At 42.8% G+C, this 121,896-nt stretch overlaps 2 protein-coding genes across 2 annotated transcripts; one reads left to right on the top strand and one right to left on the bottom strand.

Moving 5' to 3' along the window:
- Positions 1-222: 222 nt before the first annotated feature.
- On the top strand, positions 223-74,108 carry PPIL2 (peptidylprolyl isomerase like 2). The gene is made up of 20 exons (XM_086623294.1): positions 223-305; positions 430-479; positions 1,014-1,059; positions 1,861-1,923; positions 2,096-2,147; positions 15,428-15,479; positions 17,702-17,793; positions 19,574-19,663; positions 28,785-28,860; positions 30,250-30,410; positions 32,623-32,698; positions 33,898-34,004; positions 46,587-46,676; positions 48,067-48,100; positions 57,053-57,170; positions 59,842-59,898; positions 70,048-70,120; positions 70,280-70,342; positions 70,828-70,967; positions 72,700-74,108. Exons 1-20 carry the CDS (start codon positions 274-276, stop codon positions 72,791-72,793), a joined length of 1,566 nt encoding a protein of 521 aa, XP_086479420.1. The 5' UTR covers positions 223-273; the 3' UTR covers positions 72,794-74,108.
- A 21,837-nt stretch (positions 74,109-95,945) lies between these two features.
- On the bottom strand, positions 95,946-113,697 carry YPEL1 (yippee like 1). Its single transcript, XM_009979519.2, has 4 exons — positions 113,537-113,697; positions 102,902-102,945; positions 101,301-101,409; positions 95,946-100,364 (listed from the first exon to the last, which is right to left on the bottom strand). Exons 1-4 carry the CDS (start codon positions 113,651-113,653, stop codon positions 100,275-100,277), a joined length of 360 nt encoding a protein of 119 aa, XP_009977821.1. The 5' UTR covers positions 113,654-113,697; the 3' UTR covers positions 95,946-100,274.
- Between the last annotated feature and the right edge of the window lie 8,199 nt (positions 113,698-121,896).

Raw genomic sequence — 121,896 nt, 5'->3', positions numbered from 1 at the left:
GAACCCAACGGGAGCCGCAGCGAAACTGGAATAAAATCAGATTTAGCCAGGCGCTGGGTGCCGGGGGCACGGGCTCGTCCTCAGCCAGGCGAGAGGCCGCACATCAACCTTGGGCGTGCCCTCCGCCCCGCCTCAGGCCGGCGCGGCCCCGGAACGCCGCCCGCCGCCCGTGTTTCCGCGGGGCGGCCTTTCGCCGCCGCACCCGCGCCGGAAGGTCGCCTCGGCCATAGTGCGGGCGGCTTGGCGGAGGGCCCCCGGGGCTGAGCCGCCGCCATGGGGAAGAGGCAGCACCAGAAGGACAAGATGTGAGCGGGGCCGTGCGCGGAGGCGGGCCGGGGCGGCGGGAGGGTCCCTCGGGGCTGCCCGCGGGGTGCGGGGCGGCCGCGGGTGCGCCGGGGCCGCCCGCGAGTGACGCCGCTCTCTCGGCAGGTACATCACGTGCGCGGAGTACACGCAGTTCTACGGGGGCAAGAAGGCAGGTAAGGGGCGGCGGGGACCCCCCGGGGCGTCAGCGGCGGCCCGAACCCGGCGGCTGCCGGGCGAGCGCCCTGAGCAGCGTCCCGCGGCCGCGGCGGGCGTGTCCGAGCGGCTCCCGCGCTGCCCGCGGGCCGTGCCACGGGCATCCCGCCATCGGCGGCGCCCACCGGCGGGAATTCGAGGTTTAACGGCCCGATGAGCTGTCCCTGCCTTCAACGAGTTCGGTGCCCGCTGGTAGGGCCGAGCTTGTGGGTGGTTAAAGTGTTAATCATCACATTTGGGCTCAGTGCTGTCAGTCTGTCGGAGCTCTGTTTTGACTTTTTTTCTGATTGTGTGATTTTGGTTGAGGAGCGTACTTGTGCTCTGCAGAAGGCCAATTTTAGTTACAGTTTTGCAACGTTTAATGTACTTATTCTTGTCATCAGTACCTTGCCACCATGCATATTAGCAAAATGTAACTTTCAAATGTTTCCTTGTTACCTAGAATACTATATGTTTACTAAAATCCTGTTGTGTTGGATTTTTTCCATAAACAGACCTTCCACGAACTAATTTTAGACGTTTATCATTTGATCACTGCAGGTAAGGCAACAAATTTACATTATCGTTATTAAGTGACACATCTATTCATCAGGCTGCTGATGTTGAGCTGTTACTGAAGCCATGTTCTTCCGAGGTAGTTTCATTACTTGTGCCAGCTATGATAGGAATGCAGCAAGAAAAAATTCAGTAAGAACTGAAACAATTCCCTGGTCAGAACATGATTGGTCAATCATTTGTCTTTCTGAGGCAGCGATTAGACAGATTAAAGCAATATTTGTGCTAATTCTTTGCATTTAGAGTTTACTACTTGAAGTACTAGAGTGGAAGAAGGGAGTTAGTAGAGGTGGGTTACAAATCCTCTTGTAAATCAAGTGCTTCAAGAAGTTGCCACCCACATCTGCAAACTACTGCTACTTGGGTAAAAGCTGAGTGGATTATGGAAGCATCCCTGACAGAGGATGCTGAATGTGATCGCCAGTTACTCCCTAACCTGTTTCAGTGCAAAGACAGTGAGTGTTTCTGCTTGAACCGTCTTTTGTGCTGTTGGGCCCCAACATGGCAATGGAAGTGGGTTGAGGAGTATTACAGCATCTGCCCCTGCAGCTTTATGGCTGTGAGTGCTGGCAGCTACAAGGTGCTGAACTGCATCAGTTTCTTTCACAGATTTTGTTGTTAACCTAAATTATGTGGAATCAGGTAGTGGGTGTTGGCAGCCACTCAGTATTTTCATTGGTATGGGCCTTGTTTCAATGTGTAAGTGAATCAGCAAAATGTTATTTGCTTCTGTCATCATGATTTACAGCTGATCTTGCTAAAAAGAATGTGTGCTTTTTCTTCCAGTTTATCTCTGCAGCCATTTGAATACCCAGTTTGCACACCAGATGGGACAGTCTTTGACATACTGTAAGTTACTGGCTTTACTTAGCTTTACTTTTGTGTTGCCAGACTGCCTGGTTACAGCTGTGTAACCATCATTTGGTCTCAGCAAGTTGACGAAAGTATTCATGCCTGTCAAAAGATAATAAAGGTTCCTGATGGCACTTCTCTCTTATTACTTTATTGCTTCTCTTTTCAGGAGCATTGTTCCTTGGATAAAGAAATATGGAACCAATCCAATCACAGGAGAAGTAAGTATTGATGGGTGTATTCACATGATGTGCTTGTTTTCTATATGTTCAGTCTTCTGTTTAATATGTGGGAGAAACAAAAATGCCTTAATGGAAACAAAAGAAGTTGAATGGGAGTGCTGTTTTGAAGTGTGATATTTGTGAGATCAGCTTTGCTGAAATTAGTGTACACATTTATTACAGATCTCTTTTTAGCTTTTTTAAAAAAAAAGTCCTCTAGATTTGAGACCTGGTATCCCCTTACTGTCATCCTGCTAATGAACTTTGTAGTAGGAAATAGTCAGCCTCGGACTGTGTGTGCAGAAGAAAGAGGAAAGCATACTGAATTTTTTGCATTGGATTGTAGATAATATGGTGGAGGAAATGTGCAGTTCATTTATATAAAATCTCAGGGTATCTTGCCTTTGTTACAGGTGTGGCATGATTAAAATCTGTCTAGATGGAAATACGAGCTCTTTTGTTACTGCTAGTGATGCTCAGAAAGCCTGACTGGTCAGTGCTGGAAAAGGCTCTGTACTGCTGCCTCGTGTGAGCAGACTTCTAGTCCGTACAGGGCAAGGTGCTGGCGAGCTGACCTCTCCACCTGTGATGAAAGTTGCAGTGATGTTTCCTGACCAAAGGGTGTTTGGCTTTATGCAGATTAAAGAGATTAATAGGTGATATTATGAATGGTGATCTTAAGGTGTAAAATCTTTTGAGTTATCTTGACAATATACTTCAGAAAGCTTCTGACCTGCCTCTGTTGCTGTAGTTCACTGTGAGACTGGGATTTTTCAAGCTATGGTCAGCGCCTTAGTGGTTTTTCTTCCCTCTTTTTCTGCATAAATGACAATTATGAAGGGGTGCTTTCTGTAGTAGCGTGAAGTTGGAAAGTACAGATAAATATGAAATACTGGAAGTATTTCCTTGTTGGAATTATTTTTGTTCTGGTGTGTTAAAAGAGAGTGCATTGAGGAAAATTTTAAACAGAAATTGTTGCTTGATCTACTGAAACTTGTCTTTCCCTTCAGTAAGTGCAGTTAGTTTCCCAAGCATTAGGTGGCAGCCATTGCACAGGATTGTTGGCTGGTCTGCAGATGGCTTTGTGGTATGAGATTACCTTTGAAACATCTTGTGTTTGATTAAAGGTTTTCCCAGCAGTGAGATACGAGGAGAAGCTAAATACAGATGCAGCATTCCAAACTCTAAACATGAACAAGCTGTCTGAGACTCAGTATCTTCAGTTATAGCGAGCTGCAGGTGTGTTTGTGCGATGGAGACATGATTGAAGGTCTTTCTTGAAACATGAAGAGGCCAATGTGTTGTTGAGAAAGAATGGAATTACAGCTATTTCATTTGTTTTTGCCAGCCTCCCGCCACCTCACTGCACTGTGCATTCGTTGAGAGTTTTGGGGTGTTGCCAGATCATTTTTTTTTCACTCAGAGCAGCTCCATGACACCTGTTCTCATTTCAGACTGTGAACCATGATGTGGTTTAAAATTACTTTGGGTAAATGCTAAGCAAGAAGTGCAATGTGTCTAGTGGTCTTGTGTAACAGGGAAAGGGCGATTGTGCAGAATATGCTTGGTGAACCATAAATGCTCAAAGTCTGACTCTGAGATCCGTTAGTTTACCCAGACTTACGCTTGTGTAGTTGATGCAGTACACCTCCAGCTCTCCTCAACATGCATCCCCTTTTCCTCTGTATCGCTCTGTTTGAGGAGCTCTTTCTTCCCTTTTATTCAGTGGTGGACTGGTGCTGTACAGCTCTGTCTTCCTCAGGACAAAGGTGTTCCAGAGCACTTAGAAGACAAAGGAGATGCTTGCCCTCCAGAGCAGCACACAGCCCTGCTGAATCCAGTCCTGTGGAGCTCCAAGTTGAAGAGTGGGGTTGAAGGAAGTGTCATAATTTAGCCTTTGTTTCCCAGAGGGCTAGTGCTGGTTTTCAGAAGGGGAGGATGATGTTGAGGAAGGGATGGGGGTGCTGCGATAAGGCAGGGTAAGTGGCAGAGGAAGTCAGTGAGTTGAGCTTGTGCATCTGTTGACTGTACTGCTCTCTGTTTAACCTATCATTGTGTGTGCACCTTCTGTTACTTGTACAGCTTGCTCTTTGTGGAAACCAGAAATATTTTCTGTAAAGAGTTGGTGACTTAGAGAAACTTAAGACTCTGGGTTTGTTTAAAAAGGAATTGAGCCAGATGAGCTGCAATGCCATGTTTTGTGCAGTGACTTATGACGTTACTTTGCACAGATTGATGATTCGTCACTGGTGATAAGGCTCTGGAGAATGTTTCCATGTTTTTGTCCTGAAGTTAAAAATTATAATGAAATCCTTTGTGGCTTGTACTCTTGTTGTTATGGTTTGCTACAGGCCAAACGTTTTAGAGAAGTTAATAGGCTACTTGGCAACGGCATTGTTAATGGTGCACTCCTGGTACTCACTAATTCTGCCTAGCTGTCTTATTTCTGAAGTGGACCCCTCGGTGGAGAATTGGAGAGCCTTGCAATCATTAATATATTTATCTTCGCAGTGCTCTCAGGAAGTAGGACTGTGCTAGTCTTTTCTTAACTGGATGTTTGTGAACTGATCTACAAGTGACTTCTGAGTCCTGAATTGTTGGACCAGCCTTCCTTTTTCAAGAAATTTTGCAATGCCAATATCACAGTTATTCTTTGATATGTTTAAAATATTTCATTTTTTTTTTCTGCTTTCCCTCTCTTTGCTTCCTCATGGTTTGTGTTTTCTTGCTTTTCTGAGCATTCTCCCGAGGTGCAATATGGATACCAATATCTTTTTTGGAGAAAAAAAATCACTATTGACCTTTGTCTAGAGTTTCCCATGAGCTATTCCAGAAAGTAGCTTTAGATTTATTTTCTTTACCCTTTTTAATAATGCATTGCAGTAAAAATTACTTCTGTTACTACACCAATAATTTTGGAAGAAACAGTGCATCTCCTGCAGCTGAACTACAGCCTGTCAGATGGTATTGGCTCACTTTTTTTTCAGCTTTGTCAGGACGTTGCCCTAGCTTATGTTTACACTAAAATTGCGTAAAATAAAGAGAAAAGTCATAGTTAGCTCATTCCTTTTTACTGAGAACAGCACTTTGGCTTCTTGGGCTTGCAGATAGTTGCAGGCTTGCCAGAACGTTTCACGTAGCGGCGATACGACAGCAGTGGCCAGCATGCCCGCACAAGTCAGCCAGCTGGGCTCAGGAGTACCTGCTTCCAAGAAATCAGATTGGTCAGAGCATGTCTGGTTTTCTGGAATCTCAAACATGAACAGATGACAGATCTGCGTGAAGGGTAGCAGTGTGCCTTTTGACAGGAATTTCAAGGAAACAGTTTTTTGTTGCATGGATATGTTATATGTGGACTGAGCTATTTTTCTCCTTTGCGTTGTAATGTTTCTGATTTAAATACCTGTTTTTTCACTCTGGCTCAGTAACATTCTAACTGCGTGTGGGCAGGCCAGGTTATTGTGGTGTACTTCAGCTCCACTCAAGGCTGGCTTTGTATCCTTGGGCAAATACCTCTCTTCCCCTGTCTCAGAAGTAGCTGTGGTCTTTGTCCCTTGTTCTCCCTTTTCTGTCGGAATTTAGTTCCTTGGGACAGTTGAAAAGTCTGAACTGAGTTTTCACCTCTGGTGTTTGGTTTTGAGGCTTTGGTCCAAAGTCAATTTTGTGACTGTTTTAAGTGCATCTGCTTTTGAAGTCATACAGAGGGCTCACCTGTGTAAATTGCTTCTGCACCGCTCAGAACAAACTAAAATCCGTGTGTCTGCTGATGCTGCATAACCCAGAGAGACAATCCTCGTGGTAAGGGCCGCGCGCAGCTGTGTGGTTGTTGCGTATGTATGTCTCGAAGGGCAAACAGGATTCAGTTGAGTTAGTTTATCATGGGCTTAACATATGCCTAAGAGTCAGGTTAAGAGACCTGAAGATGCGGTGTGATGGATGTATGAGACTAAGAGTCACGTTTTTGGTCCAAATGAGGCAGAGCACGATTTGTGCTGTGCCCTGTCTCGTGCCAGGTTAGGATCCAGAACTACAGACCAGAGAAAGCTTTTTCTTACTAGGTTAAATATGAAAATTTTTATAAATTCTGAGGATTGTTTTTAGGGTTGGAAAAGCCTTATGCTTGGGCTGTCTCTGAAGATAACCTTAAAAAGGAGTCTGGGGCATTTAAAGAAGGAGCAAAAGGCAGAGCCACTGACATGGAAAATGAGGACTGACTTTGGAGTCGGAGACTGAAAATCTCTGACTTTTCCCAGCAGCACATCTTCCTTCTTGAAAGAGAGAGCTGTACCCAAAGTTTTGCTCTGTGTACAAGATAAATATTTGCTATTGTTCTCCCACACTCTTAATCCTGTATTTACCAAATAAAAATGTCTTGGGGGGAGATTATGACTAATATAATCAAATCATTGTGGCAGTACAGGTGCCTGCCTCATGCAGTAAGCCTGTCTGATCCATGCTTTGAAAGCACCCAGAGACGCACATCTTGTACCTGCAATGCCCTGCAGCAATGACAGAGCAGACACCTCCTCACTCAGCACAGCTCACACAGGAGCGTAAGCAGTGCCCTTTTTTTTTTTTAATCATTTGTTTCAAATATGGTTGGTAGAATGATGCTTGCCTGAATAATTACAGGCATTTTCAAAGTGAACAACTTCTTACCTTCGAAAGAAAAAATTGCAACCAAATCTGTTATTTCAAAACTTCGGAAAAGTCCTTCTCAAATACATTCCTTAAATATGTTTATTAGCTAATTCTTTTCCCTAATGCTGGTGGCTGTTGTTACTTATTTTTTGTGAAAGCATGGTTTCTTTTCAATTTGGTCAACTAGATTTCAGTCAATGTCATAGAAATCAGTTGCTGGTCTTGAGGTGAGAGGAGCTTGCTGACCAGGTTAATGGAGAGGATATGCAGAAGATTACTTTTTTACCACTGAATGTATTCGTCCCGCTTTAAAAATGAACAAACAACCTTCCGACATATTTTTTTTAACGCACTAAAAAAGTCTTTGGCTGCCTAAATAAGGGAAATCCTGCCTGAAAAGGATGCAGAAATTAGAGCAAAGGTGAAACTTCCTTAAACATAAAAGTGTTTTTACCATGTATGTATTTTGAAAGCACAGATACAGAAATAGAAAGCACTGATAATTGTTTCCTCACCCAAGTGGTGAACATAAGGAGAAAGAGGGATTGGATATTTTCTTCTTCTTTTGCAATAGTCCAAATAAAGAAACTGGCAGCATCTCAGGAGCGTGAGAAATATCAAGTACTGTAGGAACAGGTGTTCCTGTAAGTACAGGTTAAATTCCAGCCAAGGCTTTATAGTTCACTACAAATTGCTCTCCACCACTATCAAATAGTCAGTGCAGAGCCCATGTGTTTCAGGAAGGGACCCTTGAAGAGGGTTGCATGAGCTTCACTCGTTGTTGAGTCAGAGGCGTCGAGATCAGGATCACAAACAAAACTCATCCAGTGATGAGCTGAGTGGAACAGGTCTCTGGCCTGAACCGGAGAGAGGACAAGTTCAAGTTTCATTGAACTAAATCAACAGTGACTGGGGCTTGTAACTCCATTCACATGGTCTGTGTGGTAGTTTACTGCAGATTGATGCTTTAATTGCGTTATTCCAGGTGTGTTTCTAGATAATGAGCAGCAAATAATGGATGTCATCAGACAAGGATACGTGGTTCGAAGGTGACCTCTTTCATGCCAGCCTAGCAGTCGCTGCCCTTGGAATATGTTGTCAGGAAAATGTAACAGCTGTAGATAATCTTCAATGTGATACACTTTCAGAGCACTTGTCTAGACCTTTCTGCAACATGCTGATAATATATTAGGATTTAGATGGTTTTCTAAAGACAGCACACTGCAGCAGAGTCAGATTTTCCTTGTGACTTATCTTCTTTTTTCCTCTTGAAAAGTTTTCTTCATTACTATTTCCAACAAATTGTGCTTACTCTGAGAATTTTCATTCTTTGTCTAGATATAAAATATTGAGAGGAAAATGCTGTGCAGCCCTCCATAGGCAGGCTACCTCCGCATCCATTTTCCTTATCTAGAGTGCTAGGACTGTCTAATTAAGAGTAAAATAATTTGGCTAATTGAGATATTTTTCATTATGTGGAAAAATTGAGAAGTGGGACCTATCCCCCTTTCATTTTTTTTTCTTCCTCCATGTCAGAGCACAGCACCTGAAATCCAAGTAGTCTGCTACGTTTTCTCCTTTGGGCTTTGGAAATGAGTGATCATTTAGGTGGATCAGTACCTTCAGGTCTCATTTGGCTGTAGCATAACTGATGTATAAACGAGAATTTTAATTCTTCTCTAGAGAAAGCTTTTCATATGCATGTCAGAAGAAGTTGGCACATCTTCAGCTTTGAAATTCAAAGTATAGTTCTTAATTTGTCTGATGCGACTCAGTGAAGTCTTCAAATACTGCATAGGTGTAAATGTCAGTTGCCCCTTTTTCTCCCTTTTGTTAAACTTATTTTTTCCTGTGCATTTGAAGGGAAGGAGGGAGGGTTTTTTCCTTGTTTATTTGTAAGAAAAGCTTCAGTGGAGGGTGGGATACAGTTTTGTTCTGGGTGAGTAATAGCTTATTACAGAGCAGAGAACAAAGCTTACAGAAATAAAACCAAGGGAAGCTTTGTTGTTGAAAAATGGTTCAGACAAATCCAGCTTAGTTGGTTTTCATGTGTTGCAGAAAGAAGGGTGAAATGATGAGGAATAGAAAACTAGAAGACTCTCTGAGGTCTTCGGCTCTCTTGCAATCTGCTTTGCATCTGCATGCTCTGTCTTGAACTGGTGTTTTCTTTCTTCCTGCTATGACTGCCGAGAGGTTCTTCTGATGGTTTTTCATCTGATAGATATCTTCTGTAAATTTGGGGTTTGACCAGCTTAGTCTCGTTTGTATTTGTGCCAAAGCTGTGCTTCTGTCTGTTAGTGTTTACAGCTATGGATTCGGTACAGAGGAATTTAATGCTTTCTTGACATTTTCTTGTTGAGACTCGTATTTTCCTGTCAGATGTTCTTCTTGCCTTTAAGTTCTCTATACCCTAAATGGTCACAGTTGTCCTTCTCCACATCTGTTTAATTTTTAGTTTATCTTCTTTGAACAGAGTTAATCTTAATCATACACAGTAAATGTTTGGTGAATGCCTGGTACAGTGGTGGGAATATTTTCTAATCTCTTCCCGAAATACTTTGGTATATTACACATGATAGTGCAAGACAGAAAACAGCTTCAGTGTATGTGTTGAGACAGGAAAGGTGCTGTCAGAATATGGTAATTTGTTGCATATTCTTTTGATAGCTTGGGTCATTTCAGAAGCAGGTACTTAATAAGTAAGAGTTTCCAGGATGAGCAGTGGTTCTTCCTTTTCTCTTTTTTTGGTTTTGTTTTTGTTTCCAGTTGAATGTTGCTGCCTATATTTCTGTGACCTGTAGCAGTCTTTCAGGCACGGATGGTTACAGCCATCATCATTAAGCATCTCTCTCCAGGTGCATTTTTGTCTGGGGGCAGCAGACACAGGCTGCTGCTCACATACCTGGAATCCACTTCGAATGAGATGAACTCTTCAATATGCAGCAACTGAACCATGTCGTCTTACCTCATTTGCTTCAGAAATTATTAGCTTTTAGTCAACAGTCTAAATGAGTTAATATTTCACGAGTGACCATAAATTTTCAAGGCCCCTGGATAGAAACATGTGAGGACATGATTCATGCCCGGAGGAACAACCACAAAGTTGTGTGTCATAAGTGGAAACGGTCATAAAAGCACTGGTGGTGTCAGGGTGATGAAGGTCTCGGTGAGGCTGATGACCTGGAAGATGGCTCCTTTTTTATTGGGTTTTCTGAAGCTTTCCCACTCTTCTTTGTTACTGATGAATACGTGGATAGTTGATTGTTTCTCTTCCAAAGTTGTATCTGCGTGTTTTACAGGAGTGCACCCAGCACCACTAAGAACTTTTATCTGTCCTAAAAGGGGGATTTGTTTTTCAATTCCACGTATGTTTGGGGAACAGCAAGGGCGAAGAAGATGAGATTTGCCTAGACTTACTGTTCAAGTGCTTTATCAAAAGGAGATGTTTAAAACCCTCCAGTGTCATGAGTCACTGGCTGAGCTGCTGTGCCTCCTTCACACCTTGCTGATGGGGATTGTGCTGGTGATGGACAGTGTTTTATGCAGTAAACCAGCTCTGGACACAGGCAGATAAATGTGTCTAGCATTATTCCTAACGCATTCTTTCCCTTACAGCTAAAAAGTATTTACATCTAGGTTTTACAGACTGAACAGATGGTCTCTTTTTTTTCCTTTTCCGTGTTTTGGTGGAAGTGTGCACATTGGAGGGGGTTTTGTGACTGTGACACTTGAAAAACTAGCAGCTGTGAAACGCTCTAGCCTTAAATGAGATGCGGTATGAGGTTTCCCACAGATCCTTACTTGCCTGTTTTTCACTAAAATTGGAGACAAGCTTTTTGATGCTTCTGCAAAGCTTTAATTTCTGTGAAGCATCTTGTATTTGGCTCTGGGTCTCTGGACTGATAGACTTCTGACTGCAGTAAGACTGCAGGTTTAATCTTGCAAGTGAAACTACACGTCTTTTTCTCATGGTAATTTCGGTTAATGTGCTCTTTGATAGAGCAACATTATTGCTAGTATCTGTGAGCCATGTGTGTTATCAAGCGTATCTTTATGATTCTCTGGACAAGGCTGTGGTGACCATATGGTGTCAGTTTAATTAAAATTTAAATATGGAAATACAGTGGTCTGGAAGTGGGTAATGAAGGATCTTTTGTGTCCATTTCTATACCAGTTCAGTAGTAGATGAAAGCTGCAGTTAAACAGCAGCTTCATCCAGGAATGTGATTTGAGGGTATCTTTTTAGCATTTGGTAGACAGTTGTCCACATGATAAATATCTAGCATTTTTGCTGTTGAACTGAACATGGAAACGATACTTTGAATCGTGAGACTATTCTGGCTTATTGGCTGCTGACCTCAAATTTTTCATGAAATATTAAACTACATGAAGATGGCTTATCTTGTTTAAACAGCGCTGCTGTTTCCAGTCACATTCCCATAACTTGCTGAGGATTTCCACTACCTTTTATCATCATTAAATCCATTTACAAGATCTGAAATAAGTAACATGATACATGGAGTTATTCCAATACTATTCATTCAGTTCATATCCCCATATTTCTTGACGGTTTTATAGCAGGGAAAATTGTAAGATGGCTCCTTAAAATGTGAAGTTGTATGCAAAGAGTAACAGGTCTCATTTTAGAACGAACCAAAGAATTTAATACAAAATTAGCTGTTGTTAAGCTAAATTTGGTACTCGGTGGGCAATGTTGTGTTTGATTGTTAGCATTTGGTTTGGTTTTCTCTTCTATTTGAGGTAACTCTGTGTTCCTTGTTTTGGTGGGCTGAGAACCTACCAAATGGCCACGCCAGCACTGGATGATTTTGTCTTTGTGTTGTCAACCAGTTCAGACTTGACACGTTAATTTTTCCCCGCGATAGCTTCGCTGGATTATTGTGTGTTCCCGCCAGAGGCCATTCAGAAGGGTGTCCGATCCCCAAGCGTGGACCATTTTGACGATAACTCAATTACTGTTGATAGAGCGGGGAGGTCTGTATTTACTGAATACAACTCTTGCCACACGTCACCGACTCTATCCATGTGTGGGTAGAGAACCAAATGAGCCCATTTTGATTGCTTTTCAGGCTGGTGCGTATCCTACAGGGTCAGAGCCTCATTAACGAGAAGAACATGCAGCCACAGACCAAAGGGATTCAGAGAGTGTAACTAATTGATGCGCGCGGATTGTAGGTCGTATCTTCACGAGACGCGCAGCGATGGCAGAGAATGATTTAATTGGAAACAATTGGCACGCTTCATCCGCGAGCTGCCACAGTGCCCCACTAACCTGCACGTCATAATAACCTCTGCTTTGGGTATCAATAAAGGATGCTGCCCTTTGGGATCCTGCAGGAACGAGTGCTGTCAGCTGACGGATGAGAGCGTGCTGGGCGGTGGGGCTTCTCGCTGCTGCGAGAAAGTAGGTCATGGCCAAAAGTAGCCTTGGCTGCCTTTGTGGAAGTGTGCCTGTGAGAGAGGAGTCAGCTGAGAAAAAAGCTTGCACAGTTTTTGGGTTTGTTTTTTTTAGCCCTTCCTTGCTGTGGAGCAGCTGGCACTACGTGCCGTGAAATGCGTCTGCTTTCCAGTATTCTTGCATAAAATATTTTTAGAAGTGAATATGCAGCTCTTATTTCTGCTCAGGGGAAGTGGCACATGCTTGTGGCCTTTCATTTCCATTAAGAATTTAGAATTTTAATTAGATCATGTGTTTTTAATAAATATTGGTTTTTTTCTTGCGTTCTTCACTGTAGATTGGCTGAAACTGGGTAGTAGGTGTGTGTCAGGGAAACACACTGGAAATAGCTTTGAACATGAGCTTTGTATGCAGTATTTGAGCTCTCTTATGTTTTATTAGTAATAAGAAATACAAGAAAACAAGTGCTTTAACTCATTTTAGGACTCATTCACTCCTGCTGTCTCTTCCTGTGAAGACTGGCACCTGTTTGTGGCATAATGGTCATTTCCATGGCAACAAACTGTGTGATGGTTCTTGGAAAGCTTCGACTTTTGATGGAGAATAAATAAAAGCAGGTTTACCCACACGCAAGATAACTCTGTTTTCATGTGAAATGGAGAACTTGAGAGGAAAAAAAAAATACACGTTTTCTATATTGTGTTCTTTCATAGTTTCCTGTGTAATGTGTAGGTCTTTCAAAACTAGACCTACTGGAGGTCCTGGTGTGCAGGCCAGACTCCCTCCTCTGAGGCTGCTCCATGTGCAGTTGCCCGATGCTGCAGCCTGGTCTCTGGCACTGAGCTGCCTTTGTAGGCTGTGGCCATCCTTTGTAGCAGATCATCATCTGGTTTTGCTGTTCTGGTGCTCCAAAGCTTTCCTTTGATGAAGCACTAAATCCCTCTGTTGTCTTTCCATGCATTAAGACATATTAATCAAGTTCTCAAAATATTTCTGAGGTGGTGCTCTAATTATATTTCCCCCACATATTTTCTTGTATACAGCTCTCAGTCTGTTTCCATCCCTCTTCATAAATACATTGCACAAATAACATCCTTTATCAGTAGTGGGAAGTTCCCTCGTGACACGGTGTGGGAGTGCTTGGGTGCAAAGCTGTTGCCAGCAGAGCCGAAGCACGGAGCTGCTCCAAAGGGCATGAGCTGACGTGCCAAAGTCACTTCTTCAACACAAGCTTGACAGGAGGCCATAAATTGTCTGTGGCAATAAAAGTTTATAATGTTCATACAGCACTTCAATATAGAGTTCTCATCCTGGAAGAAGACTCCAGGCAGTGCGTATATGTCAATTCCTATATGAAAATCACTATTTTTTCATTTACTGTTGACTTATAAGACTGTATAAGTGCTGGTCTCAGTGGGGAGCAGGTGACAGTATGAGCAGCGGATTCGCTGTGAGTAACTGGTGCTGAAAACTAACCTTTTTCCATATTATGGTAAGATGTGACCTGAAATACCATACTATTTCCCTGGGCATGGAGTAGGAGTCCGAGAACTTGGCAGCACTTCTAACGATGCTTCATACGTTGACAGCTGAAACGGTACACTGCAGCTTTTGCTGCCTTTAAAGTCTGTACAGCAGTTCAGTCCATCTTTTCCACTAAATTTCTGTCAAGGTATAAATCTGAATCTTCAGTCATGCTAAACTGTTTCTTAGGGAACTGTTTCCATTTTTGTTTAAAGACGATCTGCTCATATGTTTTGGGGATAGCTCAAGTCTGCCAAGGAGATAATTTAAAGGCCTTCCTTCAAATTATCAATGTTTCCAGCAGTCGTATTTCTAAAGAAGCTTTTTCTGGAACCTAATTTTTGGGCTGTTGCACAACATGTGCACAGATGGATGCTGCTTTGTGTTAATAAGTTGTTTAGGTTGAACAGATCTGTGCAGGATTGTATGTTCATTTTGGCAACTCTGCTGTTCCCCTACTACTTCTTTGACGATTTTGTCCTAGTAAGAAGATAAATAAATGGATAAAGTTCACTTAGTTGCTTCAGAAGCTGCTGTTGCCCTTGCTCTTACTCTTTGCACCTCAGCAGTGTGCAGATGGTGGGATTTTTGGGGATTTTTTTGAGAATCCACTTAAGGAACAGCAGCAGCACTGGTCTTCCATTGCAAAACTAAATATAACCTAAACTGGCCTCTGTCTTCCCTTCCCCATCTTATTCCTACCAGCCTTCATTGCTCTTCTTGCTAATAGATTAGAGATGGTTACCTATCTGGCAGCAAATGAGCCTACCAGTTGGCTGAAAATAATTTGAGAAATGCCTTCCTATAAACGAATGAGTCCAGCTGTCGTAACATGTACTCTCCGAACCAATAATACAAATTTTAATTAGATGGGAAAAGTCCGCTGACGGAGCTTCACATGATTTTGTTATCGCTCTTTGCCGTAATGATTGAACTAGCAGTGTCGGCACCGTGGCTGGCAGGTCTTCACTCATGGCTGTGTTTATAAAGAGTTGTCTGGGTTATAAAAACCTCCCTCATATGTTCAGGTGTGTGCTCTGAGAAGAGAACGGATTGTTTCTTTTAAAAGGCCTGTCCTGTGTGTGCTTTTAACGATCAATTTGGCAGTGAAACTGTCTCTGACAGCTGATACAATCAGCAGGTTTGTTGGGGTTGGTTTTTATATGTCTGGGATCCTGACTCAGCCTTGCAGCTCGCTGGGCTGGGCTTTGTCTCCAACTGGGTGCCCCAGTCAAGTGCTACCTGCCCGTCCCGGTGGGCTGTGCTGGTGGGGTGACCCCAGTTGTGGTGTGCCCAGGTCACAGTGCTACAGGTTTTCTGGCTTTATGACTTTCATCAGAGGTCCCTTCAGAATCGTCACCTCTGACCAGCAGCAATGATCCTGACCTTTTAGCTTTTCATGCCAACTCTGCGTTCAATTTGCGCTAAGCCAGAGCTGTGCGACTCCTCACGCGCTGTGCCGTGTCAAACCACAGCACTGTAAATAAACCTACCCCGGTTCTCAGGCTCAGTGAGCCTTGTTCTTGTGGGCTGTCTGTGACTTGAATTCCCAGGGTTCTGATGATTCAGACAACTTGCAATATATTATTAATAAATTATATACTATTAAAATGCTAACACTGATGTTACAGTTTCGTTTTATTTCCACGGTTAGATTCTGTTATGATTAATTTTTTTAATGCTTCATTTTCTTTAGAAACTAGATGCCAAATCACTTATAAAGCTGAATTTTGCTAAAAACAGTGAAGGTAAGTGCAGCAATTTTCTGTGGGTTTGGGTTTTTTTTTTTTACTTAATGACTGCCTTAATAAATCCTTACTCATGGTAAAGTTACGTAGTTTGTGTTCTCTGTGGTGGTTTTTATTTTTTGAGTAGAATAACTGCTTCTTGTGAGTGACATGTTTACCTTTAAAGTTCTGTTTCTGTTTTTCTTTACACTGAGGAACTGTAAATTATTCAGCAATTTCACTTTACTATAGCTGCTACTGCAGTAAGGTACTGTTTACTTTAAGGAAAAATTTCAGAAAAGGCTGAATTTCTATAATATGTTATCTTTTTTCTAACTTGCCTATGGCATTATTTGCTACTCACTTGGCTTTGAGGAACTTTTTGTTTATAAAATGAATTGGACTTAAATGAACACTTGGGATTTTATGAATAGCAGCACACAAGAAAGCAGCCTCGAGTTTTATTTCTGCAGGGTTAAAGATATAAAATCTGCCATCTGAGAGAGGATGCTCAGAATACATGAGACGAGTGGAGATGAATTCATCTTTTACAAGGCAGATAATGATTTCTTTGAAACGAGAGTGGCACGGATTACGTGGGAATAAAATTCTGGAGTGGTTGTCTCCTTATCTTACTGAAGTCCATAGACTACAAGGTTTTTTCTCTAGCTTATGGATTTCTTCTGCGTTTTATGTTCCATCTGTCTCAAGAGCAGGGTGCTAAAAAATGATCAATAGTCACTGTGGCCAAGGTTTTTGAAAGATATTGCAATATTGTGCTTTCCTTAAAGAAGTCAAGTTCATAATGCTGGGGTGGAATGACGGCAGCTGCACAGTCTCAGAAGCCTTTTCCTTAAAAAGGTGCATGCCGTGTCATTAACAGATCAAGGGAAAATGCAACAAAAGAGGAAGAGTCAAATGTATTTCTATCTGTCAGCAAACTTTTCTTTGAATCTTAACATGTAGAATGGTTGCTACATATGTAGGATCTTCTCTGTTCACACCTCTATGACAAAAAAGTTCTTCAGATATTGCCATTTCTTCCGTTTAATGATCCATCCTTAGCTGGGTACCTTCTATCCAGATTGAGAAGTGTGTGTTCTCGGCAGCTCTGCTTTTGCTAGAACTGAAAACACAGTGATTTGCTCTTTTTGAAGCAGCTGGAGTGAGGCCTCCCGTTTTACCAGCGTGTTTCTGTATCTATCAGTTGGGCCATACCCTGATGCTACTTCCAGAAATCCCTTTCCGAACTTTCTGCTGAATTTCAGACCCTTGTGATAATGCCTTTCCTTCAGCTCTGGTGGCCTGAACAGAAACAGCCCTCAGTTTTTCCTTGCATCAGTGTGCTGGAGGTCAGAGTGCTCCCACTGACCGATCGGTTATCGGGAAATACTCTGTAGGTGCTCCCCTCTCCTGTCTTTGCAGGTGCTGTGAGCAGTCTCTGTTCTGGTCTCCCTGCTGGTTTTGATTTTCAGATGGTAATTAGGAAAAAAAGAACCAAATAGACCCAACCCACTTCAAGAATCTCACCCAAAACCCTGGGTCCAGCAAACTGATCAAGTATTACTAACTTTCTTCTAATTGCTTTCTGCTGAGATCATCCAGACATTTTTCTTTTTCCTCATACATTGCCTTCCATCAGTTTGCTTGTTGTTGACACGCTTAATATTTATGCTGACCCTCCTGGGAAAATTCACAGCTTGATTAGAGCAGAAGCTGGGTTCCTTATTGAATAACGTGTTCAGATTTAATGGCGTTCTGCTTGCCACATTTGAATACAGAATGCTCTCCTCTCCTAAAAGCTCAACAGCTGCTGTGAACTTTTTTTGTAGGATATAAGCTAAACTTTTATTCCTTGAAGCAACACTGAAAATCCAGCACTGAGCTTGTTATAAAGTACAGGCTCATGGTATCAATAGAGCTTTAATTACAACAATAACAGTTATATTGTGGTACTTCGTAGATACCAAGCAAGTTGGACAAAGTTTTATGTTGGGGGATTGAAGGCAGGAGAGTTCAAAACTGCATATTCATTGTTTGCTTTAGAATTCCCTTAAGTGTTACTTTTTCTATTTGGCACTGAAGAATCAAAGCGTAGTTAAAAAAACATTAACTACTTGTTGAAGTTATGCTTTATATTAAAAATTAATGTAAGTACCCTTCACAGAGATAACAGAAATTAGCTATTTCAAAACACTTGCAGGGACTTCAGGCCAAATTTAAATTTTTTTCCCCTCTCTCAGGTAAATACCACTGCCCAGTGCTGTTTACTGTATTCACCAATAACTCCCATATTGTGGCTATCAAGACAACTGGAAATGTGTTTGCCTATGAGGTAGGTTCTCTGTTGCATTTCATTATTAATGTTTTATACTTGACATCATTCAAGATCACAAAATGCTTTAGAGAGGTAAATTTATTTTATTCTTGTTCTACAGCCAGGGAAATTAAAGTACAAGGAGATGAACTGACTTCACAAATTGTTCTCTGACTTTTGCCTTCAAAATATGAACAACCCTAGAATGTGATTTAAAAGATATTTTTAAAACCTTTTCCTAAGTTAATCTGCATGCACTGAATCTTACAGACCAAAATGAGTAGCTTTTATATGCTCCTCCGTTGAATTAATAGACAAATCTTCTGTTGTCTTCTTTCTGATACACAGTAATCGCCAAAACACGATTTGCCTCATTTCTATTCATAACAATGAATAAAAAAAGAGTATTTTGACTGGAGCTGGGTAAAGAGCAGAGAGAATGCCTTAATGGACGCTTGAACTGCGTTTTCATTTGTGTTTTGTGAACATTTGTATGAACCCAGATGGAATTTTAATTGTGACTTTTTTGCATAATCCTTATTGTAAAAGCAAGGTTTATTTATTTGTCAGTAGCAAATAAATCCTTCGATAGATGAATCTATGTCCAGTGTTGTAAAAAGTCTGAATACTGAACATTTGTTTTTTTGAAATCTGTTGATGGGAAATTCCAGTAGGACTTTCACATACTGAGAGAGGAACAAGCTGAAACCATTACAATCAAGGAAAAGGCTGGATTCGTCATGTTTTTGAAAACTTGTTCTGTTGTAGTTGAACTGTCTTCATTCCAGCTGTGAGAGCAGTCAAGATTAGGTTAAAATAAAAAGTATTTTCTGTTCCTTCTGGAAGCAGGATGCTTCGATTGCTGGGTTAAAAGGCAAGAATGAGTTTAAGAGTAGTCTTTGTTAAATGCTTGTCGATATTATAAAGCTATTGCTCAGTTTGCTACAGTTTATAATACCAGGCTTCCTAAACAAGCTGTGCCGAGAGAGTTGGTTTCTCCTGTGGTGTACCACTTGAAACAATGGCATTTATCGCTTTGTTATAAGCACAGAATTAATTTACGGACTTCTGGAGGTACTAGAAAAACATTATCGCTTTCGTCTGAGGAGAACAGAGGATGTTTGGGTGAATAAGACAGATTCAGTCTTTTTGCAGGTAGACCTCCACACTCGTCTCTCGGCGTGATATATTTTTTCATAACGACAAAGCATTCATTCCACATTGATTCTCACTATGAAATAACACGCTGCTGCTTTGTTGAGCATCATTTAATTTTCTCGGGTGAACAGAAGAGTTGCTGCAGGCTAGATGCAGCAGTTGGGGTGGACAGAGCGTGAGGGGCTAATGCAGCTCTGCTGTTGTACGAGGTGGCCTGGGACACGCGTTACCTCCCTGCGGGGTGCTGATGGGGAGATACAGACCCCTTGTTAAAGCTGCCAGTCTTATACCATCTGTGAAATACTTAGAAAACAGCAAGACTTTTTTATTTTGGCAGTACTTTTATGATGGATTTGATTAAAATGATACGCCTAACTATGGAATGGAGACTTCAGGGTTCTTTCTTTTTAAAAAAACAAACCACACAAAACTGTCGAGTTTTGTAGGAATGAAAGACAAAAGCTTCTCATCTGTTGAAGCACACAAGGAAAATATTGCAGCTGCCAGTTGAGAATGAAGAGTGAAATCGTTTTCTTTATTGTTTGTACTTTAAAGGTTTTATTGGTTTCACATATGTACTTGTAATTTTTGCACATTAGTATCCAATTTTTAATATCTGTGTCTTTTGCCTGTCTGTTAGGCAGTTGAGCAGCTGAACATAAAACCAAAGAGCTACAAGGATCTTTTGACAGACGAGCCCTTCACTCGGCAAGACATTGTGACACTGCAGGTAAACTTTTCTCTCTGTCTTATAATACAGCTTCTTTGCAGAGGATGAAATGTTGCTATGTACGCTGTTATAATTGAATAGAGAAACATTGTGTGTGTGTCTTGGAGATGGGTAGAAAGGGAACTGCTGTATTATCTTTGTTAACCAGATGAGCCACAAAGATGCCATATAACTTAGAGCTTGACTAATTTCTGGAGTGATGATTGTGTGCCTTGTAGATAAGCAGATTGTTCAACTTTGTAAATTGAAGGAGAAAAAAAGAAAAGGTACACAGAAAAAGTCAAGGATGCCATGTAAAAATGTGAATTTTGACAAATATATTTGCAGTTGCTCACTACTTTGCTGTATCCTACTCAATGTAAGATCTTGTGCATAATCATAAGTTTTAGATCTGAAACTGCAGATAAGATTTGGGTTTTTTTTCTATTAATCTTACCTGAAAAATTGCTGTGACACCTCTGATTTATTGTGAGACTTAACAGAAGTGCATTGGGATCAGACTGGGTAGAGGGAAGGGAAAGATATGTCCAGAATCATCTTCAGCTGTAGAGAGCCAACAGTACCTGGTCTATGTGATCAAAAGAAACATGATTTAGAATGTAAAGTATATAAACTTTTAGGAAGTTGACATGTTACATTAAGACTGATGTTGATTGTCCATCTTGCTCTTTTAAGATGCCTAAAAGAGTCAAAGCTTCAGAAAAGCATTTTTTACAGAATGTTTCTCCAAATGTAGAGTAAAATCAGCAGCAAACCAGAGGATTTTCTTTAAGTGCTTGCTTAGAATGGTTTTCTTCTGCATAGATACCAATGTTGGTCTTTTACTGATGTTAACAGACTTAAAACCCCAATCAAAACAGCATTGTAAATTTCAGAGCATAAAAGATACTTATTTACAGATTAAGTTTAGTATCAAAAGATCTAAAACTTTTGTTTAAAAGTACGCATTTTTAAGCTTGCATGGTTTCAAAATAGGAGAAGAAAGATTCAACAATCATTATTATTGGAGTTATGAGTTAGTATGCATCTCATGAACAGTTAATTGCCACTAACCAAGACTAATACAGTCTAATTTGAATAGAAAAATATTTTTCATTTATGTCTAAATTTAAATGAAATATGTCCCTTCTTCTCTACTCCGCAGTGCTGAACAGCATGTTTATAAATATTTTTTTCTCTATTCCTTTGGGTTTATGGCTGTTCAAGCTAATGCAACAAAGTAAAATGTTTTTAATCCAATGGAAGTAAAAAAACTAGCTTTTTCAGACTGAAAGCTCCCAAAAGAATGTTAGTTGACTGTAACTGCATGGTTGCTAATGGATTTGGAATGGTAAAAAAAGACAACATGAGTGACTAAAAACATTTCTGTGCATCAGTATGGAAAAACAAATTATTTTTAACAAATAATTGAAATGTGCAATCATTTAAAAATATTTTGATTTGTTTTGTTTGTTTGGAATTGAATGTATGTTTAAAGAGTGTGTTACTGTTACACACGTAGCTTTGATTTTTCCTAAAAAGCAAACAAATGCTATAGATGCCTAAATCTCAAAATGCAGTAGCTAGCAATTTAGGTGTTCCCTGTGTGGATTTTTATCAATATCTTTCATCTTCATTCTGTTCTTGACATGTTGGATTTCTGTCTTGCTTGGAGGAATACCTCCATTCACAGAAACTAAGTAGATTGTGATAGTTATCCAGTCACTGGTACAGTCGTCCTGGCAGCTACATGGTGGTCACAGCCATACCTGGCCTGTACCTCTCTCACGTCCATTTAGGATGATGTTTGTAATGTGTGAGTAGATTTGTTCCTCTTAAGTAAACAACTCATTATGGATTAGTGTTAACTGGACTTCTGTAGTGTACAATCTTGTGGTAGACTCTTCTCACATACGTTTAGAAATAGCAAAACTATCCGTTTTGTGATTGGTCTGGAAGAGATTTTGACCATCTGAATGCTGTTAGCCAGCTAAAGTTTGACCTTTCACTCCATTAGTTTTTACCTACTTTTTTCGAAAAAGGATTTTCAACGAACAAGTTAAAATGGCTTCGAGGTGTTGGATAAGAAATGAGAGCCATTTAATGCACTGCACAGCACCCGCTGCAAACCTGCAAGTACACTTTGATTTCTGCTATTCAAGTGCTGCCCTACCCAGGCTTGCTTTGTTGAGGCCAGAATGCAGTCTAAGGTGGTATGACTAGCCTGGGTATTAAAATTCCTTACGTATATGTGGTATAGGAATTTATTGTTATTTTCTCATAGTATTTTCTCATGTAAATTGTTGAAAAACAGACCAATGTCTCCTCTGTAAGCTCGCTTGTTGACAACACTGTGGGCAGCATGGTGGCTTCACACTGCCAAGCTCTACCACCTGTGGCTTTGTTTCTTAGCCAGAGTTCGTGACTGCAATCTGTCGTGTTTCAATTTGTGGCTCTAGAGCTCCCCAATCCCGCTTCTCTTAGAAACCTTTCAATTCTATGTTGAAATTTTTCACGTCGTTGTTTTTCCATTCCTCTGTGTAAATTGAGTACTGTGGTATCTGAGAGCTGGAATTGAGACTGAGTTGGTAACACACCCTGCTGTTTGGCAAAAAGGTAGATATAAAGGAAGCTGCTATAAAAACATTCCTTGCTTCGCAAATAACAGCTGAATAGGATTGTCTGTAATAGCTGTGTTTATCAATAGAAAATAGTGTTTCCAGAGGCTGGCTTAATGTCCTAGGAAGCAGATGGGGTACCTGTGTTTGGTCGTGAGGTACTGCATGATAAATGGAAAATGTGAATAATGTATGTTTACAGATTATTTGTATGATCGGATTTTTCCTTATTGATACGTAAAGGGCAATCCTGCAGCTGCTAGGGATGTTCTTTAACTGGAATAGCAATTGACCTCAAACTTGACCTCTGTCTCCTAATGTATTTAATTAAAAACAAAACTAAAAAAATTTGCGCTTTCTAGAAGAAAGAGAATTGCATAAAATTCTTTATTCTGTTCTTGGTGCTAAACATTATTCAAACGCTAATCATAATCCATCCCAGTTACCTTTTCTGGTGAGCACCGTCTCAGCTGGTCACTTTGATTTTAGTTATAGTTATTTGTGCCCTGTTGCTATTAAGTTTACTTGTTAAAAAGGACAGATTATTTTGGATCTGGAACTAAAAAAAATCAAAATCATAACTTCAGTTGTTAATAACTATCTTAGCTGTCTTAAATCAATGATGTGCTTCTTTTCGTAAAGGAATCCACAGTGCTTCCTGCACTTACAGAAATTGCTTTTTTCCCTGTTGAAATGCAAATGTCCTGGGGTAGGGCATGGCAGTTTTTCATCAACATATGGCGATGTTATCTAGCCCCTCAGGGCAGGAGGTAAAGAATAATACCATATCCTGGTGTGCAAGATACATTACCAAAATTGGAATATAGTTATTCAGGCAAAAGATGTCATGGATTCTGGTTTAATATCTTGCTGATAACGACAGAAATACACGTGACGTTATTCCACATGAAACCCTTCCTAGACCAGCAGTGTTAGTATGACTGGATTTTTTAGACTGTAGCTCTTTACCCCTAAGTTGAAATTTCCTTTTCTTAGCTGCATGATCTTGCCACAAACTCAAGCCAAGCTTTCCATCTTCTACAGTGCAGATGATACTTTTTTCCAAGTTTTTCTCTCTTTACAGTTTACCATTATTTCAGATAATTTTTTCTTTCAACTGTACTGGTTCGTATCTCTTCTAAATGAAATATTGCTGTTGTATTTTGTCCATGTTTCTCATGACTCTAAACCCACTTGTATTCTTTTACCTTGAACAATGTTCAGCTCAGCCTAACGTAGCATCCCTTGCAAATGTCACGAATGTCAGACAGCTCAAGTACTTAAAAATGTATTAGTTATACATAATGGGTAAGGTATGATGTAAAGCACTTGGAGATCTGTGGGGACCTGTAATAGGAAGGCTGGTGGTATTGAAGCTTGTTTGCAGTGTTCGTACCTCCCTTTTCTGATTCCCATGCTGGTACATTGCTGTTCATCATTTCACTTTGCAATCATTTTAAAGGTAGGGTTCAGTATAGCTTTTGAAGAGTTTTGACATAAGATTGCATTAGACTATGATTCAGAACTAGGTGATTCTTGCAGTCCTGTGTTTTACAGATTTTCAGCTAATTTTCAATCTAAATGTTTAACCTAATTTGAAGTTACCTTCCAAGCCAATTTTTTTCGGGGCGTAATTCAATGTTAGATCTCAAGGTCTGCTGTCCACCGTTTAATCTTTGTGACAAAATCTGGACAACAGTCCGGTATAAATTATTATTTATTAGTGTTACTGTAAATTCCTTGTGCATTTCAATCATATATTCTGCAAATTATTCTTTGTGTAACGATGTGGAACTTAAGAGCAAGCACATAACTAAGTGTAATTGGGGTTCCCTCCTGTAACAGTGGGCAGGCCGAAGCAAGCTCCTGCCCCGGCTCAGGACGCACAGAGAGGAACAGGGTCAGGTAGTGCCTTGCTGGACACAGTGGTGGGCTCTGACAGTCCTGCGGACTTCTTCCCATCACAGGAAGTGTGAGAGGCTCCTGAGGAGAGCAAAGTAAGAACACCACGGTACCCTGCTTTCACGTCCTATTTGGTAGGGCATGTTCAGAGGAAATGAGAACAATTCCTCTTTTAGCCCCCTGTCAATTTTTCATCCTCCACTGTGTCTGTGTTCACAGATTAGAAACCCTGGCTCTCAAACTTGTGATGATACAGAAGAAATTATTCCTGCTCTTGGAAACTCTTAGAAACTATTGCTGGGCTGTTGGCTGGCAGGGGAGGGGAGTTAGTGAGAAGTGTGGCTCTGCTCCACGGCAGTGCTTGCAGGTGAAGCAGAGGCAGAGGTGATCTGTTCCTCTTTGCTGGAAGAATTGCAATAAACCCCCCCAACCCTCTTGTGCCGGCGTTAATAGGCACAGTCCTCTGGCAGCAGCCTGCTGAGAGCCTTCCCTGATAGATGCACACTAACCAATGGATGTGCTTTGCACCACAGAAACGGAGGGGTTTTCTGGGAGAAATAACTAGAGACAAAAAAAAGTCTGGGAAGAAGGGAAACAGGTTTGCTCACGCTAAAGGGAAAAAAAAAAGGCTCGTACTGTTATGTGTGTCCTTATGTCACTTTTATTGTTCCTGTACAACCTAATCAGCCGTGGACAAGACATGATTCCCGACAAGCTGTTAAACACCATTGGCGCTCGTGGCAGGAAGCAGAACTAATGAGCTAAGTTAGAGGTAGCTGAGCTGCACACTGTTAATTGATATTTCACTCCTCAGCTATTTCTCGTTTGTGTGACAGAAGGTCAGAGCAGATTTCTCTCGGCTGTTGGTGAGGGCTCTTTGAGGGCGAATCCTGCACCAATGCATGTGCAGAGTGGCCAGTTAAGAAGTGACGCGTTGGGCTGTGGGCGGCGTATGGGATGCTCAATCTCAGCCGTAGGGTGGGAAGGGAGAGTATGGAAATTATTAAAATAATCCAAAAAATAAAGTTCAACATGCCTGGAATCTGGCTTTATCATGGGAGGTAGTATGGTTTTTATAATTCTAAATTTTGTCGTTTGAAGGTAGCATTCCTGAAGATAATTAGGGATGCAGCGTGGCCGACCAAATGCTAAGAGAGGAATCAGGCCTCAAAGAAATCAAACAGTCTAAAACTGTGCCAGTTTTAGCCTGCTTTTTTGGGGGCTTATGTGTATGGTGCTTAAAATTAATGGGGTTTAAGTTGTTTCCCTAAGTAGGTGAAACTGGGAAATGCTAGGGGGGAAAAAAAGTGGAATAAAACTTGAGATTAATTGTTTTCAGAACTCAGCTTTCAGGAAAACATCAAATATGACATTTTTCATAGTCATGATAGTTAGCAACCCTTTGAAGTCTGTATCTGTGTTAGTAATTTGCTAAACTGTAGTTTATGGTTTGTAACCTTAATAAGAAAGACCCCAAGACTGCTACCCATGGTAATTTGAAAACATATTTTTAAACACGCTAAGACAAACAAGAGTAGGCCGATTTACTCTTCATGGTTTATCTTCCTTTCTGGTTTCTGTGTGGTTACACAGAAATTATTTCTTCAGGCTTTTGGCTTTCAGGCCTTAGTCCTAACAGGAGTGGTTGCCTCCCAGTGAGTCCAGCCCTTCTCCGACCAGGAGAGGCCGTTAATTCATTAGAGCTCAAGGCTTTGACGATGTGGATATGCCAGTCTGCCCATCCCTGTGGTGTCTTGGTTGAACTGCCCTGATTCTGTGCCCAGTAACTGTCATGGATGCAATGGGTGGAATTTGGCAGGCTAATTATTAGTGTTTAGACAGTTTTCTTCCTGAAGTGACATGTCTGAAGAACATACGCACTTTTAAAATTTACACAGAGCTACCTTTAAAAAAATGTGTATCTCGTGTTGGACTCAGTACTATCAGTAAGAAAGTGGTTTGTGTCTTCTGTAGCGCCGGTTGGACTGGTCAGATGCGTTTCTGCTCTTGGGGATGGTAGAAGCAAATGGTGTCTCGTGTTTTGCTTAATATTCACTGCACTACTGTCACACTTAGTATGGTCGTTTGCCTAATTCTAATCATACTTCTCCTAGTGTATCATGATGCTCTGTAAATTTTAGAGGGAGGAATCAATATGTCAGCCACTTGTCCTCAGTGTCCTGTGTAAGATGAGACTCAAGTTTCAACTTGAGGAACCATTTTTGAGGGTTTTTTCCACTGATAGAGGGAAACTGGTTTTGGATTAGCACATAGGCTGTCTGCCTTCTCGATGCAGAATCAGGAACGCAAGGAACAACACCCTAAATCAAACCTTTGAGGTTTCCGTTTGAACAAATGCCTGCCTGAGTGTGATGAAGGACCTTGTGCAGAGGACCTGGGGCTTAGTTGTGGGCTTTGGGGTTGTCTCGGGTCTCTCAGAAAGCGGATGGATGTGGTCTTGCAAGGAGAGGGAGCTGTGCTGTAGCCTCTGCTTTCCTTCATACCATAACGAGTGGCATTGCCTACAGGCAGGTTAGCAGTGGTTTGCAGAGCCCTGAGAAATCCCTTGCAGGGAAAGCAACTGTAAACATTTTTGCTGGAGTTGTTCAACACCTGCAATTAGGCTGGTTAAGCAAAGTAAACGTTTGAAAGAGCTGTGGCTGTGAAACAGTTTGAACTAATCTGATTCATGATACCCTGAGCACAAAACATTTGGTTCCATAAGGCACTGGCAGTTGTGATGTCCTTTTATTTTTAAACAATCAATGAATCAGTAAATCAAGAAGCTTTATTTAGAGGAATACAGTGAAGGGATTTCCTGATTCATCTATACTGCTGTCTCCTGCCCTCCCTCCTGTCCATGAAAACTTGATTTCAGGAGTCAGTCTTGCCCTTCAGCTTTTCCGTGAACAGCAGACGTGGATTGCTATAAATCCATTTGTCTCTGTTAATATTAATACACAGATTGTTTTTTTTTTTCCTTTCCTGTAAAGGGTAAGCAGTCTTGCTTCCTTTACCTTTTGAGGTGGTACATTTACATGCAAGGCGATGATTTCTGTCTGGGAGAGCTGCAGCTCATGATTACTGAAGAATGTTTGGGAGGAGGCAACCTGTCTTCTGGAAGCACACTGAGCCCTTTCTCCAGATTTTATCCATGCATCTTGTTGACTGTCAGAGAGCAAGGCTGAAATTGTCTCTATTCATACATACATAAATAGCTATATGAGGTAATAAATAATAAATTTACCTCAGTGTTGATGTCAGAGGATACAAAAATGGTTAAAAAACAGGTCCAAATAGTGGGACAGAAAACAATAGAAAATTATTACATGGTGGCTGGGAAAGAGGACAGCAGAAAGCCAGGAGGTCATTCTTGGGGTGCAGGATCACACAGCTTGATTTCATAGATGTGTTTTAGTTTTACTATCAGCAGTAAAACTAAAAATGCACTTTCTTGTGGGAGCATACCATTTCAGGGATGAATGAAAGGCTTAATTAGATAATTTAATAAGTGATAGAGGTACTAGCTCTGCTTGTATTAATCATTATTTTTAGCAGAGATGGAATTGCTGGAACTTCTTACCAACAGTGGTGGTCTGAGAAACTTTGTTAAATTTATTTGGTATAATACTATTCATGTCAATGTCATAGTTTTTTGCATAATATGTTGCATTATTTTTCCTGAACTCGAAACTATTGCAAATTATTAAGATATTTTGGTATTTAGATTTCGATTTGTCTTCTGTAAGATAGAATTTCCAGAAATGACTGAGTGTCTTGGGCTGATGTTTTGACCTTTCTGTGCTGCAGAGGAGCTTGAGGAGAAAACCTTGAAGTCATTGTAAGAAGAGGATTAAGGACTGTTTAGTAATAGTATAATGTAACCTAGGTCGCCAGTAGGCATTCCTTGTCTCACTCGATCTAACAAAAGGTCACAGTTATGCAGAAAGTTGCCTAGAGATAGCATAAAGACTCACAGTTAATGGACTGTGTATTTTTGCTGCTTTTTCTTGAGTGGTCACTGAATAGAGTTTTCATAATACCACTTTGTTGCTTTTTTTATCATTGTTTTAATTTTTAAATGCAATTCTGTAAGCTCATATTTCGCTGTTAAGAAAAATCCCAATCAAAACAGTTCTGACTGCAAAGACTTGCTCTGAGGTTTATTTGTATTTTGAAATGCATTACAAAAGTTCCGAGCACGTGCAAATCAGGCACGTGGTTATAAAGAGGAGATAGCTAATGTGAATTTGCATAGATCTTAGACCAAACCACGGAACAAAGGAAAGAATCAGGGGATCACATCTCCTCATTCTTTCTTCTCACTAGGATAGGGTAGACTCAGCTTATTTCTGTGAGGAACTTCTGTAGGCAAAATATGTGTAATATTATGTTTGGGAATTTATCCCTAAGGAGCCTATTGTGAACGGGCTTATTGCTGATGTCGGTTGGGATTGATTGCTTTATATTTTTTGATCTTTCTGTGGTTTGGCGAGTATGGAAGTTATTCTGTCTCTCCCGATTCATTTATTATGGTGGTGCCTGCCCTTCAGACTCGCCTGTTGCATGGAATCGGTGCCTACCAAGCTCTCTGATATTGTTTTTTTAATTATTATTTTCAGGATCCAACAAACTTGGATAAGTTCAATGTCTCGAACTTCTTTCATGTTAAGAACAACATAAAAGTAATTGATCCAGGTAAGGATGAATTGAGGGTAGGCTGAGCAAACACCAACCCAAATATGCAGATTCTAAAGGCAACATTATGGAATTGACACTGTTTTCTGGATGGGCATCCCTCAGTGGCCAGTGGTAACTTTGAAAACTTCATGGAAACAGGAATAACTTGTTGAAACTGTCCCTCTCACATCAAAAAGTGTTAGCAAATGAGAAATCATCAACTGTCTCTATTGAGTGCTGTGCAAACACGGAAAGCTTTCCATATCCTTTAAGAGTAGGTAGATAAGAGAGAAGTAAGAAAAGGAGGAAAAATAATTTGCCAAAAGGTCCATTAGCCTTGTACCAGAACCAAGATAAATAAACCTATATCTTCTTGTACCTGTCTGCTAGCCTCTGTCATGTGTATCAACAATGTATCCTTCTATCTGGATAACAATGGACATCTTCCAAGTTAAAGATTGATATAGATTTTTCTAAAATAGTCTCCAAATTATTTTAATAATAAAAAATAAAATGCTTCTTTTTTTCCTACATATTGCAACTAAGAAATTTGCATCTCAGTTATTTTGTGATTTTTTTTTTGATAGCTAAATGCTTAGTAATATCTGCTAACATTAAATTGCTGAAGGAAAAAAAAAATTCTCTCCTTTGCCCTTGTGGTTTCCTTTAGAACTGTGTCTAATGAGGTCTAATTGCTGATTCTAAGCATGGTATGTTTTTCTGGTTCTTATTATGCCCCCCTCTTTTTATTTTAAATCTCTACTAGTTCTGTAAGCAAGCATCTCTCTCTCTGTTTACCCACTAAAAATAAGTGGGTATTATCTCAGAGATGGAATATTTACTATCCAGCAAATAGTAGGCATACAAAGACAGAGAAAAAGTGAAACTTTAAAAAAAAAAAAAAAAAAAAAAAAAAAATCAAGTTCTTCAGTCCAGTCCACCAGCCTCCTCCCCCTGGTATCACATTAAAAATCTGATTTGGGGATTTTTGCATCACAGGCCTGGCCATTCAGTGAGGAGACAAAGGAGAGATGTTTATGTTGTACCAAACTGTATCTGTTTTTTATTGTTCTATAAAAATTTTGCAAGAATTGCATGAACTTAGATAATTTCTAGTGGTTTCAAAGAAATTTTTGCAGTAGTTGATGTGAAATTGTTTTTTCCTTTTGTTATACTTCATCATATTGGCATTTATTGTGCTATATTTCAAGTTATACTGTTGTTAGTGTTATGCGTTACTATTTGTTACTGTTTCTGCAGGAATATTTATAGTTAATAGACCTTTTTATTAAAAAAATAGAAGTAGTATCTGGAAGATTTTTGTATAACTAGGTATGTAATAAACTGAAGGAGAACAAAATAGAATTTTTCTTTTAACTCTGAATGATTTAACTTTGTCTTATCTAGATGAAGAAAAAGCAAAATTAGATCCATCTTACTATTTGAAAAATACAAACACAGAGACACGAGAGACTTTACTGGAGCTTTATAAGGAATTCAAAGGCGATGATATTCTAGCAGCTACTATGAAGGCTCCTGAAAAGAAGAAAGTGGATAAGCTGAATGCAGTAAGTTGACTTAATTTGTAGTTTGGCACTGATTGACTTCCTCAAGAATGGTAATAGATGTTCTTCATCTCAGAGGCCATATTGCAGGATAAACAAACTCTCCTCCTTATGGCATAGATGAGAATGTGAGAATCACATTGGGATTCCTTAGAAATACATTGTATGTGTCAATGAGTTTCTCTTCGTTAAATCCTTGTAAATAAACCTAAACATTTTAGAAGTGGAGCACAATAAGGGAGGCATCTTTATGATACCATTATGATGCATAAATAGGCAGAACCTTTTTTCCCAGGTTGTAATCTCTTGCTTTGAATTTGTTTATCATTGCTTCCTGCAGTTATTGGCAGAAGAGAACAAACCATAAGGGCAGTGCAAGTGAATAATTTGTGGTGTGAATAAATATATAAATCATCCACAGCTCCTTCTCCATTGTCTTCCACTGGAATACAGAATTTTTAGTGGAATATTTTAAAGGATGTTCTTCCAGGTGCATGTTACTGCGTGTTCATGGTTGTCAAGAGAAACAATTCATCTGCATCTAGGTTTCCTACATCAAAGGCTGTTTGAAATGGACAAGACAGAGTATTCTTCTTTCCTTTAATAATTCTGGGATGTGTGTGTCTTCGTGCTTTGATTACACTTAGATGAAAACGAACAGCAATGCAGCATATGGCTTTTAATGAGTAGACTTGGCGACAGATTAGGGAGTGCGTGTGACCAAGGAGTAGGATCACATTTGCCCCTTTTTCAAAGCATCATAGTCTTATAAGAAAATGTCCTGGTTTCACTGGGATAGAATAATAGAATCAATTTTTGTTCAGAAAAGCTACATTTCTAAAGTAAGCTGCATTTTTAAGAAGACTGCAGCACCCAATTTGATGAGAACAAAGTTGATAAGACACTTTGTTTTAGTTTGTAGCCAGCCACGGTGTGCAGGTATCCATAGTGATCAAGGACTTTTCTTCAGCTTGTTTTTGCTAATGACTCAGATGTCCAAGAATCTGGGGGGAGCACGGCCAGGGCGATTGACACCTAAATTGGCAAATAGTTATTCCTTACCATGTAACGTCATGCTCGCTATAAATTGGAAAGTTTGTTGGGGATGGCCTCTTTTTCTCAATGGTTGCTATCCCTGGAGCGTCTCACCCGTCGTTCTGCTCCCTAGGCATACTCTCTCTCTCTCTTCTGGGATTGCAGTTTCAGGATTTTCCTCCTCCGGGATCACCAGCTGGGAGCAGGCTGGATATTGGTCAAGGGGTGGTGAGGAATTGCACCATACAGCACTTGTCTGTATATTATTGTTATTATTATTATTACAATTATGAAATAGTTCCTATCTCAATCCTCCTTTTTCCCGATTCTCCTTCTCGAGTAGGGAGGAGTCATTGAGTAATAGAGCAGCTGGCTATTGTTCAGCCCTGGCTACAGACTAAACATGGGTAGAAAACAAAAGATGTAGGGAGAGAAAAAGAGGTGAGAGATAACCTACACGTATTGGAGAATCAGACTGTCAGCTGGTGATGTGGATGGACACAACTATGAACTTGCATAGGCTGCAGTGTAACCTTACGGATAGAGCGTTGGCCTGACCTGTATTCTTTACAGGCATTGCCCCAGAGCTGCTAAACGTACATCTGGGCTTATTAGATCTTTGTAATTTACTACAAAATCCATGTGTGACGTTCACATTTCTTTTCTGCAGGAGAATTACAAAGCTTAAAATAGACATTGGGAACCATGGGACAGTGCCTCTGCACGCAGAAGGGCGGTGTGTGGGAGGGGGGTGGTTTGCTTTCCTCCACAGTATCTGTATTGTTCGCCGGATCTTCCTCCCACTTACTCAGCAACATTGGAGAATTTTACAGATGTCTTGCCAGCAGTACTTCTTTCGTATCTTCACCTGTGGACATACAAATAAATTCTGATAATAGAATCTTTGCATAATGATGTATTAAAGTGTAGTGGAAGCAATAAGCCTCTTCAGCTCAGCGCATGGGCAGCCTTAACTAGAGTTTCATCAGAGCAAATGTTAGGGGTGACAGATGGGGAATTATTGCTGCATTGTGCATTTGTTTCTTTCTATGGGAGCTAGAGTGGAAAGTCTGCCTTCAGAAGGATGACGTTTGTGTGCTTGTAGTGTTTATATAGTGTATTTAGTAGATAAATTCCAAGATCTGATGTCTTTTTCTCTTGCTTTTTCCTTCGCCAACAGGCTCACTATTCGACTGGAGCAGTAAGTGCTTCCTTCACCTCCACGGCAATGGTGCCTGAAACTACCCACGAAGCAGGTACCAGAACTACGTAGCTTCAAGCTGTTTATTTACTTTCCAGTTTTAAAGCGTGCTCCCTAGCACACACAAATTTATGAGGACTGAAGGAATGCATTGATAATTGGTCAGTAATGATGCCATGGAAATGTATTGCCTGAGAACATATATCCTTACTTTCCAGTGAGCTCATTCTGAAAATAATGGAGCAATTATGAATTAGCTTTGGCTTTGAATGGCAGTTACTTATGTTGAACTGAAATTAATGATGTGTTTTCTATGCCTGGGGACCACAAAATGGGATATCCACTTATGTAAGTTGGGAATGAAGTATAATCTGTCCTTGAACAGCATACAAAATCTTTACCACCTTTTTGGCCTAACTGAGTATTGGTTAGAATGACAGCAAATTTTGTAGTGATAGCTTTTGATGTACTGTTTTTCAAGGTTACACAAAAGTGCATTTTAGTACAATAAAGTTTTCCTTTCATTCTCCAGCCTAAACACAAATGTATAGAATTTATTTAATTTGAATATTGATTAAATAGCTGAGTGATTAGTATTCCCATTTGAAGAGAAAGGTCTGGCTTTTGGCACTAAAATTTAGAAGTATGTCACACACTTAGGCAAAGATTGAATACATTGCTAAAACTTCATTTGCTATGTTCGGTTCCTTTACTTAGTAGATTAGTGATTTGCAGGTGAATCTTTGAGCGTTGAAAATATATGACTAACTGGACATTTTGGCAAAATGGAAGTAGAAACATTCTAGATTGATCCTTTGGTTTGACTTTCCAGTAATGTTTCCAGTAACTTAGCTTCGTTTGTTTTCAGAACTGGGTAGGTCCTCATGTGTCAGCAATTTGTGGTTGACTGCTGACTACCTGCTTGGCTTCCAAGTTTGACAAGAAACAATTCGGTTTCAAAGTAACATTTGTGATTGGTAGACATTACTTGAAAATTATAGTTTGTAATATTGAATGCTTCTGTGACTTAAAAATATAGATGATATTGTTGGCTCTCGAGGAGTTGGTGGTTTTCTGTAATGGAAAGTGTTTTGCACAGAGATTAATGTGAGGTTATCATAGATGAATTGCAGAGTACGATCCCTGAAGACCCGGTACCCCAGGGGAAGAGGTCAGACAGTAGAATCTAGCAATTTCTAAAGATCAGTAAGTAAGCTTCCAGAGAGCTGATTATTGTCTTTTGCTTTGATACAGCTGCTATTGAAGAAGACGTTGTGAGATACACATACGTGAAGAAGAAGGGCTATGTGCGCCTTCACACTAACAAAGGAGACCTAAACTTGGAGCTGCACTGTGATATGGTACTGTGCCTCATAAAATGAATCTCTCTAGATAACAAACAGAATAGGAGCTAGCAATGGAAATGTCCAAAGAAAGGAATAGTGTGTAGTTGTAATAGATACAGATAAATAACTAGCTTTCAGTTGTTTTGATGAGCTTTCACACATACACAAAACTCCACTGAAGAATGGATATATGTCAATTTATATATTATACTACTATATATATAAATGTTCTGTCTGAGTAGTCCCATACATTTTAGTGGGCCACTTATACTTACAACATGTCAAGATTTAGAGCTTCAAAGGATCAGGATTATAGTGACCCAAACAATGACAGGGAAGGTAGAGAGAAAAAAGAAGGAAGAGCACAGAGAAGAGAATAATCCAAGGTTACACAGCAGGTTACTGGCAGAACTAGGAAAAGCACCTCAGTGAAACTGAGAGCAGTCTGTCAGCCTGAGAACATGTAGTTAAGATCCCCAGAAATGTTTAGATTTGCTTCTAAATCCTGAGCTTTACAGAACAAACCTAAATGAAAACCTTAGAATGTGTTTTTTACTTCCTGCTGTCTCAGTTTTTAAGGTTCAAGTTTTCAAATATCTTCCCTTTGCCTTTATGAGGTAGACGCTCGTTTTAAAAAACAACGCACTAGAGTTTTTTATAGTCTATACAGTCTGATTCTGAGGGAAATCTGTGGCTCTTAAAATAATAAACATGGCAAGACTTGTGATAGACAAATGAGTTGTGGTGACACTGATGTCTCGGACGTCACTGCTTGCTAGTGTACTGGCTTGTTTATTTGTACAACCACATCTATAAAAGGAAAAAAGTTTTCAATGTAAGAAGCTCAAACCTTCCATTGTTTATTCAGATTTTTATCTCAGGAAGTTATAGGCCTGAAGGTAGATGTTTTAGGAAGTTGAAGGATGTGACTAGGGGTTTAAATGGTAAAAATTCTGCTTGTTGTGACCCTCACAGAACTTAAGGACAGTGGTGCTGACTAGGAGCTGGGGTGCCTGGTGTGAAATTCAGAGATGCACTGGGAAAATGCATCCTTTTTTTGCCTGAGAGAAAGAAAAAGGAGGAAACAGGACAAACCTGCTAGCTTCCCTTCTCCTGCTTTCTCTCACAAGAGTAAAGAGCAAGATATGTGTAGATATTTCAAGCTGATCCATGGAAACCATACGAAAGTCTCCACAGCAGTGTATCATGCTAGTAATTCTGTAGGTCTCTGTCATCCCTACAGGTGTTTTCCATGCTCTTAAATAGTAACACTGTGTAATAAGGCAAAAAGCAGAGGGTGTTAGTACAGCAATATTTGGGGGAAGCAGCAGAATGAGCAGATTGCATGGAATCATTTGTTTTGCCATATGTTCTCAAACTGGCTCCTGGCTAATGCAGGCTGACTGCAGCTATTCTTATCAGCGTGGGTTTTTTGGCCACAAGCGTGACCAGTGTCACTCAGTCCTGAGGACCCAGTCTCAATTGCCCATTATAAACTTCCTGTATGATACTCACTGTGTTTCATTTTTTCCAGATGAATTCCTGTTCATCTCCCTTTCACACACACTGCTTCCTCATGTGCCCATTGGAAGTGTGCGCTGTTTTGCACAACCAGACCTGCTCGAACACTGGCCTCTAGCCATCTGTTTTTTTCGTTTCTTTGTGTCGATTAAATCTGTGTGAATTAAGCAGACCTTTGGCACTGCAGAGAGGAAAAAGATATATATTTAGAGTAAGTAGGAAAAACTAGCTTCTTTAAGGAGGTCTTCACAACATCCACTTTAGGTCATCATCCTAGGTCTATTAAATCAGTTCTTCCGGGAGGTGCTTGTTTTTCTCCCTTTACTATATAAGGAGTTTGTGCTTCTAACTTTGGTTTTCCTGAATCACGCCGAGGTTCGGCACGTAAGGTGGTTCAGTGCAGACAGAGCAAACATCTTACAAACACGTAACACACATAGGTCACAAACATATGCGTAGATCGGCTACAACGGATCTATTGAGATTGCAAAGACCAGCATAGAAAATGGGGAAATGCAAAAATCAAGCCTTTCTAAACACATCCAGTTCACCCTGCTTGTGAGTATGCATGGTAATAGTCTTAATTAATCATATGCTGAGTTTTTTATCAGCTGTCCTGGCTTATTCTGTGCACAGCTGAACCAGTTCTGGGAGCCATTTGGAACTGTGTAGTGAAATGGTTTATATGCAGCATTTGGTTTTCCTGCAAAAGTGTGTAATGTGGGTAAGGTCCTTGAATGCAGTCACGGGGAACCCGACCATATCGTAATGCTCACCCAAATTAATGTTGCACAGGCTTTTTGATGCATGACTTCATGATTTTTTTTAATGTAGTTGGCATGGGTAGTACCCTGGCTTTTCAGAAAGAAATGGCAAAACAAATTTCTGCCCAAAGCACTGTATTGATACACACTGAGATCTTCAGCAGATTTGAGGCCCCTGGTTTCAACACACAGATTTGTGCTACTCGAGCAAATGAGAGAGACAACAGCAGTATTAGGTTGTCGTTGCTGTTTGAATTCAGCCAAAATATGTGTGATTTGGGGATTTCATGCATCTACTCTCTCAAGCAGCACAACTACAGGAGCCAGTATACAATTTATAAACCATATTACAGTGGTGCTTAGTTTCTCTTTTTAAAGGCTAAATGCTGCCTGACTGGTTGTTGTCTTGACGTGACCACAGGCTCTTTTTTTTAATTGCTGAGTGATATCCTGTGCTATGGTTATTATGGAAGCCACCCTAGCAGTGGTTGTATTTGCACAGTACTGCAAATACATGATTGTGAAATGCTTTAGGAAACTTGAGGATGAAGCTGCTATATAAATATGACAAATGAATACCTGTGTCCTGAGGTAGGACTTGCAACATTCAAATTACATTTTAAAATAGTCTTACGTGTTGGATTTCAAGGTACACTTTGAGGTGAAGTCTTCTTGCTGAAGTAGAGAACAGCAAGTGACATACTGGCTGTTTTAGAGTGTATGTGTACTGAGTCTTCAGTTGTATTTTCATGCCTACGGGCAGTCTATTTAAGCAAAACATTCTTGCAGTTGTGCTCCCAGCAGCCTGCACTGCACTGCTTCTGGAGTCTACCCAATATCCTCTTTGCCTTCAGTATCCCCCTTGGGTTCTTACTCCCTTTCCCATCACAGCTCTTCTGTCTTGTGTTCTTTATTTCCCCATTTTCGTGGGCTATCTGGCAGTATGGATTGTTTGGAGTTCGATCTGTATGTACGCACGGAAACCTTTGTTTAAAAATAAATCTAGAGATCTTCATACGATAGTACTTTAAGGTGCCAATCAATAAGATTGATAGTGATGAGATTCTTCCTAGCACCAAAATCCTAATCGATAAATGTTTTGTATTGATCCAGGGAAGAAAATCAGTGCTGCAGTGTGATTGAAGTCATCAGTTACTTTGTGACAGGATTCACAAAGAATAAGGACATGAAATAGGGCTGGAATCCAGATATTTTCTGTTTGAAATCACTTGTTCAGAGCACCAGAAAGCTTCACTTAAGTTCCAGAAAGATGATGTGTGGTTTAAGTCATTGACCTGAGAAAAGACAATAAAGACTCTGGATTTTTTTTTTCCCCCTTTTGAATTTGTGCCTCAGATAAGCCAAGGTACACCACTGTTCTCTCTTTGCATCATAGCGGTGTGTGTAGTGCTCTTTGTTGCCGTTTGTTTTTCTCCCAATCGTCTTAGTTCAGAGACAGTATGTTCCTCCTGATGGGGACTAATCAGATGGCCATTTGTTAGGGACATTTTCCAGGAAGCTGAGTTCAGCTGGGCATAAGCAACATTTGTTGTATATACTAATTGGAAACAAATATAGAAAAACTCTACTTGCCAGAAGTAATGCTGGCAAGTACAGAAGATTCAACAGCATCCAACAAGTGCTATTCTTTCAGCTCGAGTCTTATGCATTGCCAAACAAATAAATTATGAAGAAATAACTGATGAAAGGCAATGAATGTCACTGTATTTCTTGTCTTTGTTTACCGTGATTTTTCTAGTCTTCTCAAGTTCTTTTAGCTGCTTTAATCAGGATGCTGCTGGGAACAACTGTCTATATCATCTGCGTGTATTCTGCTGTATTAGTGACTATAATGATGCAGTTATACCTTGTAGGTGGTGGAGCAGCCTCTTAAGGCAAGGTGGAGGCTTTACACTGTGCAAAAAGTCAAATTGACTTGCGTTTGGAAGTAGAAAAGCCATGTGGTGTAATTGATAGAGTGGAGAACTAGGAGTTGGTAAATCCGGAAATCTGTGCCTTTGCCATGAACTTGCTGAATGATGTGACTATGTCATTTGGTTACAGATTTTGTTAAATCGTTGGCATCCCAATTTTTATTTCACAATAAGCAATAAATACGGACATAATTTTGAATTCCCACGTAACAATATATATGATAGATGCCTGATGGCTGCAGTGCAGCTACACAAATAACCTAGGCTGCCTGTTTGAGTCAGAAGCCCTGCCTAAGAATAGACAGAGTAGCAGGCTCCTAGTCTCTGCACCTGTGAAAGGGAATAAAAATTCCTGACTTTGCCTCTAGGTTGCTTTGAGGCTTTCTTGTTTAGTGCTTGTAATTTTTTATTTTCATTGTGCCATGGAAATATATATATAAAAAAATTTAACGGCCCAGAAGACCCTGTCAAAATGGTGAACAGGTGGTTTGATGTACTGTCTCTCTTCTCTCTTTTGTGAGTTCTCCTCGTACAAGTGGTCACTATGGGCTAATGATCTGGTGGTTAAACACATGCCAACAGCGGTAATTGAATACTAATCCATAACTGCCATGGCAGTTTTTGTAAATTCGCCTGTCTCTCTCAGGTTTAATACTTTAAAGTTTAAGGGCAAGTTGGCATAACAAAGAAGAATGTGAGATGGATTTCAAAGCTCCATCCAGCACTCTACAAATGCTTTTTGAGGTTTTAGGACCTGGCAAACGCTGCTTAATGATGATGTCTTGGCATAACTATCTGAAGAAGCCATTATTCTACAAACACTGATGTTTTAATCTTTTGAGGCCCTCTGACCTGTTAAATATGCCTGTGATCTATAAATGTGTAATCCAGCCCCTGTTCTTTGAAATCATCTCCTTTTGTGTGAGGGACTGTTCCAAAGATCAGAAGCCTGTAAACTTCTTATCCATTTCCAGTGGGAAAGAAGTGAGTTGCTGAAAAAATCCTTTGACCTCCTGGCATGACGAGGTTCCTCAGTCTTACAGAATCTCTCATTTTCTTTCTGATTTAAACATCTGTTCTACTCACTTTTTATCAGCATCATGGTAGCACTGTCTGGCAAATAAGTGGCTGATATTTTACTAGTGTCTTGTTCAGTGGGTAATATAGTTGTAGGGATGAAGTACAGTGGTCTTGGCATGGTTGTAAATGGTTTATTTTGTATTTTTGTTTCATCGAAGTAGGTAATTTTAGGAAGAGCTGCAAATTTCAACTTTGAAAGTTCTTGTCAATAGAAACTAAAACCAAACAAAACGTCTTTTCCAGTAGGAGAGCAGCTGGATAAAAATGCTGTTCCTGGTGTGTTTTTATTCAAAGTGCTACAGTATCAGAGAGATCTATTGCTCTTCTTTATGGTTGAGAGTGAAAAGGCTCTGTGCAGCCACATTGATTAACAAGTTGTTGCTCTTTAGTGATTAGAAAGTAATATTTAAAATGTTTTTACCTTTAGGGGTGTGACACCCATGCTTGTGAAAGAAGAAACATTTTCATGCAAGATGTTAGCAGGAAATGCTCTATCTGGATGCTGCTGTGGTGTGCGTGTCCGCAGTGCTGTTTTGCAGCGGTGAAGGGGCGATGGGAGTCCCCAGTGTTGCCCACTGCCCGTGCCTGAATGGGACAATCCGTGTGGGGTTGAGGAAGGTGCTCAGCCACCTCCCTGTGAACCTGTCCCTGCATCATGGGCCTTGCTGCCCTTGGCTGTCTCTGCACAGTTTCCTGGCAGACTTTGGCCTCGGGTAACTGGTGGGAAGGTATTTTGCACATTTGGACCTTTCTGCCTCCCTAGCCCTCCTGGCAAGCTGGATCTGGGGAAGGAATCGATTGTTACTGGATTGTGTCACTCGTTTTTTAATGTTTGACGGCGCAGGGATCCCATACCAGCTGCGTCTGCCACTTAGTGATCCCAAACTCGAAGATCAGGCTGGCGGTTTGAAGTTACACAGCTGCTGCTCTTCATCTTCCTCTGACACATTTCCTCCTTGGCTCCTCTGATGAGAGCAGGGTGACCTTGGGAGGCTGACAGCTACCAGAGCTTCACTGTCTAATATGGAAGTGCTTACAGGTTGCATCTTCTGAAAAGGTGGAATTTATGTGCCAGTTGCAGACTGACAAAATGCCAGAGAGCTGCTGTGGGACCTGCGATACTCCAAACTTTACAGTTGCTGGAGGTTACTCAAGCAGTTAAAGCTGCATCCTCGTTTAAACTGTGCCTGGTGGTGCTATGTCGTGCCTGCTGGCCCCATCCTCATCAGCACCCAGCCCTGCACCACCCTGCCTGACAAGCTCCTCAACCCTCTTGTGACTGACAAATTTGAGAGGGAGGAGAGGATTGTTTTCTTTTCTACCACTGCAATAAATAAAAGTTAGAGGAAAAGTAATGACCGCGGCTAGGGATGACAGCTCTGTCCCTGGAGAGCTGGTAGTTAACATTGACAAATTAGATGAGTGAATTAGATGCCTTGTTTAACCCGAGTTGTGCTCAGCTAAACTGATTGATTGCCCCTGTATATGCAAAAAAGTGAAAAAAACAACTGGAGTATGTAATTTTTTTATTGGCATCTTGTCTAAGCTGAGTATGTTGCTTAGACTTTGAAAAAGTTTTCTGTAGCATCATTAATGTCAGTACTGTGGAAGAAATGCCTTTGAAAAGTGGAATTTAGCTATCTGATGGAATCTTTGCTAAATAGCTAATTAAATTATAGTGAGTTTCTGTGTAATGAGAATGCAATAATTCTGCTCTTTGTTCTAAGCAAACTTTGAGGCTTTGAGGTAGCAAAATAGGCAAATGTTTGCTATCAAGTCAGCAATCTATTCCCTGAAGCATAGTTCGCTTGTTCTGATTGTTTTTTCGTATCAGTAAGAGGCTGGCCAAGTGTTTTACCCCACCATGCCCTGATGCTTTCATCTCTCCCAGTGCTCTCTCTCTGGAACGGTGCTCTTCTGATCATAGATCACAAATTGACCCGAACGCGTTCGCTCACTGTATGATCAGATTGAGAATGGTGTCCCTTACATGAACTGTGTCTTTCTTGAACTGAACCACTGTAGGCAGCTGTTGTTTGCCCCCATAAACGGTCACTGGCTCAGCCCCTCTTGCACGTAGGGGAACTGTGAGCAGGCAAGTGGAGCTGGCAGGGAGTGATGTTTGGGTCTATAATAAACGTTTCTCCAGCAGGAAATGTCATGGGCTTCCCGCAGTGAAATTCTCCCCCTGCTTTTGCAGTGGGCTTTCTGGAGTTTTGGTTTTTCTTGTCACTTTTGCTCTGAAACAAATGGAGTGTGCTCCTAGTCTGCTGGTGCAAAGTGAAGGAGAGGAGCTTAAGTTGCCTTCCAGTACAGTGTTATGCATTGAAACGCACTAGAAACATTTTTATATCCAGTTTCTTTCTGTGACATAGTGGAGGGAACAGACACTGGCACCTGATAGATGGTGATTCCTGAAACTGCTCTATTACGGTTGTCTCAGACTAAGCCCTAAATAAAGCTAAGCTTTTATTAGGGCGAGTTCTTTCTTGTGGGTTGGGTAGGGTACGGAGGTTGCAGATTGAAAGGGAAGGGGAGAACTGAGTTTAAACCTTACCAAATCACCTTTTCATGGCTCACATGTTAGAAGAGTTGCTAGAATGAACAATTACAAGAGAAAATGCTCTGTGTAAAAAAAAAAAAAAAAAAAAAAAAAAAAAAAGAACACGAATGGACTAAAGCAAAACAAAATCCATTTTGCATTTTAGAGGAGATCTGTGCAAAAAAAAAAAAAAAAACAAAAACACAGGCTCCGTTTGAAGCCTTAAAAATTTCCATCACTAGTTCATGCCTCTTAGTAGCGGGATTCTGGCGTTTATGTGATAAGATGAAGGCTGTAGAATGCATTCATTTGTGAGGAACGAGCTTTTCATTATTTCAGATTATTTCTACTTTGAAACATAGGGTTAATGAGCATATATCGAGGCTTTGTAGTTTGGTGCAACTACTACAGTTCATCCAATTTAGAGAGACAAAAGGAAATAAAAGGGAAGTGGAATTAGCACAAAGAAATTATACAGATGTGCGAATGACAGCTTCTGAATGCTTAGTGTGAAATTTCTCTTCAAGGTTCATGCGGATCCTCAAGGGATGGAGCATTTTGAAATGATTAGCTCTTCACATAGTAAAGCCTTCTTCCTTGCAGTCATGGCAACGACTCAGAAGCTCCTCTCTTTTCCCATCCCCTCTACCTTGGCAACAGGAGTGCTGCAGGTTTTTAGTCTACTTCTGGTTGGCCCTTCAGCTCCCCAGTACAAATTCTGAGTTAAGGTAACCTTTACAGATGTAAAGACCCATTTTAACTGATGGCAAAGGTGAGCTGCAAACTGAGGAATCAGATAGTGACCTGACTTGGTTAGTCTTACCCCTCAGATCTCGGGGTGCAGCAAGAGAGCTGAATTTTGCTTGATTTGGAGCCACCCTTGCTTATAAAAGGAAACTAAAATTGTCTCGGTTGATAACTTAAAAGTGGAACAAGATAAAATCTGCATTTCTCCTGGAACTTTACAGTGAGGAGTTTGGGTTTATTGTTTTTTTTTTTTCTATTTTGCTGCGGTTGTTAAAATTGCATTCCTCTCTTTAGTGTTTTCCCAATATCTGTGATTTCACAGTCAGCTTCTTGTCACTGTTGTGTTTGCATGGTCACTCTTAATAGCAATCTCTTTTTTAATTCTTAAATTTGTCTGGACCTACTAACTGGTAGAGTAGTGGTATTTCCATGCAGAGTTACCTGTTAATTATGTTAGCTAAATGGAGACTTAAACATAATTAGAAAACTATCGGGCTGTTACCCCATTAAATGCAACCATCTGTGAGCCAAGCAAAGCATTTGTGTCATCTTCTGGGATAAGTATTCTTCTGGATTCCTGTCTCAGACCGTTTATTAAAATTTTACCACTTGTCTTGGGTGTGAATTTTCAGCAGTTGAAAGACAGTTATCTGGCATCTACAAAATAAATGGGCAGCATACTTGGAGCAGGAGACTCGTTTTGGTATAAATAAGATTACTTTTTTTCATACTGTTTGTCATTTGGAGACAGAAGTGTCTTCAAGTTGAAGGACATCACACAGAAACTGCATTCACTTATGGGGTCCCAACTTGACCGAGAAAAGGAGGATTTCTCAGGGCTGTCCTACCACACTCTTCAGAGAGAAAAGCCTTCCAGTTTTTCAGTTTGACTTCTTAGTAGTGTCACTGCATCCTTCTGAGAAGATACTGCAGTAGATTTAAAACATAACCTTTTCTCTGTGGGTGCCCTTCAGATCAACAGGTTAACAAATTAAGGTGGCATTTTTCCCTTGACTTTCTTACATACATCTCTAAGTCATAGTCAGCAGATTAAAATAATTTAAATCATTTCCTGCTTAATGTAAAAGGAATGAAGAGGGAAGAGTTAGCTGCTGCTGTTGAGGTGAATTTGAGACAAAAACAACCAGAAGTACAGAGAGCCTGGAGTCCATTTTCAATAATGAGGCAACGAGAAACCAGCATTGCCTCCTGCACTTTGGCATTTCCAGGTGCCTTGACCATCCCTTCCTCCTTCAGAAACAGTGTGAGGCAAGTGGTGTGGAGGAAGTTTCTGAAGACGTAGACAGTTTTGCATTCCAAGACTGTGAATCTGACATCTTCCACAAGATCTTGCACTCAAATAACAAAGTCAGGTTTGTTTATATGTATTTCTCATCAGTCTTTGTAGTGGAACAAAGACTTCAAAGACTGGCTGTGTTTGTATGGTCAATACAGAACGTAACTTCAATTGCTTAGGATCTACACCTTCCCCATAAACCTCAAGCCTTTTTCTCCTGCTTTGGACAGGATGCTGCTTAAAAAAGTCCCTGAAATGTGCTTGGCAGTGTGAGATTTGGCAAGAACATTAACTGCTTTGAGTAAATCAGATAATCTGAGCCAGATATTCAAGATCAACTGCATGACTGAAACTGGGGTTTATTACTGATTGAATGCAAACCTTTTTATTTGTGTCTACTAAAAAGCACCGTAAAAGGTAATGGCAATGTTGCTAAGGAACTGTTTACCTGCCAACTGTATCTGTATGATGCATGAGGTGACCATGGGAACCAATTTGATGGAAATGATTTCGAGAAAACCTTGCAGTGAAATGATTATTGCATGTATACTAAATATTTCTGTAGTTGTATTTGAAAAGCTTGTTTCTGGAAAAAGGGTATAATAACTAGAAATCCATTTAGAGAAAAGGATCAGCATAGGTCTTACATAAAAAATACATTATTAGAGCCAGGTCTTTTTATGTAGATTTTACAAATCATGTTTTGAAAATAAATAGGAAATCTGTATTGGGTTATCAACATTGTGCAAATTTAAAACAGTTCGGTATGTATTCCTAGGGGACTCAGTCTTTTGCCTGATTTCATTTTTCTTAAAAAAATTAATTACAGGTTGCTGTATTCCCCCCAGAGAACTTATTAACTATGTCTCTCTCTCCAAAGAGTGCTTGATTCTCATGAAATAAAGTGCCTTAGGCTAAAAGCTGCTGATTCCATTTCTGATTCATAAAGAAATTTTTTAAACTTATTTTTATCCTTACTGACGTTTTTCATGAGTGATAACTAATAGCACTACATTAGGATCAAGGCTGTTATGATATCGTCTTATAAACGAAGTATATGCTGCACAAGTGATTCTTCAGGGGTTGAATTTTACTTGAGAGGTTATGTACAAAGATTATTTTCAAGCATATATGTCCAATTCAAAGAACAATTTTCAAATTTGCTATAAACGTTGAAACTGTAGGAAAACCTCCTATTGCTTGAAACAATTTTTATGGAATACATTTACTTACAAGTTGCCCTCAAGATGCTATCCAAATGCATGTCATAGTGGCATTCTACTGTACCATTACCATTTTAACCCAGTAATGAATTATATAGGTAATCTGAGATAATAGCTGGTGTAAACTTGCATTATAATTTGTTTATTTTTCCAGTTATGGTCCAGCTGACAACTGTCATTTAGGTCTGTGTAGATTAATTAAGAAGGAATCATTATAAAGAATTTATAATGGCAGGTAGAGTTTGTTTGGATAACTAAGAGACATTTCATAATTAAGTGTCAATAAAGAGGGGCGAGAATTGACTGTGTTTCAGATGAGAAAATATAGACAATTGAAGTTCTATATGGTTCCAGATGAATACTTGTATGGATCTGCTTTTAAAAAGATAGAGATCATTTCATCCTTAAATGATCGTAATTGGGCTTGCCTTATTTTTTTGCTTTTAAGTCATTTCAGGTTGGATGGCTCAGACTCACTCTGTCTCTCTGCAGCTCTCAGACCAAGAATGATGTCATACCAATGCAAAGTGAATCAGTGTGTTTCAGAAAGAGGCTTCAAGTCTTGTGTGGGTTCATTTATAGACATTGCGACTCATGCTGAGGCTTTTCTTGCAAGCATATACAAATATTTTCAAGGCCTGTAACAACTCAGATTAGTTAGATGTATTCTTTTGTAAGACCAGAATATATTTATGCACATAATCCACAGTGGGGCTGCAAAACATGTCTAAGTATAGAAAGCAGGCTGTTTTCGTACTTGTATTTGTACATGTGAAAGTATTTTATTATTGCTGAAAAGAGGATCTGTACAATTGCAGTGGAAGAATAATTAGGTAGACAGTGAAGTTTTTCAGAAGGTACTGTCTGAGTGCCATGGCTCATAAATTCCAATAAATAGCTTTAATTTGCACTGTAAAAGCAAATTAGAAGTTGGCAAGTTGATTTTTTTATTTCTTCTATGGTCTGACTTGTGGGGTCAGTCCCATTTTTAGTTCCGAGTGGCGAAGAGGACCAAATACTTCTCTCCCAGTTAGCTTTAATGTGCTCGCTTTGAAACAGCAGAGCAGAGAAGTCAGGCTCTTTCTTACTCTGGTAAATTAAATTTTTTCAGTGTTTGTAGTTCCTCTTTGGAACAGGATTATGATACACTGCTGGAACTAAGTTACTTGAAAGTCTCTGAGCTTATCTGCTTTCACCATCATTATGTCTACTGGGGGCTCACATAATCTGAGATAGTGTTTAACACTTCTTTGTGCTAATTGGAAGGTCTGGGTTTAATTTATTTAACACAGTGTGTGTCTCTCTGGTATATACTTTAAGAAAGCATATATTATATCTTTTTTCTCTAGACAGACACTCTTTTCTCTTCAAGAGTCCTGCATGATTATTTCTTTGCAAGGCACAACTGAAAAGATTCTTTTAAACAGTATAGTGACCAATTTGATTGTCTAAAGGTATTGCTTAATTAAAATTTCCATTTGTCTTTCAGACACCCCGAACGTGTGAAAACTTTATCAAATTGTGCAAGAAGAACTATTATGATGGAACAATTTTTCACAGATCAATTCGTAATTTTGTGGTGAGTATTGAACAAATCCTGTGTAATGCACAATATGTGATGTCCTCAAAATATTTCGCTTAATTCAGTTTTAGTTTCTTCCATGCACGGCAACTTGCAGTAGATGTATATTAAATATACCATCAGAACTAGGATTGTCCTAACTTACTAAATCTGAACTAACTAGTCTTACTAACAATTGTCTCTGACTAATATTGTCACTTGGAGCATCACTGCATTTAGTAGTGCTTTTGCTGGCATTCCAGACAAAGCCTCTGAGAGTCATTGCCTTGGCAAGGCTCTTGTTATCTTCCCTAAGCTGTGGGTGGGTGGTTAATGAACAGAAGGCGGGGGGGGCAGGGGGAGAGAGAGAGAGAGGGATGCTAATTTGGATAAGTAATACTGTGGCCTGTTGAAATCCCATTCAGATGAAACTTTAGAAAGCAGCTGAATTTCTGTTTCAGGTTGCGGTACTTGGATACTGTCAGATCATCCTTTCCTCTGTGTGCTCCAGGCTTTCTTTGTGAAGGAGTTAAAGAGCACCTAGTGAACCAGAAAGTTGACTTTGATAGTCAAAGATCTTTATTTACATAGGTACAGTCCAGGCAGCTTAGGGTATTGTAGCTGTCTTCTAACTTCCTTTCAGAAAAATTAACAACCTGATCCTGAAGGCAGTGCACATCTTTAAGGGGAGATCACTGAACGTTACATTCCATCCTGTCATCCTAAAAAAAGCTTTTTTTCTTTTCACAGCGCTGTATATCTCAGTTCCTAGTTAAACTCACAATTAAACTTGTACTTGTGTGCTATTACCTTAAAGCTAGTCATTGCACACTCCCTCTACTGGCATTAGAATACAGAATATTATTTCTGTACATCCTGCGTATATATACAATGATTAATTTTGTTGCTGAAAGATTGGTTTCACAGGGGGATTTTTACCTACTGCAGATAGTGAGGGGGATACTGGGAAATATAGATTCAGATGCAGAAAATATTCCATATTCGTTCATTTCTTGCCTTCCTGTCATGCAGAGGATTGGTAGCAAAATGTAAAGCCTTTTCAGTTCCAAAAGCAATGCATCATCAGTTAAAAAGCAGGTTATGACCGAGCACATAATAGAAAGAATGATCCGGTTAACCCATTTAAGACTGTTTATTTTCCCTATTTACCCACAAAAGACATATTATTTTTATAAAACTGTCGTTCTGCTCTTGGATAAGTAATGTAGGAGATGACAGCCATCTGATGAAAGAAGCTCCAAATAAGTAGTAATGGTTTCCTTGTTGCTAACTTGTCAACATTACACAATGTAGAAGGGAGGAAATTGAGCAGAATTGGCTTTTATGGCTTGTATTTAATGTCTTTCACACAGATATATATGTAACTGATGTTATTCAAATTCTGCAGATCCAAGGAGGTGATCCAACTGGAACAGGAACAGGTAAAGTTGAGTTTTTATCAAGTAAACTGTTTTCACTTCATGTGCTGTGTTACATTTATTTCCAGACACCTTGTAGATTAAAATTCTTTAAATGATGTTATGTAGCACATTGTATTTCTACTTTAAAGTAAAGGTTTTATCACTATATTTTTATGACCATTTTAACTGTGCTCAAAATTTCATCTAATACATTTCCAGTCTAAAACTTGGGTGCTCTTCCATGTAGAATTCCTGTTGGGTCTTTGCTTCCTTTTTCTTCCAGAAAATAAATAAATAAAAATTATAATGATTTTACAGCTGGCCTTTCAGGGCAAAGAACAAAGGAAGAAACACCTTCATGCAAAGTTGTTTTCAAATTCAGCGTTAATGAAATACTTGAGATGGTCTCGGAATTGGTGAATGGCCAGATAGCATCTGTTCTCCCAGCTAGTTGCCTTGTAAAGCCCAAGCTGCTCTTTTTCTAACTTTTAGGGATCACTGTTACTAAATTCTTCTGCCTGTTCTTTCTCCCTTAGTTGGAGGTCTGCATAACCGTTGTATCAGAAATGGTCAGGAGACACAGCAGCTGAAGAGTCCCCAAAGCACTGCCCACCACAGTAGATATGTCATGTAATATCTCTAGTTGCTGCTGTAAATTTGCTTATTTTCCACTTGCACCTTTTATCTAGCCACTTGTAGATATCACCAGCCTCCACAGCTCCTTGCCTGGTCCTGTGGGGTTCTGTGCATTGTTATTCTAGTTCACACATGTGTCACTTGTATATGCAAGGACTGTATTCTCTGTGTGTGCTCACAAGTCGTCCAAAAAAGACATCTTTGTAGGTGTCAAATATGTTAGCTCTTTTTACTCTGTAAATAATGTTAGTGTGAGTTGCCCAACAGCTTCTCTTCTACTGCATGCGATAGTCGACAGTTGTATACTCTAAGATTTAAGACTAGTTAAAGGTTCTGTGTTTTGATGGCAAAAGCCCATTAACAAGATTTGTTACCGTATATACTTGGACTGTCAAAAGAAATGTGATTTGATTTTGTTGTAAGGAAAGTTTCAGTTCAAATCCCAAAAGACATAATTAGGAACATCTTTTAAAAATGAGAAATTAAAGAGGTGTCAGGAGATGGGAGAAATTTAATGGGTTGACTCAGACACCTTTCACCCTTGTAGGGTGGAGTTCAGATCCTGCTGTGGAATGAAAATTAACTTGCTGGTGTCATTCTTGTCTCTATTTGTGCAAATGGTAGAAGTATTGTAAGACAGCACAATTAACAGTTGGCAGAGAACTGACAGTGCACCTGCATTGAAGGTCAAGACTCAGCTCTACTGGCAAAGCAAGGAGGAAGTAAAATGCAAATAAGCCCATAGGAGAAAAAACTCTATGTATATTCTTTTCTTTTAAAAAAGGAGTCTAACAACATCTAGTCTTTTCCATCTTGTTTTCCTTCTTGTCATTCTTAATTAAATATGAATATATTCCAGGTGAGACGTCTTGCAAACATCTGTCAAGACTACTAAAGTTCTACTAAAACGGACAGTGTACGCTCAAATAGATATGAGTGTTGCAGATTTTTGGAGACAGTTTGCAATTATTGCAGAGTCCAAATGATGCAACTGTTTTCTTTGCAACTGAATGTTTTTTATTTTTTGAAGACAGCTGAATTTTACCTATCCTTACTTAATAACTTATTGAATATGGCAATATCACAAGAAAATGTTGTAAATGGACAACCTGGTGGGCTCCTAGATTTCTCTTGGAACTGTCATGCCCGTGTGTTTAATACTTACTTCAATGAAGCTGCTTAGACAGTTCGCAGAGTTCAAGTAATCTGTCAGGATTTGTTCCTGACTACCTGATAGATCCTGGACACGTGAATGTGAGGCAGAAATTTCACTTGTGTACCTCGAGCCACCTGCTGTAAGAAGGTGGCCAGGCCTACGTTGCCTGTCTGGCTCGATGTTCTTTCCGCAGCAGCGCAGCCCGAGGAAGGTACAGCTCAGCGGCAGTGTCAGAACATCGCAAACACTGTGATCCTCTCCTCGGCTGCCGTGGTGTAAAACCTTTGGTCCATTGGTTAGCGCGTTATTAATGTAATCACAAGCATTCATGTTAGGAAAGCTGGGAGTAAAGCACTGGGATTCAGTACGTTGTACCTTTTTACATGGATCTTGAATGTTATTTGCTGTATAAATTCCCTTTTTTGTTTATTCTGTCAACTGGAAGGAATTTCAGTATTTCTTTGACTCGCTCCTTCTTAGAAAAAAGATTAAAAGATGCATCTTTGAAAGCTGAAACATCCATGAGATTTAATGGTCTTTAGAGGTGTACTAGGGGAGTAAATAACTTGACTTCTATAATATCAGAGAAGCATGTGAAAGTAGAACAGGGCTTTCTTCCCAGATATTTCAGTTGGCAATAGGGAAGACTATTTGGAGGTTACCTTTTAAATGTCAATAAACTGCCAGAATTGTTTCTGTTAGAGCCTTTTGTAGGAAGACTTCAGAAAAAAAAAGAACATCCTTTGTAGGAAGGATTTTGTAGAATCTTCTGCTTTAACTGAAATTTTCTGGCTAAGAGGTTCAGGGTGGTTTGTTGTTTGTTTGTTTAAAAACAAAAACCAAACACCTTTTCCAAACCAATATGTGGAAGGTGCGTTAAGCCTTTATATATTTTTGGTTTATTATATTTATTCAATTATTCCTGTTCATCAGCTCAGGAACTAGAAAAGACTTGTTCAAAAAATCTTCCCACCATTTGGTTTCTGTCATCTGACATTCATCCCATGTTCAGCAACAGGTGTCAGGTTTATGGTTGCAACACCCAAGTGCTTAGATAATCACCCACTCCATTGCTAACTCAGCCCAGGACTGTTCGGCTTCTGGGTGGATTTGGGCACATCCAATACAACATGACGAAAGGTTGCATGTCATACGTGCATAGACTGCAGCTGTGCTCTCAACTCACCTAGATAAGCGTGCTTGTGTTTTGGAAACACTTCACAGATGTAAAATGCCAAGCTGGTTGTCGTTGACTGTCCACTTCCACAGTTACTCCAGCTGAACAGTCCTATCTGTAAGCAGCACTAATCCTTATTTCTTTTTTTTTGTTATTCAGCACCTCAATGTGTCCTTTTTGAGTCTCTTGTTAGACTGTCATAAAAGTTACTGTGACTCAGCAGATAACGTGGACAACAACTGATTCCTGGTTCTCAGCAGTTAACCTTGGGATGGAGATTAGCATTATAGCATCTAGAAGCTGAGATACCACACTAGGAAAAGAGTTGGGAATAGAGTTTTACCTTAGCTTAGCTGGCAGACCTGCCTTGCCAAAGCAGTTAGATAAACAGTCCTGTAAGGCTGACACTGATTTACAGGACCAAACTAATTTTCTACAGCCTTCAACTTAATGTTTCATAAGACTACTGGGAGAAATTTTATTGTGCTGCAGCAGCTTATTTCTTTTCTAACAAAATAACCACCCAGAGAGGCAGTATTGAGAGCAATAAGCTGAGTCATGGTCATTCTTTGTAATGATTAATTATCTGAAAATGAATTTTAGATTTGTGATGTATCTCTTTTCCTGCTGTTCATAACAACTAAGTGGTTGAATATTGTGAGTAATTTTAACTCATGCTAGTGCAAGTGGAGCAGCTGCTCTGTATTTTCAGTGTTCCAAATAATAGAAGAAAATTTGCATGTAGGAAAAATAGGTGTAATATCCTAACCCTTCTGTACGAAAAAGGGAAAACGGTATGCAAAGCATTACATTTTCAACGTGGCACAGGCGTTTTTCAGCTACTCTTACTTGCAAGCTGTTGGAAGGTCTCATGGATTGGCTTGTATGTGCCTTTGTCCATTTATGAATCCAGGAGGGCACAAAGGAGGCATAAAAAAGCTGTAAAAGTCCAAGATAAAATACCACTGGTAGATGGGAATTGCATTTTGGTTGGCAACAGGCAGAGCTCCTCTGAACTGTCAGTAGCAAAGGACTGTGGACAAACTTGGTCAGTTCTGCAATGTGATTGCCGAACAAGGCGAGTTCCTAAAATGTAACCAGATTTAGAGTCTCTTTTCTCGCATGATTGAAGCTCAGGAAAAGGACAAGAGCAGGACCGTTTTATCTAGCAATATACTCCTTTTAGATTGCAGCCCCTCTGAAAATCCAGCCTCTGGTGTGTGGGGTTAAAAGTACCATGTCCCCTTATCTGAAAGGGGAGAAGCACTTACTGGCTGAGCTAAGACTTGCATATTTGCAAAATGATTCAAGAATCTCACTTGGAAAGCTCTATGGAAGTGCCAGATGTTATTATGTACCTCGTTGTTCCAAATGACAAGAAGAAAATTACAGAAAGTAAGCCATCATTTTTGTGAATCAGAGCCCTCCCACTTCCTTACCACTGCTTAGCAATTTTTATGCCAGAAAAAGGAAGGATTTATTTAAAATCACAACTGTCATGAATGATGATTCCCAGCCCACACCTGGCTTTTGGAATGCTGCATTTCTGAAGCTTTAGGTGAATCTCTCAGCTCTTTGCAAGAAAGTTGTACAACTTCTGTAATTTTACCCAAAAAGCTACTTTCTGAAAAAAAAAATGCTTTTAGAAGGAACAAAGACTACCAGAGAGTAGTTCGAAAGACAATCTGAAAACATGGCTTTTTTCTGTGTAGTTGCTAACGTGTGATTGCTTCAGATGTCAGTTTAGATCTCTTCATCTTTTCACTGTCAGCACAAGATGCAGATAGGAGACTGAATAGCTAACCGTGCTTCAGTTACAAGCTAAATATATCTTGCCACTCTGGATAGCCATGGAAATGATGACTACAGTCTAATTTTTGCTATGAGCAGTGTGGTCTGTTTGGTTTCATCTCTGTGTGAGAATTAGGTAAACACCTCTTTAATTTAAGAGAATTTTTCTCTTTTACTAAAAATGTGAGGAAGTGGCTTCCAGCTGTCTTCAGCTTTGAATCTTGGCTATTTGGGTAAGCATGTGATTTTTGTTTTACAGAATTGTGCAAAACCTCCTTCCAGCTCCTGAAAGCTTTGACATTGCATAGGGTAGATGCTGCTGTTAGAAGATGGCCAGCGTATTTCCGTGGCCTATCCCAAGTACGTTTCCAGCTTTGTGCGAGCAGGAGACCCACACGTGCAGGGATATAAGCACTGTTCCCTTTCGTGCTCCCAGCACCGATCCAGCCAGTGGCAGCACTCGCGTGGGGCCGTGTCTGCTGCCATGGGAACCCTTCTCATTTTTAGCACAGAAGCCCCCAGAATGTTTTTCCAGCACTTTTTGTAATAGGATCTCAGAAACATTTGCAAGTCCAGTAGGCAGAGAGCTCCACTGTGACAGAAGATAATCTTATCAGGGAGTAAGCTGAGAGGAAGGCGAAGTGACAGGCAGCGCTGCCCGCTGTGAATCTAACACCCCGAGTCAATTCTGGTTTTCCATGGGCTTTGCTTGTAGTCATGAATGATGGTATGTCAGCTTTTGGGTGAGTTTTTTGCATCATCTTGACTCCATATAAAGGCAGTGGTGATCTGTGTGCTCTCGAAGGAAGATTTGGGCAATATAAGGAGGAGCCTCCTCTCCTTACAGCATGTACCAGGAGTGTAACATGAGAGGGCTAGAGCTAGACAGTTCAACCCTCCCACCTCCTCTGTCTGCATCCATTCTGCCTTCAGAAAATGAGGAAGATGGCACAGCCACACCTCCCAGCATGTGCAGAATAAACACAGTAGTAAAATCCGCTAGATACTCCCAAGTGCCTTGTAATTATTAGTAATAGGTTCGGAGCCTTGGGTTATTTTCCCAAGTTTACGCTGAGCTTTACTGTAGAGAGTAAAACATAAGGATCTAAAATCTCTGTTCCAGACCCTGCTGCCTGAGCATTACACACTGTGCTGCCATGGCAGTAGACTAACGAGGGATCTGTACTTAATCTTGAGAGAGAAAGTGATTCTGGGTTTCAGTAATTAAAAAAATACATACATTTAACTTGCCATCTTCTGGCTTGCTGTGTCTGATCCTGCTTCAGGCAGATACTTGCAGCCTGGAACAGTTCCAGAGGTTAGCAGGAGTTTGACAAATAACATATGCAGGCTATTTTTAATTTAAGGAGAATACATTTGGGTTTTTGGTTTTTTTTTTAAGTGTTCTTAAATTAAAATAGAGGGTTTTTCTTTAAAAAAATAACAGAAACCCCCAAACCGTTCCTGTGTTGCTGTCTCACTGCCTTTGCAGTGCCTCGGCCGCCCCTTGCCAGTCCGTGCTGCCAGGTCTCCACAGACACTCCAGCGATGTCCTTTATAGGATGTCTGGCCTTTTAGGCGAATGCTGCACAGGCCATTCTCTGTTCTTGCCTGCAGCTCCCGGGCAGACAGAATTAGCTTTGGAAACAGCTGTACGGCAGTCAGAGAGGGAGGCAGGGGCTGGATCTCATGCTGTAACTATCTACTAAAACACTGGCACTTATTTCCAGAGAACTGGAATGAACCAAAGTTAGCCTTCGTACATATGAGATTAATTCTGACCTGCAGTGTATGATCTGAAATGAAATTGTACAGAAATAAATATTCCAAAACTTTAAGATCATGGCTCAGTGGTCCTGTCTGCAAGCTCTTGGGTCTGGTTGTTTGTTGTGCCAGAAAAAGAGTCTCTCTGTCATTCACAATTTTTATCTTTCCTTTTGAATGATTTTTCTGACCTGCAAAGGCTTCAGGGTTGATTCTGCCCGCTTTCAGCAGCTTCACAATGTTGTAATTCCAGCATCAGCTGAAAGCATATGAAAGGTGTAATGGACTCAAGGGTTTGGCCACTTTCTGCTGTGTACCATCTCAATGAGATGTGTTCATGTTTGCATATCTTCTGAAAATTCTAGACAGCAAACACTCCTCTAGGTTAGGACTCATAGCAAGTGCATCTGCTTTACAAATAATTAGGAGTTCCTTCAAGGCGTCCTTTGACGCAAAATTTTGTATTTCTTTAAGGGAGGGCCAAGTGAAGTTTGTTGCTCCAGCCACGGCAGAGCCTGCAGCGTTGGCACCGTGGCAGCAGGGTGGTGCGGGCAGGGAACCCGTCCCCGGTGCTGCCCTGCCAGGCCAGATTGAAGTGGAAAGGTGAAAATTGTGAAAGGCAAAGAGGGAAAGAGAAATACTGCACAGAACATAGTGCTGTTGATGGGCAGTGGGTCCGCAGGCTTTGCAGGTATGTTTCTGGTTTTGGGCTGCACCTGTTGACATGGAGCCTCGCTGTATTCTGAGCATAACTCGTTTATTTACTCACCTACAAGAACTTCGTTTCTCTGAACAAGGCAAGTAAGTTGGCACTGCACAAGTAACCTGTCTTAGCAAACAGGAACACGCAGGGAGATTCATTAACAAAGAAAAATTACTGGCTTCTGGTAAGACATTTTCTAATAGATTGAACACTTTGTATTTGGCTAGAATAGTGGGGTTTTGGATCCATCTTCAAGACAGTAGAGCTGGCTGCAGCTGTACAATATCCCTTTCACCCACTGCTGGAAGAGATTGGCATATGGGATCAAGCTGATGTAATTTAGCTGATCTTAAAATATTTAATAGCCAAAGATTGCTGAAGTAATCACTCCTCCTCTACTCCTGATTATAGCAAATCCCTACAGGGTTTGTCCCCTTTTGCTGCCTCTTGTCAAATTGCAAAGCAAGCAACACTCAACTCTATTAATAGGTCTTTTGAACATGATTAATTAGGTTTTAAAGTGGGTCAGTTTCTTCCAAAATTTCGTGCTTGCTTTCTTCCACTTGCAGCTGTCCACCTGTGATGCTATGTTTTCATGGTATCATCTGAAACTCTTTTCTCATTTGATGTACTCTGGTGATTTTCTGCATAAGGTTTTCAGTAGGAGCCTGTTTTATTCCTCAGATTTATTTGCTGCTTGCCCGGGCAGCCGTATCATCAAATTGCTTTTCTGTATTACATGTGCAAATAGCCATTGAGCTCTGCAGATCCTTTACTGACCTCCTGCTCCGCAAGTGATACAGTTACTCTAGAGGATTCTTGAGCCAGTTCTGCAGATGGACCAGTCTTGCTGCCTGTTTGGATAGTTTTGTTTGTTTTATTTTTAATACTATCCTAAGGTGAAATATCTTTTCATGGTTTGTCAAACAAGATTATGGATTTGACTGTAAAGGTATGACTCATCTCAGCCTTCGTTTTTCTTATTAAGAATGATCCTGGAGGAAAGTGCAAATGAAAATGTCAGATCTGTCATAAATAATGTAAAAATGACAGCCAGGAGGACCCTCTTTCTATCCACAGACACAGAAAAGAAAGCAGTTTTGGAGGGCTGTGTCTGCGGCTTGTGCAAAGTTTTATCATCCTTTTGACTTCATTGCATTTAAGTGTTTACATCATCCAAATATCTAGTCCAAATATCTAATTTTACCTGTTATTTTGGAGGAATATATATCATCATTCTTCATTGTTTGGCCAGGTATTAAGCATTTGAGCTTATAGCTCCTACTCTTAGTTGATTCTATGAACATATTTCATCTCCCTGATATTTTATTTCCGGAAGCAATGCTATATCCAGAGTGCGATTAAACTAGAAATTTTTTCCTCTATGTTTTGTCAGGAAGCCACTTTTAAAGACTTAACGTCTCAAAAAACAAAACTTATGATGGGCCAGCAGTAAAAATTAAATCCTTGACAGTTCTTCAGCACACAATATATAATGCTGTTGATAAACATCTGGTCTGTTGCAGTTGTCAGTGTGGGGCACAGAATTGTGTTGCTGGTTACGAACACCTGATTTCAAGGGCATGCTCAAATACTAGCCTAGTGACAGGGATGAGGTAAGAATATATTATACACGTAGTGATCAGAAGTGCCAGAAACCTTGAATTTAATGTCAGTGCCTGTTATAAAATGTAGTGGGTAACTAACGAGAACAAACATTTCTTCTATCATCTTTTCTCTTTTAAGGAGGAGAATCTTACTGGGGAAAACCTTTCAAAGATGAATTTAAGCCCAATTTGTCTCACACGGGACGTGGTGTTCTTAGTATGGCCAATTCGGGACCCAACACAAACAAATCGCAGTTGTAAGTAGTCACTTGCTTTTTGTGTTTTATTGTTTCCCTCTAGACATTGTGTCTTACTCTGTTAAGAAAACAAATGACATTTTATGAGCTACTCTTTAAAGTTCAGTCAAGTGAAATATTCTGTCGAGTGCTGCATATTGAAATCAGGGCAGCTGCAGCTGCTGTTACCCAATCTAAGAGCAAAGTGAAGCACAGCAAGAAGACCCGTGGGTTTGTTATAACATCATTAATTTGTCCTTTCTGGTTTTATGATTTGAAGTTTTTGTTCATTTTTTTTCAGTGTCCCCTCAACGTTATCCCTGTCAGATCATTACGCCTCTCCACTCTGTTTAAATTTAGCCCCGTATTGAACTTTTCTGAAAGGACTTGATGGAATGAAACATACACTCCATGGAAATGTTCCTTCTTTTCACTCACCTGATTTTAAATAAATGAGAACAGTTCTGCACTGTTGAAATGTGTAGAACCCAGACGTGGCGGAATGCAGGATCTGGGATTGAGAATGACTTGTTTTCCAGTCTACAAAAGCAGAATGAGGACTAAAATGAGGAAAAATGAATGAAGAAGCAGGAAGAACAACAAATGAGATTTAGAGATACTGAAGTTGTAATCACCTTCTTTATGTGTAACGTTAGTACAGGTGTTTGCCTGCAATCTTTTGAAAACGTTCTATGTCACTTTGAGCCAGCTATGTGTTGGGTGCTTTTTAAGTACTGCGATAGAAAAAAAATTGTACCTTTATTGAGAGCCCCAGGAAGGAGGGTGAGAGTGTGTGTGTGTGTACAGTACTGTGTGTTGGGACTGGGGAGGGAGGTAGGGGGTTCTTGGTGTTGGTCTTCATGATGCTAAGTATTCCTACAGCTTGTAAACTATGCAGTAGTGTGGTTAGCTTTAATTAAACACAAGTGCTTGTCTCAGGGCCTTTAATAGGCTTACTCACATACTTAAGGCTAAGAACATGTTGGGCAGTTTGCAGGATCGAGTTGCTGTAGAGCTTATTTTGGATTTGAATGTTATTGCCAGCACTCAGGTGCTAAATTAGGGGACAGTAGAGGCGCTTTTTTTTTTAAGAAAAAAAAAGGGATTCTAGAAACAGAAGTTAGAACAGAAGTTAGAGACAGTTCATGAGTGATGTGCCATATTGAGTCACATCGTCTGCTGCTGTAAATGTGATTGTATGTTTCCCTAAAATTTGCAAATGAAATATGAAATTCCTTTACGTGTGAAGCCCTTGAGAGACTCCAGCTGCCCATATTTATAAAGCTTCCTAGGCAGTGTTTAGACACTTCTGGCAACTGTTGTGACCTTAGGAACTGGATGAATAGTTTGGCCTATAGATGCCTATAGTGCAGGGTGGGCTGGGTCCCTGTGTAAGGTGATGCTCAGATTATGCTCAGGACTTCTCCTTTGGGACCATCCTGAGTTAAGTTAGTTCCATTGTCCTTGGTTTTATTTTGACTGCAATGATGGATGAGAAGCTTTCTCTGTATGTTTGCTACTGCTCGGATTTTTTTTTATTACAATGCTACATAACTCAACACTTGATAATCTTAAGTATTGGATATCTGGGAATAGAGTGGTGCAAAGAAGCCATGCACAGGGCTAAGTTGTGATGTTTGCCCTGTGTAGGAGTTGGCATTCTGTACAGCATCTCAAAACTTTCCTAGGACAAGCTGTGTCTTAATAGCTTGTCTGGCAGACTATAGCCCCTCCTATTTGCAGTCATATAACTTCCTGAGGCTGTTGCTTATATGGAAAAGTGCTTTTGGAATGCTTATATATTTTTAGCTCTCTGTAATGTAGTGTAACAGATGGAGACAGGGAGGAGAGCCAGAATGGCTTGTCCAGCCAAGATGGGCCATCGTGGTCTGCAGACCACAGTGTGGAAACCTCTGTCTCATACACTTATAGTCCAAGTCTTCCAAAGAAGCATTAAGCTTTAGAGAAAATAGTAGAAAAAAAGTGAAAAGTAATAGTTTTAGTAGTAAAAGTTGCTTTGGATTTGGCATTTTAGTTTCCATGTTTAAGTTTAAAAATACAACGCCCAAAATTAAAAGTCCAGTTAATTAAAAATTAAAAATCCAAGTTTCACAGGTTTTCATTACATTTAAAGTTTTGAATTATTCTTCTGCTGTGTTTGTATCCAAAGCACAAACTTGCTCTGTCCAGAGGATAAATGGATCACCGGCAGTCCAATTTAATGGGAGAGAAATGCAAAACATAGATATCCTAAAAGAAGTTTACACTGGCAGAGGGCTTTTGTGTTACATTAACTGTATTTGCTGGATGCAGGCTTCCAGTCATGCACAAGAAATGTACTTCTCAAGCAGGGTGCATGTCTCCCTGTCCTGCATGAGCTTCCCAGGGACTGCCTGGCCAAGGAGGCAGATGCTCAGATTAATTTTGGACTTCGTGCAAGTCACCATGCTTGGAGTAATGTTTAGGGATGTTAGTAAGGTGTAAAAATGAGAAATCAAAGCTCCAGAAATCCAAGACGAAACCCACAAAACAGGGGAGTCAAAGGAAGTTTGGCCACCAGGACTCCGAGAGGGAGAGGGGCTTGTCTTCTCTCAGAGGGCTGTTACGTACACTTTCTGGTTTTAGGCATTACTGGCCCTTGTTGAGTGTCAGTGAGATGATATGCTAACTGTTACATCTTTATTCCTTCCAGCTTCATCACATTCCGCTCGTGTGCATATCTGGACAAGAAGCATACCGTTTTTGGAAGGTAAGTGAAGGATATGGTGAGCAGCAGTATAGCAGACGTGCTCTCCTGTGTGTCTGAAGCCTAGAGAGAAGAGTCCAGTGACTCTCAGAATTGAACTGGAGCAAAATCCTATCTCACAGTGCAGTTGCCCTGGTCATGAGCAGATGGCCAACATCGCATCAGTGCCAGTCATCAGACCCCACCTTTTTTCTCCTCTTCCATCACTGTAAATTGCTTTACTTCCCTTCTGTGGGTGACCCTCCAGGGAGTCATGAACAAAGCAATCATCGTCCTGTAACCAACCATGTTAATATTTGTGCATGCTAATTCCTGGGACACAAGAGATTACGTCTTCAATGCTGCTTTCATCCTCTTATGAGCTGTCAACCAGGAAATTAGTCGTGACAAGGCTGCTCTTTATCATGGCAAAGAACGTAGAGCTTCTGCATAGGTTAGGTCTTTTAGCCCCTTTTATTCCTTTTTATTCTGTGCTTCTTTTCTTTTATTCCTGACAATTATCATCTATATAAAATCTGTATTTTGTTTTTGTGTGTACATACATGTTTATGTATGTATATATAACAATATTACCAATACCAAGACAGCAAGGGAACTTCATTCTTTATAAAAGAAGTCTCTTCCAAAAGTCTTTTCCAGCCAAGCCCTCACCCGGCAAATATCAAGGTATTTTTTCCAGAGGATATTATAAAATCTTTACAGTACAGTTTGTTCTTTGCTTCCTCTGCTGCAGGTACATGTTACTTACCAAATCATGCGTAGCTGTTTGGTGCACATGGCAGGAAGGGGAATTTTACTAGCTTGCTTCATTGGTAGTTCCCAAGGATTTTACAGTGTTTTTTAAATGAAGATTTGTTTTTTATTCTTTTCATAGTTTTATCCGTTTGAAAGGCAGCAATTGAAAATAAATGCATGTGCTGTTTACTTTGATTGGATGTCATACAATAGTGCTGTACAATGAAAGTGATATATTTAATCCACGTTCTCTGCCTGTGAGTTCCTGAGGCAGAAGCTGCCATCATTCTAAACAGTTATTTTAGTACTGTTAGCTCTGACACTAATTCTGCAGTAATTGCACCCTTTGAAATATATTTATTTTTCCTTTCTCAGGTCTGTCCTAGAAAAATTTAAAATTCCCTTGTTGTTTGGTGAAAGCAAATAAATAAAGCAAATTCTAATACTGAAAGTTGAGAGCAAGTATGTCCTTGGAAGAGTTACATTACCTGTATCTTAAGACTATTTCACTTAAGCTACAGTTTGAGTCCTCCTTGCAAAAATCCCATTAAATCCCATATAGTAATGCCGTTAACCTGAACTTGCCAGCTCATCAAATAGTATTAGGGTTAGGACAGCTCAGCTGAAGATGTGACTGTTCTTCAGTTCTGGATGCAACCTGGCTTCAGGGAACATCCTGTGTAGTCCTCCAGTGTCTGCTGTGTTTCCCCGGCGTGCTCCAGTTTTACCATAATTCACTAGGAAAGAATGTGGAGAATGGCTGAGCTTGCTGCAGTGCAGGGAGTGCACTCCCAAAGCCTTTGCACCACACATAACATCTCAAGTACCTTATGAGTAAAATAGCTTAAATGATGTTTCACACTCTACATTGCCTTTTAGAGAGGAATTACTTCAGTCCAAGTAAATCTGGTGAAGCGTATGTAGCAGAGATTTGTGCAGTTTTAGTGAAGACTGTCTTAATTTACTACAGAAATCTGAACTTGAGTGCCAGATTAAAGAAGTGGTGCTGCTTTCTGAGCACTGCAGATATTTTTAGCTGAAATACAAAGGAAAAACTTTATTAAAAATGTTGGTTTAGAATCGCGTTTGGCTCTCTGCATGAAAACTTGAGTGATATCTTCACCTGAACACAGAGCAGGTAAATTTTACTCTGAATTCTCTTGCATGTAAATGAAAATTAATTGAAGGAATGTAAAAAATGAAGGCGCTGGGATAGATGCGTTCCAGTCACTCTATATTAATCTACAAATGCAATACTTGAATAATGGAATATACCTACAAATTTAATATAGAAGGCTGATGTGTGCAGCCCTTAAGATCTGTATTCTGTCATCAAAATCCTTCAGCTGTTTTTACCTGCATTTGTTTTTAAAAGCCATAAAAGCCAAAAGATTCTAGAGATAGCACCTCTAGTGAAACTCCAGAGTCAGTTTACTATTTTAGATGCTGGGTGTTTCCAGGATTTGGTGACTGTATCTGATCTTAGACTGCATAGTACAATAATATCTGGGAAGCATATCTAGGAATAATATCTAGGTTTAAGAATAGAATGAACCCATGAAATCAGAATTCTTTGTTTCCGTGAATGTTGAATTGGATTGTCTTAATTGGATGCTTACTGGCTTGTTGTGACTTTCATATAGATTACTTATTTCAGTTAATATAAAAACCTAAATACTCTGACCTCAACTGTGCCCTCAGCTATTTCTGTGTGGCTCTGGTTCATGTTAGTGAGTGTCACGTATTTGTCTTTGAGAGCAGAATTTGACCTGTTTGTAATTTTTATAAAACTTTTCAGCAGGCTTTCCATACTGTTGAGAAGAACAGAAAACCAGTGAAAGAGCAACTGTTCCCCATCCTACCTCTTTCTTGTTGTTTTGGGTCCTGTATGGGATGGAACATTGAAAAGTTCCTTCTCTGGAGAGCTGCATCTTATTCATGTCCCCACTGCTTTGAAACACAATTTTTGCATAGTAGCAGCTATTAAGAGTTGGAAGTTTGGCTGTTAAGTATGTTTGGAAAACACACTAGCTGCAGGCAGTGGGACTGTGAAGAGGTGGCACATGTCTGGCTTGGTGCATGGGAATTTTCAAGTCCCAGGAGAAGGCTGTGGCTGGAGGACAGGGAGGGTATCTTGTCATGATTGTGCTGCCCACCTTGGCAATAATGAGGATGGATGTCACTGAAAATAAAGAGATAATTTGGCATGGATGGGGAGCAAAGCCAAGGGCAGAGTGTGAGAGAAGAATGCCTTCCCTTGGAGGTGTGTTGTAGGCTGCACGGATTTCCTGCTCCAGCAGAGCTGCCTAGATTAAATTAACAATTACCATTTCTAGTAATTACCATTTCTCCTGATTTAAAGAATGCTCTAATTAACGTGAAAACTAACCGGTGGCTTTTGTTGGCTTCTAGCTGGTTGGTAAGAGATATAATTTAGAAACTCAAATAATGTAAACTAAGCGATATGCCTTTGCTCTCCACAGAGCGGATGAGACACGTTTTTGCAGGTGACTGCAGCAAGGGGAAGGTCCTGTCTGCTGCTGCTGGGGGCTGAGTGTGAGGGGACTCCCTCTTACCCGTGCTGCAACTGGGAGTTCGGCTGGTGCGTGAGCTGCAGGAGCTGCAGCGATGTTACAGCCAGAACATCAGTATAGGCTCACGTTCCTGTCTGATGTGCTTTATGAAATTTAAATGCAAGCACATCCCATCCGTGGTGGTGTTAGATTTTCTGTTATTCCAATGGCTCGCAGTTCCTGTGGATCGGGCACCTGGTGCATTTGCCCTTTGTAAGCAGAAATAGAAACATAATCTCTCTCCCAGAGAGCTGTGCAAGTAGAAAAGAGACTGCATATAGATAGAGGGAAGTCACAGTAGTGACCCCTTTCAGCCTACCTTCCACCGACAGTTTGCACTTTCTTCAGAACCAGGGAAAAGGAAAGCCCCAGGAAAAATGAAGTGGCTTTATGGATGTTTTTGAGGAGCCTGTTCCAAAGCTAAAGGGACACATGAGGAAGTGCATGTTTAAAATAATAGTGGAATGTGATCGAGCCATGCTGATCAACAGGAGGAGATAAATGCTCTCTCTGAATTTCGGGTGAGGTTTAGAACAAGCAGGGCATGGGTGGGCTTGAAAGTGAGGGCAGGTTGCAGGTATGTCATGTGATGTAATGTGACATAAAGCAGGGTGATGGAGTGGGGAGGAAAGTAGTGTGGTTAGTAGCAAAGCTGGAAATGATGTGTGCAGCAGTTCTGTGTGTTCATTAGAGCATCACTTGTGTTTGTCAAGAACTGAGAAAAGGATGTGGCAACTGAGGCAGGAGATGAGTATGTGGAGGACAGTTTTCCCCTTTGTACGTTGCTGCACGTATCTGCTTACGCAGGTTTTTAACTGTCTCTCGAGGTGTCTGCTGCTCATTCTTCAATTCTCGTGTTTCTAGGAATAGTGAACTAGGTGGTTTGGGAAACCTCAAACTTGGTCAAATTGGAGGCACCAGTCAGTAGCTGACATGCCTTCAGCTTAGTCTTCTCTTTTCTTCCCTCCTCCCCTTGCCAGATGCTTTCGTGGAAGAGTTTTCTCTCCTTGGATAGGCATCACTCAGTGTTAAATATTCCTTAACCTGTTTAATGCTTCCTACTGCAATTCTGTAGAACAGGCAGTGGAAGTAACTCTTGTCCCCGAAAGTAATTAGCTACATAGAACAAGGACCAGGCATTATTCAGTTACCCAGGTACGGTTAAATAACACACAGTGTCTGTTTCCACTTGTAACATTCCCTGTATGATTTGAATCAGAGAATCATTGAAACCCCAACGACTTCTAAGCTGGGAAACTCATGTTCTCGTTGCTCTTCTGCTTTAATACATCTGAAGAACGGAGAAATTGTGTGACAGCAGAAGAGCTGACTGTTGTTAAATCTGTGTAGGGAGCCTGACCTAATTTTGCGCTGCAGAGTCTGCTCCCCAGACACCAGGACAGGAGTGAAGAGCAAGGAGGGAAAATAAACCAGGCTTCCTTGTGGAAGCCGTGGCCCTGATTTCTTGTAACACACGAGGCCTGGACTGTCAGAGCTGCAAGAGGGCTGCTATTGTTTCCAAAACAGTTGTATGATCTCTGAAGGAGGAACCTGTGCCAAAGCAGAGAAGTTCGGACGTGCCAGGTTCATCTGTTGAGTCTAGTTTGAAAATGCTTTTTTCCAAGTTGTTTTATTTTTTCAGCGCCCTTCATTACTGTGTCTCGCCTGGTAGATTAAGCCCTTATGAGAGACTGAGATGTTTCAACTGCATCCTCGTTGCAGGTTCTGATTGCTCGCTCCATTGCAGATTGGGTGTACACATAGAAAACATTTTGTCCCGAGTGTACGTGTTTCTGCATGTATATATTGCTCTTTCTGTAAATGTATGTACTCCTTTTTATAAAAACAACCTTGAGGGCAGAATGTGTTTACAAAACAGCAATGTTTCTGGTTTCTGTTTCTAGTTTAAAGCTTTTTTTAAAAAAAAAGTCCAAACGTTGTTCTTGTATCATCTTCTGACCAGGGAACTGTCATCTTGGACCGCTGCCATCCCCAGCGTTGCATAAGTCTTAATTCCTATAATTCTTCTAAACAAAAACATGAGAAATAGGAAGTCCTTGTGTGACTGTGTGTGAGACTGCGAGGGAGCTGCAGTTTTCTTTGGGAGCAGCACTAACTAATGCAGCAGTGAGACTTTCATCGGCATGTTGCAAATGGATAGAGCTTGCTCCAGATATTTCACTTACACTTCATGCAAAGACATTGGCAGTGGTTATGAAGCAAGGTTACTAGTTTGCATAAAGGAACCTTAACAGGAAGTAAGATTTTAAATAACATCTCTAAATTTGAAATGCAAAGATTTCCTGTGCTAACTTAGCTCAATTTTCAAGAAAACAGAATTGCACGAGTAAGGGTACATCTCTGTTATCATTACTATGCCAACACAAAGAACCCCTAAATGTGCCTACCTCGTCGTCCATGCTTAACTGTAATGCAACATTTATCAAGCTCCTCTAAAAATACAACAAGCTGTCTCAGAGATGCTGAGCTAAATATATAGTTGAGATCATCATTTCTCTGTTCAACATCTACTGAAAGTACACAGCAAACCTTCGGTTTCACTGGTCGTTCTAATGTAAATGCTGTCTTGAAGGTATCATCCTTTTCACTGTAGGATGTCATCTGAGCATCTGTTTAAACCTCACTTGGTCTATTTAGGACAAAGCATGCGTGGCACCTTGTAAAGGGAATAGAGCCAAAAACAATCGAGAAGGTTAAACTTTTTTCTGCCCTTCTCTGCTGTGTTCCCGACAAGTGACGTTGAATGAGGAAGGCTACCACGGTGTGACCTGTCGCCGTCCGTGTAACGCACTTACCACATGTCGAGGCTATGAAGGGATGTTAGCCTGAACTTCTGGAGTTTGCACTTTGTTTTAATGAAAATGATGTACAGAGTTCCTTATGCTGGGACTCAGACTTATTCATAGAACAGGTTTTATCTCTTTTTTGTTCAAAGTTAGTGGATATTAGAATAATATTATAGTAACCTCTTTAGAGATTTTTTTAATGATTTGATGTACTGATCTGATGGTCTTTTCTACAAATAAATTGTATGGGCTTTTTTTTTTTGGGCAAGAAATCTGTGAGCTTTTCTTTTTACACCCAGAATATGTGTTGTGGGACAGGCAAAGAATCCCCCAAAACTACTCTGGTGTGCTGGCTTCCTCCGTTCTATGAGGAGCAATTGCTGTAACGGATGCCAGTTCATGGGCTTAGACGTTGTATCTCGTCAAACTGATTTTAATGCTGCAATGTAACATCATGAGATTTGACTATAACTACATGTAATGTTTTAAGAGCCTGCGTGTACATTGACTCTCTGCTTATACAAATCAGGGGAAAGTTGCAAAATCCTGTACAGTGTGAGACCTTAAGTTGGAATATTCCAATTTTTTTGCCTCCAGCCATGACTGCCCTGATTAGTGTGTAGTTCACTTTTTACTGGATGGGTGATGTTTGCGATCAATCTTGTCCTTTTGGGATTTTAATTTTTGCTGATGACACACCAGCCTCAGCTGGGCCTGATTCCTTGACAAAGCTTCCAAGTGCTCCCTGAACAAAAGTGACTAGTAAATTATTTCCAGTTCCTCTGGTCAGAGCCCTCTTCTCTGAGCTGGCAGTTCGTCTTCAAATTCATTTTTATTTTTTGTTGGTATTATGGCAGTGTCTAAAGACATAAACCTATATTGAGAGCTCGCTGTGCTCACACTGTAATATGCATAGAGATACTCTCTGTGCAAAATGCTAGAGAATGCAGGGGTGTAAAAGAAAGCAATTTTCCATTTTAGAGACAAGAAGCTAAGAAGAAAATGACATGCTCTGCAAACAGAACAAATTTGTCTTCTTCCTCCTTAGCCTTTTATAATCATGTCAAAATAGACTATTTAGGTCATTTACTGATGACCTGTGAATGCCGTGTCATCTATCGTAGCCTTTTAAAATGTGCAAGTGACAAAGTATTCCCAATAAAGTTTGATTAGCACAGCGACTGAAGATTCGTGAGCATTGCCAAAATGCATTAGGGCTAATATTGTGGGAGGTCTAGCTATGGGCTCAGGGATTAGTCGATTGAGATTGCCGGTGCATAGCTGATCTAGCTATTTCAAGTTATCAGAACCTAATTAAATGAAAACATACGAGCAGATAATGAATGGAACTGTTGGCTAGAAAATCCTCCAATATTAAATCAGAAGTTTCCTTTAAGGGCAATTAAAATACAGTGAACATATCTTAGGCTGTGTGTTAATCATCAGTATTATAAGTGAATCTGATATTGGCCTGGAGGAGGATTTTAAAATTGAGTTTTTGTTACGAACTTTCCAAAGTTCAGGCAGGGTATTCAAGCCCTGTGCAGCTTCCCTCAGTGTGCTACATCCAGTTGCAAATGAATGAGGCTGTTCTAGCCTGCATACGTGGTTTTTAATTGCTCTTAAAAGTCACAGCCAGATTACAGAATATCCATGGGCCCTTGGGGAGTAAAAAGGGAGAAGTCTGGAGCAGTGCAGCACCAACGAAGTGTGAGCAAGGACGGCTCTGCTCGGGGCAGGTGCTGCGCAGCACCTTCTCTGGTTTGCATCATTTTATCTTCTGTGATGGGGTCTGTCGTTTCGGTTGTGTTTAGTGCCCGTCCGAGCCCGTGGGGCGGCGGTGAGGGGCAGCGGTGCTCTGCTCTGAACCCCAGGGGTGCGGAACGAGAAGGACCCACTTGCCTCTCACCGCGATGGTTAGCCTCTTACATTTGGTTAATGTGGCTCTGGGGAGGAGTGTGTCAGGTGTGCAAACAGTGTGGTGTGGAGTGGTAGTAGAAGGTGTGTTGGATCAGCTGAGACCATGGCAGGTGATAGCCAGGAGCCTCTGCTGGTGCTGACTGGGCAGACTGTCATGCTGGGACTGGAGAGGGCTGCCTGGCTGCGAAACACCTGCAAGAGTGAGATATCATAGTAGATGTAAATGTGTCAAATACCTGTGAATATGATGTGTCTTTGGGTTGAGATATTGCTCATTTCTCTGGTATGAAAGCAGAATTAGGTGATAAAATGTTCTGTATATTCCACCAGCTTGATTTCCACCACCCCCCACTGGTGTCATTTAATTTGATTTTCATCCGTTTCATCTGCCCAGCCCTTGACAGCCTGCCTGTGCTAGTACTGGAGTCCCAGTAATCCCAGCAATAAGGCTTCAAAACAGTTGGCACCCCATGAAGGCTGGAGGATTGCTGGCTCTTGGGTTTGCACCCCATCCCAGGGACAGCCCTGGGCTCCTCCATGGCTGGATCCTGCGTTCACTGCCGAGCTCCCGGCCCCGAACTCCTCTGGCACCAGGAGCAGAGTTTTTTGAGAATTACGGCTGCTTCTCATTGTCCCACAGCCCTTAGTATGGGCTGTATTTTTGGTTCCTGGCCATGTGGCTTGGCTCTATTAAAACAGATGTTGTCCAGCTGCAGCCTGCTTTTCTAAGGGATCTGGATCGCTCGGCATCAACGGCCTGTCTTCATCTTTATTTATTGCTCTTCTAAGTATAGCTGTTTTCAAATTTAATTGGAGATGATGATGTGGATGAAAGTGTTAAATACCCTGGGACTAAGATCTTATCCCAGCAGGACCCCTCTGGAAACGTACCGACTCAGTGGTTTCTATTTAAAATTAGATTTTGACACCTGTCAGCCAATTTTTTATTTAATGTGTGCTGTGTTCACTTCATATCGTTCTGGTTTCTCAATCAAAATATCAGCCGCCTTCCAGAAGTCTGTTCCACGGACACCATTATCCCTGTTAACCACATCTGTTGTCTCAAAGATAGAAGGTTGTTTGACAGACTCTGTTTTCCACAGAACCTTGTTGATTGCCGTTACTTATTTCCTTTCTTTCTTAATCATGTCCTGTCTCCGCTATTCCATTATTTTGCTGGGATAGATGCCAGGCTTATAATTATCTGGGTCACCCCATTTATCCTTTCTAAATATCCTTTTCTGGAACTTTCCCATTGTTCCATACTTTTTTTGAAAATGAACACACAACAGTCCAGAAAGCCTCCAGCCTTTCTTAAACGTTTTGAAGCAAGTATTTGGATATGTTGACTTAAAAAATGAGAGGCCAGGGATCTGTCATCCTCCTAAATAGAAAATGTGGGGAAAAGCATCCCAGCATTATCTTGCGGCTGCGACTCGATGCTCTGCTGCTTTCCCAGAGTCCTCTTGAGCTCACGGTCATGATGTGATTCGGAAGCAATCCTGCGCTTTCTGTGTTACTACGGACACCTCTGTCACTGCTCTCCAGTAGTACCATAGTTACAATTCCTTCTTCCTAATAACACTTTTCAGTCTGATAGACAGTTTAAAAAAAAAAAAGGGGGGGGGATAAAATCAGAAGTTGATGAAAACGTTTACTTTCTTGACCAAGTGTGTGTTGGTTTGTTTTTCAAAGCTCAGGCAGTGATGAGTGAGCTCCATATTTATGGATGTAGAATTAGCAAGTAAACCTATTTTGAAATGAGTTTGTGCTTTCTTGCACAGACGGCTGTCCACAGTCGCTCGTGCTCCATCTTGCTCGTTTGTGTGGCTACTGGGTTTTTGGACAAATGGCTTTGCTTTGCCTCTGAGTGTTTGATTTTCCATGTTCTGTTTAATTTTTAGATTCAAATCCCAGAGTTGAAATATTCTTACCTTCCGCACTGAATGACGTTATCTTAGGTCTTCCAAATACAGTTGCTGATTCCCCTTCCCCCAAATATGGTGTTTTAAAAATCTGCTAGAGCAACGGGCATAAATTAGATACATTAGATGTAAGGGTGCAGAAATATTTTGAGTGTGTTGTGACAGCTGGAAATCATGTCCTTCCTCTTTTAGGGTGGTTGGTGGCTTTGAGACTCTGACTGCTATGGAGAATGTGGAAAGTGACCCCAAAACAGACCGTCCCAAGGTACGCATGAGCACCAGAGGCTGTGCAGGAGGGAGCGAATGCATATGGCCTCGTGTGGCAGTGCGGTTCACCCCGCTGACGCTTCTCTGAAAGCCAGACTTTGGGGAGATGGCACAACTTAATCAGCAGATTGATTTTTCTCTTCTCTTCTGCTCCTAGGAGGAAATACGAATTCAGACAACAACTGTTTTTGTCGATCCATATGAAGAGGCAGATGCCCAGGTAAGAATAGTTGGTTGGTTGTTTTTTTTGAAAGGCCAAAGCTCTTCTTTGGAGAACTTTGTAACTTAATTCCTTTTCTTTGAATGTGGGCAGCCCCCTGGCCCATATGGTTGCAAACTAGGATTAAATAGCTGCTATTCAGCATCACCTTGTGTGCCAGGGTCATCGCCACTCTTTCAGCAGAGAGGTCTTGTAACTGAGTCTGGCACGGCTCCCAGTCCATCACACTTATGATGGCTTCCTTTCCAAATGCCCACAGTAGCTATGGGTAGCTGCAGGTGAGAAGACAAGAATTTTGTTATAATGGCTGCAGACAGCCTGTTTGTAGTGAGCCTTGAGGTCTGTCTCCTAAAGCCTGCTCTGTAATCATAGCGGTGCTGATTGCTTTTTTAAAAAGAGTGCTTTAAAACTTCAAAGAATTGTAGACGTTTTCTCCTTACTCTGCTCTAGCCCTTGCAACAGACTGCACTCTTTGCTTCCCACAGGTTGCTGCAGAAAGAGAGAAGGCCCAGCTAGAAGAAGAAGCAGCCAAAACAAAAGCTGAGGTGGTGCCACCAAAGAAAGAGGTCCAGACTCCTAAAACATACCGGCAGGGGATTGGAAAATACATTAACATGGCTGCAGCGTGAGTTCCCTGCTCATCTGATCTTTGTTGAGTGTTTTAGTTGCCTTTCGTGTTGGACGTTGACCCTGTGCTGCCGTTGCTCAGATGTTGATGGTTTATGTCAGCAGGCTTTGCAAAGACAGCTTCATGCAGTCCTAACAGTCAAGACTTCCCTCTACTTCTGTTGTTTTTCAAGATTAGAAGTTAACTGAGCTTTTCTTTTAGTACTTGAACATGACCAAGTTGGTCTTTAACAGCGTGTGCTGACTTCAGAACTGTAGATACACTTCCACAACTCTGGAGTCCTTGAGGAACTGTACTGTGTCACTTCCTACACCATCTTTTATTCTCTTCCTCTTCTGCAGCTATTTCTGAAGGCCACAGTCCCCTAGATTTTTCTCTTTTAGCAGCTTCTCCCCTGCACAAAGTAGCTGCCTTAAGCCCATATCAGTGTGCAGATCTGGTTTCCTATTCAGCCGCACCAACAGTTGTACCAGCATAACTGAAATGACCGGAAAGGGGAGCAGGTTCCCAGGCTTGCTGTGGGAGCACAGAGCGTCAGGCGAGTAGCTCCAGGGTGCCGGGCTGGTTGTACAGGCTTGTCCTAAAGCGTCCTCTCCCACACACCTTTTGTACACCCATTGGGATTGGTAGCATCGCTTGCTTTCCTAAGGACAGTACAGAATCCCACCTGAATGGCAGGTTTGCATGAGTTTTGGATAAATTAAAATAAATGCCTTCCACTTAATTCTTCACAGACTTCTCTAAAAGCATTTGCAAAACTGCTGTTGTTTGTCTGCTGCATAAAGGCGTGTATTTATGCATACACAGATCTGGACAGCTATTTAATCAGCTTGCATGTGCCTGCGTGACTTACAGGCATTTGCATAACTGTGAGAACAAAAATATGTTAGCCCATGTAGGTCACTTTGGTGTGTCAGTTAAACATTTCAGTTACAAAATATTGCTTGTCCCTTAAAATATTATGTTCAGCTTAAAATTGCTGCCATTCTGCACTGTATTTACAGAGGAAGCCCAGGCAGAGTTTGCAGCTCTGTGGAAAGGGCTAAGTAGTATAGAAGGGACTTTTCTTTCCTTCCCTCATTGAAGCCTGCCTTGAAACTGGGAGTTTGGTCCATAGCAGCCCTTTGGCAGGTTCAGGGTTCTCAGTTCTCCCTATCAGCTACTGATATCTGACAGTAAGACCACAGTACTTGAGCTGGCTGCGTAGTGTTCCCATGGGATTGCAAACTGTGCTCGAGAGAGGCTGAGAATAGCAGAAGTGGCTGCAACAGGCGATGCTCAAGAAACAGGGAAGGATCTGAAAAACGCAAGCCCAGCTGCTTTACACCTAATTCCCCAAAAATCCTTTTGCTGCCACAAATGCAGGTGAGAAGGCAGGGAGAGAACTTGTGGCTCACGTTTTCACTGTGACTGTGCTAAAAAAGTACAGCTGTTACATCTTCAGCTCTGGCCTGGAGAACATGTTGGGTTTTGAACACATTCCTGCAAGTGTTCAAAGCCTGACCCGAACCATCCCCACAGACTGACACACTCTCCCTCTTTTTGGGTATGCCGAAGGCCCCCGGACCCCTGCAGTTCCCATGCTGGCATGAAGCTCATGCTTCTCTCTAATTGATAAGGGATGGGCTAGCTCCAGCGTAGCTGTTGCTGGGAGAGGAATGGCATCCAGCTGCCCTGGTCCCACCAAACAGTAAATAGTCCCTGAGAGTTGTTTTCACTTTGGCTGCAGGAAGCGCAGCGTGGAAGATGACGGGCCCTCAACCAGCACAGCTGCGAAGAAAGAGAAAAAGAGCACAGGCTTCGGGGACTTCAGCTCCTGGTAGCAGCGTGGGGAGCCTAGCACTGGAGCAGCACAGCAGAAGAGGAGAGGCGGCCTCCCACGTGTCCCCGAAGAGCGCGAAAGACGGTGTCCTGGGGAGGAAAGGCACCAGCCTGCTCTTCCACTGGTGAAGAAAACTGTTGCTTTGTTAAGGCTGGTTAATGTGGCTTTGTTTTCTAGAGAGCTGCGTTCCCCCCGCTGCATCTTCCTCGAAGGCCTTTTTGTTGTTGTTTGGCTGAGCGGGGAGCCGGCAGCCCAGCTCCACGGCGGATTAGCTGGAGCCTTTCTCTGCTTGGCTGGCAGCAGCCCAGGCAGAGCCCAGCCTTGCAGGGCGCTCCTTCAGCGAGCAGCTACGTTGGTGAAAGAGCTCCTTTTACAGGTAATCGTTTCCAGACGAGCCAAGTCTGCCAGATGAAGGAATGAATCAATGTGCTGGGGAAGTGCCTGTGCTGCTGTAGTGCTTTGTGGAGGCGGGGAGAGGGCTCCAGCCTGTCCTGCCCTACCCTTCCAGCTGCCTTTTGCTAGTTCTCAACAAGGACCAATTCTGTCTCTTGCTCTTTGCAGACTGCCTCCTGGCTGGGCTGACTGCTGTCAGGCTCTGTAGGGCCTCGCTCACTCCAAAACGAGCTCCCTCTGTACCTGTTTAAGTGTCCGGCAGCCTGGGAAGCAGCCAATCTAAATGGGGAGCCTGGGGTAGCTGCACCTCTTGTTCCAGCATCCGGCCTTCCCTGAGCCACTGGGCAGCCAGAGGGCCAGGACGCACCAGTTCAAACCTGCCCTCGGGTCCCAGAAGCTACAGTCTGGAGCAACTGAGCAGGAATAGAAACAACTATATTTTATTTTCTTTTTTTTTTTTTTTTCTTTAACCATCCCTAAAGGCTGCTCCTTGCAGGGGAACACACACCGTAGTCTGTCCCGCAATCAGTCTTCCTGTCATTAGGGAAAACCATGTACTATAGCTGACAGGCATCTCAGATATTTCCGTTGCATACCCACAAATTATTGGGAAGCTTAATAAAGGCCTTTTAGGGTAAAGATATATCAGCCTGTTAAGTTTTAATGTTTTAATCCAAAAATGTGTGTGTTGCCATCACTTAGACATAGCAGGCTAGATCCTGGACATCACTTTTCACTTCATCTTAGGTGTTTTCAGACGTCAGAAATACCTTCCCTACCTCTCTACGTGGCTGAGGGGATAGTTTTGTAATCAGCTTTGTAACAATACATTTATATTGGTGATTTCATGTTTTAAAAGAAGACTCCGTTTATACTGTAAAAACTTTTGGTAAAGTGTTTTGCATTAAATGCTTTTTATTTTCTTTTGAGTGCTTGCCTTTGACTGTGCAACTGTCACTTCCAAGATCATGGCATTGCCAAGTTGATTGACATGCAAGGAAATGATTCATTCCCACTCTTTAAGATGCTCATAAGAAACTCTGGAATCTTTGCGGATATGATTACATCTTTGTTAAATCATAGGAAGTTCAAACCAGTCTGAAAGAATAATAGGGGGGTTTGTTTTGCAACGTTTTGCAGTGTGTAAGTTTGAAATAACACGTTTGATTCCTGGAACAGAGGATATGATGGTACTTTCCTCAAGCTGTGTTTCTCGTGCCTTACTGAAACCTGTTGCTTCTCCTGGGCTGGCCTTTTCCTGATAAATAGTTACTGATCCCTTCTACCTAACTTCTGCTTCAGCACGTTTTTGAGTGGTCAAGTTCACAGTGTTGCTGGAGCTGGAATAGCCAGTTTAATGAAATCCGTAAAATGCTTTTTTGTGCTAGATTGAAATGGAGATTATTATGAAAGAAAGGAGGTTTTGATTACAGGGAAGGCAACAGAGGTGTGGCAAGGACTCCTGTTTCAGCAAGAGTCCTTGTTGCAGATTGATATAAGGGACAGTTTCCTTTTGCAGCAGCAGGCTGCAGAGATAACTGCCCGCTTTCCCTTTCTACTCCAGCTTTTTGGCAGCGCTCACTGTGGCCCACGCAGGACCACTGCCGTGCGAGGTGCAGACAGGACTGCCGCCCTTCCAAGCACTGCCTTTGCGCTGCCTGTTTCCTTAACGATTTCTCACTATAACATCGGACGCAGAAGAAAGAGCAGTTTCCTGGCTTCTAGGAAGGGCTGAGCGTAACCATTTTAGTTTTGCTCTAAGCAGGGGTGAAGCTCTTCAGCCTTGGGTCACCGCTCGACCTCCGCAGGGCAGTGGAACCGTTGGTGCTCAGGCAGCCAGACTGCAGCAAATTTTCCTTCTAAATTCCCGCTTCTCTGTGCCCTCCCACACCTGTGTTTCTGCATACATGGTAAATTTTTTTAAAAATTCAGCTTTTCTTCCCATCAACAAAACCACAGGGACAATGTGACACAAGCTCCTCTCTAAAAGATGAGGAAAAATGGTGAACCCTACTGATGGGGGCACAAGGTGGGGTGCCCAGAGAGCAGGGCAGTGCGGTGTAGCCCTCGTTTTTACAAAACCTGACTCTTTGCTGGGTGACTTGCAGAGTTTCCACTACCTGAGTTGGGAAAGGGGAGGAAGGAGGCTTTGCTGAAACCTTTTCTGCCCCTTTGATCGCTTGGTTCTCCAGCAGGGACGGTGTGTTAAGGGGATAACCAAGCCAGCTCCTGCCATGGCCAGAGGGATAGGCAGGAATTGTGCAGCCTTGCTACAGAAAATCACTCCTGGGAACTGCTGTGCTATTCATAAGCACATTTTTACGTTTTTTGTCTTTGACACTTTTCCAGTAAATGCGCTTAGAGAGAAAAAGTAGGATTTTAAGCAGAGGCTGAAGTAGCTTTTGTCTGACCTTGACTAGAATAACACCAGCGTTCTCTTGCTTTGCATTGCTCTGTACCTGAGTCATTTGCTGAAAAGCAGAGGCACTGGGTGACCAGTAAATTCTTTGTTTCCTGAGATCTGGCACTGTGGCAGCGACCAGCACGATCGCAAAACATCCTTAAGAAGGCGGTGGCATGCGGTGCGGCTGGCAGCCGTGACCACTCGTTTCCATACAGCTGCACAAAGACGTGGGGCTCGCAGGAGACTCGGCTCTTCGCCTCTGGCGTGAATTCTGCCTGGCCCTGCAAGGACCATAGGGTTGTCTGAGGAAAACAGCATCAATTGAATGGTTTTCAAGCTAAATAGCTGCAACTCTGTTTCCGTATTTACCAAGAAAAAAAAACCCAAAATATTCCCCACTGGCTTGAATTGCTACAGCCCACTCTCCTGGAAGCAGGAGCTGGTACAAGCAATTGCTCTTCTTCAGCATCATGGGGTGGATTGTAGTGGTACCCATCTCACACAGGGCTGTGAGCTGTGAGTAGTGTGTCGCCAAGCTCTGTGTTTCAAGGTCTCCAAGAAAACTCTACTTCTCCCTCCAGCAACTTTCAAGACAAGGACCAGGCACTGAATGTTCCCCAGAGCCCAGGCCACCCACAGCCATAAGAGCGAGGGGCTCGATGAGGTGGAGCGGGGGCACGTGCAGATTTCAGTCCAGCACTCAGGTTTAGCTCACTTCTCATCTGTGCTAAATTTACTCCAATTTACTACTTCTTACTGTGAATTAAAAGCCATACAGAACATACCTCTACTAGTTGCTGCTCCAGGCAAAGGGCTGTTGTATCCGCTTGATCCTGACCAGTGGGCACAGGGAAGATGTTCGAGCCCTGGACCAGCTGCTGTTGGGATGCTGTTGGTATTGGAAGTAGAGCAGAGACAAATGGACAGAGACAGCCTGGAGGAGCCTGCGATGGTCAGTAGGACGGGGATGGGGGTAGAAAGGGCTGCTGGGTGTGCTGGGAGACCTTGCTGGAGCCACCCAGCCACCCACCCCAGTGTGGGCTGCAGCTATGAGACCCTTGAAGTGGCCGCTGGACCCACGGCAGCGGAGCTAAAGCAGAAGAGGTGACAGAAGTGCCGGGACTGCCTCCCCGGCAGGGGAGGGGAATCTCACGGGTCATATCCCAGAGGTGACACGTGGCTGCCCTGAAGCAGCTGCCACGCTGGTGCCTCCACTTTCCACGGGCATCCTTGGGAACCCTGCAGAGGGGGAACAAATACCCGAAGGGATAAATTTTGTTTTCCAAGTCCTTCCTGACCAATTCCTGGCAGGTTTTTGCAGAGGTTTCTCAACCCTTAGTGTCTCTGTGTGCCCCTGCCACATGGTTGTGCTTGTCCCCGTGGACTATGAGGGTGGCATGTGCCTGTGTGTTGGCTCCTACACAGATCTACCGACCCTGACCTCTGCGGTGGCTGTCAAGCTCCATTTCTGCATTTTTCCAACCCAACTTGGCTCCAGAGACCTCAAGGTGAGAAGCCAGGATGATGAGTCACTTCTCTGCCCAAGCAAGGGGCATTTGTGCCCCTTTGGTCCCCTGGGCTTTGGCCTGGTGTCCATGGTCTGAGCTTCGATGCAGCTTCTGTTTAAGAGTGGTGGTCAACTACCCCTCAGCTGGCTGCAAAGTTGCGGCCGCCTGGGAGATCCGCTCTGAGTTGGTGCAATTTGTGCCGTTGGCTTTTAAGGACAGCGAGGTACGGGCTGTCTTTAGAGCTATGGAAGTAGTTTAGGGCGGCTGCAGGTCTTGTGGTTGCACGCGGATGGGCTTGCAGGGAAGTATGGGGTTTTGGTTCGGAGCAGCAGCGTGTTGGTTTAACACTGCCTGCGCTGGCGTGTCGAGGGCTGCTTTCCCGCTGCCCGAGTCCTGCAGGCGGGTGGTAGATGCCCGTCCCACAACCGGGGTTAAGCAAAAGCAGTGAAGGGCTGAAGTGCTAAATGCAGCCAAGCCATGGCCAAGCCCTTCGGAGGGAAGGAGAGGCTGAGCACGCTGGAATCGGGTGCCAGAGGGTCAGTGCCACTGGCTGCACGCTGTCGCACGCGCAGCCAGACGGGCACAGCGTTGATGGGTGCGGAGGGCTCTTGCAGCCCCCGCTGGGCACAGGTGACCCTGGCCCGGGCTGCATCAGTGCCCTCAGCTGGTGGCAGAGCCACAGACATGGCCTTGGCCACCCTGCAGCCGGTGGGAGCAGCTGGCAGATAAACCCACTATCGCGTATTTCTGGGATCCCCCCGCCACGCCTCGGCAGCGGTGTTTGGAAGACACAGGATGCTGGAAATCTTGCGCCAGGAAGCAGCTTTTATAAGCAAGTGGGGGGATTTGCCAACCCCCCTCCAAGTTTCAACACTGTTTGCTTTGGAGAAGGCAAACAAACTAAACCAGACTGCACAGGAAGGGGGTGGGCAGCTGCCTGCCCCGGCCGGCAGCAGGTTACACCGCATGGCGCGGCTGGGGATTTCTCACTTCCTCTCTTTCTTTGGAAAGCAAATTTGTTACCGAGGACAAGGCATAGGATTTAACTTGCGGTGACTGTGGGGAAGGGACCGGAGCCAAGGCTGTGCTTGGAGCTTGGGGAACACAGCCTCTCTGCTCTAGGGCACTCCCTTCCACGGCAGTGACATCCAACCCCATCGGCTCAGACCTGGATGTCCCCATCCCTGCCACCCCCAGGGACCGCCACCCCCAGGGTCCGCCACCCCCAGGTTCCACCACCCCTGCAGCACAGGGCTGTGACCAGGCTGCGGTGCTGGGGTGGACAAAGGGGTGGCGTCGCGCCCTCCTGCCCTGCTCACAGCTGCCGGCGTCCAGTGCTGGTGCGGCTTTAGCTCAGTGATCCGGCACAAACAGCCAGCAGCGGGTTTGCGTCTTGGGCCTTAAACCCTGCAGCAGAAAACACCTCTAAAGAAGCAAAAGGAGCTCGATGGGTGGATCGGAGAGGAGACAGGCTCCCAGCGAGGTCAGCCCTACCCAGTGCTGGTGTGAAAGCCACCGTGGCAGCTCAGTCCCTTCCCCACTCCCCTAGCCCCGACACATCCTGCACATCCTTTGGGCAGCCCAGAGGGGTCTGGGAGGCTCCAGCTGTGACTGCTTGTGCCCAGTGAGCAGTGGTTGTGGCCATGCAGTGCTGTGGCCAACCGCAGGGTGCATGTCCCATTTGTCAGGTGGCAGCAGCAGCTGGTGAGCTGCAGCGCTGCACTGGCGCTGACGGCCGCAAGCATGCGTGAGAGTATGGATAAGGATTTTTAAACAAGAAGTGTGTTGTGATCATGGGCTGGCACACCTCATGGCCCTGGGAGGGACGTTCCTGCTCGTTGCTGCCGGGGTCTGGTGGTGGGATAGAGTCGAGCCCGGGGCCATCGGCGGGGCCGGGGGCCCAGACCCCGCTGTGCACCATGGGGGGCCGAGGCTGCACTGGCGTGGGGCCGTGGCGGCTGCGTGCAGTGCCTCGGCGGGGCCGGCACTGACTCAGCCTCTGCTGAGCTCAGGCGCTGCAGCGTGGTGACTTCATCTGCTGGAAATAGCACCCAGGGAGGAACCATCTCTGCCACCGCCATACCCAGACAGATGAACAGGCACTCGCTGCTGCCGGCACCCCAGCCATCGGAGCTGGCTGAGCCCCGGGGCAGGAGCAGCCCCCGGTCTCACTCCCAGCCTGGGCACACGCTGGAGGTGCGTCCACACGGGATGGGACAGGACAGGGCCGTGAGGCCGTATGGGGCCAACCCCACGACAGCCGGTGCAGGACGCTGCTGCAGGGACACCCTGCGGGTCTCCATCCTGGTCTTTCCCAAAGGGACAGTGCAGGGACAGGGACAGGGCATGGGCACAGACAGGTGTCCCACAGGCACAGGTCCTCACGTCCAGGACAGGGCTGTACTGGTGCCACCTGCCTCAACAGCTCTGCCATGGGATACACAGGAGGGAACGTATGGGCACGATGGTCACCCGGCTGTCTGTTGCTCAGGGCAGGAGCAAGAGTTTTGCAAATTTTCGGAGCTGCTGCAAAGCCAGTGCCAACGTTGCTCCTGCCGGTTGCTGTTTAAAGGTCAGCGGGGCTGGGGCAAGCAGGCTCAGTGCCCACTATCGCTCGTCACTCATATACTTGTTTGTCCAGGTTTGCTTTTGTAGAAAGGACAGAAAACCAAGCGCCTCTCCCGGACCCTTCTGCACCTTCTGTGGGGGCCGAGCAGAGCAGGGTCGGGCTCCTCCCGCTTTGCTGGCCCAGGGGCTGCGTCTCTGCAGGGTTTTCTTCTGTGCACAGCTCAAGGCTGGGTGCTTTGGTATTTTCTGGAGCTGAGGAAGGTGCGAGGCCATCACACCTTGCTGCCCATGCGGGGCCCTGGGCTGGCTGTGCAGGATATGGCCCACTGCAGCAGCCTGTCGCTGGCCACTGTGGGACAGGCTGGCAGGAGCTGCCGCTGCCAACATGATACCTTAACTGTGGTGGGGATAAAAAACGTCCCAAGGACCATGTTGCCCACCGGTGCCTGTCTGTGACAAGGGGCCAGCTCCTGCCCCCCACCCTAGCAGCGTTGCTGGGAATCTTTGGGGATTAAAGTGTCCCTTCAGGCAGGTGTGGTCCCCGGACAGGGTTGCGAAGGGCAGAGCGGGCATGGAGGGCTCCAGGAAGGGCTGGGATGCATCGATCTGCCCAAGGCAGGGGGGCAGCGTGGGGAATGAGGGTTGTACCCACGAGGCTGTGCATGGGGCAGCTTCCCAGGCTCCTCCACCATGCCTGATGTCATGGAGAGGCCAAATCTTCCCTTTTATATGGAAAAAAAAGCAGCTCATCTGCAATCCCAGCAGGCTGCATTTCACAGCTCATAACTTAATGGCTTTTAAAAAAAAGCCGCAGCCTGTTTTAAGCACTGGTCAAGTTCTCCCCTACCCTTCCCCCGGGAAAGCCTTCCGAGCTCTCACTTTTCTGATATTAGATACTTTCTCTAATCTTTGGCCTTCATTTGTTAATGGCTAATTGTATCTATTTGCTTTTGTGCCAATATTGTCCTTTAGCTGAATGGCTTTTTCCCCTCCCTAGTTCTTGCTTCCCAGCGCTATTTATAGGCAGCAATTGTATCCCCCCGCAGCCACTGTTTTGCTTGGCTCCCCGGGCTGCGTGCCTTCAGCCTCCTCGGAACGGCCCGTCGCCCTCCTGCCTCCCTCAGTGTCCCCTCCTTGAGCGGGGGGTTCAGCCAGGTGCCCAGCCAGTGCCCAGGTCTGCCAGAAACCAGTGGGGCGGCAGCACTGGCCACGGTGCTTTGGGGCAGAAAGCCGGGGGCAGAGCCGCGTGCCTCTGGAGAGCCCCGTGGGGTTATTCTTCAGGCAGTTCCATGGGGTTATTTTTTTAGGCAATGCAAGGACTGCTCCAGGCTCCCGTTTGCCTTCCCTGTCCCTCATATCCCATTTCTTTGGGGGGAGAGCAAGCGCCTGGCAGCACCCGGCAGCATGGCCCACCAAGGCAGCGCGGGGGGTCGCGTGATTTCTATCTGTGCTTTCATCCCAGGATGAAAAGGATGATGGAAAACATTTGTTTTTATGATAAAAGCAATTGACCCTGGAGGAATCCGCCTCCCTAGTGCGGCCTGCAGCAAATCACGGAGATAAGGCACCCACACGCAGCGAACGCCGAGCGCTTCCAAACCTCCGAGCGGCTGCAGAGCAGATCCCTCCCCACATGGAAGGGAACCCACGCTGGGTTTCCACGGCTGCTCCCGAGCCTGGACAACGCAACCGGTGACAATTTTAGTGGATTTTGTTGGGGCCAGGAAGATTTGCAGAGAAGGACACTTTTTTTTTTAATGAAGGGCCAGATTTTTTTATTACAGACATCTTCACCTCAGATCTCAGTCAAGCTTTTAATAGATGGGTTCCTCGCCAGCAGCAATCGCAAATTGATTGCAGCAGAAATGGCAAGTGAAGACAAATATAGTGCTGGCTGCCTGCAGGGAAAGTGCACAGAGGAAACTTCGGATGCTATTTTTGGTGCTTTGTCTCCACCACTTACAGTATTTCTAATCGGTTCTCCTTAAAAAAAAAACATATTTAGGGTTGGGATTATTTTTTTTGTTGTTGTTAAAAAAAAAAGAAAATTCCTTTTATTCAGAGAAAGGGCCGGGTGCTGTGTCTGTGCCCAGTGCTGCGGGGCTGGGGAGTGCCAGGGCCCCAGTTGGTGCGGTGGGAGGGCGAAGGAATGCTGGTGGTGCCGCCTCCGTCCCCTCTGCTGGTGCCGGAACCGGGCCCGTCTCACTCCCTGACACTGCGCAGAGACTGACGCGGAGCTAAACCCTGATTTCACCCCAATCCATGAGAACCTCGTGGGGAGTACGGGAAAGTTCAGTGCACTCACTAATAAAAAAAGGAAACTCTCCCACACTGCCGAGCCACTGCTGCACCACGGGGGCCGGCAGCGGATGCCCCAGCTCAGTGGCAAGCTCTGCCACTCGGCACCAATGCGCTGAGTTTTGCACGGTCTCAGCCAGCACCAGGAGCCGCAGTGGCTCCCAAAACACAGGGGGACCCAGCTGGGTGCAAAATCATAAAATGAGGGTGTGACCGAGAGCGCATACGCTGGAGCCCAAGTGCGGGGAGACAGGGAGGGGAGCGCTGGAAGTTGCTTGGCAGAGCGGACAAACGCTCTGAGATATTGTCGTGCTTGCGATGTCACTGCAGTGATGTTAAAGGCTTTATGGCATCGATGCCCTGAACTTCTCAGCCCCTGGTCCTCCCCTCACCCTCTGCCCCCAGGGACAATCGGGAGCGCAGTGGCAATCAAGGCACAGCCCCAGGATGATCAGCCCCCAGCGCAGAGGCGTCTCACTGACACGTGTGTCCATGGGTGCGAGAGATGAGGCTGCAGTTATAAATAAAGGAGCAGAGTCACTAATAAAAGTGACAAGCAAGAACGGGGAAAATCTGGGTTTAATCACAGAATAGCGAAATAAAAGCAGCTCACGGCAGGGCTGGCTGTGAACACCGGAGCCCTGCTCCTGCCCTTTCTGTGCCCACCTGGCAACCCAGGATATTTGCAGCAGCGGGTCAGGGGGACCGTCATCTTCTCTGAGGATCTGGCAGCATTTCAGACTGTGGGATAGGGTTCATTTGCCTCTGTGGGAGGCTTCTCGTACTGAGAAGCCCCACATGCTCTTCTGCTGTCTTTTTACGCATCCACGTTTGTGCAGACCCCATTTGCCTTGGTTTGATCAAGCTGCAATCTAACGTTTGCAAAAAATCCCTCTGTTTTCCATCTTTGCCTCTAGATAGCATAAAAGGCCTGGCTCCGCCAGCGTGCTGGAGTTAAAATAAAGGTAGCAAAAATGGGAAAAATAAATTGGTCATCAGTGGCTCATTGAGCTCTTTGCAGAGGGCACCTGTGGCCTGTTCACACCTAGCCAGGCTGACATTGCATGCCCAGCGCCAGGCTTGCGCCCCACAGCTCAGTATCGCCCGCCTGAAGCTGGGCGAGACTGGGGCTGCTGAGTACCCCCTGGGAAGGAAAAAAATAATAATAAAAAAGAAAACAAAACCCACAAACAATCCTTTTTTTTAAGACAGACACTAGCATCCACTTCTGATCACTCTGCTGTCGGTGCAGCAGCTCCAGCACTCGCTGCGGTGGCATGCCTGTTGCCCTGCCACGCGCGCTGGAGTGGGCAGCACAGCCTGTCCTGTCCCACCGACCATCTCCTAAAGAAGGGGTTGGGTGCTGCGCCAGCCACGTGCCCTCTACTTGGCGTGTCCCAACTGGGAGGGTTTTCAGCCGGCCGTGCCACGGCTGGTGTGTGCAGCTTTACCGGGGAGGAGCGCAGCGGCACTCGGGAGGGGTTCGAGGTAAACGCCCGTGTTTGGGGCCACGAGCGTCAGTCGGGCACCAGCCCAGCACCTCTGTGGGATGAGGCTGGGGGCAATGCCACCACTCCCCAGCTAAAACCCTCGTTCTGGGGCCGCAAAGGGGTGGCTCAGCCCCCCCAGGAGGTTATTTCGCAAGACAAGTCAGCTGCAGGAGGAGGTTTTCATGGCTGGGGATCAAAGTCCTTGGCGCCTGCCCAGTTTCCCAGTATTTCGCTGTTGCGCAGCCGGGTTTGCAGCTGGGTTTGTGGGCCAGTGCTGCAGTGGGGAGGTGATGGGGGGGGGGGGAGCTTTCGGGGGGAGGAAGGCTCGGCTGGGATGCTGAGGTCAGCCGTCTCGCCTCTCCCACAACTGCTCCCACCACCGGGCACCCCGGGTGGCACGGAAATGGAGGAAAAGCCCCTTGGCTGCTGCCGAGGAGGGCAGGGGGAGCCAGGGCTGCTGGGGAAAGGGGCTGGTGGTGAACGGGACTCCTGAGCTTTGACAGTCAAAGGGAAGCAGCTTTTCCTTGCCCAGAGACAGAGGCATCGTGTCCTGGTCCTGCAGGCATCCCAGCTAGTGGGAGTGTGGCTGGGCACTGGCCCTTCCCTGCTCCAATTTGGGCAGTGCCAGCCTCACCGCGGGCGATAATCCTGCTTTCTCTATCCTGCTCCACCTCCACCAGTCCTGGGCTGTCTCTTGGTCCCCATCATTCCCAGGCCCTCAGCTGAATGGGCTCATTTTTCGCTACGCTTTCTGTCCATAGACCTTGTGGAGCTCTGCAGGGAGGCCGGCAGAGACACAAGGAAGGCGTTAACTAACTTTTACAGCTTTGATTCTTTAAGAGCATATATTTACGTTGTGAATAACCTGGAGGGTCACATTTTAAGACACTGACGTATTCACCCCCATAAGGCAAACAGCATCCTATCCACGCTGGGTCTGTGGCGATGCTGGGCGGCATCGGCCACGGGCTGGGGAGCATCAGGGCAGAGCTCGGCTCCCTCACCAGCCCCACACCCAGTGCAAACAAGGAAACCAGTTAACACAAACCAACCCCACCTTGCCAGGGCTGAGTCAAACTTTCCCTGTTCCTCCTCTGCCCATCACAGCGGGCTTTTCCCAGGTCCGGTCTTGCAGGGACGCAGCAGGTGCCCCCCTCCACCCAACACCCTCATCCTGTGGGACCAGAAAGGCTGGGAACCATCTTCTCATTTCCAAAATAAATGTATTCCTGGAAAATTCCCATCCTGAAGCACTGATCTGTAAGCCCTATCTGTCTGTGTTGTTTTTGCATTTCATCCGGCCGTATTTCCATAACCAGCTATTTGGGAGGAGGCAGCTGTCACCTCCCAGTGACTGTAAATGGCAGCAAAGGGCCGGGTGTCACCCGCTGTCCCCATTGCCATGCGGGGCTGAGGGAGCACAGCTTGCTCACACCATCACTAATCCCCTGCTGTGTCGCTGCCGAACACTTTGTCAGCAAACACTGGGCTGGCAAGAAACCAGGCTGGCACTCGGTATAGAAAAGGGTAGAAAACTGACAGTTACGGGGCCAGGAGCTGTTCCTGCTGTATTATTACTGGCAACCTCTGTTATAAGAAAAAAAAAATAAAAAAATTAAGACTAGACATAAAGAGCAACATGTTTTTTTTCTCCACCCAGCTGAGCTGTCGAGAATAAATCATTGGGTTTTTTTGCAAACACTCGGCGAGGCCGGGGAAATCTGCTGGGAACTGGAGTGCTCAGGTCAGGGCTGTCCTGCCAAGAGACGATTACAGCCTGTCCGGGGGCTGGAGGAGCAGGGAACGGGGCCAAGAGCGGCTTCGGGAGGTGTCTCAAACTCAGGAGTGAGATTACAGGCTGCAGGGTCAGTGAAACTCGTGCTCCAGGCAGCACCTGAAACCTTTCCAGAAAGGAAACCCCCAGCTGAGCCCCCGTGTGCCTGGCAAAGGTGGAGCAGAGGGGTCTGGCAGCCCCTGCAGGGAGACGGCAGATGCTCGGGGAAGAATTAATCAGTCGATGTGCGGCACCTCTTCTCAGCGCTGAAAGGAAGGGTCTTGGAGCCCGGCCGTGGCCCTGTGCGCCAGCCCAGGGCTGGGGTGCTGAGAGCTGGACCCCTGCTGGCTTCCATCCTCCTGCGTGGGGACGTGCAGAGGCAGGACAAACATCTGTGCAGTCTGTGACCTCCCCATAAAAGCACAGACAGCAATTCGTAGTGCGCTTGTTAAAAAAAAAAAAAAAGGATGAGGAGAGTAGGTTAAACGGCCAGTGCGGCGAGGTGCCGGGGGTGTATTGCAGCAGTGAATCTGTAAAAAACGAGTTACACGTTGCTAGAGCGTGGCCTGATTTTCTGTTTTCATGTGTTTGCGTTTTTTCTGAGGGTGAGGGCTCACCGCGGCAGGGCTGCTCGCTCTGTCGAGGAATCGGCGCCAGCCTGAGCTTCATCCGGCGGGGGGCCGACGCTGCTGCCTCCGCATCCCCGCCACGCTTTCATCTTCCATTAAAATCAAACCTGCAGCGCAACGAGGCCGCGGGGAGCAGGAGCGAAGCCAAACCAGATGCTGCTCACGGCTCCTACCAAGGCAGTGGCGGGGTGCTGGGTGATGGGGAGCGGAGGGGACGGTCCCCAGGTCCATGTCCCTGCCCGTCGGATGCCTTCGGCATCTGTCCCATGACCTGCCCACGTGCACCCAGCGCCCCGCAGGGCTCCAGGTGGTCCGGGCACAGACATCTTCAGCCGGGTTTTAGGCAGCGTTGGAACCAGGCAGTGTCGACTGCGGGGAGATTTCCCTGGCAGGATGGCATCTACCTCTGCTTCTCGGTCCAGCATCTCAGGGGTTCAAACATTCGTGCAGCTCAGCTTCATGTAGAAATGGAAAAAAAGAGGGGAAAATGGGGAAAAAAAAAAAAATGGGGAAAAGGGGTAACCACCAGCTGTACTGATATTGGCACTGGCTGCTGGTGCCTGGGAAGCCCGGCTGGGCCAGCCTGGGGGCAGAGTTCTTGGTGTGAAAGCTGGAGATGCTCGCACAGCCCAGCTGTTGCCCTTGCCTCTTGTCCGTAATTCAAATTGGAGACCCACTGCATGGCTCAGAGGAGATAAGCTTGTTTTTCAGAGCTGAAGGCCATGGAAACCAGAGAAGTTTCCATGAAGCCCTTCGCATCGACAGCGTTGGGTAAATCCCCAGCTCTTGTTACAAGTCTTGGGATTTCTGAGTGTTAAAACCACAGCGTGTTAATGCTCCCTAACAGGCGCCACAACAACAGCTCGTACGGTCCCAGGGCTCGGATGTTGCACCTCGAACCAGTCGGGCTCCGTCTCAGGCAGCCGCAGGCACCAGAGCTGCCCCTTCCCCTCGGGAAGGGGTTTTGTCCCAGCTGGCAAAGTCAGGCCGTGGCATTGCTGGACATCGGTGTCTCACAAAGCCAGTAACTGCTCCTGGCTGTCAGGCTTTGTCTGGTTGTGGCACAGCAGAAAGGGAGAAAGAGGCAAGGAGCAGAGAGGAAAGGGAAAAAAGGAAAAGGAAAAAAGGAAAAAGAGAGAAGAGAGGGGAAAAAAAAGGCTAAGATTAAAGAAAAACCAAGAGATGCAAAGGAAAGCACTGGCAAGGGGGGATGTTGCAAGTGGTCAGGGGTGCAGTCAGGGCTGGAGAAAGGCTCTGGGGGCTCCCACCCCCCCAGGCTGTCCATGTCCCATTGCTGCTGCTGCATTTCGAGTTACATTCATTGCACCAAAATAATTTCTTTTTCCAGCACCATTGGCCTGAGCATCTAACGGCCCCAGCGCAGCGCCCAGTGGCTGGTTTCCCTGGATCGGGGCTGGTTTCCAGCGGGAGCGCCCAATGCCTTGACCTGCCGCCCCGGCCTACCTGGCAGCCTGCCCCACGCTAGGGCTGGCAGTGGAGGGACCGTGTCCATGGCCCGGGATGCTGCCAGGCACAGGCACGGCATCCTCTGGGGCTCCAGAAGCCGGATGCAGCTAAAACACCCAGTTTGCCTGCTCGTGCATGTTGGCTGTGTCCCTCCGCACTGATTCGAAGGGCTGCTTTGCCTCTGTAGCTCAAATGGAAAAAGCAAAGATCAAAAAGGCACCCCCCCCCACCCCCACCCTCTGGCACTGCTGCAAGCGCTTCGTCACACAACCCTCCGTGTAACCGTCCCTGCTGTGGGGACTTCACCATCCCTGTGGGCCAGGTCACAGCTTGCTCAGCTGGCCGCTGGATTTCTAGGAAGCCAGGAGATGAGCAGGTAGTTTTGCTGCAAGTTTGTGGCGTGAGGAGATCAGATGCTGCGCAGGGGACGAGGACCGCAAGTGCCAGTCACCCTGTGCTGGGCAGGGAGTAAAAGCCCTTGACCAGGAGAAGCTGTGGCTGCCAAGGCGAGAAACAAGTGAGACATCACACCCTGAGCCCCAAGCAGCAAAATCAGTCACTGCCTGGTGCCGGCAGCATCCAGCACCGGGGACACGCTGGCCTCCATGCCCCCAGTGGGGTCTTTCCAGGACAGGGGCGGGCAGCTGAGCGAGGTGGGGGCTCTCACTGTGGCTCCGTTATGCAGGGCTCCAGCCGGCAGGACCCTTGGTGTGGGGCAGGAGCGTGATGCCAGTCCCCAGCTGCCCTGTGCAGAGCTCCATGTTACCCTTCGGATAACATTTTTTTTCCTTTCCACTGCTCCTGCATGCTGGCCAGGCTTTGGGATGGGATAGGGCACAGGCTGCCATTAGGTGATGGGGCACGGAGCCAGCCAGCTGCAGGGGGGTGACCGTGGGGAAGCAACAGGGGCTCTGAGCTTCCCAGGGCGGGAGAGGCTTCCTGAGCATTGGCTGAACAGTGTTAATAAGGGAAGAGGGACGAGGGAAAAAGGAGCAGTAAAATGGGGCTAAAACATATGAAGAAATGTCAACAGTGAAACACCAAAACAACCCGCTGGGGGAGGCCGGTCACGATGTGGGCGCAGTCGGGCCCCGGCTGAGGGCTGATGGGGTGCGGAGGCTGTTGCCGTGTTTGCTGACCAGCTTCCAGCAGCAGGACGGGGCTGCTCCGGCCCCCTCAGCCCCCCGGAGCTCGCCATGCTGGGAGGAAACTGCTGCCACCAAACCAGCCCCTCCGTGCCCGCACATGGGCACAGGTGGATAAACAGCAAGCTCAAACCCCAAGTTCAAGACTTTGGAGCCTCTTGGGAGGAACATGCTAAATAAAGAAACGCATCGTGCTGTATTTATAGTCTTCCCCACGCACGTGTGTTGCAGACAGGCTGCTGTGGCACGTGCGGCTGCGCTGGGGGTGGCGGGGGCTTGTCCTGGAGGGGTGCCTGGTTGTGCACATCCCAATGACGTCAGCAGTGTGCAATTGTTCGGGGCTCTCACACATCTCAATTAATTTCCCAAGTGCTATTAAACTTCTTTTCCCCTCCCGGGTTTGGCGCGAGGGAGGTGTCTCGGTGCAGCACGCTGCCATTCGCCACCGCGGTCTCAGTGCGTGGTGCCTTGAAACCTTCCCATCGGTTCTCGCAAACCCGGGACTGGTGGTAGTTCTGCTTAAAACTGCTTTGCAGATGGAGGTGGCTTTCCCTTGCCGCCACGTGCCAGGCGGGACCACAAGCCCTGATGCATGGAAAGCGCTGCCCACCAGGCGCCACTCCCCGCTGCCGCTCTGCCCTGCTGCAGCATCACCTCCCAGCCGGGCAGGGACACCACGCTGTGCCGCACAGCCGTGTGGACCGGGAACAACCGTGGCAAATGCCCAGATGGGGCTCAGCAACAGCATCTTCTCCCAGTCAAGAGCAGCCAAGACACGGCAGAGTCCCAGGACAGCCCCCTGTCATGGTGCCCCCACCATCCCCACAGCACCCTCCAGCTGAGCCCCTTTGGGAGCCTGTATCTCTTCATCCAGAGCCTCAAAGTCTAAATACCATCCTGGGACACAGGGAGCCTCTTAAAGCTGCTGTAGTAGGAGGAGATTTAGCAGCCCATTGCCTCGCTAATACAGCGTGCTCACGTACAGCCACGCACGAGGATGCTGAATCGCTTTGTGAGTGATGAGTTTACATTTATACAGCGCCTTTTGCCAAAGGGAGCCCCATTTATACTGCAAATATCACATACCTGTGTGCAAGCTACCCACATCAGTCATGTCACCGCCCCCCCTGCAATGCATCAGGTCCTCCGAGACAGCCAGAACCACCCAGGGAAAGGCAGGCAAGAGGCAGACGCGACTACCCCAGCTGGAATTTAGCCAAGGTACAGGGCAAAACCTCCGCTCCTGTGAAGCTGCCCAGAAATCTTTGACTGTCGCATGTCTTCAGGGCATTTCTATCTAATTTGAAAGTTATTGAACAGGACCAGCTATTGCGTTTGTCTTCAGAAAAGCAGAGATTGCGTTCAATCCTCAGAAAATCTCCAAGTCAGGGATGGCGGTGTGCTGTGTTTCCAGGCAGACGAGCCTTTGGTAACGCTCAGGTCTTACAGGTGAGGTGCAGCCAGGTCATGGCCTCAACCACTATCTCAGATCCTTCTCACAGAATACTCGTTTCGCAGCTATTTCTGCCCGGGCAGCATTGCCATTAGTCCCTGACCCAGCAAATGCTGTAACCGAGAGGGGTTTCTAATAAAGGCGCGGGAATCGCAGCATGTTACAGTACGGATGGCTTTGCTGGATTAGAAACCTGATTAACAGCCTCAGGAGAGATTAGAAACTGCTATTTTGAGAGGGGGTTTTCATAGCCTGTAATCACCAGCCCAGGCGGGACAGTTCCATCCTGCGCCGGCTGTTTTCCGGGCGCGTGGACACTCCTGGGAGCCTGGGGAGGCCGCGCAAGGGAGTGCAATTTCTCTCTGCTTATAGACGTGTTTATGTTTTCTGCAGTGCTCATCGCTGGCTGACCACAGCAATTACACGGGGGAGTCGTATTTACGTGTTTTAACTGCAAAACACTGAGCAAACAAGGAAAGATAATCATTAACTTCGGGAGCTGTTAACCTTCAGCGTGAGTTTTGGCTGGTGAAGGAGAGGTCTGCCAGAGCAAAGTCTCTATTTTAGTAAACATTGAAAGAATGACGTGAGAAACCTTTTGGTTTTGTATACTATGAGTATATTAAAGGGCATTAATTTTTGTCTCCAGCCTCTATGTGGTGAGAAACTTTTCATTATAGAAGAGAAGGAAAAAGGGGAAAAAATTGCTGCTAAAGCAAAATCCATTGGCTTTGTCAGCCAGGGAACGGGAGGAGCAGAGGCGATACGGCACGGTGTCGCTGGAGGGCTACGAGGCTGCAGTTCATACATGCTCATTTTCTGTTGATTATCATGACAGAGAAACAGCATTTAGGCCTCAAACTTGCTGCAGGAGTTTAATCAGTAAAGCAGCGATATGTTAGCAGCAAAGTGACACGGATTGTCCTCTGCCCTCGAGGCCTGAGGACTGGCCGTGCCCTCCCCAGCACCGGGGAAGGGGCCAGCCAAGCAGGGTGGAAGCACAGTGGTTCCCTCCAACACTCACCGACCGTCCAACAGGGAATCAAACATCATGAAATATCAGTGTATGGCCATGAGTCGTTAATGCTGCCCCTGGGGTATTGCATTCTGGACGGGATAGAAGTGGAACAACAAAAAGTGAAGTGCTGCAGACTTTGGACTGTTACAGGTATCATAAAAAAAAAGTGGGGAATTGAGGAAGGAGGAAGATAGAAGAGGAAGGGAGGGAAGATAATGTAAGCAGACAAGCAGAAGCAGATTTAGTCTTATCAGTTATGGTAGGTAACGAGGTGAAGCGTGCCATCCGGAGCAACAGGGCTCATTTGACCATGAGTGGGAAACAGATGATTAATTCAGGCCTATAAGGAAATTATGGCCAGAAACAGCCTCTTGCCCCAAAGAGCAGCTGTTTGGAGAGCTGTGGATGTCCCAGCCCAGCCTGGCTTCAGGTGGTGCCCTGCCACCACGGTGAGCTGTGCTGCGGCAGGCACGGCCTCACCGCCCAGCGCACGGAGTTCAGCCAGTGAGCAGTGTCGGGGCACGTCCTTCTCCGCAGGGCGCATGAAAAGCAGCTTCATTTGCCCTTTAACACAAGGCATGGAGATGGATAGCTTTTGGGGGACCCGAATTGTCACTATATTTCATAATTGTCACTATATTGCTTTCCCGTTGATTTGCGCTTGCACTTTTTCTGCGGGGCAGGCAGTAGGAGACTTCTCTTTTACAGATTCAGCTTTTTTTCTAGGAGGCTGAGCCGCCCTCCCAGCCCAGCAGTGCTCGGTACGCAGCCCTCCTGTCCTAGTGCCCTACATACCTTTCGAGCCCTGGGTTTATGGCACTCAGCACGTGCCTCTCAAAATGGGTTCACAGTGTACAGCAGCGCCAGACCAACAGATCGAAGGTTCACTGTGATAACATCAGCAAGTTTCTCCTGCGCATGGCAGAGAAACTATTTGTATTTGTTTTGGAAAGCACCCCCCAGCCCTCAAAAGCACGTGTTTTACATCTGCAACCCAGCTCCCAGATGTAGCAATACCCCACCCCGGGCCCAATTGCACAAGCAGCTCCCCTCGCCCTTGGCAGCCCTGCTCTCTGTCAAGACATCCCTGATTTCTAGTGGGCTTCTAAAGGAGGTTTAGGAAAAAAGTTCGTTTGCACAGAGCTCCTGCAATTGAGGTTTGGAGTTTTTTCATTTTTAGTGTTGCACTTCTGTGAGAGTGGTTTTACATGACTCAGTATCAAAGCATTTTAAATAACCTTTCCAGCAGAATAAAAGCTTATTTGATTTCACTTTTAAATGGACAAATAACTTGAATCACAATTCAAACACAGCTATTAACGCCACTCAATCCAAAGCTCAAAAAATCAAAGACTTTTGCCACAGTCAGTAACATACCTTCTCTGTTCTCTTACCAACACAATGAGCTTTCAACCTGAACATACAGGGACTGAAGGTGCCTGTGCAGGTGAGCTCTCGCTTCTAGGGACAAAGAAACTTCAAGAAATCCAACGCATGATCCGAAACAGATGTAACCAAACTCAAAGATGCTACTGGTTGTAATCTCATAGGACCTTAACAGTCTGACTTATGCAACAAGGTACAAGGCTACCAGCTTTGACATACATTTTGTACAGATACGCACAGAATAGAAAGGTTAGCAAAATCAGTAGCAATCAGGCTGCTGTTGAATTCACTGAAGTTTTAATTCTACAACACTTGAAACGTAAGAGCAAGAACATTTTTTCAGACACCCATACACCAGTGCTGCACTGTCATCAGCTCCAGGTCCCAAACTGGAGGCTTTTGCTCATAAATGATTTTGTAAAACTAACTCAACTTTCATCAGGTGTAAAATAAAGCAGATGAACATTGTTAATTATGCCATAAAGGTTTTCTGAAGATAAAATAACATTCACACCCCTTCTTGCAGGTCAAGGGCAAGCCATGATGTTCCATGCTGTGATAGAATTTGCATACATGTATATATTTTAATGTCAGGATGCAAATGCCAGTTTGAACAAAGGGCTAGTTTGATCCTGCCATTGCCTTCGCTTTGAGCTAGAAACCTCTAAAGTCTACTGGAGCAAGAAGGGGAGTTAAGCTGTACTACCAAAATACAGAAACCTGACCATACAACCCACTGCCCATTATTTCATTAAATACTGAAAAATCTATTGTCTGCTTTCTAGAGTGATCTTTACAAAGTAAAATCTTCGGGCAATCAGTTTGTACATAACTCGAGCATAGACTAAACTGCTACCACAATCAGAGTGCACCTCAGCTCTACAGTGAGTGACCTCAGCTCGAGTCTTATTCAGTAACACCGCGGAAATGAGCGAGCCAAAGCCTCAGATGAGCTCAGCCTTTCCTAGAGAAGAAACAGTTAATGCTCATCAATTCCATGGCTCAGCAGAGCTGCTTCACAGCCAAAGAATTACTTTGTCCAGCCTCAGTTAATCCACAGCTGCTTTGCTTGACAGAGGTGTGAGTGGCAGCGCAGGTGCTGCGCTCCGCTCTGAGCATTGAACCCATCCCGGGAAGAGCCAAAGGGAGGGTGCAGAGGAAGAGACAAAATGGAAAAAAAAAAAAAAAAAACTCACATGGACAAAGTAACCTACTTGGAACCCTTTTCAGAGATTAAACTTTAGCCGTGACTGTTTTCCTGTTTATGCTAACTGGATTTTGTAAACACAGACCTACTGCTGTCCCTCTAGAGCTTAACCTTACAGCTACAGCATTTCCTGCGGGGGGGAGAACCCTCAACTGAGACCGCTGTCATTTACACTTAACAGGGGCAAGGAGATATCTAATGGAAGGTTACCAACTTTTAGATGAGGCATCTGCCCATCTCTGTCTACCTGGGAGTCAGGGATCCTCCAGGTGTTTTCCAGCTAGCAACACTCAACACTGGAGTTCACATTTTCAAAATTTTTCTGGTAATCCAATTGCTGACAGTTGGCATTTTTACAGTCCCTTTGCTACACCAAAATTTAAAGGGATGTTACAATGAACATCTTGGATATGAAAGAGACTTCTGTGTTATTCGAATCTTTACTACTTTGATTATGTCAAAAATTAGGTTTTCATTCAATGAATACCATACACCTCTCACAAAATGTCATTTTTCTCCTTAAAACTTTTTTCAGATCAGGAAACATCCTTTTTTCATGCCCTAAGATAGTAAAGCCAAGAAAAGGTTAAAAAGAAAAAAAGGAGTCTGAGATGACAGCTTATAAGCACCTGAATGAAAGGGTAGCAAGCTATCTTCCATTTTTCTCAAGATGAAAATATTATGTTTCATCTCCTGTGTAGAGCATCCCCATTCCTTTATGAGATGAAATGATGGATTATTGAAGAGACACTGAATAAGCCTGCACTGAACGACTTCACTCCCAGCCTCAGGCAGTCCAAAGGGGTCATATTTGATGCACTGTTGCCAATGTTCAGTAATTGAACATTCAACTAAACCAAATAAAACCCAAACTCCTACATGAGTCCTTGCTACCAATTTTGCTACTTCAAAGTGTTCAAATGCAAACAACTTACGTTGTGTATCTAAATTCTATGTACCCTACTGATTTATCATGTTAAAAATAATCAAAATTATCACAATGATAATTTAGCCTACCTTGGAGTTAGAATTTCCAGGAAAATTTCATTAACACTTTAGTATTACCTAGCACACATACCTACATCTTATATAAGCAAACAAGTCTGATGTGAAACATTTCCTTGAAAATTATTTATTTCACATAGTTTAATGTGATTAAGGATCATCCTAAACCTGTTATTATATAGAAAAGTAAATTAAATCATTGCAATAGTCCCTTGCTACAATTAAGAAATTTTGAAGGATATTTCTACTATCAGTAAACAGCTTTTTGAGGGGGTTGTTTAAACTGAGGTATTGGTTGAAGTCTTCCAAATTAATAATATGAAGTCTTTCAAATATAAAGCCTTTCACAAGGTTCCAGTTTACCTTTGCTCTTGTAATCACAACCATTAAGATTGACATGACCATCTTCAGATTAGTCTTCAGGAGAAAACATTGCTTTTGCTTGGCCTAACAATTTACTAAACCATCAGAGAGTAAAAGGACCTGGGGATTACAGAGAATGTCAAGTTGAACATGAGCCATGTTTTCCCTCCCACTGTAAAGGGGCAAACCACATACTGGGGCTACAGTAGAAAAGTAGCCAGCTTATCACAGAAATCATCTCCCTTCTACTTAGTCATTCCTTCTTAGCCAAACTTGCTGTTTTGCAGAGAGATTTTCCATTGGAGAAACCAAGAGGCACTGTAATGCCTGCTGCTACAGACAGCTGGTGATGTCCTGACATGGTCTTTAAGGAAAAGTTCGTATCTGGAAGTTGGTGGGAGCCCTTCAGTTAACACACACAGCACACTGCCTCCTGCAAATAGAGGTGGAATAAATATGAAGCCCACTATGACCTGGGCTATTGGATGGAAAAGACCAATGTTCATCACATCCTTGTTACCAACTCACAGTGGAGACAAACTCCACAAACACGTGAGAAGACTGTTAATCTGATTAGAGGAACTACACAAGTTCCTCCCAACACAGAAGTAACAGATTGAGTGCCTGTGCTCAGAGTGCTCCTCTGGTCTACGGAGGACCAAGATAATGCAACAGAAAGCACACTGACACTTCCTACAGTTTCTCTGAAAGTTAGCTGTGGGGTGTGCACAGACTGACTCTTTTTGAAAGCACTTTGCAGAGGTTCCATGATTCGCTCAAAATGGGTAAAAGCTCCAAAAGTAGCAAGACAACTTTCTATATATGTATTTGGAAAAGCTGGTGAAATAAAACACCCAAATGTTTAGTAGCAGTCTTAAAACCACATAAAACCAGATTCAATCCACATTTAGACTTTTTTTTTTTTTAAGAGCAACTAAGAGGACTGGCTTTTCTCTCTGGCCTTATCAAAGAATAAAGCATGAGAATTTAATTAGCAAGAAAAGACAGCACAAAACCAACACGTAACTCAACAAAACAACTGAAAGCTTTTATTGTGATACCTCAAGTAGATACAATATAGTGAAACAACAAATGATGTACAGTATTGCTAGGACAAAACAGCAACACAGCCATGTCACCTGTAAAAGAAAGCATTGTAAAGAGTTTAAGAAACAATGAGGCACAACTCAACTGCCATTTATGACTCATGCTTTAGGCCTTAAACCATTTGTAACAGTCCTTTTAAAAGAAACCTCTGAAACTTCTGTTCCTTTTGCAGTGTTTATAACTGCTGGTTTGGCTTAACATGAGTCTCAATGAAGTACAATAGTGTGTCCAAAAAGTTTAACAATAATTTGACGGCTTCTTCCACTCATCGTCATTATCAAAGAATGGAGATGTTCAAAACTTGGTCTGAGAGACTGTAGGTCACTACCGTTGCAATCTGACTGCTGAGATGAGCGTGCAGAACAAGCTCTACGAGCATTACTCAGAGGGAAGTGTAAGTCCACCAAAAATGGTACACAGCATTCATGAACTCTTGCACTGGCTTGGTACACCAATAAGAAATACGGATGACCGTTTGGTTACGGGCACAGTGATGACTACTTGTCAGAACCTCTGAGGCCAGATTTCAATTTAAAGAAATTTCAAACACTGTATTCCCCCTCCTCTACCATGGATTGCAAAAGCATGCAAGGCACACCACTCAGACTGGCCATTAATACTAGGGCTTGCTGGTGGGAAATTAGGATGGAATTATAACAGACTTCATTAATGCAGTTTGTCACTGTATAGCTCACAATGAACAAGGGAAATTCATATTCTGGCCCTTTTTACTGGCAGATAAAATTGACATTAAGAGACTGCTAAAAGCATACAGCAAGAGTGGCTAGGCTGATGCGTCAGCAATCTCTCACCAAATTCTGCAGCTTACTTCACAGCAAGTTTGCAACTTAACAAAATTTTTAGATGGCAGCATTGCCTTTTATTATTCAAAAAGGTACTTAGTGACCAGCCAAAGAATAACTCTAGTGTTTGGAGGCAGACTCAGTTCTAGAACACCATTGTTATTTTGGACCTAGACAGAGAACGTGTGGTCAGATTACTAAAGTCACATCAAATTATGATTAATTACTTTAGGACAGGTGTGGCTTTAGAGGTTCAGAGAAAAAAAATCTTTCAATACATGTACATTTTTGCTAGCAAATTCCTATGCATCCCAATGAACATTTCTTCTAAGCCAGCTCATAGTCAGTTCATTTGGTCCAAGAAAGAGCCAGCAAGAAACAAAGGTTCACAAAAGCTTTTTGTTACAGTTTATAAAAAACAAAATACAAAATAAATGTTAAGACCAACAATAAAAATAACCAGTACAAGTAACAAAAGTGCTCAAGTTGGAGGGGAAGTAAACTTGCCCAGAGCAAACACATACAAACTTTAAATATAATCTTTAATATATTACAAAAATTGGTTAGAGGGAAAATGCTTTAGTAAAATTTTTTTTTTTTCAAGTAAGCTTATTTTTCTTTCAAATGACTGCTGGAGGGTTCAGTGACCAGACTGACCTCTTCACATCAGCCATTGCTATCTGGATTCTACTTTCACCAAAACCAATAACAAGAACTCTCTACATCTTTACAAGGGGAGCAAATAATCATTGACACTGCCAAGCAACACAGGAAGAAAATTCACATATTCCCTCAATAGAATGAGCCTCAAGAATTGTTACATGGCAGCATGAAATAGCAATTCTCTACTAACTCTACTCTTTACTCTTAAGTGTCCACTCCTAAAAGACCAAAAAGAATATTGCTTTGTTTGGTTCTCTTAAAAGCCATAAACATCACATATAGAACATTAACTCTTTATGCCAGCAGTCTGAAGCTCTACGTGCTAAGCACTTGATGAAATCCCAACCTTTGGCATCAAAGTTAATTAAGGTTTTGGTGAAAATGTCCAGTTTGAAATATAAATAATGCACTGAAGAAAGAGGTTGAATTTCTAAGTAAGAGTCAGACTGTGTTATAGACAGCATTAACTTACAACAAGAGATAGCCAAACCCCCGATTTTAGAGAGAAAAATCATTAATACTTATTTTCTTGAATTTCAACTCTCTACTGAAAAGCAACCATTACTTTTGTCTTCAGTCCAGTGTACTGCTTCAACAAATCTGCAGCCAGGAAATAAAAGCCCAAAGATACACAAACTTCACATAAACATGTTCACAAGTATCAACATTGCAACTGGACTTTGAAGCCAACACAAACTTTTTGCTGATAAAAGTTTTAGTGCCTTCTTTGTCAGCAACACACATTACAATGGAGGAAAACAAAATCCCAAGAATTCCAGGTCAAAAAGATCAAGGGACAGGCAACACCAAAGCCCATCTTGCATCAATGACACTGTTAGAAAGGAGACTTTGAAGCTTTGATGATATGGACATGAACTAGTAATGTGTAAGCCACAAAATCCAGGCTGAACACAACTGTACCACCTCAGGTCTCTGGACTGAAACTAAACAGCTTTAACTACTTCTCTAATTCTTACATTTTTAATTCATAGGTATAGTTCACTAAAACATCTTGAATGCAGTTTAGCCAGCCTGCATCACACAGAATGCGTACACATGGGTGAACTCTCTTCTCTTTCTCTCCACAAAGACACTGGAAAGCTGGTTTTAAAGACTTGTATTGCCCCTACCCATTGGCATAATTTTTCATGTATGACAAAATTTCTAAAGTGCAGCAGAGTTCAGAAAGCCTATCAGAGATTCCCAAAAACGTGACAGCAGCAACAGCACCAATGACTAAATTTTGCAGGTGCCATATTAGAATTGTTATTGAGAGAAAATGATTTTGCATTGCAAGGCTTCCATATTGTTCAGTTATAGTACTTATGTAGTGTTAAAGAATTTTTCCAAGCATTTTGTCCTCAAGCATTAAAAGGATTAAAATACAAAAGGTCCTCAGAGACTGTTTATTGAAAGTAAAAGTTAGCAAATTTTTATGAAGAGCATTTCTTTTGTAGTTGCTCAGAATTTGCATGCACAGATACCAACAGCTAATATTGTGCATACACTTTCCAGAAGTTTCTCTCATTAACTCATTCCATTTAAGAAACAGTGTGAGAACAAAAGAGAAGGTGAGTTTCATATAAATTTTTATTATAAAAAGGTACTTGGGGATGATTTAGCCAGCAAACCAAAAAACCCTTTCCCCACCCCCAAGTTTTAAAAACTATCTTGTTATTTTATTTTATGAAACACTGAGTCAAACTTCCCTTCCCTCTTCTTACCCCTCCTTTTTCTACAGGTACTATATTAATTCTTATGTCATAGGCTCTGGCCATTTTCCACAAAAATAAATATTTTTGTTCAAATGTAGCAGAAGCAGACTACTTCAACAAGCTTCCTCAATATCAACCTCTTTGATCAGTGCATTAGGACTATACAGTTACATGGAACCAGCCATAAAACTTTACTGATGCACAAGTCCCCATTACTGACAAAGGTACGGTACCAAAACTTTTAATACACTGACTAATTTTTTTTTCCAAAATAGAAGATGCATATATTTCTGCCTTTTTAATCTTGCTAGCTATAGTTTTATAAATTTCTTATCCAGCAAACTCCTTAGGGAATATACTGGTCTTAAATGAACATATTCTATAGCATTATTGATTTAAAATCCTTTTAAGGTATTCCATTAAGATACCAAACTTCTAGCATAACTTTTCCTAACAGCTTGAGACCTGCTAACTTCAGTCAGTGCAATTGAAATATTTTTTTAAAGCGAGCACTGTACCTTTAACCAATTCACCTACAAGATGTACACAGGTTGTGGTACACTCAAATTTAAAAAAGAAATTAATAACTACAATACTGCATCCTCTTCACTGCCAAACACATCAGAAATTGCTACATATAAAAAAGCACCCCATCCCATACATTCTTTCGGACTGCTCAGATATAGAATTTCTACAGGACTGGAGTGTGGGTGTTTAGGCAAGAAGCATGCACAGCAGAAGGTAGCATTAAAGGCATAGGTCAGAGATAGATGCTAACCAGTAAAATCCATTTTCAATTAGTGAACTGTTTCTCTAGTTTGAGAGAGTTTAGAAAAAGGTCATCCAAAATGTTCCAAAACAACTGTTCACACAATAATACACGTACAAAAAGAGGGAACTTACACAAGGAGAAAAGGCAAACATGGCCTGAAATAGCCACTTACACTACACTACTCATTTGTGAGGTTTCAGAGTTCAGTGATATTCTCAGGGCCACTCTAGCCAAACTCTTCCTTTATTTTGCGTTAGTCTTTGTAAAATATGTTCCACAGAATATAGTCCAAACAGAAGGAAAAAAGTTATGATTCACTCCCAGCCATTGTCTTTTATCATGTGGGCAAGTTCAATGATAAATTTTCCTTCTTTGTACTTCTGACTGCTCTCAAAAGCATGTTCCTGGAAAGAAGAAAAATCAAGACACTGAATTAAGCTGGGAAATTAAGTATTTTAAACATCAAACTTGCATTAAAAATACAAAGCAGGAGACATTCCAATTAACACCTCATGTCAGTTACACCAAATCATGGGCAGAAAGGAGGAAAGAGGGGATGAAGAGGGTTGAGAGGGAAATAGGAGTAAACTTCTCATAAGCAGAATCAGCAGATCCTTGCTTCAGAACTTCCATGTTCTCTTACTGCTTAGGGAATTTTAACGCTTTTTTAAGTGAGGATTAGTAAACGCGTGTTCAGTTTCCTTATTCCTAGGAGCAATGAAAAGAGGGAATGGGAACCTTCGAAAGCTCTCCCCTACGTTCAGAGGGAATGCTATAAAATCTGAAGCTATACTGAAATCAACAAAAATCCTACACGCAACACCAGAACCAAACATTTTCAAAACATCAAACTTGCAACACAGCTGCAAGCACTACAGGTAACTGCGCAAGTGCAGAGAACTCTTCAAACAATAGAATGAAGTTCACATTAGTTGTAAGCAGTGTAAACACACTCAGTACCTTTTATCATAATTCATGTTTTTGCTGTATGAACCAACTTTTGCAATCCAAGAAACTAAAGACTCACTTTGACAGTTTCTTTCATCCAGTTTAGCTTATGTGGTTGGTAATCTTGCAAAAAGATATTACAGAGCTAGTAGATAGCTATAATAGCACCTATAGCTCATGCTTGCTTTGCAGTCCAGAATAAAGTTATTATCTACTACAACATTCCAGCAGATGTAAGGAAGCAAAGCTACATTACAGTCTGATATACACAAAAGCACCAGAGCTAACTCACCTGAACTATCAGTATAGGTGCTACTCAAACTCAATGGTCTACTCAAATATCTATGCTTCAACATATAAACATTTATTGAAGACTTAAGTATATTGCTTACGTATTTCCATCCAAGAGTGGTTTTACAGTTTTCACAATAGATATCTGCTACAGCATGTAAACCTGTCAAAAGAACTCGCTCCTCTGCTGGACCACAGCCCACATTTACCCTGGGAAAAAAAAAAAGAAATTTCTCAACATTAACTGCATGAGAGCATTTCTTTTTTCACCTGTTACTCACCTTTTCTCCAGAGGATAAAAAATAGTTTTAAAAAAAGCCTAAACATTCAATGCTGTAAAAGTAATTTCCTCTGTTATACTGAGCTGAAGGACAGGAAGAAAAAGGGGGTTTGTTTTTTGTTGGGTTTTTCGTGTTTTTGTTTGTTTTGTTTTGTTAGTTTGTTTTTTCCCCAAGTGGCTCATCTAAACAGCAAACTGTTGATGATGCCCACTTACTTCCATCAACAAAGACAGGCTAAACAGTTAAGCTTTCAGAGAACAGAACACTAAGAGTAACTGGACACCTCTATGTTTCAGGTTTTACTTCAAAAACAATTTGAGACCTCTATAATGGAAGTCTGTACCAGCAAATCAGCACCAACAGTAGAACTTAGAATCAACTCCAAAATAGCAGCAAGGAAAAAGTCTCAAACATTTCTTTGCTACAGATCAGCAGACTAAGCTATGACGAACAAACAGCAACGTAAAAACAAAACATCCCACAAAGTACAGCATCAAGCTAGTCTTTTAATAAATAAAAGTCTATGCAGAAAACATCAGGTAAGACTAAACAAAGTTTTTAGACAATGTTATACAAAAGCAAAATTTTGTCATTTTTGCCATTGTATTACCAGATTTTTACTACTACAGTTATACTAGAAGTCCCAAGACACCACTGAACGAGTACATATAAAAAGAATATCAAGGATCTGCAATCAAGTTCTTTGCAGTTATAGTTGCATTATCCTGGTCTAAAATAGACTAAGACACTTAACTGCATTTCTGTTTTCCAAAATGCTGCAACACAATAAACTGCTGAAAAATAAAGACAAAAATTCAATCCTGCATAATAGAAACTTAAAATACATCCATTAGCAAATTCAAAAAGAGCCTCATATCATGGGTAGGACATGCCTAAAATTGCAAATATTAGGCTTGATAAGATCACAGAGACCTTTTGCCTCTAGCACATTTGCAATACTCAAGGTCATTTAAGATGCACCAGCTTTACTGGAACATTAACCTATAAATGTATCTATCACACTGGAAAACTCTTCTTTAGACTGTCATAGAGTTGTCTAAAGCAAATTTATAGTCACACAGTATCTTTTGATTTCTGGAATATCTCAGAATGGCAATTCTTACTCCAGACAGTGACAATTACATACACAAAAGGAATTTCACATTAACACCTTCCCCTAAACTTTCAGCTATTAGCAGAGTTACTTAAAATATAAGATAAGTTAATATATGCATGGGGATACTTAGCAATCAGCTCAATAGCTCTGTGGTAACTATTGCTGGTGAGTAAAGCCAATGTTAAGAGTAAAACTAAAGTGCAGCTACACTAATTCCACTAATTCCTACAGTTTTCCACTTACAAAGTATACCAAAAATATTACACCCTGTAGGTACTGTGCATAACCATAACAACATACTTACACAGAATTAAAGAGGTAGGCTCGTCCCTGGCTTCCCTGGAAGGACTGCATTAAAAAAAAATTGCACTTGTTAAAACCTACAAAAAAACGCCACCAAACAAAAAAAAAAAGTTCCACAACACTGTGTTAGTAAGCATATAAACATAATACAGATATAAATTATTTCAAATGAATTACTTTAACTTAGAAGTTTATACCAATTCTTTTCACAGGAAAGCCTGGTCAGCAAAGTTTTCACTCATATTAGATTTTTAGCAACAGTTTTAAGTATTACTGTTCAAAATACAACATCCATAATGCAAACAAATCATACTTTTTCCTATCCCTCTGCAAGACATCAATTCTAATTTTCCTAGACATCCTTCATACTAATTAAAATCTGCTTTTAACTCAAACGGAATTACTTCCATCTCCTCTGTCCTCTCCCACTGCACCCAAAAGATATTTTATTTCCGTTTCATTGCATCATTTGATGTAAGACCAGTGACACTCTAGACCAACCATAAAACCAGCATATTGTAGTCAGGAAATGCATCTGATCAGTTTATAAGCTCGGCTTTATTTTATTAAAACAACTGTTAGCATCAAATGCCCAAGCACAGCCATATGCTTTCAAATCTCTCACATTCCCGATAGACTATTGACAAGAGATGACTGCTAAACTTCCTTGGCTGGATCTAAATTAATGTTTTAGTTCAGAGCAGTAGCACAGTTTTGAAGTAAAACCCTTCATCAGCCACACTTACTGGGAGCTGGTTTGGCTTGCAGAGCTGTTTCAGTGCCTGTGAACTACATCTTCGTTCTTCCTGTTCTTCTACTGCGCACTCTACAAACGCTAACGAAGATAAAGGTCTGAACCTATGATCAGACAGCCTTGAGCTACAAACATCCTGGCAAAACTTGTGAGCAGACTAGATCCAGCCATAGGTAAAACATTCAAAACCTATGTAAGACACATCACTGCTTTCATCTGTTGATTTGTTCCTTCTGTATTGAATTACTTGATAATTAGACATAGCCATTATTTCCCATTCAAACAGGATCACACTGAAATGGAGGGGTTTTTCCTCTCTTCTATTTAAATTCCATTTAAAAAAAAAAAAAAAATCCCTAAACTGCCTTAGTTTTTTCTTTTCAGAATTTCCCTTCCCTAATGTACTTTCAAAGAAAATTAACAATTTTATCCATGCTGAAGAGAAAGTACAAAAGTTTTTAAGAATCCTCGCCATTCTAGCACTGAAGATCTAACACTTACTTCTCTGAAATCTACATTAGATCAACATGAAAAGTTTTTGGAAGGAAAAAAAAATCTCACCTTGACTATTTTTGAATTGTTTTAGTAATGTTAGACCTGGAACCATAGGCAGAAGGAACCTTTCTGCAATGGATTCTTCTTCTCACAGGTATTTAACTATGTAATTAGAAGTCACTTGACACCAAAATAGATATTTTTGCCATCTAATGATTAGCAACACAACACCAATAACTGTTGCATCTTAATTACTAACTACTTACTCAGAACAATTTGCAAAAAAGATGTAAAAGTATCACAATTAACACTTTTTGATCAACAGTAACAAGATTATATATTGCAATAAAGAACAATAAAAGACTGCTGACTACTGTAAATAGCAATGGTGGCAGTGTCATTACATACAGCCCTCACCTACCCCTAAAACCTCACCTTAAGATGAGAAGTTCTGCTTCACAACGTTAACTTTAGTATTATTTCAGCAACTATTTGAAATATTTATTAAATGGAGATTTTTGACAGAACATATTTCTTCATCTATAGCCAAGACAAAAAAAAGTACTCTCTCCATTAGCCAGAAGTGCAAGTGTTATTTTTCAGAACACAAGGAGAAAGAGATAGGCTATGCAATACAATGAAAGCTAAAACTTCAGGTAGGACTGACCCTGAAAGGAGAGACTGAGTACAGAGTCTGAACAGCCCAACCAGACAGCAATCCTTACTTACACCTACCTTTAAAATAGACAAAAACATCCCCACCAAAAACATCATCCACAACATGCATGACAAAACTGGCAGAATGGTACAGAACCTACAGTCTGTAGTTTCTACAGAATAAGCAGCACTCTCTAAATTAGAGCCAGTGTCTCACAATCAGTAACAACGCAAAGAATACTTATTGTAGATGAAAACAAAAACTACTCATGTATATACCCTCAAAAGCTCATGTATATACTCAAAAATGAGTAACTAGCCTGAGCCAACTACTTGTTTAGACAACTGCAGTTGTGCAACCCCAAGATTTAAGAAAAAGCAAAGGAAACTTTAAAGGTCCTCTTATTCATGAAGAAGTAAACTTAAACTAGAACTTCCTTGTTCTATGTACCCAAAACTAAGAAAAATAACTTTCAAAGCCATGATCATCATTATTTTTGGTTAAGCTACTGTAAAAATCCTTGCATTTAAAAAATTGCAGCTGTTTTTTCTTGCTTTAAAAACTTTATGTTGTGAATTAGAACTCACAAATCCTTTTTCGAACTGCACCAAGAAATACTCTCTCCTATTATATCAATCACATGCTAGTTTCTCTATTTACATATAATTAATTACACATGCCAATCACATACAGACTAATGTGGTTTTTTGTCTGGTCCTACACAATCACTTTTTAAACTAATTATATCCCATACTTGAAGTTCTCCAGCTAGCTGGGAAAGAAAAAAGACTTCAGAGCAAATCAACAGTCAGGAGACTTCAACTACATTATGCAATTATTTCTGCCAAGTTTATGTTTAGTCTTGACTTAATATCACCCAATAAAAGCCCTCTTTTGACCCTGCATTCTCAAAATTAAGCAGAGGGTAGTAAAAGGATGCCAGGAATAGCAGAAAAAGAAGCTCTTCCCCTCTCTTGTTTCATAAGCTGAAAAAATCTCCAGCCAAATGAAATAAAAACAGCAGGTTGGAAAGTACTGCTTTAGTTGTTCTTTTTCCTGATGTATTCTTAAAGATCACTTTTCTTTTCTTGCACCCTTTGCTTTGTTGCCCTAAATATGCTGCACTCTCCTAGGTTTCTCCCCCCTCCCGTCAGAAATGGCCACCCTCATTACCTTCTAATTTTCAGGATTATCAGGGTGCAGTGGAGGGAGAAACAATGCAAAACAGCACCTTCCTCTGGGATAGTGGTTTTAGGAAGAAAATCTGTTCATAAACATTCCACTGTGAAAGGCTCCTCCATTCCCACCTTCTCTAGCTTCCTGTTAGCAGAGTTTGGCTGACTCATGTGACACTATTTTCCTTACCTACATACAGGTGTAGAGGCTAAATATTGTATTTACATGCCATCAAGCAATTGTTTCTTTGAGAGCAGCTAGTTCCTCCCTGTTTACATCACTCACAGGTAACTCGATAGCAAAGCAACTTGTGGCAGCCTGTGTTACTGTGTTCTGGAATACAGAACTTGGATCTAGGCAACTCAAGACTTTCCTATAAAATCACTGCCCAACCACAACATCAATGTGTCATTGAGCATTTAATGGCCTGCAATACATCCATGGGGAAACTCTTATACAGTGACTGAAGTAAAAGCACTGTGAATATATCAATTTTTAAATTCCCATACCTTTTAGTTTTTCTTATTAATTTCTTAATTTGTCAGAGCTTGGCAGTCATAGCTCACATAAATAGCTGAGAAAATTTCTTTTTCAAAAAAAATGTATTCAAACAACACAGATAAGTAGACATCTGTCATATGCATTCTCTTGACCACAAAATATTGATTAGGTAGAAGAAAGATTTATTATCAGAGCTCTACTTCCTGATCCATCCTATTACTAGGAGTCAAAAGAGGACAACTCATTTTGGCACTTGAACTGCTTGCTAAACTTGTAGCTAGGCTATAAACAGAGAACTTTGCATAACCAGAAAAGAAAATAATACTGAACAAACATTTGTTTTTACCAGCACTAAGTTTCTCACACTCTACACTGTATGATTCAGTTACACTGATAGGAATGTTAAGATACTGACAGGTTAAACGCCTTGTGTGTTAACTCCTCAAAGGAAATGAAAAGATAATATTTTAAATGGCAGTGTCAAGGACTAACAGGCATAACTGTTCAAATCAGTCTCCAGACAAGCTCTTCTACAGGATAAACATCTATGCAAAAGCAAACTTGTAGTTTGCAAGATTTGTTCAGCACTTGTTCACTTCAAAGACTGCTAGCACTATACATATATCGTAACTAAAACAGAATATTCTATTAAGACTGTCATAATTCCGAATCTGAAATATGTATCTTATTCAGTACAGCGGTATTAGAAGATAGTGGCAAGTGTGACCAACTGTCATCAATAATGACTCACCTCAACCAGGATTTTTACTTAGAGGACGGGAAATTTATCAGTTCAACTAATATTCACAGTTAAAACAAACTTGCTTTAAGTCTGCTTTTTTCATGGCCCTCAATTAATAATACAGCAGTGAGTAACAGTTTGTGAGTTAATGCAGTCCCTAGAAAATCCACATCTTTGACTAGCTGTCCATTCCTACAGGAAGATCTACAAGATCTGTAACTTTCTTGTTTCAGCATAGCTGAAAGTATCTAGACTATGTGTAAGCAAAACTGTTTAGCCGTGCTTAGGAACCATAGCAAGGTTGACTGCAACACCCGTTCAGTATAATGATCTTAAGTCATCTGACAGAACTCTCATCAATACATTTTGCAGTAAAGAAACTGTGTAAATGTTTCACTTATACACTAGCACATACCTGCAGCATTAGATATGATCTGTGCTTCTAAGTTAGAACCATCATTACATCTAACATCAGGATGAGCTGTTTTACCCAGGAGAAAAGGAAGTATCAGTTAAGCAGAACATGTATTTACTGCCCTAAGGCATACCTAAGGGCAGGGGTCGGGGAAGGGAAGCTACTGAAAAGCTTACATAATTAATTATTCCCCACAGATGAGATTAGATTGTGTGGCTACAGATCATGCTCCACAGAAAACATCAGAGAAAACTGCCATCTTAGCATGTATTAAGGGTATGGCAGGTATTATTATAAGCAAGTCAGAATGGCATTAACAATATCGTCCTTAAGCACAGCTTGAAAGCTACTCATAACATGCAAAGAAAATTTTGAAGAATGGCAATGAAAAGTCCATAGGGGTTTGGGGTTTTTGTTTCATTTTCTTGAGCCTCCTTTCATTTGCTAGAGATCACTTCACAAGCTAAGACGGATCAACCTGAATAAGTATTCTGAACAAATATGCAACTGAAAGAAATATTACTGATTAATTCAGAAAACAGTACTCTTAAGGTAAACCAAAAGCATAGAAGCGCTCTGATGTCTGAAATTATCTTCTCTGTAAGATGCAGAGATTGTAAAGATATCCTGTTCACTTGAAGATTTGCACAATTCAGATAACTGAATTCAACATAAGCTACAGACAAGTGATCAGGGAAAAAATTTGTTCCATTTGGTATTTCTCTCAGAGCCAGCTCCTCAATACTGCAGACCACTAGAGATAATGTTGCTCAACTGCTTACTAGGCAAGTTCGAGATGACTCCATGATAAGTATTAAAAAAGTTTTGAAAGTACATTTTCATTCAATTATTTACTGATTTTAATAAAGCAAGTTATCAACTTCAGTGTGTAGAGAATAGCCTTAAAAAATTCCACTGCAAAAACTGCACACCTGATGATCTAGCAAATAATATTTCCAAAGCAAAGACTTTGTCAGGCAGGACAAGTTATCTTGAGTTATACAACATCTTAAATATATTTCAGAAATAATTATGCCAAAGCACCCATAGAGCAGAAAACTTCCCTTGCACACTTTCTAGCTCCTTTAAGCCTTCAAATCTATTCTCCTCCAAAAAACTAGATTCTTCCCCCAAGAGAAAAAAAACACAGAACCCAAAAAACTAGAAGCCTCTCAGAGAAAAAAAATATCACCGGAATATTTATGAAATTAGGCCCATTCTCAATTTTTTCAACAGGGCACAAAAACAGCATTCAAGCATACAACAGGCCCAACTATCTTTCCAAGTACTTCTTACATCATAAGCAAAGGGGGATTATCAAATTGAATCAAGCTAAGAACAGCATATTTACTTAAAGACAATGAACACTTAAAAACTCCTCTTGAACTCATCAGTTAAACAGAGGAAGACAAAAACAGATTGCTAAGCAAGGCTAAAAATGTTTTGGAATCTATTTAAGCTGAAGACTTATTTGTCATCAATAATATTAGATGATCTCTAAGGTCCCTTCCAGCCTATGCCATTCATTCTATGTAACAGCAGACATACTGAATGCCTTGGAGAACTAAATTTAACCACCAGGATTGTTCTTCTACCCATAAGATGCAAGGATTTCCCAGTGAAGTCAATGACAGTTACATACATATACCTTTATGCAGAACTTGTTCTTGAAAATATTGACACATCTAGTCTTGTCTGTGACTTCACATGACTTTTACCCCCCTCTGGCCAGATATGCTTTGCAATGAATCAGATGGAAGAAAGTGACAGTATTTATACAGGTATCTATACAAAGTCATTGAAAATTTCTTCCATCCCCAGCACTAAGGCACATCGTAAGACGACTCAACTATCTTTCAAGCAGGTCAACCTTGAGTAACAAAGCATTATCCTTTGCAATATATCCACTAGGTTCCAAAATTTCTATTAGGTATTTGTATTCTTTGTAATTTGTTGGACCTTGACTGAATTCTAAATAATTACTGGAACTTAGCAGGTACAAGTCATTCTCAAGTGCTTTCGAACTTAGGCTCTTCAAAGCAACAACTGCCATCTAAAAAAACACTACTGCTAATAATCACTGCACATTTTCTACCATTTACAAACAAATCAGAAGAAAGCTTTCAGTTAAGCCTTTCACAAAACTTATTTTAGAATTGCTTTAAGACCAGCATACATACAACATTTTGTACAGGCCAAGCAAGTGGCAACCTCCCATGGACTTCAAAGAGTCTTGCAAAAGTTTTCCCTCAAAACTCAATTATGTCAATTTTAAAAATCCCAACAATTTAAAAAATTATTAGTATTAACATATACTGTTTGATCACTTTTTATATATCATTTGAATATTTTAAATCCAACAAGTGCCTCATATGGCATCAATATTTTGCCTTGCTCTTTATTAAGGCCTATGGTTGCTTGCTGAGAGGGGTTAATTCTCTTCTGTGGCTGTGGTCATAGTAAGATATGATTCTAAAAATATCCATTTGCTTCTTTAAAGAAATAAAAAAGCTGCAGGTTCTTCCCCTGTCCTCTGAATGCCCCCCAATGTAGTAAAGACTGGTATACTCCAAATAAAATATTTTTTAAAATCTTTAACATTTATTTTGAAGTTCTCACCAAAGAAACAGAAAATCCAGCAGTTGAAGACTTAATGCAAATCAGTAGTGCCTAAAAGGTGCCTAACACCACTTCAAAATATACTTATTTCAATTAAAATTAAGATGACTGGGCTTATAAATTACAGCAACTGTTCATACATGTGCGCATGTGTTCAGCTGTAGAGATTAATGTTTGTCAACATCTCTACTACTGATTACCTCCTAGTTTGGAACTCCTATTCTCAACTAGCCTTCTTCCCATTCCTCCCCTTTCCCCAAGTTCCTCCCTACACCCAGACAAAAAAATTAGAGCAAAAATATCTAGAAATGTACACTCTAATCACTAACATCCAAGTGGATTTCAACACCAGGCAACATGTTGAGTCTTTTCATAGTTGCAGAAACTAAAACTACAGATAACAATAAATTCACTTGGGCAAGTAGCACATTTTTACACTGTCTTATTAGTCTCCATTCTTCTAAGCCATTGCCAAGACTCTTGGTTGCCATTTTATCATCAAAGGCACAAGAAAAGAGAGCTTGATGATTAATTCTAAGGCAAGAAAGAGATCCTGCTGCTCAAACAGAACAGAATGAAAATGAAAAGGTGATTCGTGTACGCTGCCATCCTTGTCACACAATTGGCATCAACAGCTCTCAAAAGCAGAAGAGCTGCAAATCTGTATTGAAGTCTGGTATTCTGAGGACTGGAATCAAAGGGATGATTGACAGCAATGTGCAGCACTCTTTGCTTTTCCATGACAGATGAACATTTAAGAGAAACACCGCTCATTTCACAGCATAGCTAATCTTTTCATCTTGAAGTTGGAAACACTATAGTGTCAGGTGTAACAAATGCTTATACCTCAAAGCATGTTAGAAAGCTAATTGTAGCTCCTTTTAATTAAGAGTGCACCATGTATTTTGGCTCTTTTTCCCTGACCGCACAGAAGAAGAAAGCATTGCATCCAGGAAATGCAGGGCAAGGGAAGGGAGAACACCCAAACGAAGCCGTTACAGCTAGGTACCAGATACTGCTTGCCTTTATCTGCTGAAGAGTACTTGTAGCACTAAGATTCTGGAGTGATACTGTGTAGTAAGCATTTGGAAAAAGTCAGACAATCTGCAACCAAAAATCGTATTAAGTGTTACCCAGAGCTTAGCTTTTAACTGGGTCCTCAAAGTAAGGTGGGGGAAAGAAAAATCAGGTTGAGAAGTCCAATTCTGTGCTCCATCAATAAAACCAAAACAGCACAGGAACTGCTCAGTTTTAGTTACCTTTAGATTGTATGGAATGAACTTGCTACACTTCAGGTTATTTTAAGTATTTTTTCTGAAGTTATGAGTTAATATTTTTCTGAATTGAAAGTTTTATTTTTTCAATTGTAGAATGGTTTGGGTTGGAAAGGACCTTAAAGATCATCTCGTTCCAACCCTCTGCCATGGGCAGGGACACGTTGCACTCAATCACGTTGCTCAAAGCCTCATCCAACCTGGCCTTGAACATCTCCAAATTTCAAATAATGTTTGAAATTATTTATGAAACTGTAATACAAACACATGATTTGCTTAAGAACATATTCAAAAATATTCTGCTGACCAAAACTCCCAAGACCTTGAACAACTGGCTCATGTAGTAACAGTGACAGTTTAGTTGACATGCAAAAACTTAAGTCCACTAAAAGAAGAGTCTCCTATTAAGCATGTGTGCTTGGATTGCATTTTCTTGATTAATTTATACATTTCAAGAGACAGAGCTAGCAAAGCTTCATTCTTACCTGTAGGCATCTACAACCTGAAGTTCAAAAAAGATTAACCCCTCCCACTGGTATTTGGCCCAGAACATGTAGTGAATAATGAAGCTATTATTGCTTTTCACTTAGAATCCAGTGTCACCAAAAAGACCCTTTATACTCAAGTTCTGAAATCAACACAAAAACAAAATTCAAACGCATTCATATTGCTATTTGACTATTTCTCTTGGCCTTAAAACAAAACAAGATCAACCGCTATAAAGAAAGTAAGGAACTTCTTTCAAATTAATACAAGTAAAGTGATTTCTTCACAGCAGTTTATATATGTAGCCAGCTCACTGTTCCACATTTAACATGTCACATTTGCAGTTCCACATCTCAATACATGTAACAAGTTGAGGGAGAGAACTGTTTAGGGCAAGAGACTAAAGGCAGAGCAGATGTAAGCAATAAGTAACACTGCCAGGAACTGTCACCAATTTTAATATTTGAATCAAAAAGTTGTCTTGAGGTCTAAACAAAGATCAAAAAGATTAGTAACACAAGAAAAACTGCATGGGAAAACTCATTATTTCCTGATAACCCTCTGAGGGATAAGCAAGCAGGTATACTTTCTCTTCACCCAAAGAAAACCTCAATTCAGGAGTTGCAGCATTCTCAACCCCCCCATCTCTTCAGCACCGAAGCGCAGCATCACCTTAGTGCTGCTGAACACAGCAACAGGCAGGAGCAAGGGAAAAGTTAGTTATAAAGGCTTTGCCAATAAAAATTTTATAGGAAAAAAAGTTATATAGAAAGCGATTTGTATTAAGAGGTTTGAAAAGCAACTGAAGCGATTTCTCCAGGAACATTAAGAGCAAATCCATCAAAAGCTTATTTGAAGCAAAGAATGAACCAGTCTGTCAAGTATTTATCCCAAACTTCAAGTTCTCCCATGTATTTCATACATCACAAATCTTGGTTTCTTCCAGTAACAGGTAAGAAGGACAGGCCCATCCTGTTTCAAGGATCCACATATCCTCTAAGCTTAAATTTAGACAGTCTGACTATTTTGAACATCTCTTACTAATCCTATTCCTTAGGAACTGGTATACAGCAGAAATAAGTGTGTTTGCAGATTCCATAATAGCAGTGGAACATTCTGGAAACAGCCAGTTGTGACTTTCAGTCAGAGTCAAAAGTCATCTTTGTTCTGGAATAACCATGCCCAGAATCATTTTCCTCCCTAGAGATCCATGTTTTCTTCAGACAGTTTTCCCAGCAGACTTTTCAGATGTGACAGCTCACAAATACTACCTACCTGACAGTAGACAGAGGTTGTTAGCATGGGGAATGTATTAGACCAGCCTTCATGCCACATTCAAAAGTTTCCAGAATATACCCAGTCCTCAGTACACAACATGTATGACCCAAGAATGAACCTAGGGAAGATACTCTAAAGTATGCATCAATTTGCATCCCTTATCTATTGGGAGCAGTGATACAGTGATAACCATTTTGGTTAAGAAATAATTCAAGAGGCCTCTAAACAAACCACTTGCCTTGGAGATCAACTCATCATGATTGGCCAGATGGGCTCTGCAGTGGATACAGCTGTAGGTCCGATGACAGTTTGGCAGGTAAGCCTGGAACGTTTTTGATTTTGTCATTTTTACCATCTCTGCAGGTGGCTCCTCACTCAGCTCAGGGCTGGCACTTGAAGAATTACAACTTTGCTGAACTCGCTGACAAAAGAAACACTGGAATATGCAAGCAAAAGCCGTTGTTGTTCTGGAGTGTGTGTGGCACTTTCCACACAAATGACAGAAGAGAAACAGTCACAACCTGTAGATGAAAAAAGCAGAACAATTAGCAGCTTAACACAAGGCCAGAATAAACCTGTTATTCAACAATTCTAGAGACAAAGCAAAGTGTTATTTAGAGCAAACGCCTGGCTACACTACAGGCCCTTTTTTTCTGTGAAGTTGCTCAACTCAAGTTCCATTCAACACAGCAACAAGCAGTTCTGTTCCACTAGTGTTGTCTACTCAATCACATTTCTAAAGAAGGAGGAGATTCAAACTGTTCTCCCTGAAACATAAGCACTTTCTACAATATACCAGGTATACTCTTTAAGGCATCCATGCAGAAAATTACAGCAAAAAGGCAGGAGATTGGAGAAAGTGAATTGTCTTTGAAGTTCCAGTGGTCAGTTCCAATAGAGCAAGTGACATCTTGAAAAATACTCACTATGTCCAATGATAAATATACAATAGTTATTCACACTTTGGCTTTCAGCAAACATCTTGCTGTATTGCATCTGGCTTTAAGTCAAATACCAAGTAAGATGCTGCCACTCTACTCAGGGATACATGTCTCTTCCTCTTTCAAGCTCAGCAGAATTATGCCTTTAGGCAAAGACCTTTTTGACTAGTGTCCTGATTGAAGTTAATCAGATACTTCTTCAGTCTACCAGAAGAGTCTTAACAGATGCTACCAAAATAAGTCAGATGATAAAAGCTAAATTCTACATAGAGAATAACCAATTGCATTCTTCATCCTCAGAGCGCCTTTAAGGGACATTATATGCATAAACAGAGAAGGCCAGACCTTCCTGCTATGGTGGGAAGTAAGCTCTTTAGTTAGCCTGGACGTTACAGATTCTAAATATTCATAACAACATCTACTGATCTGTCAAAGGCCAACAGTTACCACGCTATATGCGTCAAGCTGATGAGCAATCCAAACACGAACACTGCACAGTCACTTATGTCATCAGCAATCAGGTGACTGACAGAGCAGGTCAATAGCACAAACACAGAAATGAGAGCCAATACAAAGAATTTACAGTATCTTCATCTAGCTATTAAAATGAGTATGCAAAGCACTTATTGCAGTTGTAAACCGGGTGCAGGGCAGCAGTTAAACACTCTTCTAGCAATAGGATACTAGTAATACAAATAGAGCAATTAACAAAAGCAACACAAATTAAAGACAGTTTATAGGAAGCAGTCATTGCTTCAAAAGAAGTCCTGAAAAAGTAATCTGCACAGCAGGCCTAGCAGAAGTGACAACCACAGCAAGATTTAAGAGGTTTTAGTTCGGTTTGTTGTGGGTTTGGGGTTTTTATTGGGGCGGTGGGTTGCCTTTTTTTAATCTCAAACTTATGAGAGAAGCAGGAGAAAAGACTCGAGAACTACTGAAGGACTTAACTGCAAGAAAATTCCTTACACAAAGAACTGCAAAGGCAGGGATAAGCCACAAGCAAGACACACAGAATATATGCAATCCAAAAAACAAAGCAACAATGGAAACAAGTTGGCACCCAAAGCATATATCTACACATCAGACTGGACTTTGGCAAGTCACTGAAGAGGAAAACGGATTTGATAAGGGATACATTAATACGCTTGAAATATTAACCCAGTTACTATGAAGAGCAGCACTTAGTTATTAATACAGTCATTTGGACAAATATTGTATCTCTATTGTCCCAAGATAATTTAATTACAACTGCAAAGGGAAGAACGATTACAGTGTTTGGAAAGAACACTTTGCTTTTGTAGAACAGCTAGATACTAAGCCACATTTACTAGAGGTAATAGATTCCAGGAGAAAGACGACACAAAAAATACAATCCTGGGAGTTAAACATAAGGTTACCTTTAAATTTCCTGCTTGAGCTCAATGTTAGAAAGATACAGATTCAGCTTAGGTTCCTGGAAATGGAAAAAACCCACCCAGGGTTCCAGAATGAAAGGCACCACAAACAAAGACGTTTTGACTTTGGATTAGACCCTTTCAATCAGTAACTGAAACATGAGTTCAGTGCTTGCAAAAGTTCAGCAAGTTGAACGTAAAAGAGGAAAATATTTTTCTTCAAGGCATTCCTAGAAGGTCTTTTTATTCATGTTTCTAAAGGCAATCCAGAGTCTTTCGGACTCAGTATACCAAGCCCTTCAACTACAGAAATTAAAGAATTTCAAAGCTCTTTTGACGAAACTGTACTCGATACTGCTCTTTTCCAAAAGAAGGCAGCCCTAAGTGTTTGATACACGCCACAGAACTTGTCGCTTTGTGCTGTTAAAGGCAAGAGTCAATACTTAAACCATTTCTCAGCTTTCTCTAGCAACGGTGAATTAAACCAGTCTGACAGTGCTGAGCAGCAGCAGGTTCCACAGCTGCTCTTCAGAACTCTGCGGAAAGCAGCGTGAAAGCCCAAGGCAACTACTTCTTCCTTATTCTTAGACAACAGCACAGTCTGTGCTTTGGTCAGGCACATGACAGCTCGGTTTCCCGAAAACCTAAGGAATTTGGAAGAAACCGCAAAGTTAAGCGCGAAAGCCAGCGCACAGGTTGCCATCCGTTCCAAACCACCGTCCACATCCCGTTTCGGTGACTTGTGTTCGCACCTACCAGCCCAGAACCAGCAGGAACCTCTGGAAGCACTAAGTGCACTCGCCGCAGCCCGGTACAGCCGGCGGCAGGAACCTGAACACGAACACACCGATCGCTCCGCCTCCCTCCCGGGGGCCGCAGCCCCGCCGCGCTCCCGGGGCCGCCCCGACAGCCCACGGCGGGTTTCGGGGGGGACGAACGATTAACGGCCGCGTCCCGCCGCCCGCCCATGTGACGTCACGGGGGCGGCGCGCCGGGCGGCCAATGGGCGCGGGGCGACGCCGCCCCGCGCGGCTCCCGGATGTGTAAACAAACACCCCGAGCAGCGTGGCGGGGGGGCGGCCCCGCGCCTCGGCCCGCGCCGGCCGGCCCGCACGGGCGCAGCGGGGGCGCGCAGGTTGAGCCAGGCGGCGGGATCCGCTCCGCCGAGCGCGCTGCCAGCCGGGCAGCGGCAAAGGGAAAAACAAAAAAAAAAACCAAAAAACAAGCAGCTTTCCTGTCTGCGTGGGGATTTTCACATCCCTGCCCGGAACCACACACAAGCGTATAGAGAAATAAAACGCGTAAGAAATTAGCTTCTCCGTCATTCTGTCTGGGATCAAAAAAAGGAGCGACACAAAAGAAGCTGAAGAGTCTTCGACTAGCTCCGCAGAGCCAGACAAAGCCCACGCACGCACTCCGGTAACCTGCGATTTGATTACTCCAGCAGGGAATACCTCACAAAGTTAAAGACTGAGACACAGCAGCCTCATTTCGCTTTAGATACCAAGAAATAACAGGGAAAAAAAAAAAAAAAAAGACAGGAGTAGCAAGTTACCGGCAGAGACGGACCGCGGTTTCCCTGCCGGGAGGGAGCAGCTGCTCCGCGCACGTTTAAGCCTTTTCCTCCCCCACGCCAGCGTACACAGCCGCTGCGGCGGGTGACGCCGTTGCCTTTTCTCTCCCGCTCGCAGCGATGCTCGCACCGATCCCTGCCGGACAACGGCTCGTTTGCCCAGACCACCGGCACGCTGCCGGAGGACTGCCGTGCGCGGCCATCCAGACATGGACCAGCTCTTCCAGCCCGTCAGCTGTGTCCCCGGCGGAACCCGGACACGGACCCGCCGCACCGCTCCCGGGGCCCTCGCAGAGCGGAAGAGAGCAAGGGGGGGACCCACCGCACCCCTGCTCGCCGAGCTCAGCCTCGCCTCGCCCCACCCCACCCCCCCCCCCCCCCAATTATGTAAACCACCACCACCCGCCCTGTAACGAGGAGGGTACAGGCAGGCAGCGCTGCCGTCATTTCCAGGCGCTATAAATAGCACCCGAGCCCTCCCCCCGCCAGCAAAGTTGCCTCGGCGGCCCCCCGCCCCGCGCACGCAGGAAACCGCAGCCTCCCCGGCCGGGGTTGCAACGCGGGGCTCCTTTCGCTGCCGCCCCCCGTCCCTCTCCCAGAAAAAAAAAACAACAACAACAACAGGTAGAGGGGCCGCTTCCCGCGCGCTCCGGTACTCACCGCTGCGCCGTGCCGGCTCCGCTCCCCAGCCCAGGCTCGGAGCAGCAGCACGCCCCCAGACCCCCTTCCTGCAGGGGGCAAGGGCAGGCGGGACCCCCGGTACTCGCGCGGCGGCTGGCGAGGGCTCAGCGCCGGGCCCTCACCGAAAAACAAAGAGCGGGGGATGCGCGGTGGGGAGCGGCTTCTCTCGCCTCGAAGGTACCTTCTCGGCGACGGCCAGGGGTCACGGGCGAGGGCTGGGCGCGCGTCTCCCGCCCTGAGGGCCGAGGGGCGGCCGAGGCATCCTGCCGCTGCGCTGGCGCTCCCGCCCGCCGCCGCCTTTGTTTTGTTTTCCCCCGGCCCGGGGGGCGCTGCGGCCGTTAAACCCGCTCCCACCGCCGCCGGCAGCCAATCGCCGCGCGCGCGCGCGCGCCCTCGCGCCCGCCCCGCCCCCTGGGGGCGGGAGAAGGAGCGGCGGCGACCGCTGGCGGGGGGCGCGCGCGAGCGGGGGGGGGGGGCGCGCGGCGCTCCGCCCCTCCGGCGGTGTGGAGGAGGGGGCGGGGGCGCGGGCGGGTCGAGCGCGCCGCGTTGGCTCCGCCCCCTGGGCCCGCCGCCGCGCGACGCTTCGCGCACGGCGAGGCGGGCGGGAGCGTCGTCCCGGGCGCGTGCAGCGAGCGCCCCCTTTCACCACCCCCCCCCCCCCCCCTCCCCTCGCCTGGGGCGCGCGGCGGTGCGAGGCGGGAAGCGGCGCCGGCACGCGCTGAGGCCGGCAGCCCGCCTGAGGTGCGGCGGGGCCTACCGCTGCGGCGGCCGTGCGGCCGGGCGAGAGCCGAGAGAAAACGCGCCCGAGGCGGGGGGAATAAAGCAAACGCGAGGTAAATCCTCAGCAGAAGCGACCGGCTCGGTTATAGTGTCATCCCGGGGTATTTTTAGAGAGGTTTTCGTGTGAAAACACTTCTTAAGCAATGTAGAATTGCTCAGGCATTTTTATTTCCTCAGTGGAGAGTATTTGTCTTCCGCGTTTCTGCTGAAAGGAGGTGAAACCCTGGAAGACGATACGGGTCTTTTACAAGTTCAGCGCTGTAGAAAAAAAACATTAAGAAAAAAAAAAGCCCAGTTGCAGACTGGAAGATAAGCAGAATGGGTCAGAGCACTTGTTTCAGGAAAGGGAGTTTTGGGCTGAGCTCATTGCTTATGAAGAAAAAAATACACAGGTTTTAAAGTATAAAAGAATGATGTTGAAAACTAAGGAAACTGGAATACGTCTCACATAAAAGTAGTTTCCAAAGCATCTAAGGTCCGTTGGCCATGATCTTGTTTTTCTTTAAAAAGTAAATAAAAGCTAGCCCCCTAGTTTATTTTGGCTGTACTCTTCTATTTCCATGGGCAAAGAGTATAGAGATGGAAGCTGATGAAGCCTGTGACAAAGCTGTCATTTATACTTTGTACCCCAAGGCAGGGCTCTTTTGTCCTACTACATAAATGCAGCATCAGTAAAATGTTCTTTGCCTCCTTTTCTTCTTGTCAGTGACAAGATAGTGACATCTATTTTTTTTCAAATCTTTATCAAGTGTTTTTTTTCACCTAAGGGGCCTTGGTACTTTGCAGAATATTGGAGAAATATAATCCATTGCAATTGAGCTACTGGCTATAATCAATAACTCATGTGCTACTTGATTTTATTCTGCCTATCAATTTTTTAATATAATTCACATGTTTATATGTTTTTTGTCATGTGCTTCCTTCTAAATGGCAAATTAATGGCCATTCTTGAAGAATAGTACAAAAAAGTCACGCATGCCAATAAAGAAAAAATATGTTTTGGCAAAGCGGCAGGAAACATCTGTGAGAATATTTCCAGTAGGGCTTTTATTGCAATTTTCCCATCATCTCTCTAGCTCCAGTGCTGATAGCTGTAGTCTTGTAGAAAGGAGAAAAGTGATAATCCTTTTGACTGACTTAGCCTCACTTCAGAGTGCACCAAATCAAGCTTCCTAATCCAGTTCCCACAGATGGGTTAGATGAGGCATATGATAAAAGACGTACAAGAAGATAATAATTGGAACAGAGAAAGAGGCAGGGCTGTAGCATAGTTTAGCAGAGAAATTACGCTAAATCTGATACAGTGCAGAGACTACATAAATCTTGAGATGCTTCTTGAAAAGCAGCTTCAGCCTGTTAAAAGTTAAAAATAGCCCATAAAGGGCTTTTACAAATTTTTAACAAGCTGCTTCTTTTACTTCCTTTTTGAGGAGCCTGTTACTACTCTCCCGTAACAAGATAGATTTCCTAGTCCGTTCTTTATCTAGTTGACAGATACCTGACGAGATGGACATCTGTTCTCATCTAGTATGGCTGATCCTATACCCTATTCACGCAGCCGGCTGCCATACAGTTGCCCAAAAATACCCCCTCAAGTATACTTTAGAAGTAATTGCTTCAGTCATTTAATACAGGTTCCAAGTACTGTACTACAGTATGTTTACTATAGTTCCAACTTTTATCCTCTTTTTGAGAATTAGGAGCAAGGAATATTAAGCAGTGAGCAGAAAGTCATGACAAAACCAACATTGATCTCTTCGCGTAGTCCTCCCACCCCACGTGGTGAGGTGTCAGTCCACGTAAGCCATGAGTGACATTTGGCTGGTTCACTGAAACTGGTGACAAAGCTCCCACCACAACACGCAACCCCTGAACCCTGAAGGCAATGACATCACATGTGCAGAGCCCTCTTCAGGGATCATAGCTGCCCAGGGTCCCCCCATGTTGAAATGTGGCAAATGCTGCGGTACCTCTCGCACTCTGTAAAGTCCTGCTGATGCTCCGGTTCAGTACTGACTCGAAGTGCAACTTGGAATTACTAGTGCTGCTGTACACGCTTTTTCACAGATGTGAATGCAATATCTGTTTTCTCTCTTCTGTTTACCTTAAGAGACATGCTGTCATCTTGGTTTGGGTGTTAGGAACTGACCAGGTTACACGGAAACAGAAAGTAAACTCTACACGAGGAATAAAAAAATACCAGCAGTCCAATGCTGAACATAGAAGTGACTCTCCTTTTCATAGATGACAAGATGGACAAGGGGGAGAAAGAAGTGTCTGTCATTCAGCAAGGACAGCAAAGGATCCTGAAAGCAGAACAATGTTTCCATTGTTTTAACACAAGCTCTGCTTCTCCACTGAAAGATCCAAATGACAAGGACACTGAGGGTTTCTTTCTCTTTGCTGTTTGTTTCCCTAGTAACAAATACACAAGCTGCACTGTTAGAATACCGTCTTTTCTCTCTTTCTTTTTTTTTTTTTTTTTTTTTTTAAGATAAAGGCATGTCGAGGATGTATTTAGTGCTTTTGGTAACAGGTTAAGGTTGCTTGTACAAATGAACCTCTGATACAGCATGATGCACGTGAAAGTACTGCACGTCGTCCATTGAGACAGTGAAATAACTTAAAAAGCGTGGAAGAAATTAAATGCTTGCATCTCAATTTCTATACTGTTAAGGCTGTAAACTCTTAGGGCAAAGTCTGCCTTTCACAGTGGGGCTCTGATGTTGATTAGCAAAGCAGATGTCATACTACTACTACTACCACTGTTAAATCCTGTGTAGTGTCCTAATTACATCACAATCATCTTATCAGCAATAATATAACGCACACCATTTTAGTGGCACTGATTTTGATACTGACAACTCTTCCCTATGTTTTTGTTGTGAGCTCTGCATCATGAAACATATTTTTAAATATAATTCTGTAATAGGAGGGGGAGTGTTGCTGTTTCTCGTTAGGATTCTAATCAAAGTTATGGTCTGTAGTTCTGGAATAGACTGGGTTACAGGAATTGGAGAGATGGCATGCAGTCATCGTCTGTGTGGATTAGCACATTAGAGACAGAACTGGTAGGTGAATCATACCGAAAAACATTAAAAGCCATTCTGAAAAACGAGACAAACTCAAAACATGACAGGTAGAGGCAGCAAAGACCATTAAAGACATCTAAACTCAGAAAGAATGTCAGGATCATTCCTTCCTTTGGTTCTTCAGGATGTATTAAGTC

Source organism: Tauraco erythrolophus, chromosome 19 (genome assembly GCF_009769465.1).
Source record: "Tauraco erythrolophus isolate bTauEry1 chromosome 19, bTauEry1.pri, whole genome shotgun sequence".
Taxonomy (NCBI): Eukaryota; Metazoa; Chordata; class Aves; order Musophagiformes; family Musophagidae; genus Tauraco; species Tauraco erythrolophus.
Note: the sequence above shows the minus strand (reverse complement) of the source record. Positions and strands in the feature narration are given on the sequence as shown.

Excerpts from the sequence above, each read along its gene's own strand:
- PPIL2 (XM_086623294.1), top strand. The coding sequence starts at position 274 with ATGGGGAAGAGGCAGCACCAGAAGGACAAGAT. Across the intron at positions 70,121-70,279 it reads CCAAAACAGACCGTCCCAAG|GAGGAAATACGAATTCAGAC; the intron begins GTACGCATGAGC and ends TTCTGCTCCTAG. Across the intron at positions 70,343-70,827 it reads ATGAAGAGGCAGATGCCCAG|GTTGCTGCAGAAAGAGAGAA; the intron begins GTAAGAATAGTT and ends TGCTTCCCACAG.
- YPEL1 (XM_009979519.2), bottom strand. The coding sequence starts at position 113,653 with ATGGTAAAAATGACAAAATCAAAAACGTTCCAGGCTTACCTGCCAAAC. Across the intron at positions 101,410-102,901 it reads GCCTACCTCTTTAATTCTGT|GGTAAATGTGGGCTGTGGTC; the intron begins GTAAGTATGTTG and ends TTTTTTTCCCAG. Across the intron at positions 100,365-101,300 it reads CCACTCTTGGATGGAAATAC|GAACATGCTTTTGAGAGCAG; the intron begins GTAAGCAATATA and ends TCTTCTTTCCAG.